Source organism: Camelina sativa, chromosome 19 (assembly GCF_030686135.1).
Source record: "Camelina sativa cultivar CO46 ecotype springtype chromosome 19, ASM3068613v1".
Classification (NCBI taxonomy): Eukaryota; Viridiplantae; Streptophyta; class Magnoliopsida; order Brassicales; family Brassicaceae; genus Camelina; species Camelina sativa.
Window position 1 is genome coordinate 17097023 of NC_141898.1, and position 144179 is coordinate 17241201.

The following is a 144179-nucleotide window of genomic DNA, read 5'->3' on the forward strand; positions in this document are numbered from 1 at the left end:
ATTCTCTATTTACAAATTAAAATATATTTTATTGTTGTTCTTTTTTATTTGAATAGATTTTGGGCCTAAGACTATCTACATTGATTAAGAAATTCAACTCTCTCTATTTTTTTTTTTAACACTACACATCATCTTCTCTCATCCACCAAATAATTCAATACTCATTTCAATTCTTTCCTCTACAATAATTTTGTTTAAAAATTTCAACACCTTACTCTATTATTTTTATTTCATATTCTAATTTTATTTTATATTTTTTATTCTTAATAAGGTTCTTTCAAAAGGAATATTATTTAAACAAATAAAACTACAAAAAACTTCAAATATATTACAATACAAACACGACATAACTAATAAAACACACATAATTTCATTTTAAATAATATTTTAGCCAAAAAAAATTGTTTCATTATAAGTGATATATTTTTAAATTTCTATGAAAATATTAAATATAATTAACTTTTATTTACAAATCATATTTTACAAGATGTTTTTTTTAATTTGTTAAAAACCTTATAAATCACTTAATTGTATCCCATGCATTTGTCACATGGTAATAAATTTTATTGACAAACACGCCTGTAATTTAATTTATTTATCATGAAAAAAAAAACTACGGGTTAAAATTGGCCTACTACACAAGTTTGGCGAAAAGAGAAACCGTAGGATACAAAAGTTGGGGGAACTCTCTAGTGGATAAAGTTCTACTATTATACTAGAGTGTAGCGCATTAAATCATGTATAATTCATAGACGAACTTATGTTAATGTAACTTACAATTATCGGTTACAATCGTCCTATTACACAAGTTTGGCAAAAGGAAAAACCGTAGGATACACAAGTTTGGAAGGCGCTCGAGTGAGAGAAACTCTAGGTTGTCCTTTGGAGATGAGTCTGTTTTGTGTTGGATAATCCAAGTCCAGTAGTTGTCAATTGGTTTTTAGTTGGAAACCTAAGATAAACCCAAATTAACATGGTATCAGAGTCTAAAGTTTAAAATCTTGTGGATATAGACATGCTTCTTGTTAACCCAAATGATGGAGGCGCAAGAAGAAATTTATTATCGGTCCAGGTGGGATTGGTTCGGGATAGAGTTATCATCTCGAGAAGACGTGTTAATATCCCACATATGGTCTTTGGTTTGATGGGGAGATTGTTGGGATACAATTCAAGTCCCACATCTGAAATTTGAAAAAAATATAATTAATATATAAAGGGTTATGATCAATCCACTAATTGCCATTTGGTTTTTAGTTGAAAGCCCAAAATAAAACTAAATTTAACATTTTGTTATAGCTGGTTGTAAACTCTAGGTAATATCCGTTAAATACATGCCGATCCATTAAATATAAATCTCTTAATTAATTTATTAATGAAGAAAAAAAATCAATTTTGGTACTTATAACATTTTCAACTAAATTTTTAATAGAAGATCTTGAAAGTAAAGATCTAATCACAAAATAAACATTATATTTGTATTCAACATCCTAAACGGCTGCCACTAAATATTTTCTTCGTTAACAAAACAATAGTATGTGTTTTGATGAAAGACCTCATAAACGTAATGTTGTCGATCGTTAATTCGAAATGATTATTATTGTAATCAATAACTAAGATCTCCACTCTTAAGTTGCTTACAAGAATAAAGTCAACATTGTCGAATTTCATTAATTTAACACATTTGAGATAAACGAGAAGCAACAAAACAAATTAAATAACAATCAAAAGATTTCGGTATCTTAATTTAGACACTAAATTTTGAATAAATACCGTGTTGTTTTATATCTCAAAATATAATCATATCCTTTATTTTTAAAAGGTTAAACACATAGTATTGATTGACAAAATTATAGAAGGAAGATTTTTTTTCATTAACAATTTTTGGATGGAACTATAGACCAGATAGTTTTTCACCAACTATAATTTACTTGAAATAGTTACGTGATAGTGATTTAGTTGGTGTGTTTAAAGTGAATATACCGATGCTTAAGAGATTTTTTTATTAAACTGTATAAGTTGTAACAACGAACAAAAGAGACCAAAACCACACCATCGAGTCATAAAGAAAGTTAAACAAGTAGAGGACTGATATATAAATTTGAACCAACCTTAATAACTTTTGAGAGAATCATATATCAAGCTTAACCGGGTACTTGGCAACACAATGTTCCCAAGGACTATTAACCGAAGGGTTGACATTGCGTAGGGCCACCCAAACGGCACTATTACACTTAAACCCTGACCCTAAAGCAATCTGCCAAGCTTTGTTTCCTTTCTTCATCCTACCTTTGGCCTCTGTATAAGCTAACTCATACCAAATAGAGCTCGAAGATGTATTACCAAACCTATGCAAAGTTGATCTTGACGGCTCTACGTCTATTGGCAATAAGCCCAAGTTCTTCTCAAGCTCATCGATCAAAGCTCTCCCACCCGCATGAATACAGAAATGATCGATGGCTCGCTTGAAGTCAGGGACATAATGCTTAATCTTGTCGTCAAAAAAATTCTTGTGGATATAAGTAATGAAAAAGAGAATCTTTTCGCTTACTGGAAGAACCAATGGACCCAAAGTAGCGATGTTTTTGGTAATGGTTCTCGAAGCCACAGACGTTATATCTTTGGTCAGCGAGACTCCGGTTTTGCCCGACTCATCATCTTGTTGCTGTACACATCTAAAAGATTTGTCATCAGCTCCAGTATGTGTCCTGACCGTATGAAGTAGCTTGTACTTGGAACGTCTTCGGTCTCCTGACTTGTTAGAGAGCAAGATCGCGGCTCCACCAACGCGGAACAAGCAGTTGGTGACAAGCATAGATCTGTTATCACCAATGTACATGTTGCGGCTGAGATTCTCTGTGCTCACCACAAGAGCGTAAGTGTTCTTATGTACTTGCAACAAGTCCTTGGCAAGTTCGATAGCTATGACACCCGCACTGCAACCCATACCGCCCAGACTGAAGCTTTTAATGTTGCTCCTAAGCTTGTACTTGTTCACTACCATTGCTGAGAGCGAAGGAGTCGGGTTAAACAGGCTTGAGTTCACAATGATTATACCAATATCGCGTGTGTTGACTTTGGTGTTGGCTAGGAGGTTGTCAATGGCGTCAAAGATCACTTGTTCTGTCTCCTCACGTGCGGCCACCATGGTCTGGAGAGGTGGGACGTTTAAAATCGCATCTGGTAGGTAGGTCTCTTCCCCGAGACCAGAACGTTCTAGAACTCTAAAAAAGAAGTCCAACGAAGAGTCTTCAGCCAGTAAAGTCGTAGAAGTACCTAGTTCTCGATTCTTGTTGATATTATCGACGATCTTTTGGACAGTGACCTTTTGATGTTGGGGCGGGAGATGGCAGGAGTAGTCGACGAGGTAAACAGGTCTAGGTCGGGTCACGAAGTACATGGCTGACACGAAAGTGACAACCGCAGAGAAAATTGTTAGGGTTATAATGTTGTGTTGGAAATGGAACCAAAGATTTTGGACATCTTCTTGCTTGAGGTTTGATGTTTTGATGGCTACAAATGCTATCAACGGGAACAAGCAGAGCTTGAAAAGGTGGGTAATGAGGTAATAGTAAATAAGCTTTACGTTAGCCATTTGAGCTAGGAGTATTGAGAAAAAGAAAAACAAAAGAAGAGATACTCTATCACTTCTTATTATGCTTTCTGCCTCTACGCTCTTCCACATACACATATTTATAGAGACGTCTTTGAATGATAAGTCAAAGAATGTTGCCATCTTAATTAGTTGCAATTGCATTCACTCTTACAGAAACGTAATCAAGGATGCAGTAGCACATATGATTATTTATTTTTCTCTTTTGTTCTTTAACAGATGCACACATGACTTCTAGAAAAATAATATAATATCAATATATTTATATTTTTTTCTTAAGACAGTACACGATTAATCACGTGGTTTTGTTCTTGTACAACGCTACAATAATATTAAAAGTAAAAACCAAAAAAAAAAAAAGGAAGCATAACTATGTTGAGAGTTTAACACCCCATTGCACATGTTCCTACGCTGTTTTTTCTTGCAATAAAGTTCTCCCATAACAACACTCTAGCTTAAAATTGATCTTTAAAAACCTATTTCTTTTCTTATTTATCAAGAAATTTGGATTTAGACTCAATCGATTTGGTTTACTACGTACTTCCGGGAAGTTGTGTCTTCATTTTCCGTTTTTTTTTTTAATATGTTCCTTTTTCTTTTTCGGTTAATAAATTTTGGTTTTAAACTAAACAAATTAAATTTGGTTTGTTTTCTGAAGTTGTGTTCTCTTCATCACCCAAATTCTCTCATTTGTTATCCATAACAATATCAAATGATTAAATTGATATTTGCTGCAAAGGTTTATAAAGAATATTATTAAATTTCTTTTATAAATTAATTAATTATAGATTTTGTTATGTTATCTTTTATTTTAAGTATGAGCTCTACCAGAAAAATATATGATAAATATTATAACCATTAAGTTTATCATAAAGTAATTTGAGATTTATCTTTCTTTAAATGACAAAAACAAAGAAAAATGTGTGAAAAATGTTTTACAGTTTATGATAATAAGATAAATAAATTTAATAAATATGAAGAATAATGTATTATATTTAAATTTGAGATGAATAACATATGTTAAAAGAAGAGACGGCATGTCTCACCTTCTTAAAGTTTGTGTATGTGTTTTTTCTGACAATCAAATCCCATATACTAGCTGATTAGAAATTGCTTTCTTCAAGAGAGAGTCAACTAAGTACCGATGAGTTTACATGGAAATAATAAATATCTTGCGCCCTTGCACATTTCGAAGGTTTATGGACATGAACATTCTCTCTGTTTCACAAAGAGTGTCATTTTGACACATTTCACATAAATTAATAAAACATTGAATTATACATATATGCCCTTATTTAATAAGTGGTTAATGGTTTAAATAAACTTTAAATTGAAGATAAAATTAAGAAATTTAGGGTCAAAGACAAAGACTGCATTGAAAATGAAAAATGACAATCTTTGTGAAACTACAAGAAAACTCTAGAATGACACTCTTTAAGAAAGAGAAAGAGTATTATCTCCTTAAGGGATATATGGAATACTAATCAACAAATCAATCTCTAAAATGCATAAAATCCTTCAACTCTCATTTAAATATAGGTCAATCATCAATATTTGATGTCATTGAAAGAAGGTCTGAACAATCTATTAACAAAAGAGCTTTATCCATATCCAAGGCCAACATACACTCCATTGTCCAAATTAAGGTATCCATAAAACGACCTCACCAATTTTTTTTTAATTTAATAAATAATAAATAATAATAATAAATAACTACAGCTAGTGGTCCCATACCCACTAGCCACCTAACCACAAACACAACCAACAGCGGAAATAACAGATACCAATATCCAACAAATAATTTAATAAATAATAACCAATAACCAACATTAATTCCAAATCATAACATAATGATCCAAACAGCATAAACCAGAGAACCAACAATCCTAAACAACATTCTAGGACTCAACTCTAGCCACCTAACATAAGCCAGACAACCAAGCGAACCACTAGAACATCCTCCTCTTCATTGCCTTGATTCCACGATCACACTTTGCCTTTACCTGCACCACAAACACAAATTGCAATACATGAGTATTTTATAAACACTCAGTAAGGCAATCCTCCCATCTACTAGGCTATACACACAAGCAATAGAGATACTCTAACCATCAAACAACAATCAACAAACAAACCAGGCTCTGCATCGACCGACACAAAGATTGCATCGACCGACACCATTAGGGACCAGCATCGACCGACACAGGGTATGCATCGGTCGACACCAGGTTCACTTGCATTGACTGATGCTTCCACTTGCATCGATCGACACATGCTCGACATCACGAGGAAACCCTAATCGCATCGACCGACAACTCCACCTGGCATCGACCGATGCTCCTAGGTCAATCCGCGCCGTCCTTGCACTAGCATCGACCGACGCACATAGTGCATCGACCAATGCTCATGCCGAGCATTGTTTTTCCCCAAAGCTTCTCGCCGGATCTTCTTTCCTGCAACCACAAGAATCGATCCCAAGCCATAAGAAAGCTTCCTAACGCCTCAAATAACATACTAGCAAGCCTAACAACACAGAAACAAACAGATCAGAGTATTCTCCATCTTAGATAAGCCATGGTCATGCACTTACCTTTCCCAAGAAGTTTCTGAACCTTAAACAATCAAGAACACGCTCCTAGGAAGCTCCTATAACGATCCCAGCTACATATCTCAGGAAAAGCCTCCAAACACCAGGAATCACCAAGAACTCTCAAGAACACTCAAGAACACTTTTTCTCCCCTCTTTTCTCTCAAAAACGGCCAAAGTCGTCTAATGGGACAAACGGAACGACCTAAGGGTTTTCCTTTCCCTTTTGCCCAAAACGCAGCGTTTAACTTAAGTCAAAACGCAGGAAAAAGAGTCATCATTAACCGATGCTCCTCCAACATCAATCGATGCACATCCCAAACCGGGATTCCGATTCGCGGATGTTACAATTCTCCCCCACCAATTTAGATTCGTCCTCGAATCTCGAACAACAATCAGCCAAGGACTCCCGTGCTACCGTCTCCACGGCCCGCACTCCTCCGACCGATATACGAAAGATCACCTCTAGGCGATAGACTCACGCTCCTGGTATTATTTGCTCTCGACTTTTGGACTTTCCTTTACTCAGAGGCCTAGACCTTGAGTTTTTATTGGCTCCTCATCAGACCTAAGTCTGCATGCCATAATGTTGGCTCCTCATCGGACCTAAACCCGCATGCTATAATATATAAGGAAAGATCCAATACTTGTCTCTCGAGTTGCCACCCTACAGCGCACCCCCGGATCATCATCCGAAGTCGATATACAACCCATACTCCCAAGCCACAAAGTCTCAAAGTATGGCAGTACTAGGAGAACCTAAGTTCTCCAAGAGTCGCGAGCAAACAATTCTGAACACGTCTGAGTCCTATCCCTATCCAGGTTTCCTTCCAGTGGCTCGTGTAAGACATCTCAATGTCCTACCAACCACATATCCCCTCACTGGAATACCTCATGACCACACATGAATCATCTCACTGCCACAAGGGCCGCCACAAAGGCCAAACAAATGTCCTAAACAGGACCGCCACCAAGGCCAAACAAATTTCCTAAACAGGACCGTCACAAAGACCATCTGTCCTGAAGGACCGCCTAAACTTGCACTCTGGCTAAACAGCCCGCCACAAAGGCCACACATCTGGCTAAACAGCCCGCCACAAAGGCCACACATCTGGCTAAACAGCCCGCCACAAAGGCCACACATCTGGCTAAACAACCTGCCACAAAGGCCACACAATGTCTCAAAAGACCGCCACTAAGGCCAGACAATGACTAAAAAGTCTGCCACTAAGGCCTCACAATCCCCTCCAAGGCTCTCTCCACTAAAATGGACAAATTTTAACTCACATAAAACTTTCCACTTTTACCACTTTCCACTTTTGGAAACTTCTAATTCAGGAAACTTTCCTCCAAAAACCCCACCTCACGGAAACTTTGTACCCTGAGCACCACTTCATCTTGTTACTTAGTCGCACAACCAACCATCCCAAGCGACCAAGTAAACAAGAGAGATGGGCTGGAATACTCCATTCCCGCTCCAGCCACGGGTTATAGATGGGACCAGGCTAGACAAGCTCAAGTCGCGACTTGCTTCTCATACCACTTCTTTAACCTTGCCTTCATCCTCGCCTCAGGCTCTCAAGTCTGCTACTCAACACCATCACAGTCCCAAAGGACTCTCATCAAAGGAATCTTCTTCTTCCGAAGTTCCTTGATCCTCCTCTCGAGAACCCTCACTGGTCTCGCCTCCAAAGTCATGTTAGGCTGAAGATCCTCAGGAATCTTAGCCAACAACTAATCATCCTCACGGAGACACTTCCTCAACATAGAAACATGGAAAACCTTATGGAATGCTCGCATAACCTCAGGTAACTCCAGTCTATAAGCCACTGGTCCAACACGCTCAATCACTCTGAACGGACCCATATACCTCGGACTCAACTTAGTCTCAGTCAATGACCTGTTCGGACCCCGCAACATGGCCATCTTGAGGTACACTCTGTCTCCTACCTGAAACTCAAGATCTCTCCTCTTCCTATCGGCATAACTCCTCTGCCGATCCTGAGCCTCCTTCATGTTCAGCTTGAGAACCCGAATCTTCTCTGAGGTGTCCTGAACAAAATCTGCCCCGTAAATGCTCCTCTCCCCCATCTGAGTCCATCATAACGGTGTACGACACAGCCTCCCATACAAAGCCTCATAAGGAGCCATCTTAATACTTGCCTGATAACTGTTGTTGTAAGCAAACTCTACCAAGCACAAGTGATCTGCCCAATGGCCTCCCCAATCCAACACACACATCCTCAGTTTATCCTCCAGCGTCTGGATCGTCCTCTCAGACTGTCCATCTATCTGGGGATGATAAGCTGTACTCATATGCACCTTAGTGCCCATCTCTGCCTGAAACGCTCTCCAGAACACCGAAGTGAACTTAGAATCTCTATCAGACACAATGCTCGCTGGCACCCCCTGCAACCTGATTATCTCCTTCACATACTTCTTAGCCAAGACCGCTGCCCCATCAGTCTTCTTAATGGCCAGAAAACGTGCCGACTTAGTCAACCGATCCACAATGACCCAAATAGCATCAAACGTCCTGGACACTGGCAAACCTACTACGAAGTCCATAGTAATCATATCCCACTTCCACTCTGGAATGGGAAGACTCTTCAGTAACCCCCTGGAACCTGATGCTCAGCCTTCACAAGCTGACACACGTCGCACCTCGCAACCCAACTAGCTACATCCTTCTTCATCTCAACCCAATGATAGTACCTCTAGAGATCACGGTACATCTTAGTCGCTCTTGGATGAATAGAAAACTTGCTCCCATGAGCCTCTCTCAGGATCTCCTGCCTCAACTCCTCATGGCACACAAACCCGACCGTGTACCAAGATAGTACAATTATCTGAGACCTGATACTCTGAATCCACATCTTTTGAGGCATTCACCAGTCCTAAGTCCTTCTCCTGAGCCAACCGCACTCTTCTCAGAAGATCTGCTCTATCCACCGCCTCCAAACCCAACAGTTCCTGAGAAACGGCACACAAACTCAAAGCACCGATCTATCCTACCAGAGACTCCATCTCTTGCTCCTGAGCCGAAGTTACCCTCTTCTGGCTCAGAGCATCTGCAACCGAGTTAGCCTTACCAGGGTGGTAGGCTATCTCCAAATCATAATCCGCCACCAGCTCCATCCACCGCCTCTGCCTTAAGTTCAGTTCGGGCTGAGTGAATATATACTTCAGGTTCTTATGATCTGTAAACACCTGCACCTTTGCACCATAAAGCTAAGATCTCCAAATCTTCAGGGCAAAAAATACAGCACCCATCTCCAAATAATGAGTAGGATAGTTGCCCTCATGCTTCCGCAACTGCTGCGAACCATAGGCAATCACCTTCCCATGCTGCATCAACACACATCCCAAACCAACTCTAGATGCATCTATATAAACCACATAAGGTTCTCCCTGCTCAGGCAAAGCCAACACTGGCGCAGTAGTCAACATAGGAAGGTGATTGACTAAGTTGACAGGGAAGGATGTTCCTTCCACCAAATAAAAGGAACATCCTTCCTTGTCAACTTAGTCATAGGACGTGCTCTGCTCGCAAACCCCTGCACAAATCACCTTTTATTTGGTGATTGACTAAGTTGACAGGGAAGGATGTTCCTTCCACCAAATAAAAAGAACATCCATCCCTGTCAACTTAGTCATAGGACGTGCTCTGCTCGCAAACCCCTGCACAAATCTCCTGTAGTAACCTGCCAAACCCAGAAAACTCCTGATTTATGTGGCATTCTGCGGTCTAGGCCAATCTCTGATAGCCTGAATCTTCTCCGGATCTACAGAAACCCCATCTGCAGACACAATGTGGCCCAGAAAACCCATCTCACGCTGCCAGAAACTACACTTGCTCAGCTTAGCAAACAACTTCTGCTCCCGCAGCTTCTCCAGAACTGCCCTCAAATGCACTACATGCTCCTTAGGACTCTTAGAATAAACCAGGATATCGTCGATGAAAATGACGACAGATTCATCCAGGAACTCCTGAAACACACTGTTCATCAATCTCATAAACGCCGCTGGTGCGTTCGTCAACCCAAACGGCATCACCACAAACTCATTATGCCCATACCTCGTCCTGAAAGCAGTCTTCCTCACATCCGCCTCATCTATCGGGATCTGATGATAACCTGACGCCAGATCTATCTTGGAGAACCAAGTAGCACCTCTCAACTGATCCAACAACTCATCGATCCTCGGCAGAGGGTACTTGTTCTTCACAGTGACCCGGTTGAGACCCCTGTAATCAATACACAAGCGAAAACTCCCATCCTTCTTCTTAACGAATAACATCGGCGCTCCCCACGGTGATACACTAGGACGGATGAATCCCTTGCTCAACAAATCCTCTAGCTGCTTCTTTAGTGCTGCCATCTCTGCCGGAGCCATCCTGTAAGGAGCCTTGGATAACGGTGTCGTCCCTAGTTCGAGTTCAATCGTAAAAGGATCAGACCGAGAAAGTGGTAATTCCCTGCAATGACTGGAACATGTCCTCAAACTCCTCTTCAACATGAATACTGCTAACCGTAGACTTCCCCACTAATTCTGGCATAGATATAGTAACCAAGTAAGCCTCACGGCCCTTCTCGATCATCTTCCCAGCCTGAATGGCCGAGATCACGAGACTCCCCGAAGTCGGTCTAATACCCTGAAAAACCAACTTCCATCCTGGACGCTCAAACTCCACTCTACCCCGATAGCAATCCAAATGCACCATATGCCGATGTAACCAATCCATCCCGAGAATCACATCATACAATTCCACTGGACTGATAAGCAAATCTGCAGGCCAAGACTCTCCCGCGATCTGAATATCGATACCCCACGCTCTACCAATGACCCTCAGAAACTTGCCTCCAGCAACTCTGACAACTCCTGTACGCTCTCTGGGATCTCCTACGATACCCGCACTCTCTGCACACTTCGGGGTAATGAAGCTATGAGTAGCTCCAGAATCAAACATAACATGGGACTTAAACCCTCCCACCAACAAGGTCCCTACACAAAACTCATGTGTTGAGAACCTAACACTTTATCACAGGACAACATAAAATCTGAACTTACTAAGAATTCATAAAGATTAAGTACCAGAAATTATACTTGTGATCGCCCCGGCACTGGTTCCACCAGTCTCTACAATCGTGTAAACCCGTGGCGCCTGCTCAATCTGTGCCACCTGCTGCCCTCCCGACTGCACTTGCTGCAACGCTGCCATTACTACCGGCTGCAACTTGGGACAAGAGGGCCTGATGTGCCCTTGCTCCCTGCAATGATAGCACACACGATCTGCTGCCGTCGGAGCACTCCTCTTGGGACAGCAAGCAACCTTGTGATCCTTGCCTCCACACCCGAAGCAACTCGGACCACCCGGTCTCTGCATAGCCTCCCATCTCCTCTTGGTTCCCTGCACAGGCTTGCCGCCCCTGCTAGAACCTCCCTGATGCTGAGCTTTGCTAGGTTGGACTGCTGGGCTAGCCACCACTGACTGTGCCAGGATATCCTCCTCAATCCCTGATGTAGTCTTAACCAGCTCTGCACGCGTAGCATAACACCGCCCTCTACAGTGAACCCTCAAATCGTCACGTAGGGCCCTCAAAAACCTCATGATCTGAGCCTCCTCAGACTCCATACCCCGACCTCCATACCTCAGAAGTCGACTGAACTCCAAGTCAAGCTCCTGCACTGACCGAGTTCCCTGAGCTAGCTGCAGGAACTGCACCTCCAACCTATCCAGTGCCTCTCTAGGGAAATACTTGGGGTTGAACTCCAAGACGAATTCAGCCCAAGACATCTCCCTCTGCACTCACCTGGCTGCCACAGAACTCCACCACAACTGAGCATCACCAGTCAAATGGTGGACCCTAATGTCCACCCAAAACTCCTCAGGACATCTCAGAGTATGGAAGTTACGTTCCACACTCGTCCTCCACGCCTCCGCAGCGGTAGGATCAGTACCTCCTGAAAACCGCTCGGTACGAATACGGCCCATCTCTGTCAGCATGCTGATATAACGAGAATGGACCCCCACATCTGCAGCCACTGGCTGCCGCTCCTCCGCCACCACTGGTGGCACTACCTGAGTCTGAGCCGGTGCCACTGGCGGCAACCGCTCTATCAACTATGCCAGCAAACCCGCAAGGTCGACACCCGGGACTCCACCCACTGGGACACCCAGGACTCCACCCACTGGAGCATCAACACCGCCCCCTCCGGCCACACTCACGGAATCCCCCTGGACATCCTGCGACTCGCCAACACCCTCTGCTGTCACACTCTGGTCCTCGGGCTCACTAACCATTGGAGTTCTCCCCCTACCACGACCACGTCCGCGTCCACGACCACGTCAGCGTCCACGACCATGACTACGACCAGCAACAGCACACAATTAACATAACACAAAATCATAAACTCACCGTGGAATAATATTGTAGGCTCGAAGAGGATGTTCTAGGACTCCATGCCACACACAATTGACTAACTCACATAATCAATCAAGACATGCAAATCCCAAACATCACAACAGAAACATAGTGAACACAAACCTAGAACCGTAAGGGCTCTGATACCAAACTGAAACGACCTGACCCTTTTTTTTTTTAATTTAATAAATAATAAATAATAATAATAATAAATAACTACAACTAGTGGTCCCATACCCACTAGCCACCTAACCACAAACACAACCAACAACGGAAATAACAGATACCAATATCCAACAAATAATTCAATAAATAATAACCAATAACCAACATTAATTCCAAATCATAACCTAATGATCCAAACAGCATAAACCAGAGAACCAGCAATCCTAAACAACATTCTAGGACTCTACTCTAGCCACCTAACAGAAGCCAGACAACCAAGCGAACCACTAGAACTTCTTCCTCTTCATTGTCTTGATTCCACGATCACACTTTGCCTTATCATGCACCACAAACACAAATTGCAATGCATGAGTATTTTATAAACACTCAGTAAGGCAATCCACCCATCTACTAGGCTATACAAACAAGCAATAGAGATACTCTAACCATCAAACAACAATCAACAAACAAACCAGGCTCTGCATCGACCGACACCATCAGGGACCAGCATCGACCGACACAAGGTATGCATCGGTCGACACCAGGTTAACTTGCATCAATCGACACATGCTCGACATCACGCGGAAACCCTAATCGCATCGATCGACGCCTCCACCTAGCATCGACCGATGCTCCTAGGTCAATCCATGCCGTCCTTGCACTAGCATCGACCGATGCACATAGTGCATCGACCGATGCTCATGTCGAGCATTGTTTTTCCCCAAAGCTTCTCGCCGGACCTTCGTTCCTACAACCACAAGAATCGATCTTAAGCCACAAGAAAGCTTCCTAACACCTCAAATAACATACTAGCAAGCCTAACAACACAGAAACAAAAAGATCATAGTATTCTCCATCTTAGAAAAGCCATGGTCATGCACTTACCTTTGCCAAGAAGTTTCTGAACCTTAAACAATCAAGAACACGCTCCTACGAAGCTCCTACAACGGTCCCAGCTACAGATCTCTACAGGAAACGCCTCCAAACACTAGGAATCACCAAGAACTCTCGAGAACACTTTTTCTCCCCTCTTTTCTCTCAAAAACGGCAAAGTCGTCTAATGAGACAAAATGAACGACCTAAGGGTTTTCCTTTCCCTTTTGCCCAAAACGCAGTGTTTAACTTAAGTCAAAACGCAGGAAAAAGAGTCAGCATCGACCGATGCTCCTCCAGCATCGATCGATGCACATCCCAAACCGGGATTCCGGTTCGCGGATGTTACAATCCAACTCAACATGAAATGGAGAAAGGCTTCTACGGGACCCTTTTAGCCCAAGGTGCATTATCTTGTCACCGATATATACAATCCACCCATGTCTGCTTCTTTTCTCTTTATTATGTGAGGATCCATCTATAAAGCACCCAAAGAAATTGATATGCTCAAATTAACTCTAAAACTACGCTCTTAAATTAATAGATTGTAATGTTGTAACGGCTCGACCACCACCTCTTAGTGGTCTCCATGTCCAATCCCATTCCATGGGTCCACCTTACTTAATGGACCTCACGTCCTCTCACTAGGCCCGTGAGCCCATCCATATCCGACGGTCGATTTTCTACGTCCGGGAGGTTTTAAAGACTTGTTACCTTCCCTACAAATCACCACATAATCTTTCCTTGTGTTTTGTCCTCACTCGACTTCTCCGCAAGTCTCTAAAACCACTAACGGATCGCAACGTCCTCGTTACGCACCAAGACCGTCACCGCCGACAGTGTGGACCCACTCGACTCCACACTCGTCTGGGTTCGGCTCTGATACCACTTGTAACGCTCCGACCGCCACCTCTTAGTGGGCCTCATGTCCAATCCCAGTCTATGGGTCCACCTTTCTTAATGGGCCTCACATATTCTCACTAGGCCTGTGAACCCATCCATATCCGACGGTCGGTTTGCTTCGTCCGGGAGGCTTTAAAGACTTGCTACCATCCCTACAAATCACCACATGATCTTGCCCTGTGTTTTGTCCTCAGTCGTACAGTTCCGACAATCACTTCCCGGAAGGTCACCCATCCTGAAACTACTCCAGCTCAAGCACTCTTAACTCTGAAGTTCTCTCAGGACCCTTGACTGTGGTCAAATAAATTTTTTTAACCTCTCTGCAAGTCTCTGAAATCGGGGTGTCACAAACACCCTGATCGCCACCTCTAAATTGGTCTTATGTACACTCCTATCTCATGAGCCTACCTTTTTAGTGGGTCCTACCTCCACTCATTACTGATGGACCCATCCGTATACGATAGTTAGTTTGCTACGTCATAAATGTTTAAAAGAATTGTTTACCAACCCTACAGCGACAAATCACCACATGATCTTCTCGCTGTTTTGTTCGCACTCGAACACTTCTGACAATCACTTCTCATATTGTAACCCATCCTAAAACTATCCCAGCATAAGCACAATTAACTGTAGAGTCTCTCGGAATGGTTGATCGAAAAGATAAGTGCACTATGGTACATATGTGGTCAAATCAATTTTATTAAACCACTTCGCATGCACCACTATATTTTCTGAAATTAGGATGTCACAGGAATCACAATTTTATTATATAGGGGCCGAATTCTACATAGACTCAAGATCATGCAATAGATTATCAAGTATCTAATTAAGCTAAACCATAAAGATTGTATTAAAAACAAGAAAGCAAAATAAAACAAGCGTGTATTCAATAAAAGAAAAGGTAGGCCTAGAAAAATTGTTAGGAAATTCTGAATTCCTCATAAAATAATTGTCATGATTTATTAAGAACCATTATAGAAACTTAAAATCACAACAATAAAATTAACCAGCTTTTGCTGCAGAAATTATTAATGTTTAAATCTAGAAATCCAAGTTTCTTTGCTAAATTCAACAATTCAGACAAGCATTAGTGATCATGTTTGATAAGCTCACAAAACCACTAAACCAAATTTATTTGCAAATAGGTATTTTGTTCATAAGATTATTTCATGAAATCAATAACACTTTCGTGTCTACCAATTAACCTAAGATCAGATTTGCTACTCTAGAAAAAATTAATAAGCACTATCTAGATGAAGAGCTATATTGATTCAATCCTAACAATCCGATAACCTAAGAATTCATGAATTCTTTTAAAAACCCTAAACCTAACAAGAAAACTACTCAGACATAGTGAATGAATCAAACATCATGAATAAGATTACACAGATTGCATAAAAGAAATCAAAAGAAAGAGTTAAGGGTTTAGTCTTCTCCACAAATCTCTCTTTCAGGTTCCAGGTAAAGTAAAGCATAGAACTAAACAATGAGCAAAAAATCATATCTATATATATATATACATGTGTGTGTTCTAAAACACGATTTGAATTTTATAGAAAATAAAGCATAGTATAAAAAATGACCTATAACTCCTTAACTTTTATATAGTAGAATATGTTTATATATTTCATATAAAATTTTACACTATTTTTCATTTCTATATGTTTTAATATTATATTTCCAGTTGGGTTATAAGTTTGAAACATTTATATTTTGCAAAAAGGAGAAATAAAATTGTTATTTTTCTTCATCTTCCTTCACATTATATAGTAAAACATCTTTCTTTAATTTAATATAAAATCCTACTCTAGTTTTGGTTTTGACATATTTTATTATATTTCTATTTCAGTTATAAATGTGAAATTCTACTCTAGTTTTGGTTTTATGATATATTGTTCAAAGGAAAAATAAAATTTACCATGACATGTTTCTTAATTTTACTTCATAAACTATCTTTCTTTAATTTATATAAAATTTCTACTCCAGCTTTTGTTTTATAATATTTTCTTAAAAGGAGAAATATAAAATTTACCTGACCCCCTAAGTATTGCTCCTTCTTATCGAATCTAACCATGGCAGATTGGTTGCTGCTTCCAAGAGACATACTACTAATTGTTGGTCGTTTTGTGACGTATTTCGAGATTGTCCTTTTCCGATCTGTCTGCAGCCCTTGGCGAACCGTTGTTCCTTCCCCGCGTGATTCCCGCTGCTTAGGCATCAAAAGTCATATTCCCATGTTTGTCCACTATCGCTACAACTACAGGGGAAAACCTCGGTTTGGTAGCGATGATGAGTATTGTACACTAAAAAAGTTCCCAATTTATCTCGTGAGATTCAAGACTCCGTTTGGTGATGATTATTTATTGGCAGAGATAAATGAAAGAAAGTCCGGGAAACCAATGTTGCTGTCATCGCCATTAGTAAGCTATGGTGGTCTCACACCCAAAAGAACTCTAATGTTGTTTAACTCCCTTACCACTCAAATTGTCCCTTTGTGTCATCAGTACCAGGTTAGTTTTGATCTCTATTATTACATCGGTTGCATGAGCTTTTTTTTTAATGTTTTGTTGTTTTTCTTTTATTGTGTTTGTGACTAATTTAATTCTTAAACTTATAAAATGTTCGTACCACTTAATACATTAATGTGTTCATTGTAAGGGCCAACAGAGAGATTACTCAAAGTTGGTGATATTTGATTCATCGAACGTCATGATACATTAATGTGTTCAATGTCAGCATAGAAAATTCTACTATATATGTAATTTAGTTAATGCATGAGTTTGATTTCTCATGTCATTGTCTAACTATTTTTGTGATAATCTTGCTAAAGTACATATTTTGGAATTCTATGGACAGAAATTTCGGTCTCTCCTAAAAAATGTCGAGATATATGTTTTCCATTCAAAGAAAAGTTTTATGTGGTTGATACAAGTGGATATGGAAATGTCTTTGTAATCGAACCCTTTATGGAAGTTTCCGAGATCTCCTCGGTCATAAGGTCGAATCATAAGTCTACGAAAGAGGCTCTAGTGAAGTCGGGAGAAGATTTGTTGCTAGTGCAACGGTTCACACCAGGTTAGTCTCATGAAGAAGATCTGTACGCATTGTTCCCACTAGCAGAGTCTCATCTTGAACATATGTATACATGGTTTAGAGTTTTAAGGCTGGATGAAGGATAATTGCATTGTTTTCATTGATGAGAGAAATGGTATTATTAATGAGAAGGAGTCAATCCTTTTGTTTGACTTAAGAACCAAACAACAAGCATCTATGTTTTTAGTGAATGCAGAGGCTTAACGGGCGCATTCGGTGAAAATCTTGAATCTCTAGTATCATGTGGAGTTATGACCATGCCAGACCCAACAACAAGCATCTATGTTTTTATTGATCCTGAGTGGTCTTACTAAATGTGTAAGTGGGAAGAAAATATTTAGACAGCTGTAATCTTTGTGACATCATTGAGTGTCAGATTAAAGTTTGGTTCAAATAATTTGGTTTAGCTGGTTTTGATGAATTTTGACTCAGTTTGCATTTTCAACGCAGAATGGAATGATTTTGAATACCGATTCATTAGTAAAAAAATTGTTTTTCAATTATAATTTTTGCCTATCTATTTTTTGTTTTTTTTGTTTTTTTTTTGACATTGATAATTAAAATATGTGTTACAGAAGTCTTTTCTGAACTTTTTCGATAAAATATATATCACCAATTAATAAAAGATATTCTCGTTCATGTTAAATATAAATTCAACGATGAAATTGTTAAAGGTATAAATATAAAAGATATACTCATTCTTGTTAAATATAAATTCAACGTTGATAATTTTTTAAAAGGTACCATAAACGTTAACTTATAGTATTACTAGAAAGTGAGATGCCTCTTAAAATATTATGATACTATGTAGTTGCTCACACAATGAGTTTCCCACACAATGTGTAGGCTATGTGTTTAGTGGAATGTAATTCTTGATATTTTTAAAAAACTTTAAATTTCTTAATCATTTAATATTGATTATTATTTCTAAAAAATTTGTCCTCATATTTATGGAAACTGTTAAAGTATCTACTTTCACATTTAGTAAAAGAATTTTCTCAATGCAATATAATTTTATTAAGCAGTTATCGTAATATTCATGAATCAGATTTCAGGTTCGAGCATCGATCGACTCTGTAACACCCGCGAACCAATTTCTGGTTATTGGGAAGGGGTGTCGATCGACACCAAGGGGAGTGTCGATCGATACCATTAATGTTTGGCTCGACCAGGTTGTTTTTAATTATCGTTTCTGGTTTGGTTTGATTTAATTGGGTTGTCTAAACCATGTATTTAAGGGAAAACTCGACCTAGGTTGTGAAAAGATGTTGTTTTGGCCGTTCTAAGAGAAAAGAGAAAAGAAGGGTGTTCTTGGGTGTTTGGAGGCTTTTGGAGAGATTCTTGGCTTGTGTGGTGAGATCTGTTGCTGAGGAGTGGAGATATGGTGCTAGGAACAAAGGAGAAGGCTACTAAGGGTTGGATTCGTCGTTGTTGAGTCAGAATCTTCCTGCAAAAGAGGTGAATGCATGACCATGGCTTATCTAAGTCTGAGAATCCTTTGTTTGCTTGATTTGTTGTGTGTTGTGGTGTTGTTCTTGTTTGTGGTGGTTGTGTTATGGTTCTTATAGGTTGCTGAATCTTTTGGGTGAGTTTGGGACGGATTGGAGATGATGGGAAACGGAGATTCGACGATCGGCTTCGAGTTGAACGTGTTTGCGGGGTCGGTGTCGATCGAAACCATGTTTGGGCCAGTGTCGATCGACACCTACCTGGTGTCGGTCGACACCAACTTGTTTGATTCGTGATTTCCTGGTTTGTTGTGTTTTGTTTGTTGTTTGTTAAACATTGGAATCTCAGTTGCTTGTGTGTATAGCCCAGTATATGGGAGGATTGCCTCACTAAGTATTTGTGATAATACTTACGCATCTCAATTGTTGTTTGTGGTGTGCAGGTATGTGATGTGGAATCATGGCGATGAGGAGGAGGATGATCTAGGGTCTCGTTTGTGTGTTGTTGGTTATATTGTTTATGTTGGAACCTTGGATAGAGTTGTGCTAGGTTGGTGGATAGGATGGTTAGGAGTGTTATTGTATTGATGTGTATTGGTTTTGTATTATTGGTATGTTTCTGCTGTGCTTAATGGTTAATGCTGGTTTAATGATGAGTTGTGGATTGACTTGGTTAATTAAGTAGTATGGGATGATTAATTATATATATATATATATATATATATATATATTGTATTTATTATTATAAAAAAAAAACGTGTCAAGTCGTTTCAGTTTGGTATCAGAGCCTTTACGGTTCCAGGATGGTTAAGTGGATGGTTAGAGCAGTTAGGAATTTAATTGGGTGAATTATTTTCATGTCGCTCGATTTATGATGTTGTGTGATAGAATTGATTATGAATAGTTAGTCAATTTGCATGTGGTATGGAGTCCTAGTATCATCCTCTTCGAGCCTTCAATGAGATTCCACGGTAAGATGTGTGTTTGTATGCGGTTTTGAATTATATGCTTAGCTTTCTTTTATGGGTAGTGCAGATGGTTAAGGGTAGAGCTGTTAATGGTCGTGGACGCGGACATGGTTGGGGATGCGGACGTGGTCGGGGACGCGGTCGTGGTCGTGGTAGGGGCAGAGTCCCAGCAGTGAGTGAGTATGTTGAGCAGACTGTGACAGCTGAGGGTGTCGGCGAGTCGCAGGACTTCCAGGAGGGGTCCATGAGTGTGGCCGGTGGTGGTACTGATATGACCGTAGGCGCCGAGGGGGTCGGTGTGGGCGGTGTCGGTGCTCGAGTGGCCGGTGGTGCTAGGGTTCCGGGTGTGGGAATCCCAGCAGGTGGAGCCCCTGTAGGAGGTGTGGCCCTAGCAGGCTTGTTAACACAGCTGCTGGAGCGGATACCGGGAGTGGGTCCGGCTCAGGCTATGGTAGTGCCACCAGTGGTGGCGGAGGAGCAGCAGCTAGTGGCTGCTGATGTGAGAGCTCATGCTCATTATTTGTCTATGCTGAAGGAGATGCATAACCTGGATACTGCGCGGTTTTCGGGTGGTACAGATCCTACTGTTGCAGATGCGTGGAGGACGAGTGTGGAACGTAACTTCCAGACTCTGAGATGTCCTAAGGAGTTTTGGGTGGACATTGGGGTCCACCACTTTATTGGTGATGCTCAGGTGTGGTGGAGATCAGTGGCTGCTAGGAGAGTGCAGAGGGAGATGACTTGGACTGACTTTGTGGAGGAGTTCAACCGCAAGTATTTCCCGAGAGAGGCGTTAGCCCAATTGGAGGTGCAGTTTTTTCAGCTATCTTAGGGGAGTCGGTCAGTGCGGGAGCTGGACTTAGAGTTCAGTCGACTTCTGTCTTATGGGGGTCGAGCGATGGAGTCCGAGGTGGCTCAGATCAGGAGGTTCATGAGGGCGCTTCGTGAGGATTTGAGGGTCCACTGCAGAGGGAGGAGTTATGTTACGAGGGCGGAGCTGGTGGAGACTGCAGCAGAGATAGAGGATGACTTGGGGTCATAGGTAGTGGTGGTTAGTCCAGCGGTTCAGACAGAGGAGACTTTGGAGCAGAACAATCTGAGCAAGGCTAACAAGTCGGAGCAAAGGCATAAGAGGAAGAGGGAAGACACGTCAGGTATGCAGCAAGGTGGGCGAGTGTGCTTCGGATGTGGAAGCAGGAACCATAGGTTGGCAGACTGTCCCAAGAAATGTGATCCACAGGAATATCGTCGATCGTGTTACCATTGTGGGGAGGAGGGTCACATCAGGCCTTTTTGTCCTAAGTGGAGGCAGAAGATGGAGGGTGCAGGACAACCGAAGGGAGGACCGGGTGCTCAACCCGGAGTTTAGTTGGCTTCTGTTTCTTTTTATTTCAGCTATGTATTTTCGTTTGGATTTCGTAAACGTTTATTTCACTTGAGGGTTTAATAAAATGGAGTTATTTGGTTTTTGGAATTTGTGGATTTTGTGGAAAAGGAAATCACTCGGGAGTTCTATAAATGGAAAGTTGCCATAAATAGAAAGTTTCTAAAAAGGGAAAGTTTTATGAATAGTTAGGACTTGTCTATTTTTGGAAAGGGGATGTGAAATGCCGGAGTGGCGGGAATGCTTAGAGGTTGACCTGCAGAGTAGTTGCAGATGAGATGATCAGTTCTCAAGGAGTTTTGTTTTGATTGGGGTTGTCACTGTGTTAATGGAATATGTGGGCTCTAAAAATAGGAAGTATTATGGATAGTTAAAGCTTGCCTATTTATGGAAAGTGTGTTTGCAAACAAATAGAAAGTTCTGTGAGTAGTTAGAACTTGTCTATTTTTGAAGAGGGTGTTTGTAAACCCCAAAGTGTTTGGGATGTATAGAGTGAGGCCTGGGGGTGGCCATGGTGGTGATGATATTCTGGGAGAGAATGTGGTATTAGTAGGACATCGAGATGTTCTACGCGGATCACGGGGTGGTTCTGGTTGGAGAAATGCTTATAGACGTTATGACTGTTTGCTAGAGGGAGGGGGGGTCCTGAACAACTCATGAGGAGATGGGGGTTCTCCTAAGGGGATGGGGGTTCCCTAGATACCGATAGCTCGAAGGATTGCAGTCCTGAGGGTGGCAGAGGAGATGGGGGTTCTCCTGGTACCAAGATCTCGAGGGTGACGATCCGAGGGTGAGACGGTATGGCTCGAAGACGGGGGGTCTGAGAGTGTGATCGATATGGCTTGAAGGTTGCACCCTAAGAGCAGATGAGTTGGTGGCAAAAGTGTCAAGGACGTGGGGATAAGCATGGTAACCGAATGTGGATTTATGAGATTTATGGGGGTTCAATCTCAGGGTTACGGTTGAGATCGGATGTGGATCTCGGGGTTGATGGGGGTTCAATCTCGGGGTTTTCTATGTGTTGACCAGGAGGATCAGGTGTATGCTGGTCGGGGGACCAGAGTGGTGATGATTGGGAGAGTATGGTTTGGATTGACCGGTGGGGTCAGGATTGTGTGGACCAGTGGTGTCATGGTTGCGGTAGACCAGATGGTTGGATGGTGCGAACTGTTGCGGCGGTGGTTGGATGAGTTTTGCGGTCTAGTGGCGGTGTGTTGCAGATTCGAGGACGAATCTTTTGTTAGAGGAGGAGAATTGTAACACCCGCGAACCAATTTCTGGTTATTGGGAAGGGGTGTCGATTGACACCAAGGGGAGTGTCGATCGACACCATCAATGTTTGGTTCGACCAGGTTGTTTTTAATTGTCGTTTCTGGTTTGGTTTGATTTAATTGGGTTGTCTAAACCATGTATATAAGGGAAAACTCGACCTAGGTCGTGAAAAGAGGTTGTCTTGGCCGTTCTAAGAGAAAAGAGAAAAGAAGGGTGTTCTTGAGAGTTTGGAGGCTTTTGGAGAGATTCTTGGCTTGTGTGGTGAGATATGTTGCTGAGGAGTGGAGATCTGGTGCTAGGAACAAAGGAGAAGGCTTCTAAGGGTTGGATTCGTCGTTGTTGAGTCAGAATCTTCCTGCAAAAGAGGTGAATACATTATCATGGCTTATCTAAGTCTGAGAAACCTTTGTTTGCTTGATTTGTTGTGTGTCGATCGTCGAATCTCCGTTTCCAATCATCTCCAATCCGTTCCAAACTCACCAAAAAGTTTCAGGAACCTATAGGAACCATAAAACAATCACCACAAAGTGGGTCGGTGTCGGTCGACACCATGTTTGGGCCAGTGTCGATCGACACCATGTTTGGGCCAGTGTCGATCGACACCATGTTTGGGCCAGTGTCGATCGACACCTACCTGGTGTCGGTCGACACCAACTTGTTTGATTCGTGATTTCCTGGTTTGTTGTGTTTTGTTTGTTGTTTGTTAAACATTTGAATCTCAGTTGCTTGTGTATATAGCCCAGTAGATGGGAGGATTGCCTCACTAAGTATTTGTGATATACTTACGCATCTCAATTGTTGTTTGTGGTGTGCAGGTATGTGATGTGGAATCATGGCGATGAGGAGGAGGAGGATCTAGGGTCTCATTTGTGTGTTGTTGGTTATATTGTTTATGTTAGAACCTTGGATAGAGTTGTGCTAGGTTGTTGGATAGGATGGTTAGGAGTGTTATTGTATTGATGTGTATTGGTTTTGTATTATTGGTATGTTTCCGCTGTGCTTAATGGTTAATGCTGGTTTAATGATGAATTGTGGATTGGCTTGGTTAATTAAGTAGTATGGGATGCTTAATTATATATATTGTATTTATTATTATAAAAAAAACGGGTCAGGTCATTTCAGACTCTAAGGAAGGACATTGATCGAAGCCACTGATCGGTTATTGTTCGGATTAGTTCTAACTTCTCCGGTTTGGCACCATTTAAGGAGAGAACCCTAACTAAATTAATATGAGAGTTACAAATTATGTGATAGAATATAAAATTTAATAAAATATGTGAGAAGGTTCACAAATAAACACTTATTAGTTTTCAAATATAAATAGTTACTATAACTAATAATATATGATATGAGTTCCAAGCAAAAAAAATATTAATATATCTTATCATATATATTTAAATATACTTTAGTTTGTTTTAATTAGAATCATATTTCAAAATAATGTAATAACCATATCATGTTAAATATTTCTATTAAAGTAAAGAAATAAAAGAGAAAATCCTTATTTTGGACAATATGCTACACAAATTAAAAATAAATTGAACATCTTATAAGGTATAATATCAAATTAGATTCTGTCTTGAATAAAAATATAAATAAGATAATGTATGTCATATAAAATCAATTAAAAAAACACACTACAATATTAAAAAAAATGATACATGTCGTAATAAATAATATATTGTATGTCTTATAAAATCAATTGAAAAAATATACTAAAATATTATAAAGAAAATGACACATGTTGTAATAAAAGAGTTAATATAATGTATGTCGTATAAAGTCAATTGAAAATAATACACTAAAATATTAAAGAAAAAATGACACATATCGCAATAAATAATATAATGTATGTCATATGAAAAAAATATACTAAAATATTACAAAGAAAATGACACATGTTGTAATAAGAGAGTGTCACATGGCAACTTCTTAGAGTTTGTCAAAAGAGAACCTAAATTTATTATTATTAAAGAAAACAAAATATCATTATTTTAAATAACTAATATGCAATCAGTTGTTACATTTTAAAGAATTAATATGCAATCAACTCTCATATATGATAGGAATTTTAATATCATATTAATCTAATCAAATTAATATGAGAGTAACAAAATATGTGATAGAATATGAAATTTAATAAAATATGTGAGGAGGTTCATAAATAAATACATTTATTATTTTTCAAATATAAATAGTTACTATAACTAATAATATATGATATGAGTTCCAAGCAAAACAAATTATAAATATATCTTATCATATATATTAAAATATACTTTAGTTTGATTTAATTAGAATCAAATTGCAAAATAATCTAATAATCATATCACGTTAATTATTTCTATTAAAGTAAAGAAATAGAAAAGAAAATCCTTATTCCGGACAATATGCTACACAAATTTAAAATAAATTAAATATCTTATAATATCAAATTAGATTTTGTCTTTAATAAAAAAATATAAATAAGATAATGTATGTCATATAAAGTCAACTAAAAAAAATACACTAAAATATTTTTAAAAAATGACACATGTTGCAATAAATAATATATTATATATCATATACAATCAATTGAAAAAAATATACTAAAATATTATAAAGAAAATAACACATGTTTTAGTTGTAATAAAAAAGTGTCACGTGACAACTTCTTAGAATTTGAAAAAGTTAACCTTACTTTATTACATAAAATTTTAATATTCAAATGTATGTTACCATTAAGTCCATTACTATCTCTTAAGATTATTTTTTGTTTCCTTCTCATACAAATAACTGAATAAGTCAAATAGTGGCATAGCCGCATAAAGGCTGGAATACTCGGAGTCGTAGTTACGACTTAATAGCGGAGGATAATGAAAATGATAGTGGGGATTTTGCATTCAATGTGGCTACCAAATCCAAAGTAGTTGAGAAGCTCTAAAGGTATAAGAAAGTAGGATATTCTAAAACTATTTAACATCCTCACCTTCTCCATTGTCTCTCCTCGGTAGTTTTTTTCGAACTATTATTTGTTTCGAATTTTCTCTGAAGGTTCTTAATTTATAAAAGTCATTGTTTCATCAATTCAATTGAATTATACGAACAATAGGAGAGAGTGTGCTGTATAACCTATAAGCTGTATATCCAACATTCAGTACGTAAACTAGGTGAACATGGAATTAAATAAAGGATGACCAGTAAGAGGCACTTGGTGTCGCTCATTAATTGCTTCTTTGAAAAATCGAACATGAGAGATTTGGGACATGAGAACATGCGGAGAAACGCGGTATGAAGAAGAACTTGAAGGTCTCTCAACTATATCTCATAAATGCTATCTCTGTCTCGATCTCTCTCTCTCTCTCCTTACTATATATAGTGTTACTGGCTAGGTCAAGTGAGCTAAAACAATTGTATACTGATCGAGTAACGATACTACAACACTTATTAAAAGATATGGGGAAAGTATCGTTTGGGTTAGTGGGGTTGATGCTTGTCGTGTTAGTAATTGGGGTTGTGGAGTGTAGGAGATTTGAAAAGGAGACGTTAGGAGGTGGTGGTGGTGGACTTGGCGGTGGCTTTGGTGGTGGGAAAGGTTTTGGCGGAGGAATTGGTGGCGGTGGAGGTGCCGGCGGAGGCTTTGGTGGTGGTATAGGTGGAGGCCATGGTGGCGGTTTAGGAGGTGGCATTGGTGGAGGCCACGGTGGTGGTCTAGGAGGTGGTGCAGGAGGAGGTGCCGGTGGTGGTCTAGGAGGTGGTGCAGGAGGAGGCGCTGGTGGAGGACTCGGGGAAGGCCATGGTGGAGGTATTGGTGGTAGTGCCGGAGGAGGTTCTGGTGGCGGTCTAGGAGGAGGTGCGGGTGGAGGACTCGGAGGAGGTCATGGTGGAGGTATTGGTGGTGGTGCCGGAGGAGGTTCTGGTGGCGGTCTAGGAGGAGGTGCGGGTGGAGGACTGGGAGGAGGCCATGGTGGAGGTATTGGTGGTGGTGCCGGAGGAGGTGCTGGTGGCGGACTCGGAGGAGGCCACGGTGGAGGTATTGGTGGTGGCGCCGGAGGAGGTGCGGGTGGAGGATTCGGAGGTGGTGCTGGTGGGGGTGGTGGTCTTGGAGGAGGACATGGTGGAGGTTTTGGAGGGGGCGCAGGTGGCGGTTCTGGTGGGGGATTAGGCGGAGGTGCCGGAGGAGGATTCGGTGGAGGAGCTGGCGGTGGTGCAGGTGGAGGATTCGGAGGTGGTGCAGGAGGAGGTTCTGGTGGAGGATTTGGTGGAGGTTCTGGTGGAGGATTTGGTGGGGGAGCTGGCGGAGGAGCTGGTGGAGGATTTGGCGGTGGTGGTGGTGCCGGTGGTGGAGTTGGCGGTGGATTTTAAATTTAAATAAAATTGAATATATTCATACAAAATCTATTCTTGGCTTGAACTAATTGAGCTAGGGCTAGTAACTTATGTACCAAGTCATATGAAAAGAAAGTAAATCATGTTTTTCCTTAATTTGTTATTATGTATGAATCATACTTAATTTTTTTTTAGAAAAAGTTCCAATATTCATATTCATTTGAAAAAAGTTCCGGTTATTTGTTCATCGTTTCGACAAATAGATACAAGAAAAAATTGCAGTTGACATTTATTTATATTTTTATTCTTATATAGTCTAGGTTTTGAAATCCACGCATATATATTTTGATAAAAATTATATATGATTGATTATATCTCATAAAAAAAATTAAAATTAGTACTAAGGAAAAAAATTAAATTTCAGATACACAATTTTTTTAAATATAAAAATCAGTTGTGTTATAAAATAAAATCTGATAAAAAAAAATCATAAATTTAACTTGACGTCCAGGCGAGACAAATCAAACTGATGACCTCACATATCCTAAACCATTTTCTTTGACCACCAGAAAAACGAAACAATTTTATAATCATGAATTTAACTCGTGTTCATATTTAATTGATTGCTACCACTTATGTTTTCGTGTTTTTTATTCAATGTTTTCTTATTCTTCATATTCTTTCTTGTCATTTTCATTGTCAAATTTTGTGTTAAGTGTCATCGTAACTTTAACCGTTTGGTTCTTCGTTATACTCTTTTCTTCTTCTTTCTTGTCAACTTCTTCACATTCTTCCACTGAAAAACCTTTTTTTAGACTACCACACAATTTTTTTAACCCATCAAACTCCAAAAACAAAATCATTTCTTTTCTCATAAAATTTGTGAAATTCATGATTGCCAGCATAGTCAACACATGCACCCAATTATTGACAATTTTATCCATATACTTATTTGATTTTAGATCCACGCGTTTAGAAACTTCTTAAACCAAAATCCTTACTTGGTTTATAATATTTTTAAAACATAATAAAATATACTAATAATTATTTATTAAATATGAATCATATTATATATATAAATATGAGTACACGATAAGAACATATTAATTATAAATAAATAATATCAATTATATTATATCATCAAATAATATCAACCGTATCATATTATCAAATAACTGTAACCGTATATAACAGTAACCGCTTGAACCGTAATCGTATTTAAACGTAACCGTTTAACAAACTGTTAAACGGTTCTAGTTAAGGTTACAAAAATTTCTAACCATAACCGATGGTTAATAAACCTTAACCGTAACAACCGTAACCCTGGTCATGCCTATGTATAGCTAATAAAACATGTGTGTTTGTCGTCCATCTTTCTTCTTTAAACCTCAAAATTTGACTCAAACATCAAATTAAGGTCTTGCGATGTCAATCCTTCTTCCTTAGACCCAAAAATAAAAAATTAATGAAAGAATATCAACTCATCTATAAAATCATACACAAAAATATGTTTTACAGCTCATAAGAAATAAAAAGCACAAATGTAGATAAATAAGATAATTTATGTTTTGCATCAATATTTATAATATTTTAAACTTTTAAAAGGTTTCGAAATATAAAATTTGAACCTTTTAAAAATTTTCAATATTTATAATATTTTAAACTTTTAAAATTTAAAACTTATAATATTTAAAAACTTTTTAAAAGCTAAGAACTTTTAAAAGTTTCAATATTTATAATATTTAAACTTTTCTAATTTTTAAATATTATAATATTTTTTGAAACTGTTTAAAGTTTTAATTTGATCAAATAAAAAACCAGATCAAACCAAATAAAACTTTTAAACTTGGACGCCTGATAAATCAAGCTTTCATGATCATTCGTTGTTGGAAGCATATTAATCTTATTTATACTGGTTATGAACCATTGTCTAAAAAATTTCTAGCCGATGTGGGATATTGTGCTTAGTTTTTTTATTTCCACAAATTCAAAATTTTCCTTTTTCTAAAAAATTCTGTAAATTTAAAAAATGTTAATGAATGACATGTCAAATCATGATAGGTTGTTTAAAATAATTCTTAATATAGAAAATTCTGGAAATTGTATAAAATGTTAATAAATGATATGTCAAATTTCTATTGGTTGTTTAAAATCCTATGTGGACGGTCTAGAAATTCTGTAAATTTAAAAAATGTTAATGAATGACATGTCAAATCATGATAGGTTGTTTAAAATAATTCTTAATATAGAAAATTCTGGAAATCGTATAAAATGTTAATAAATGTTAATAAGTGATATGTCAAATTTCTATTGGTTGTTTAAAATCCCATGTGGACGGCCTTAGGAGCTTATAATTCCTACTTTTTATTAGTATAGATTTTATTGTCTATCTAAAGATTTAGGCTCAGAATGGTATTACATCTAATGGCGTTTTCTTATTCCATTACGCAAAAGTTTGTCAATCAAGAAAACCTGCATAGCAACATTAAACCACCTAAAAACGCAGTATTTGTCATTTCATTTAAAACAATACAAATAAAAATTCTTTATGTAAATAAGTGGGTATATGTTACTTATTTGCATAATGAAGTTTTATTATTTTACAAAAATCAAAACATATTAGCAATTGTACGGTACAAAAGCTTCCGGGTGCAAAAGAAAACTGCATTGTGTTCCTAGATTCGATGGATGGTAGTATGCTTATGTTTGATTTAAGAACAAGGACCAGTAAAGCATTTAATTAGTGAATTTACAGGCTACATGGGCGCGTTCGTTGCAAATGATGAATCTTTGATGTCTCGTGGAGCTGTGCCCTTGCCAAACCCACCAAAAAGCATCTATGATGTACTAAGTAAACCCGTGACGTGTTAGACCATGTCCAACTGTGGTTGTTAAAGGATTTTAAAGAGATGCTTAAGCTTAAAAATAAATCAAAATATATTATAAATGTTGGCATCAATACTAAGAGGGGTATTCAACTTATATTTTAAAAGATTTGGTAGGATTTTAATATTTTAGGTTTTTAAAAGATTTAGGAGATTTTTAGGTGATTTGATTGTGTTTTAGATTTTTTTTTATTTTTTTTTTTAGAAAATGAAATGTGATTTTATGAGATTCTATAAGATTTTATAGTAATTTACAACAAATGGAAAAAAATTCTATAGCAAAATATTTATTAATTAATCGCTTATTTGTGAAGTTGTAAGAGATGCCGATGAGACACCACCACATAGGAAGAAGCTAAGTGAAGAAGATGAGCAAAAACCAAAAGGAAGAAATGTCGTGTAGAAGGGGAGAGAGAGAGAAGCAAACGATCAAGAACCAAAAGAGAGAGAAGCAAACGTGAATGTTAGGAAAAAAAAAGAAACAAAGATATTAGAAGAAGTAAAATAATCTGATTTTTCTCATTGAATGAATCAAGTCACTGTACAAACATATATATAGTGATTACTATACAACAATGGAGTTAACGTCTAACAAAGAAGCTCTGTTAAGTTCTGTTAACGTCTCTGTGACGTGTCTGTTAACTCCAACACATCGAGACTGCTGAAATCGATGTATACATTCGAGACTGCTGAAATCGCTAAACTGGTTGTCTAATGCCATTTATCTGTATATACTAGTACTACAATGAGAGAGGATCGCATACAAACAAGATAAAAAGAAACTCTTTTCTCTTACAGGATCAAAGATTCACTGGGAAGAATCTGTTGGAGTAATAGGTTGAGTTCGTTTCCTCTGGTCTTAACACCAATGGCTAGAGCAGTCTTGAGTTTAACCAACTCACCTAATCTGAGAGAGGCTCGTTTGTTGTCTCTAATATAGAGAACAAGAACACCCCTCGAAGCAGCTAAGTTGGGTATATGCTTCCTTAGTATCATCATAGTGTTCTTTCCCATAAGCACCACAGAGTCTCCACGAAGACCCTTTCTGATGTTCTGGAGCTGAGTTGATCCGACGTTGTCGGCCGCAACGACCAAGATCTGGGTGTACTCATCGATCAGCTGACACAACTTGGTGTCGTACGCGATCTTCTTCTCCGCCTTGGTTGCTTTCACCATTTTCGCTCAAAAACGATAAAAATTTCGAGACACAAACTCAGTTTAACTCTGTGTACAGAGGGAGTTTGACGTCTTGAGTTATCTTTTACGACTGTTTTCTTTTTAATGAAATCCTTGAAAATTCTAGCTCAAAGGTATGATTATGAGAAGAGTAATTTTCAACTATAAAACAAAAAAAAGTCTCATAGAATCATTTAAAGTAGCATTTTAAAAAAAATTATGATATTTTGAATAACAAGAGATTTAAAGTTGGTTTTATAAACTATTGATTTAATAACAAGAGATTCTGATTTATTTTAAAAGATTTTATAAAAATCTTTAATTGAATAACAAAGGATTTGAAGAATACTTTAAAATCCTTTAAAATATAGGTTGAATACCTCCCTCTAAGTACTTTTAGGATTGTTAAGGATTGCATATGTGTTAGTGTATGATTGGTTGCTCAAGTTAACAAAACAAAAATAAAAAAATAAAAAAAATGTGTGTGTGTTTTCTTCCTCTCTCTTTCTTTTCTTTCGAGCCGATCCCAAAATCACTAAGATTTTCTTCTGAAGTCTCGATCAATTGAATTAAGAGAATAGTGAGTCAGGAATGAGTTTCTAATCCGTCGTTATCACCATATCACCATCAAGCGACGTCGGTGACCATTGGTTCCTCAAACTCAAGCACCAAATCAGGAAATTATAGAAAACTCAAGCACCATTGATATCCTTTGATGAAAAATATAGTAGAAATGATAATGTTTTTTTGTGTCATAATAAAATAAACTAAATTTCTATGTATAGAGTTTAAAAAATAATGAATTTTGGTATAGAAATTATTTTTATATAAAAAAAATTTATTACATATAATTGATTTTAAAATAATAAGATAAGAATTTTTTTTTCAAAATCTCACTCTTCGAATAAAAATATAACACATGTTTCCTTGTCACAAATTTTCTACTTTTCTGGCAAAAAAAAAAAACTTTATCCTTTGCATTTGCTGTGTGGTAAAATGCATATTCAAATGTTGAATTAACTCAATAAGTTTTAATACACGTAGATTTTTCCTGTTTTTCAACATCCTCATTGCAATCATTCAACAGTTTAATTATTCTTTCATCACGTATGATGGTCTTGGTCTTTCTATTGCTTTACTCTACTTTTCTCTTTCTAGATAATCTAATATAATAAAGTAGACTTACACCCTTCTAAGAAGCTCTATCTATCTGACACATGGTACTTCTGAATCTTCTATTTTATTTTTTAATGTTTTATCTCATGTTTAAGCCAATTGGTAATGAGTTGTAAATGGTTAATAGACCACATAATTTTTACGACTTCTCAAAAAAAAACCAACGAAATCTCTGAGTTACTAAGTAAGCTACGTTGTCATTGATCTCTTCCTCTTATTTTCTTCTTTTTTTTCAAAAAACGAGAATATATCTTTATTGAAACTTCAAATGCTTAGTTCGTCCACAGCTTTGGCCAACAGTTATAATGAGCACAGTTTTTTTAAAGAAATGCTTCACGAAGGCTGAAGAGATGAAAGATAGCAAGAGAGTCCCAGCTAAAAACCACCGACAAGGTCTATCTGGTATGAACTTCTTCTCTTTACTCTTTGTTTTTTAATGGAGACTTTATTAATTTGTTTAGATAGCTTTGACGGACAGCGTATGCGGGAGAGAGAAAAACACACATTTGCTTTCCACAACACGCACAAAACTCATCACGAAGAGAAAAAGGTATCCTTTCTAACAAAAATATACTTATACTCAAATTAATAAAATAGCAAAATTAGATTCACTAATTATGAAACAGATAATCAACTAAACGGAGAACCAAACCAAAAGGATAAGAAACGATGTCAAGCAATGCAAGACCAAGGTAAATGAAGATCATCAAAGGCAGGGAATAAAATACAACCTAAAAGTATCCTTAACATGGGGGACACCAAAGTATCCCTATACTCGATATATTTGCATTTTCACACTTCACTTTTTATAATATGTACATATACCAATGTATTGTTTTCCTTGTGGGGACACACACCTACTAGATATACAACTAAATGGAGGATACAGAACTACCTAACCATATGACATTATTTCAGTACTCCAAAGCGCGAAAGAGATGAGAATGCAGAGAAACCCAGCCTCACCTAAACTGTTTCCCCAAAGTTTTATTATATGATTTCCCCTACTCTAAATTAATTAAAAATAGATGTATCTCTAATATGTAGACAAGTCATTAACATGCAAACCACATCAGAGGTGTTTTCCAACATATTTTAGTGGATGTTGAGAGGTCAGTATCTCCATACGTAGCGGCTGCCACCGTAAACTGGGTTAACAAAGATCTTTTTTTTTCCCCAATTTTATTCAATTTACAAAAGATAAATTTGTCAACCAAGCTGGAAGAATAATATACAATATTCATAAAACCAACAATACACGACCTGTAATAAACAATAGATTGTCACTTCAATTTTTAATTTTTAAAAAACCCTCAGTTGTCAATTTAAATTTGAAATAAAAAACCACAAAAAATACAAACACACTGAATATACACAGGATCGCAAGTAAACAACTAAATTAAAACAGACACAATTAAATGCCCAGTAATTACAAACTACTATACGACCACAAGCAAACTGAATATACACAAAATCTTTATTTACACAAATATAATATTCTACAAAAAATAAAAAAAAAATACAGAGATCCCTAAATAAAAACCACAAAGATCCCCAAATAAAAAAAGGAGAATTGCATTCTGTAACCCAAAAAAAAATTATAATTAATTGAGTAACTATACTAACTATGAAAAGATGATATAGTGCATATTTGATATAATAATTAGAACATTAACCCTCTATTATTATCTTTCACCACCACCTCTTGCCATCATCTCTTGCTATTACCGCCGGCCACCAGTGCCGGCAACACCGCCGGCCACACCGCTGGCCATCACCGCCGGCCACACCTCCGACCACCACTGCCGGCTACCTTCAGACCACTACCGCTAGCCACCTTCTGGCCATCAACTCCGACCACCTTCGGTGGCCACCACCGGCGGCCACCACCTCCGGCCACCTTCCTCCACCACATTTGGCCAGCCTCCACCACTACTTCCACCAAAGTATCAACACCTCAATTGGTAATTTTTATTACCCCTTGTGTCATTCACTTAATTTTTCAAATTAGTATGCTATATCCTTAAATATATTTTTAATTTTGGCTACTGCACTAATTCACCCTAAAAAAAACACAAACAAACGGACAGAACACCATATAAATAAATATCCACACAAAAAAAAAAAAAAAAATAAAAATAAGCACACCTATCACAAATAATCAATATCACAGCAAAAAGAGGGAAACAAAGGTAATTTAAAAAAAAAAACAATATTTCAATTAGCTTCCACTGAAGTATTCTCCCTTATAATAAAAAATATTTCAAACACTAACACTAAAATAAAAGGAAAAAGAAACATACACTTTTAATTAAATAAAAAAATGTTTACGGATTTTACATAATTTAAAAAATATGTGTAAGTATCTTATTTTGGAAAAAATAAAACCAAAGTACAATTGATGGAAAATTAAAAATAAATAACTATATTTTAATATATATGGTGCTACTATATTAATATAATCCACGCAATGCGTGGGACTTTACCTAGTATAAGATAAGATTAGAAAATTGTATTCGTTCTAACATCCTTAAATGTCTTGGCTAAGAGCATAAACAAAAGACTTATTCTATATCTCCATCTTCTTTGAATCTACACTCTTCAAAGTAATGAATCTAACCATAGCAGACTGGTCGCTGCTTCCAAAAGACATATTGGAACTAATTTCTGGTCGTTTCGAGACATGTTTTGAGATTATCCACATCCGATCTGTATGCAGCTCGTGGTGGTCTGCTCTGCCTCAACAAAGTTATCTCAGCCGCTTAGGGAAAAAAGTCTTCTTCCCATTTTCAATGACAACCCTCGGTTTGACGGGGATGAACACTGCAAACTAAACAAGTGTTGAGTTAAAAGAGTAAGAATTAGTTGCTTGTAAAGGAAACAACACACAAAAATTTGACCACCGAGTTCACGGATAACCGCTACGTCTCAGGGGAGGACTCTTGCTCCCAAACTCCACTATATGAAAGAGGTTACACATACCACTAACTTGTGATGTTTTTCTTGATTTATAGATTTTGGCACAAGAAGAACAAGAATCAAAAGATACAACAACAATAAGAAAAAAGCTTGCTTGAGAAGCCCTTCTTTCTCTCTCACTTTTCTAGAACACTCTTGATGTTTGTCTCTCACCCACCTCCACTAACTTTTGATCGATGTACTATATAAGAGTGTGCATCTGGAACTACGGATGTCAATTAGGGCCAAAGCCCGCGGGCTGGCCCGACCCGGTCCTGAAAAATACCGGGTTCGGATTTAAATATATATGTCTAGAAAAAATCGGGCCTTTCGAACTAAGTCCGTTTGGGCGATAGAATTTCTCGGGTTTAGCCCGACTGGGCTCGGACAAGGCCGAAAAGCCCTTTAACAAATATATTTGTACTTTTTTGTTAAAATTTTTATTTGATTGCAATATTTGATTATATATTTATTGTAAATAAAGTTTAAAACTCTAATCCTAGTTTTCATATTTACTTAATTATCTTGCTTAATACTTTAAAATTTTTTATCTATGATATTTTATATGAATTATATATAATTTTATTTGGTTAAAGTATAAAATTTTATTTAGTTTTAAACTTTTTCTTTTAAATTAAGTTGGTTGTAGTGAATATAGATGAATTATTAAAATTTTGATTGATTTGTTTTACCGCGCATCTTTAAACACTGCTTTTTAAGACTTATAAATTTAAATTATTGATCTGTAAGATAAGCCCGAAAAAGCTTGGGCTCGGACTTTGAAATATAGGTTCGAAAATATTTTGGGCCGGACTAGGCTGGACTCAAACATATATGGGCTTTACGGGTCTCGGGCCGGGCCGGGTCAGCTGGATTGACACCCCTATCTGGGCCTAACCCATCTTGGTCTCCTTTGCTATTTTCGTCTGGCCCAATAACGCCTAATGTTGTGTGTTTGTCAAACCCAATTAACAACAAGATTCCAGTTTTCCTCTTGAGAGTTGAGACCCCTGTTGGTGATGATTATTTGTTGGCAAGTATGAGCGAGCAAATATCCGGTAAACAAAGGTTGTTGTCGCCGTTAGAAACTACTCATAGGTATACATACGGAGTAACTCTCGACACTCTTAGTTCCCAAGTCATCTCCTTGGGTCATTACTACAAGGTTGTTTTTTTTTTTTTTTTGTAACTTTTACCTTGCTTTTACAACTTTGTTTCTTTTGCCAATTTGATTATAAATTTTTTTTTTTATATAGGTAGAATTCTATGCTATAACAATGAGACGCTATAGAACACGACGTGAGAGTTATTGCAAGAGAGTTGCATTTCTTCGAATGGATAGTGAAGACAGTAGAGATTTCGCAGTTGTAGAAAGAAGTGGACTCTACTCCATGGTCGGTTTAAAGCATATAGAGATATAGTTTCATTCAAAGGCAAGTTTTATGTTGTTGATATGAGTGGACTGGGACATGTCTTTGTTATCGAATCCTCATTCAAAAATACGGAGATCAGTTCAGTCACACAGTCTCATGAGACTTTTGATGAGAGATTGGTTGTCTCAGAAGACGAGTTGTTCCTAGTACAATGGTTTACGTCAGGAAGGTATGGTGCATACATGGTTCAGATTGTTTAGGCTCGAAGAGGAACACCAAAGGAGATGGGTTTGGGTTGATGACTTAGAGGATCAAGTCGTGTTTCTTGGAAATGACTGGAATCTCTGCTATTCCTCAAAGACGCTTCCGGGAATGAAAGGGAACTGCATTGTGTTTATTGACCCAAAAAACATCTCTGAGAGAATCCTATTCTTTGACTTAGGAGCCAGAGGCTTGGGTGCATTCGGCGAAAATCAAGAACCCGCGCGGTCATGTGGAATTTTGACGAAGCAAAATCCTATAGTTGGCACCTATCATATATTAAGTGAATTTGAATCAGTTCCTTAATCATGTCTTCAGGTTTATGTATCTTTGGTTTGGATGATTGTATTGGCTAGGATACTTCGTTGGAAAGTTTTAATTCAACTTTACTGCCCATTTATAGAATTCTTGATTAAAAAAACGCATCACATGTCATTTACTAAACTCAATTCATTCAACGACGATAGAAATTACTTCAAGTTCTAAGTTAAGTCATTTTGCTCCTCTGAACACCCTTACAATTTCTCTGATACGCTGCTAACATGTCATTTTACCAAACTCGGTTCATTTATCACGTACGACATGTCATGATTAAGATGGTTTTGAACGGCTTATACAGAGCTGTGCCTAAGGTAATTTTAAGGCTTCTGATATGCTCAAATTGTAATACCATAATGATACTAACAGCCTTGCAGTTGTAATACTTTAGGGGTCGAATCCACAGAGACTCTAGATTATACAACACACTTATTAATTTTTTAATTATGCTAAATCAAAATATTAAATTAAAAACAATGCAGAAACAGAATTAAAAAATGTTGTAAATTCAAAGGATCAAAGATCTAGGCATAGGGAATTTCTCAGGAAATTACAGATTATTAAATCAATAAATTAATAGGATTCAAGCAATTTAAATCATATCTAAAACTCTAAACTCTTTTGTAAAATAAATCAGTTGTCAATGCAAATATTATCTAAATTTAAAAACAGAAAATCCAAATCTCTTTGTAAAATTCAAGGTTAAAAATCAGCTTTAAAAACAAATTTAGATTGTTCACAAAATTATTAAATCAAATCTCTTTGCAGGAAATAATTTTGCTCATCAAAAGGTTTTATCAGAAAAATCAATTATACTCTCATATCAATTTATTTTCCTAGGTTATTAATTCTAGGTGATCAATCAGGAATTAATATGAAGAACAACCAAAGATGAAGATCACACAAGATAATAAATCCTAAAAATAACAGATCTAATAAACCATAAAAATCCTGTAAAAAACCCTAAACCTAACAAGCAAACTACTCAGACATATTCAATGAAGAACAAATCATAATTCTGAATAATATGCAATAGAAATTAAAAGAGTAAATAAGGAGTTTATGAATCTTCTCTCTACAGATGAAATCAGATCCGTCTCTCCAACCGCTCTCAAAAATCTCTCAAGGTTGCAGAAAAATAATACTTTCTAGAAAATAACTCAGGTCTTAACAATGACCATAAAAATCCTAATTATACTCTAAAACACGTCTTGGGCCTTAATTTCAAATAAGGGAAACTTGGGCAAATTTTGTAAATCTTCTAAAGCTTGTGGAGAAAACTTCCGATTGGCTTGTGGCAGCTGCATCGATCGATGCAGAGGTAGCATCGGTTGATGCATACTCTTGAACTCGTCTCTCACCTTCGTTGATCAGCCTTAATGCTTTGATTATGCTCCAAATCATCCTTTTTAGCTCCTTTGTGTTCCATCCGTGCCAATGAGTACCTAAACCTATAAAGACTCAAAAACAACCTAGAAATCAAATCAAAACACTCAAAAAGACACTTATACCATGGTTAAAAACCACAAAAACCATGATATATCAACTCCCCTAGACTTAGCCTTTGCTTGCCCTCAAGCAAAACAGAAACTTAGACCTGTGAAAGAGGTTTGAAAACATGGAATTCACTCAACTCCAGGTAACTGTTTTTTGCACTCTTCATCGCCTTGATCTTCAGAACTTACTTCATATACTTTGTCAATTGAGAAGCATCAACATTCCTTACTCAAATCCCACAATCCTTAGGAATCTCTAGTCTCACCATTGTCATCTCATTACATAAATTAAAGCAAATACAGGTGAGTTCTTACCTTGGTGTATCGATCAGTGGCACATGGATTCTCTTCACGTCAAGACATTCTTCATACATCTCCTTTCCTCTCCCTTTTCTCACTTCCAAGGGATTGATTTTTTTTTTCTCTTTTTTTTCCTTTTTAATCAAAGGTGTAAGCGAATACCGGGGTCATCGGTAATTTACCTACCCCTCGCTTCCAAGCTTTGTGTGATCATTTGACTCAAGAGTAAAATAATGGGGTCAAAGGTAATTTACCTACCCCTCTAAACTGATCAAAATCATCTCATCTTTTATTCTCCTCTCTTCTTTTATTTTCTGATCTTTTTTTTTAAAAGTACCGAAGGGAAGAGAGAGGGGAGACATACTTTGAAAAATTGCACTGTATTGTATGGCCCAAAGAAGAAGTCTAGTCCACTGGTTTCAAACCCCAAAGTAAGAGATTAAATCCGGTTAAAATCCTCATAAAAATTGAGACAACGTTAGTTTAACCAGATATCCTTTGGATAAGGGCTTTCAGGATTGTTGATACAGCTCATAGTCTTTTTCTAAACTTCAGTTATGAGATCAAGCATAATCAAGATTCATAAGAGTGTTAGCCAAAGAACAGAAACCATTAGTTAGAGATCCTAATTTTAAAAAGAAAAATTTGAGAAATTTGACTCAAAAATATGGTTTTGACAGACACAACTCACACTCAAGAAAGAAAACGTAGTTAGTATTAATCTCCCCCAGACTTAAACAACACTGTCTCCAGTGTTATCAAGCCTAAGGTTGATCAAGAAAGAAAAATCAAATTGAAAAAGTAGTGAAATAATTATGTTGTAACACATTGGTACTAATGAAATTCTATGGTTTAGAAATATGGTTTTTTAACATTAGATTCAAAAAAAAATAATGAACCAAATACGTGTTACCAATCTGTTAACCTCAGTGTCGACCGATGCAAATATTGCATCGATTCGATGCAAAGCCATATCATTCGAGAATCCGACGTTGAATCCTATAGTCGCATGTTAGTTGAGTTTCTCTCATGGATGTCAGCTCTGTTAAGAATCACTCAAACACAACATTAAATGCAACATGATAGATAATGGTTCATAATGCAATACAAGTTCAATCTGAAACAAATGACAAACTGACTCAAGGAAAAATAAAAATGACTCAAAGTGAAAGAGAAAAAAGGATAAAAGAAACCGTAAACAGAAGTAGGTTCAATCCTCAGCATCAGCATCACCATCAGCAAGATCAGCATCGCTACTGCTCGCTCCACCAAGGGGAGGAGAACGTGACATGTGCCTAGTGGGACGGACGCAGCCACACCGAGACAATCTAGAAATCGCATTCCAGATGGCACGCATGGTGGAAGTCTGGTACTCCTGGTAGGCTTCCTGACTCATAGTAGCAGAAGGCTGTGGTGGCTCAGGGAAATCTAACGTTTTAGTGCCAGAGGAGGAACCGAACTCAAAACCCCCAGCAGGGTGATCATCAGCAAAACCGGCAGCAGGTGGCTCAGCATGTGTGGTAGCGCTCTGGCGACGGGAAGGTGATGGTATAACAAAATCAGCGGGACCAGGAAGAAAACGCAACTACTCTGCATCCTCTCCAATAGTAGTGAGGTCTGGTCGTGGCAATCTGATCAGATGAGTACCAGTAGAATCACAAAAACGCCATAGCATCTCCCTCTTCATCCAAGTGGAGTTCCACAAATGGTCCTCATCAATAACACACCTCTTCGTAAAAATGGAGACAGAGTCAGTAGCAATACGCAGTCGCTGAAAAATAGGAATAAGCACACTCCCAACATACTCTTTCTTCCCACACCCAAAAGCCTTGACCTTCAGAGAGATCAAGTGGAAAACAAACACTGCACCATAATTAACCCTCTTAGGGTCAACCCAGCTATCATCCTCAGCAATCAAATCATAAATCCCATATGCCATTATTTCCAACTCACTCACTCTCATCTTCCCAGGCTCCATCTTACATAAAATAGTGTTGGCTATGGCCCTAAAATGTACCTGATCATTGGATGCCTCACATCAGTCATAGTGGAACTTCGGGAATCATAGTCGCCAGTACCGAAATAGGACCAGAGATGCGAAACATCTACAAATTCTCCTGGAAGTGAAATTCCCTCTAGCTCACTGCTAAAACCGTAAATATCACAAAGATCAGGTAAAGAAATCTCATACCGAACTCCTCTAATGAAGAAACACAGCCTTCCTTCACTAGCTTTCGGGACCTGCTCGTTCTGGAAAAGAAGGCGGACGGAAGCCATGAATTGTCGGACCAGCTCCGGAAAACAGTCATAGTGGTGAGTGCACATGATCCCTTCCCTAATCCAATCTTCTCCAGAAGTCTCAGTACCTCATCATGAATCCCCGTCCTCTGCATCGTAGCAGGATCAACGAACCGAGTTGGCTTGATCTCAACCTTCAGCCAAGCATTGTAAAACAGAATCTCATACTCTCCCCAAGTATCATGTAGCGGTCGGTTGATGTAATCAAGCTTCTTAACTTCTTCAGTTGGACTCCCAGCCCAAACATGCTGTGGTGGAATCCGGTGTCCTCTTCTTGGCCATGGATCATGACATGTGGCTTGAAGAGGTGCATTAGGAGCTGGAAGTGGTCGGATTGGCCTTAGTGGAACCGGAGGAGGAGTCGCCGGCGGTGGAGAGTCACGAAGGTGCAGCTGAGTAGCGGCGGAAGTGGAGCGAAGAGGTCTCTTTGATCATTGGCGGGTCGCCATTGCTCTGAATCGGAAAACTGAGTATGGAATCGAGTAGAGGAGACAAAATCGAGTGGAATGGACCATGGAATCGATGGATTTGGGCAAGAAACGAGGGAGATATGGTCGATTGAAGTTATGTTGTCTCGGTTCGAGTTTTGACTGAAAGAGGCGGAGAAGACGAAGTCGGGAGACTTTAGTCGCGATTTTAGGTTAACCTGCATCGATCGATACAAGTGTTGGGTTGATGCAACTGGGCTTAATCCGGCCCACCATCATTCGATTCTTTCCAAACCCACCAGCCCGTTCAATCTTGGATCCATTAACAGCATAGAGCGATGCATCGACCAATGCACCAGCTGTGTCGGTCGATGCAACTCACTTCTGTTTTTTTTAACGATTTTTGCATCACTTAATTTCAAAACTAAAAATTAATATGTTAGTAAATCCTAAAAATAAAAATAAAAATAAAAATAATTAAATCCTACCAGTAGGTTGCCTCCCACTCATCGCTTGTTTTAAGTCATTAGCTTGACTTGGCAGCGGATTAGGCAGAAGGTGCATCATCAAAACGCACAATGTGTCCGTCTGGTATCCTGGCATTAGCCCAACAATGTTTCACCCTCTTTCCATTGACAGTAAACTTTTCTCCCTTGGAGTTCAACAGCACAATAGCTCCATAAGGGCGGACTTCTTGGATAGTGAATGGTCCGGACCAGCGAGAACGAAGCTTACCTGGAAACAGCTTCAAGCGAGAATTGTACAGAAGTACCTGATCATTGGGCTCACAATTTATAGAGATGATCTTCTTATCATGATAAGCCTTGGTTCTCTCCTTGTATAGCTTAGAGTTCTCAAATGCATGATGTCTAAACTCATCCAACTCATTTAGCTGAACCAACCTTCTCTCTGAAGCTGTCTTGGCATCAAAATTCAGCAATTTAACAGTCCAGGCTGCTTTATGCTCTAACTCCACTGGAAGATGACATGCTTTCCCATAAAGCAGATGAAAAGGTGTAGTGCCAAGTGGTGTCTTAAATGCAGTCCGATATGCCCAAAGTGCATCATCTAACTTGGCTGCCCAATCCTTTCTTTTAACACCCATTGTCTTCTCAAGGATTTCTTTGATTTGGCGGTTAGAAACCTCAACTTGACCACTAGTCTGGGGATGATAGGGGGTGGCTACTCTATGTTGAACTCCATACTTCTTCAACAACTTATCAAACACTTTATTAATAAAGTGCTTACCTCCATCACTGATAACAATCCGAGACACTCCAAACCTAGGGAAGATAATGGTCTTAAAAAACTTAAGAACCACAACAGAATCATTCTTGGGACTAGCAATAGCTTCCACCCACTTGGAGACATAGTCAACAGCTACAAGGATGTACTTGTTCTTGTAAGAGGAAGGGAATGGTCCCATAAAATCAATGCCCCAACAATCAAACACTTCAACTTCAAGAATGAAGTTTTGTGGCATCTCATGCCGTTTACTGATTTGACCCGTCCGCTGACAGGCATCGCATCTTGAGACAAACTTATGAGCGTCTTTGAACATTGTTGGCCACCAAAAGCCTGCTTGGAGAACTTTGGAAACTGTCTTGAATGTAGCAAAATGTCTGGCATAGTCAGATCCATGACAATGAAACAAAACATCAGGTACCTCAGTTTCTGCTAAATATCTTCTGTAAACTCCATCACTGCAATGCTTATACAAGTAAGGTTCATCCCAATAGTATCTCCTAAGATCTCTCAAGAACTTCTTCTTAGCATACCCTGTAAACTTGTCTGGTTCCACCTTAGCAGCAAGGTAATTCACGATATCAGCATACCATGGTTGATCAGAAGTAGTTACAGTAGCCACATCAACGTCAAACTCATAACCCGATGATTCCAAATACGTGCGTCGATCAATGGATGGTACTGCGTCGGTCGATGCATTCGCCAAGTCTTGTTTGTATCGAGATGCAGCATCGATCGATGCACCATATGTGTCGGTAGATGGATTGCCACGAGTCTGCAAAACTTCCCGAGACAATGTAGCTTGAGAACCAATATCAACAAAGTAGACATTCTCCTCTGGCAGTGAATCATGAATTGGAACATCATCTTCTATCTTAATCCTTGATAAATGATAGCTACTCCATTCTCTATCCCTTTCTTGTCCTTAACCTCAATGTCAAATTCTTGAAAAAGAAGAATCCATCTTAGTAACCTTGGCTTGGCATCCTTTTTCTGCATCAAGTATTTGAGTGCAGCATGATCTGTATGAACTATTACCTTTGATCCAACCAAGTAAGAACGAAACTTCTCAAAAGCAAACACTACTGCTAGCAGCTCCTTCTTTGTTGTTGCATAATTTCTTTGGGCATCATCAAGTGTTCTACTAGCATAGTAAAGAAGATGAAGTTTCTTATCCTTCCTCTATCATAGCACTGCTCCCACTGCAAAATCGCTGGCATCACACATTACCTCAAAAGGCAAATCGCAATCTGGTGGTTGAACAATTGGAGCACTCACAAGATCTTGCTTAATCCGTTCAAAAGCTAAACGGCATTCATCAGTAAACTCAAACTTGACATCCTTGCATAATAGAGCTGAAAGTGGTCTAGCTATCTTACTGAAATCCTTGATGAAGCGTCTGTAGAACCCTGCATGTCCAAGAAAACTTCTTACCAACTTCACATTATCTGGTGGTTGAAGACCCGTCATCACTTCTATCTTAGCACGGTCAACTTCAATACCAGCTTCTGAAACCCTATGACCAAGCACTATACCATCTTTAACCATAAAATGACACTTCTCCCAATTAAGAACTAAGTGCTTCTCTTCACATCTAGCTAGCACTTTGCAGAGATTATCCAAACAGCTCTTGAATGAAGACCCATATAGAGAAAAATCATCCATGAAAACCTCCATGTAATCTTCAATCATTTCGGTGAAAATGGACATCATACATCTCTGAAATATCGCAGGAGCATTACAGAGACCAAAAGGCATTATGCGGTATGCAAAAGTACCATATGGACAAGTGAAAGTCGTCTTCTCCTGGTCATCGGGATGAATCGAAATCTGGAAAAACTCGGAGTAACCATCCAAAAAGCAGTAGTATGGATGGTTAGCTAATCTCTCAAGCATCTGACCAATGAAGGACAGCGGGAAGTGATCTTTCCTTGTTGCGGCATTCAGCTTTCTGTAATCAATGCACATCCGGTGTCCGGTAATTGTCCGTGTCGGAATCGGCTCATTCTTTTCATTCTTCACCACTGTAACTCCACCCTTCTTAGGAACAACATGAACTGGACTAACCCATTTGCTATCAAAAATTGGGTAGATAATCCCGACATTCAGCAATTTCATGATCTCCTTTTTGACAACATCTTGCAAATTCGGATTTAGCCTCCTCTGATGCTCAATAGTTGTCTTAGCTCCTTCCTCAAGATGAATTCTATGCATGCACAAGTCCGGAGAAATCCCTGCAATATCATCAAGAGAATAGCCAAGAGCTTTGCGAAACTTTCGCAGCTTGCTTAGCAATAAAGTGAGCTCTGCATTGTTTAAGGAAGCATTAACAATAACAGGATAAGAAGAATTTTCACCTAGAAATACATACCTTAACCATGCAGGAAGTGGCTTGAGATCTAGCTTTAGAGCTTTCTCAAGGCTCCAATCTGATAATTTCTCAGCTTGTGAAGAAGTACCAACCAATTCCTCTTGTGCAACCAACTTCTTCACTTGCTTATTAGCATCTAGTAGCTTGACATACCCAGCAGCAATGTCATCTAAATGCTCAGCTTCTTCAGTAGAAGAAACCAATGCTCTCTCAAGAGGATCTTCAAGATGCAGCTCCTTGAAAATCTCTTCAGCAAGATTAGACAATGTATCCACATAAAAAGTTTGACCATCTATTGTTGGCCTCTTAACCAGCTTATCCATGTCAAAACGCATCTGCAAATCTCCAACATTAAGACCAATCTGTCCTTTCTTGACATCAATAATAGCTCTGGCAGTAGCGAAGAATGATCTTCCCAAGATTAAAGGATCCTTAGGCTCTTCTTCATACTTCAAGACCAAAAAATCAGTAGGTATCAAACAATTACCAATCTTAATTGGAACATGTTCAAGAATATCTTCAGGAATGCGAACTGATCGGTCAGCAAGGATAAGAGTAATCTTGGTAGGTTGGAAATCTGTCATCCCAAGGCTGAGTGCTACTGATCTAGGCATTAAATTGACACTGGAACCAAGATCACACAAAGATCTAGCAAACCTTTCACTGAAGATTGTACAATCAAGAACAAAACTACCTGGATCAGGTAGCTTTTTTGGGATCTTGTTTTGAATGATAGCACTGACTTGGGCTGAAATCATCATCACTCCCTGCTCAGCATTCAAATCCTTGGTTACCATCCTCTTGACATATCTCCTAAGCATTGGAGAAGTTCTAACTGCATCAATCAATGGTAACTCAATAACAAGCTTATCCATCATAGCCTTACACTTAGCATCATCCAACTCTTGTTTAGACTTCCTTGGGTTCTTGGGAAAATGAACTTTTGGCTTGTACACTCTCTCCGCAACTGGAATCGGAGCTTTCGTAACTTATGTCTCGGTCTGGACATTGCATCGGTCGATGATGTCTTGCAAAGTCAATTCTTCTACGATCATTGAGGGTTGCGTCGGTCAATGCTTTGCAGCTGCATCGGTCGACGCAGGTTCCAGATCGTCAAACTCATCATCCTCATCGTTCAGTTCCTGCAATTCTTGGGCTCTCTGTTTCTTCTCAGCTTCAGACTGTAATTGCTTACCACTCCTTAAGGACACAACATTGCAAGAGTGCTTAGGCTTGGATTCAGTTCTTCCTGGTAAGAACCCTTCTTGCCTTTTCACAGCCCCAGCAGTTTGTGCAACTTGACTCTCCAGCTTCTTAACTTGAACATTCAATGAATCAAATTTTCCAGTAAGCTCAGTATAGACATTGTCAATCTTCCCACTGAATGTTACCATCAACTGTTCTTGCACCTGAAGGATCTGCTCAAGCATTGCCTCCATCCTACTTTCAGTTGGCTTAGGAGGAGGAGATTGGTAAGAAGAGTTGCCATAGGTCCTGCTGTAACCACTGCTTTGATGCTGCTTCTGATAGTCTTGCTTAGGAATGTAGCCTGTAGAATTAGACTGATAGTTATTGTGCTGGTTGTTTCCACTAAAAGACTTGTTGCCTTGCTGATTTCCAAACTTTTGGCCTTGATTTCCATACACAAAGTTGACATCTTCTTCTACATTCTGTGACTCTGGCTCAAAAATCTCAACATCTTCAGCAAAATGGACTGACATCTTTCCAACAAGAAGGTTATGAACTTGATGTTCATATATTTTACCCTGTTTTCCCTTAATATATTCACATCTTTTGCATCATTTGCTATCCTTTTTGACCATTATTGCATAGTTTTAGGATTGTTCTTGCATTAGAGTGTAGTTGCATTGCATTTGCATCTTTTCTTGCATAAACAGGTGATTTTGGAGCCTAAGGAGCATGGAAGCAATGCTGAGGAGAAGTGAAGCAATCATGAGGAGAAAGCAAAGGAGTTAAGGCTGGAGAACCAAGGTCCGGAGTCCAACTCGACTGCCCACTCGACCAGGCACTCGACCGTGTGCTGAGAGTGACTCGACCGAGTGGAAGGAGCACAAGAAAACCAAACTCGACCGGTCACTCGACCGAGCATCGGGTCGAGTTGGCCGAGCCGCCTGGCTGTTTTGTCTTTTAGCATTTTTAGGGCTTCCACTACTTTTTCTATTTAAAGGCCTTGTACCCTGCAGCCACCACGAGTCCAGCTTTTTAGATAGTCAAAAACCTAGTTTTTACCCTTTTGGGAATTATTCCTTTTGCACTTTTATTTTTAGATCTTGTACCTCCTTGAAGGAGAAAAACATAAGATTCTTGGATTTTGTTGGTTCCATAACTTTCAAGATATTAAGAATTCGTGTTTGATTCCTTCTTGAATATTGTAGATATTTCCTTTATCTTTCTATTGATGCAAGTTTTGGTAGTTTCTGGGTTTATTACTTTGTTGTTCATCATGTGTTCTTGTGAGTAGTTGCTTAGGATCTTGAGGATGGGTTAGGCTGGGTTGTGTTTGAGGTTTGTTTGATTTGGTCAAGCTTGATTGTTGTAGGTCTCTTCTAGGCTAGATGTTCTTAATGTTGGTCCTATAACCGAGAGGGTAGGATCTGATCTCAAGCATCTTAGCATCACACCAATGTCTAAGGAGCATAGATAAGGCTAGATCTAGAGACTATCATTAGGCTTGCTAAGAGATTAGAAGTCTTGTTTGATTTTTGACATATTGCTTAATGCTTGCTTGTATAGGTTCTTTACTTTGTGAGAACAAGTCTAGAAATATATGAGTTTGATTGTTTTTTGCCATGAGAGTGGATTAAACATGTTCTTAGAAATTATTGTCTAGAGATTAGCTCAAGTTGTTTGAGATTTGTTGGCCAAGTTAGATGACCTCAATCATTAGTCCAGCCCATGAATCCCTCCTCAAGACCTTCCTTGTTTATTGATTTCCTAGCTTAAATCCAGTTGTTTGATCGTTGTTTGATTCGCTTTTGTATTGCTCTGTTTTTCTTGCATTGCTCTGTTTTCCGGATTTGTCCAGCTCGACCCTGCACTCGATCTACACTCGATCGAGTGCTTGCTCGAGTTCATCCCCAGAATTCTTGTTTATGCTTTGTAGTTGTCCTGTCTTGTTTCCTGTTTCATTTTAGTTGCATTTCTGCTGCATTCACTTAGTGTCCTGTTCATTACTTGTCTTGCATTAGTTCATTACTTGCATTATCATAGTTCTATTTCTGTTCTTGGTTCATCATAGCTTTGATTAGTATGTTCTCTTTACATTTAGCATCTATCTTAGTAGTTTTTACTTTCTGCATTTTACATTCTGCAATAGGATTGTTAGTGACAAACATCCTTTACATTTGGCTTGACTTAGACATTTATGCACATCCTGATTGCTTGCAAACTCTCAGATTGGATTGACACCTCTTATACTACAATTGCATAAGGGGAATTGAAACACCTTGCTTTCACCATTGTTCATCATCATATCATTCATTCACATTCCATCACACACACAAGAAAGATATAAGTTTCAGAACTGTATCCAACTTGGCATTCACTGTAGCAAACTGATTTGAATCATACCCTTCATGTGCTCTTTTCCGCTCTAAGTCTGCATTTTTGGTACTCTTGCTTGATGCTAGCCTTTCAATCAACTGTTCAGCTTCATCTGGATACCTTGTCTTGAATTCCCATCACTAGCAGCATCCAAAGCCATCTGATACCTAATCAATACCGCTGAAGAAGATACTAATCAGTTGCACCTCTGAGAACCCATGATGCGGACAGTCTCTCTGATATGCTTTGAACCTCACCCAAGCAGCTTTGTAAGATTCAGCAGGTCATTGTCGAAAGGTGGAGAGCTTAATCCTCAGCTCATCAGACATCGCATCATCATAGAAGTAGTTCAAAAATGCCACCTTGATGTCATTCCAAGTCTTCAGAGATCCAGGTTTGAGTTGCCTTAGCCAATGACAGGCTTCCCCAGCAAGAGAGTAGGGGAAGAGCTTGCAATAGAGATAGTCCTCTGTAACTCCATTAGCTTTTATGCTTGTGACTATATCCTCAAAATGCTCAATATGGTCTAGAGGCTTCTCATGGGGCAAATTTTGGAATGATCTTTGGCCGACAAGAGTGAGGTAGGCAGGCTTCAACTCAAAATCATTCCTGGGGAATGGAAGAGGGACAATTGCGGAGCGGTTCTCATAGAATAAGTCTGGTCTGTTGAAGTCCGCAAGAGTCTTGACAAGCTCTCCATTGTTGTCCCGTCTAGCCTGAAGGTTCTGGTGGTTGTAACCTTCCAAATCCGCACCATTCGCACCAGCTCTGGCATTACGTCGATCGACGCCAATGTTGCGTCGGTCGATGCCGTCTTGGTTGCATCGATCGATGCCGTCATTGCGTTGCTCGACGCCACGTGCATCTGCCTCAACCACGACGAGTTCTTCCTGAATAACTCGTCCTTCAGCATCAAGTTTCTGGCCTTGCTCGTTGTACACATGACCCTCTTGATCCCTCAAAACTCCAGCCTCATCAGGTCTCAATATGAGTATTTTGACCATCTTCACAGACTTGGCTGCTTTTGTGTTTTCATGCTCTAGTTGTCCTAACTCTTGGTTTGTAAGCTTAACAACTGGACCAGTAGGATTTTTTCCTGGTGCTAGGCTTAGGCATGTACCTGAAACACACAAGATAAAAGAAACAAAAGCGTATGAGTAAAATTAAAAAATAAAAAATTTAGACAAAATCAAAGACTTTAATCTAATGGTGAATCAAAAGAGTCCCTGACAACGGCGCCAAAATTTGATATGCTCAAATTGTAATACCCTAATGGTACTAACAGCCTTGCAGTTGTAATACTTTAGGGGTCGAATCCACAGAGACTCTAGATTACACAACAGACTTATTAATTTTTTAATTATGCTAAATCAAAATATTAAATTAAAAACAATGCAGAAACAGAATTAAAAAGTGTTGTAAATTCAAAGGATCAAAGATCTAGGCATAGGGAATTTCTCAGGAAATTACAGATTATTAAATCAATAAATTAATAGGATTCAAGCAATTTAAATCATATCTAAAACTCTAAACTCTTTTGTAAAATAAATCAGTTGTCAATGCAAATATTATCTAAATTTAAAAACAGAAAATCCAAATCTCTTTGTAAAATTCAAGGTTAAAAATCAGCTTTAAAAACAAATTTAGATTGTTCACAAAATTATTAAATCAAATCTCTTTGCAGGAAATAATTTTGCTCATCAAAAGGTTTTATCAGAAAAATCAATTATACTCTCATATCAATTTATTTTCCTAGGTTATTAATTCTAGGTGATCAATCAGGAATTAATATGAAGAACAACCTAAGATGAAGATCACACAAGATAATGAATCCTAAAAATAACAGATCTAATAAACCATAAAAACCCTGTGAAAAACCCTAAACCTAACAAGCAAACTACTCAGACATATCCAATGAAGAACAAATCATAATTCTGAATAATATGCAATAGATATTAAAAGAGTAAATAAGGAGTTTATGAATCTTCTCTCTACAGATGAAATCAGATCCGTCTCTCCAACTGCTCTCAAAAATCTCTCAAGGTTGCAGAAAAATAATACTTTCTAGAAAATAACTTAGGTCTTAACAATGACCATAAAAATCCTAATTATACTCTAAAACACGTCTTGGGCCTTAATTGCAAATAAGGGAAACTTGGGCAAATTTTGTAAATCTTCTAAAGCTTGTGGAAAAAACTTCTGATTGGCTTGTGGCAGCTGCATGGATCGATGCAGAGGTAGCAACGGTCGATGCAGAGGTAGCATCGGTCGATGCATACTCTTGAACTCGTCTCTCACCTTCGTTGATCAGCCTTAATGCTTTGATTATGCTCCAAATCATCATTTTTAGCTCCTTTGTGTTCCATCCGTGCTAATGAGTACCTAAACCTATAAAGACTCAAAAGCAACATAGAAATCAAATCAAAAAACTCAAAAAGACACTTATACCATGGTTAAAAACTACAAAAACCATGATATATCAGCCTCGTTTTTTGCGATGCGTACATTTGTCTCACACGAACTGTACTTTGGATAATGATTAAGAATAAGAGGCTTGTCTTCCTCGATAGACATCTCCTCTAAGGCTTTGTCTAGAGCGGATTCAATTTGTCAAATACAGAGGATCACATACAGAGGATCAGCAGCAATACTGTGCAAAAGCGAAAATAAAGAATCCTTGGTGTCTTGTGGAATTGTGACGATGCAAAATCCAGGAGTTTCAGTTTTGCATCTACGATGCATTCATAGCATTCTTGATTTTGAAAGAACTAAAGAAGCATCACATATCATTTTAGCAAACAAGGTTCATGCAGTCACTTCAAGTTTTGGCATTTTCAATTTTGTTCTTTTATCTTCCTTAAATTTTTTTTATGATGCTAACAATTATCTTCAGCAAAATTATTGTGAGCTAACGAGTAACGAGAGAGGTCTTTCTTATACGTATTTTGTTTCTATTTTTTCTGTAGCAAACATTGATTCATTACCACAGGACCTTTTTAGCCTCTGCGGTAAGACACAACCTTATATGGGTCATCTCAACTACATTATTATATAACTTTTCCCACAAAAAAAATTAGCCTTTTTTGGATTTTTGTTCAAAAATTAGCTTACAATTGCTTTCTATTTTCTAATTAAAAAAAAAAAGAAGATATTTTAGCACTGCTTTCACAAAAGTAGCTTTAATCTTCAAAATATTTTTGGAGCCACAAGTTTGTGCTTGATATGCTTGCTTGGTACACGGGCCCTGGCACTGATGTGTTACTTTTTATAATACCAACCATAAAACCTACTATAATTTAATTCATCCCCTTAATAGTACAAATCTTTTGCGTTTTAAATTTTTGTTTCTGATATGTATCTATAGAGATTTCAATGAATTTCTAGACCCATGGTTTTGGTTTATAAATTGGCATACTAATCTTGTTATTATATATTAGGGAACCTGACCGTCGTTAGTAATGATGATAATGACCCAAGTGACTATATGTTTGAATCGTCATAATGATCATTGTCATAATCGCAACTAGGAGATAGGGACACTAAAAACACATTTGGATCTCGAGATTGCCAGCAAATAATCGACTGTCCTTTTCTTTTTGGAAATGTCGGTTTACTATTGTAAAGATTCCTTTTGCTTGGACACAAATCAAGTCCTAATAATGTGTTTGAGATCAAATCTAGGATTCTAGGTTTGTCAAAGAGCTTTTTTACCTTTGCTTTAACTTTGTTACATGATTCTCATAAAGTACCAATCTTTTTGGTATATATAAAGTTCTACGCAACTGTGTATCGATTCGAGATGCCATAGAACAAAAGGTGAGGGTAATAGTCAAGATGCATCACATTTAAAGAGTACACAAGAACTGAACCATTTTAAAAACAGGAACAAAGAACAATAAACCAGGGCAGAGTCTAACCACGTTTATGACAAACTAATGGTTTTGTAACTGAATCAGAAGTCGAGCTTAACCGGATATCGATCAATGCAATGTTCCCACGGACTACTAACCGAAGGCTTGACATTATGCAGAGCAACCCAAACCGCACTGTTACACTTAAACCCACTTCCAAAAGCAATCTGCCAAACCCGGTTTCCTTTCTTCATCCTTCCTTTAGCCTCAATGTAAGCCAACTCATACCAAATGGAGCTCGAAGAAGTGTTTCCGAACCTGTGCAGTGTCATTCTCGATGCCTCGACATGTGTCTGCGAAAGCTGCAGATTCTTCTCAAGCTCATCAATCACAGCTCTACCACCAGCATGGATACAGAAATGATCAAACGCAAGTTTGAAATCAGGAATGTAAGGCTTCAGCTTAGCATTAAACAACTTCTTCGTAACCAAAGTCATGAAAAACAGAATCTGCTCGCTTATAGGAAGAACCAAAGGACCCAAAGTAGTAATATTCGCCTTAAGCGCTTCCCCAGCTATAGCCATAAGATCTTTCGACAAAGAGACACCAGTCTTCCCATTATCATCTTGTTCTTGGTAAACACAGTTGAAAGCCTTCTCAACAGCTCCTTTATGAGTCCTAACCGTATGAACAAGCTTATACTTAGACCGTCTACGATCTTTACCCTTATTAGACAACAAAATCGCCGAACCACCAACACGAAACAAGCAATTCGGAATCAACATGGCCTTCTTGTTCCCAAAATACCAATTCTGAGTAATGTTCTCAGTACTAACCACAACAGCATAAGTGTTCCTATGAACTTGCAACATATCTTTAGCTAAATCGATAGAGATAACACCAGCACTACACCCCATCCCACCAAGGTTAAAACTTTTAACATTCCCTCTAAGCTTATACTTGTTAACAATCATAGCTGACAAGGAAGGTGTAGGGTTAAACAAGCTACAGTTGACAACCAAGACACCAATATCCCTAGGGTTAATCTCGGTATTCTCGAAAAGCTTATCGAGTGCAACGAACATTACCTGCTCTGCTTCCTCACGCGCCGCCATCATCGTTGGACGTGGAGGGATACAATGTAAAGCCTCAGGGAGATAAGTCTCTTCTCCTAAACCAGAACGTTCGAGAATCTTTCTCTGAAACTCTAAAGACGACTCATTGAAATCTTCAATCAGCTTAGAGTGATCCATAAACTTCTGATAGTTGACCTGGAGAGTCTCTGGAGGAAGGTAACAAGAGTAATCAACGAGGTAAACGGATCTGGGACGGCTCATGATGTAAACGGTGGAGCCAAAGACAGCTAAAGCAGAGAGGAAGATGAAAGCTACGAGATTGTATTGGAGGTGAAGCCAAATCTGGTAGAGATCTTCAGTTGTTAATCGAGAGATCTCTGTAACCAAAACCGCCATTAAAGGAACCAAACAGAGCTTGAAGAGGTGAGTAATGAGATAATGGTAACCTAGCTTGACGTATTTCATGTTGACGCTTTGTAAGAAATTAGGAAGCTTTGGTCTTTCGTTCTCCGTTCGGATCTGTACGGATCCGCCATTGACGGGCTCGTTAGCAGCTTCCATGGCTTGTGGCTTCCAATAACAAAAAAAAATGTAACCTTTCTGATCGAGAGAAGATGTTTGTGTGTATAACGAACGAGAGATTGAGAGAGAAATGGGTAAGTGGGTTTGATAGGACTTTTGAATCAGTGAAGTGACGCCATTGATGAACACGTATGAAGAAGAGAACAGTTGATCTGTCGAAAACTTGTGTGTGTTTTTAGAGAGAGAAGAACAAAAGTGTTTTTGGTTTTGTATTATTTGGCCTTTTCTTTTAACCTTTTTGTTGTGTGTTTGTGGTTGTGTTTGTGTGTGACTGTGTGTATAAATAGCAGCCAAAAAGGTATAGTATTTTTGTTATTCACGAGTGACATATATCAATGATAAAGAAATGTAAATGTGTGATCTTTGGCTAGAAATTTATTAAGGGTCAAAGTCCAAGTCGGAAGTGAGTATAATAAATTTGCTAACTCAAGTCCTTTTGGGGTATCAAAATCCAAGAAATTAAACACGCATTTACTCAAAACTTTAATGTGAGAGTTTGGTAGTATATAGTCTTTTTCCCCTGTAGTCTTCTAGACACTAGGCTTTGAATGGTAACCAAATAAAGTGGGACATTTTTAATAAAATAACAATCTGCAATAAATACACCAATCACATAATTATACATGATTTGCGGTTTTTGAAAAATTAGAAAAGGAAAACCGTTTTAAATTTTTGTTATGTCTTGTGAAACAAAAAACGCACTGCTTAATGAATACTCTCCATGTTTGGTGCGGAACTAAAATCCGCTTTCTATAAATATATGATTCTGTAATAAATAATAATACATTATTGTAAATAACAAATAAATTATAATAAATTCATCTATCTTATATATTGCAAAAAAGTTAGTAATCAATAAATAAATAAGTTAAACTTTTAATTTAAATAAATTTGGGTATTTAAGGGTCATAAACATATGAAATATTTTTTTCACTAATAAAAAACAGATATTAATTTACAATTATATTAATTACTTATCAACTTACTCATTTCTTCATACAAATTTAATAATAAATATATACATATATATATAAGTGAGCACTATCACCATTTGAACCCAAGAAAATATTCCCCTTCTCTCTCTTATAAACTATAAATAACAAAATGAATAACATTAAATTTACATATGCTATAAATAGCAAATTTTAATAACTTATGAATAATATTTTTAGTTGGGCATAAAAATATGTACATAAGAAATTTGAACAAATTTGGGTATTTAAAGTTCTAAATATCTTTTAAATTACATAAATCATATAAAAGTTTATTCATACAATTATTATTTTTGCTAATTTAATCATACAATTATTATAGTAATTATTACAGTAATAATATATATAACTTTATTATGAACCGCAATTATTTTTTCACCAATCAAAGATTACTCGATACCGCTAATTTTATATAAACCGCACTTGTCCCGCAAATATATTTCTCCCGCATGAACCGCAGTTGAACCGTACCGCACTATCAATTTTTTTGTCTTGCACATCCAAATACGCTGTTACCATTCGGACTAGCCCACTCATATTTGTTTCTTCATATGAATGTGGTGTGCTTTAAAACCAATTTTTTAGTTCGGAGAAACAGGAAATTAATAATTATTTATGACAAATTAAAAGGATAAATATCAATATTGTTTTTTATAAAGTTTATCTACAAACTTTTGTTTTTGCAAAGTATTGTTCATTTAAAATCATATTTAGTTTTTATACTTAATAAAAATATAATATTTGCCATCCGAAAAAATCTACTTGATCAAAAAGAAAGTTATGAATGGGAAGCGAACAGAGGAAGATTTCTCTTTTTCTTGTAAATGTGATTTCAGCTTAGTGAGGATTTGGATGAAATCCATAGCTTTTTATTATCTTTTGTGATTATAAAGCCATCCACTTGAGAACGAGCGCGCTCCATATCCTTTACTCAAAACGTCGAACCCAAAAATAGAACACGTGAATTTTTTTAAGTTCAATTAAACTTGAATAAACTAAAATTTAATAAAATTTGACCAATAATTAAAAATGCAAAATCGAAACAATTGATATGTAGATGATCACTAGAGTCTTGGGCGCACTAGATATTATTCATTACGAACGTTATAAAACACGTGCGAGTATGGAAGTCTCCAATGAAGAAAGTTTTTCCCATCAAAATGCTAACACGATAACCATCGAACATTTTCAATTAACCATTTCTATTAGATTAACATAATTTCTGCATAAAGGCGCTTGCTTAAACCATTCATATTTTAAACGCACCAAACCAGTAACAATATATTTTTATACTCATGCAGTATCTATTGACGAATGACGATTATCCAAGTTTCAAGCATTATCCAGGCTTGTAAATGTGTGGTTTGCGAGGTTACAATTAAAGGAGATAAAGCTGGCAGTTATGGGGGTCAAGTCAAGGTAGGAAGTGGGAAATGTTAATAAATGGTATTAAAACGACTTGAGACAAGAAACTAACACTTTAATAATGTGACTTCTGGTTGAACAGTCTTTGCAAGGATTGCGGCTATTTAATTGCCAAACAATCATAAATTTGTACTATCTGAATGTATGTAGATAATAAAAATCATCATTACAATAAAATAAAAAAGAAGGTGTTTCTCTCCAGAGCATGATATCTAAAACATGAGATAACACCTCAGTAAAAATTTATACCCTATCAAGTTATAACATTAATACAGCTCACATAATTTTACTCTTACGTGAACTAAAGAAAAGGGAAACGATAGCGTTTGATCAATGGCTCAATTTCTTCTTCGTCGTCGTGATACCATGGATCGATTGTTCTGCTGAATGCCTTCAGCGCCGTTTATACCATGGTCTGACTCTGTTGCTGATCCTAGCCATGACTCTCTCTACCAATCTGAGCAGATCCGACGATGATGTTAGCCCCATCGATGGTCGATCGGTTATGGTGGATTTCTTCTTCTTCGATCCACCAGAATATGTTCATCAGATCCGACGATGATGGGTTTTTTCTTCTTCTACGTTTCGTTCCCAGGTAACATAAGTTTATTCTTTATGTCTCTTAATTTTGGGGAGTAAGGAATATTTTTAGGCTGTGAATTTGAGATTGTATTGATGTGTTTGAATCTAGAAATTGGAAGAGATCCGAGGGAGAAAAAGATGAGTGCTCCAGTGAAAGAGGAGAGCTATTTTTGTGTGGTAAAAATCTGTGTAACATTTGTAATTCTAGAGATGATAAGGTAATATGTAGAGAACATAATTTTTATTCGATTTTGTGTGTCACATTTTGTTTTCAAGGAACTGAGTGTATTTTAACCGAGTTTTATCGGCTAAGATGACATCAAATTAGACCAGTGGCCGAATTTCAAGTCCTACATCTTAGGAGACGCAACACAGAATGTGTTACTTGTGTAAGTTTTCTTCTCACCGTGGTTCCATATCTAGGTTTATTATGATTTTTAAATTAGTATTTGTTGGTGAAGTTACTTTCGTGTTGTGGACAAGTCAGGCTAGGAGGCCTTTAGCTATTCAACATTTTTTGAAGTTTCTGATCGTTAGATAGTTATAGCCAGAGTTTTGTATTAGACGTTATGTTGATGCAGTTAGTATCTTATAATGTATATTGTGCTCCTAAATATTTTTGTAATCGTGAACTGGCCAGGAGAAGTTGTTTTCTCCAGTAATTAAGTATTGCATATGAACTTGCAAACCGATTATGTCACATGCCTAAAGCAAGCTACGACTGCGAGTCTCCCAGACTCTACATTCTATTTCGGATCATAACCTCTCTTTGAACCTGTAAGGAGTCTCAGTTGATCGAAGGTGTTAAGGTAGAGAGATATATTAGCGCTTGCTAAACCATGAGCTGAGCTTAAGAGTTCAACTTAGATCTGTTTCTTGCTAATTGTTGCACGGATATTTAAGTATCTTCCTAATCTCTCTGTTGCACTAAACCTGCTCTTGAGGTGACCAATCTCTGTAAATTCCAACTAAAGTCGCAGTAGAAGAACAGGTGGTTATGAGAGGCTCATTAAAATCCAAGATTTGTGTGTGGTTATAAAATTCTACATGAGAAAGATTCGCAAGTTCCGTAAACACACTGAACATTTTGAAAATTGTTTTATTAATTTTTCATTCTCTTTAACATTATTATCTTCAGGTTTGAGTTTTTTTTCCTTGGAATATTCTTTGTCTTTTGCTGCTGTTTGCACGGTCTATTCTCACAAACTTATTGTCCTCAAGGTCAGAGACCTTTGTCTTTTCTGAAATACTATTGACAGCATGAGGCCATCGTGTTGAGACCTGGCTATTGTGGTGACAGTGAAGTTGATCAGAAATGGTTTCACCTGAGTGTTTCTGGGTTTGTATAATGCATGTAAAATGGAGACTGTGGCTTGTGTCGGATCTCTGCAAAGTATGCCGAAGAGGAAGATCTGTTGGTGAGGTAAAGGATGAGGAAAAACACAGTAGTCTAGAAGCGGGTCCCGATCAGAATTAACCAACACAACTGATGAACGTTAATAGCAAATTTAGAAGCATATTGGAGAAGCAAATGTGAGCTTGCAACTGATGTCCACTTAAATAATATCTTCTACTTGGTTGAGTTTTATATACATATGATATTTGTTTATAGTTTGAATTCAAGTGTGGATCGCTTAGCAAAGGAACCGGTTATTATGCTTCATACAAACTTTGTATCTTATTTTCATGTCCTGCTTTCACTGTAAACATTCTCCTTACATTGATTGTAAGCAATTAAAAAATAAAGAGGTGCCAGATAACTTTCATTTTGAAAGCTAAGAAATAAAGTTTCATTGTGGAATTAAAAATGCAATTTTAATTTCAATGGAAGATACTTTAATTTTTCAAATATATATCTAATTTTTCGGTTTAATGAAAACCAAACATTTTGGATTAACTATATTAACATCCAAAATATTCAGTATTGTTTTAGTAAGAGAAGAATATAATTTTCAAGTCAAAGAAACAAAAACTTATTTCTTAACATAATAAAATTTAAAATATATGTAAAAACTAAATTTATGAAATAAAAAACTCAAGTATCATATGAAAATAAAATAATACTAAAAATAAAAAATAACCATTAAATTATCAAAAACTTATGAAATTTGATATCAAAGAACATATATATTACATCATGAAATCAGATAAAAATAATAAACCAATCTGGCGGCGTAGCGCGGGTTTAACCTAGTAATAATAATAATTACTAGCTAGTAAGCGTCCTACAAAACAAAATAACTTTATATAAATTTTAAATTTGTAAAAATAAATTAGAACTTTATTTTACATACAGAAAATTAGTGTTTATACAATATTGATGTTAAATCCAAATATCAAATTTTAAATTGATTTTAGTTTGGATTATTGTGCGTATATAACCTAGACGTATCTACTTTAGATCGGGAAACACGTCCCGTCCTATCGTGTCATTCTGTTTTGTCCCGTATTCATCCTAATTTCATTATCTTTGAAATGATTACTCGTTAGACGATTTTGGTGTATATGTGACTATCGCAATCCGTGCCAAGAATAATTAAATTTAAAAATATATGGTTTTTGCAATCAATACATAATAACCAAACACATGCCATAATTTTGTCATGTGTATGCCAAACTAATCAAAATATTTCTCACATTTTGCTTAACGGTGTGAAATCCAAATATTATATTTCATTTTGGATTTAGTTGAATTACTGTACGTATATAACCAAGATGTATCTATTTTGAAATGGGAAACATTTCTTGTACGGCGCTGTTATTAATTTTATGCCCATAACTTTACTCTTTTAAATAATTTCCTACTAGACAATAGTTTTTGAAAAAGTTTGGCTAGATAGTATCTCGTGCTACACAGGCAAAATATTTTTTAGTTAGCTGGAAAATTTATGATATTTTACAATCTACCCATAAAACTCAATTATAACCCTTGTTTGTTGAAATAGTAAGTGACATACATGTATATTTTTTAAATCAATCAAAATACTTCTCACAGTTTGTTTAGTAGTGTTACATCCAAATATTTTATTTTAATTTGATTTTTGTTTGCATTATTGTACGTATATAACCTAGACGTATCTATATTCGAACGGAAAAACCTTCTTGTCCTGTTCCATCTCGTCCCGTGTCATCTTATATCGGATTATAGATTTGTGATAAAAATCAAGTATCGAGTATTCATTTTATAGACGAGTCCCATTATCCAACCCATTACTGGATTCATTAATTTATCCGTAAATATCTGATGAAATAGATAATATAGATGAAATGAACTAGTTTTGTTAGTCCTGAAGCTGTAGTTTTAGAGGTGATGTCTGTGAAGGCTAAGGTTGTAATGGTCACAAGTGTCGGGATGATTGTAAAAATCTCATCTAGTGATCTCTAGTGGGATATGATAGCGTACGTATACATTTCTCTCGTTTTGGACTGTGTTTGGTTTTTATTAATGGGCTTTTATTTCACTTGTCGGTTTATTTATTATTCAAGAGTGGAGGTTTGTCACAAACTTCTTCAGAAACTTTCCAGTTTTCATGATTTCCATTTTCATTAATAATATGTTGAGATTGCCTCTGCTCCCATGCCTTATATTGCTTGCAACTCAAATCCAGATGTTTCTTCAAGTTTGAAGTTCCAGAAGTTGATGCACATCCCAATATTCTTTGATAATGATTACACTTGCATTTGTCCTTCACGAGACTAAATATTTCCAGACAAGGGACCTTGTAACTGGTTCTTTAGGTTGCTTAGGTGGTTTAGAAGTTGCTCCACTCCCTTCTGGAACATCTTTTCTTTTGCCTCGATTAGTAGCAGGAATATCAACTCTTCTTCGGCTTCTTCATTTTTTTGGTTTGGCAATGGTGAAGAATCCATCTAGAAAATAGAAAAAAGAATGAGTGATATGTTAAAACAGACACTAAACAAAGACTAATAAGCTAACACTTTTGCGTTCTCTGAAACAAAGACTAATAAACAAACATATTGCGGTCTCTGAAACTGAAACAGTCTCAAGCTGAGAAGAATGAAACGGATCAGATTCATTGGTACAAATAAACAGTCTCAAGCTAACTATTGCCTCCACTGTTCAATAGTGGTTTAAGATGTTTCCACAGTTTCAGTCAAATCCGTTCTTTATCTCAGGAGAATAGACACTGAAAATGTCTACTTGACACTGAAAAGTAGATCAAATACAGCGAATAATCAGCCTAATTTTAGCACAAAATAATCAATTTTTGATGGTGTTTGCAGTAAGAGAGTGCATGGTCAGCAAATGGAGCGAGCGTGGCTGGAGTTCACTCAACCAACTCCCACCCCCTCAACTCCGCAACACCAAAAAGTCTCTTTATCCTTTGAACAGCACGGTCAAAGGACTTTCATCTATTACACAATAACAACATTTTTGAAAGTCTGAAACTAACAATATATTACTTCAAAGTTCAAATACAGATAACGTGATTGTTTACATTAAAACACAGAAAAAAAATTATAATAAAAGAACGAATACTAGTAGGAAGAAGATGAATTATAATAAAAGAACGAATACTAGTAGGAAGAAGATGAGTTTGGCCCAGCTATAATTTAAATTTTAGGCATGTTAGAGAAATAAGTCGAAAAAAATTGAGAACCACAACACAAGAGTGGTATGGTATGCGTGTAAAGGTTTTAACAATGGCACTTGCAGAGACCACTGCATGCAATTATTGCCTTTCAGCAATTTTATTACTTTTAAGGGTCACTTTTTCCAGCATATATATATATATATATATAGAAGATTTTTCAATTATTTTTTTATAGCTTCGTATATTGGTTACTTAATTTGGTGGATAATGGAGTTGCTGATGAGGTGTTTGATGGTAATGCTCTTGTTCCATTCGAAACGGAAGCTACGAATCTAAGAGAAGATGCACAAATTTTGAAATCGATTGCAAACCAACCCACTAATTAACTAAAGCTTGTGATACAGAAACTAAAAACGAGGAAGTGAAGATTGATGAAAAAGAGCTTCAAATCGATCGCCATTGATAAAAGTTTTATCATAAAACAAACACATTCTCTAACAACACCAAACTGAGCTTCAACCGACTGAACAAATAATCATACCTCCTGATGAAAAAAAAAAAGTTTCGGAAAGTGATATTATACTCCAACTCTAATACTCGAAACAGAGACCCAAAGCATCTACTAGTCTAACTCTAAGAATAAACTAACACATCGAGATTCTTACATACAGTCTAACTATCAATCAATGAACTAAACCAACATATGCAAATTCTTCTAACAATCAATAGATGAACTAAAGTACTAAACTCCAAATTTTAAACCAAACATCAAGATAAAAAAACTTACCTTTGAATGAGTCTTAGACAACTCAGAAAGCGGAGAGCCGGGAGATGAAGAAAAGAATTTAGAGAATCCAGGTTGAGAGATTGTGAATTGCAAAATTTATCAAGGAAAAAAAAATCTCCCGCAGATATAGGAAGTGGAGAAAAACTGATCAACACACGATTCTTCGCAATCTTAATTTTCGATTTTAATGGGGGGGGGGGGGGGGGGGAAGAATACGTAGATATATACATAGGTTCAGATATAGATATATATGGGTGCTAATTGGGTATCGAGTATTACCCCATCCGAACTGATACCCAGAAATATATACATTCAAGATCCAACTAATATATTGTATAGGATCCACTCCCAATCCGAACCGGATTTTTTCGGTTCGGATCCAATACAGATATTTCGGGTCGGGTATTTTGCCCAGGCCTAAGTTTGTGTCCAACTTATATTTACTTAGGTTTTCCTTATTTTAGTTCTAAGCATGTTACCCTAGCTATCATAGGAAGTATAAATAGGATTTTTATGTCTCCTTCAAGAGACGGCTTTGGTATTTTAATAAACTCAGAAGAATTATTCTTCTTTTCTTCGCATATTTCTTTTTCCACAAGTCATCAAGTTCTTAGCACGAGCATCTTATCCCTTCATTGAATTGTTTCTTCTCTTTAATTGCACAACTTGACTACTCGTTACCGTGATATATTCTACTGCACTAGTTAGTATCAGATTCGAATCGATCCACACCATGCCTCCGAATAAGAGTCTTCAATAACAACATGAAGAGCAACTCAGACGTGATGCGTAACATGTTTGCCGAGTTTCAAAAAAATATGCGTGAAGAGTTATGCAGTTCTGTTGGGTCAACGGTTCGCAACGTGCTTGCAAAACAACATCCTCCTGTCTTGCCTCATCGTACAAAAGCAGTCTACAAGGAAGATGTCAATGGTGATATCAATCCGTTTAATGACATGAGCAGCAGAATCCGCATCGTGCAGTTATCGTAGCACCAACTTTTGATAAACGCAGATGGGAAGCTGGTTTCAAACTTGATCTTCTAGAGTTTTCTGGAAGCTTCCAACCCGAAGAATTGTTAGATTGGATAACTACAGAATAGCCCCTCAATTTTAAGAATGTGCCTAGTGATATGCGTGTTCCCCTTGTTTCTACTCGCTTATGAGGTTGTGCCTATGCTTGGTGGCAGCAGACCAAAACGCAGCATGAATGTGATGGAAAAGAGTGTATTGCGTCTTGGTAGCAGTTAAATAGAGGATACATAAAGTGTTTCTTCCTTTTAACTACTCAAGAATGATCTACACACGTCTTCAAAATTTGAGGCAGGGGTCTTGTTCTGTTGGCAACTATGCAATAGACTTTCTCTCCTTGTTGACGAGAAACAATTTGCTTGAAATAAAGGATCAACTAGTTTCACGCTTAATTGGAGGTGTACGACAACAACTTCAAAATATGTTGCTCCAGTTTAGTCCTTCGTATGTCTCTGAAGTGCATCAGAGAGCCTTACTTATTGAGCAGTCCATGCGTGGGGTTACTTATTCTTGGTCCTCATTGGGATATTCTTATTGTAATCAGTCTGACTTACCGAGAGCAGCTGATTCTGTTTCTGATCAGGGGGTCATCCACGTTTGCTGGACGGGGGGAGTTTCTCAACCTACAAATACAAGAGCCTCATCCTCTAACTGTTTTAATTGTGGGGAACATGGACACCGTCAGTCTAAGTGTCTTAAAGCTGGTCGTCGAGGGTTGTATGTGTAATGCCCCAACCGCCACCTCATAGTGGGCCCTATTTCTAATCCCAGTCCATGGGCCCACATTCCTTAATGAGCCTCACGTCCTCTCACAAGGCCCGAGAGTCCATCTCTATCCGACGATCGGTTTCCTACGTCCGGGAGGCTTTAAAGACTTGTTACCGTTCCTACAAATCATCACATGATCTTTCCCTGTGTTTTATCCTCACTCGCACAGTTCCGACAGTCACTTCCGAGAAAGTCACCCATCCTAAAACTACTACAACATAAGCACGCTTAACTGTGGAGTTCTCTCAGGACCCTTGACTGAAAAGATAAGTCCACTTTGGTGACATAGGTGGCCAAATCAATTCTTTTAAACCTCTCGCAAGCCTTAGAAACCGGGGTGTTATCACAGGTCGCAACGTCCTCGTTGCGCACCAAGATCGTCACCCCTTGACAGTGTGAGTCCACTCGACTGAGTTCGGCTATGATATCACTGGAAACGACCCAACCACAATCTCTCAGTGTGCCCCATGTCCAATCCCAGTATATGGGCCCACCTTCCTTAATGGGTTTCACGTCCTCTCACTAGGCCCGTGAACCCATCAATATCTGACGGCCGGTTTGCTCCGTCCGAGAGGCTTTAAAAACTTGTTATCGTCCCTACAAATCACCACATGATATTTCCCTGTGTTTTGTCCTCACTCGCACAGTTCCGACAGTCACTTCCAGGAAGGTCACCCATCCTGAGACTACTCTAGCATAAGCACGCTTAACTGTGGAGTTCTCTCAGAACCCTTGACTGAAATGATAAGTGCACTTTGGTAACATAGGCGGCCAAATCAATTCTTTTAAACCTCTCCGCAAGTCTCTAAAACCGAGATGTCACAATATGGAGATGAGGAGCCTATTTATGATGATTATAGGGATGATACTGAAGCTCCTATATGTGATGAACAAGTTGCTGGAGATACAGGGGTGTCATTGGTGATTTGTCGTAATTTTCTAGCGCCACATGTACTTGATGAATCTTGGCTTCGAACTAACATATTTCATTCCTCTTGTACCATTAGCGGCAAGGTTTGTCGTTTTATTATCGATTCAGGGAGTTGTACGAAAGTTGTTGTCGTGGCTTCGAAGCTCTTTTATCTCTTGGCATTGTCGTGCAACGTTCTCTGTGGGCACTAGCTACAGAGATTTGGTTTGCTGTGATGTTATTCTGATGGATGCTTGTCATCTCTTATTGGGGCGTCCTTGGCAGTATGATCGACGCACTTCTCATGATGGTTTTGCCAGTACGTCCACTTTTCTTTGTGAGAAAAAATGTATTACGCTTCTGCCTACTCAAGACGTGTCAGCTCCCGTTATATCAAGTTCGGAAATTACTCCTCCACAACTAGTGATTACCGCAACAAGTCCGATTTCTTGTCAAAGTCCTAGATGCTAAGTGAATTATAATCTGCTGATGTGGTGTTTGCTTTGTTTCCAATGACTTTAACAAGCTTAACCCCACATACCATTCCTCAAGCATTTAGGTCGCTTCTTGCTGAATTTTGTGATGTTTTTCCAGATGATCTTCCCACAGATTTACCTCCGCTTCGCGATATACAGCATTACAGAATGAGTCTGATGGAACATGATGAGTTACGCAAACAAGTCGAAGATCTGTTAGCTAAGGGCCATGTGCGTGAAAGTCTTAGCCCTTGCGCTGTTCCGGCTTTGTTAATTCCTAATAAAGATGGGACGTGGCGCATATGTTTGGACAGCCGTGTGATCAACAAGATAACAATCTGTTATCGATTGTTGATTCACGATTAGATGATTTATTGGATCAAATTGACATTGCTTCTAATTTTCCAAGCTGGATCTAAAGATTGGCTATCATCAAATTCGCATTCGCCGAGGAGATGAGTGGAAGACCACCTTTAAGACACATGAAGGCCTATTTGAGTGGGTTATTATGCGTTTTGGCTTATATAATGCTCCGAGTACATTCATGTGCATCAACAATCAGGCACTTTGTCCTTTTATAAGCAAGTTTGTGGTAGTTTATTTTGATGATAAATTGATCTTTAACTCTTCTATGGAAGATCATATGTCACACTTGTGTGATGTCTTGTTGGTATTCCGACGTGATAAGTTTTATGCAGCCTCAAAAAAGTGTATGTTTGGCGTGGATCAAGTTCTTTTCCTTGGCTATGTTGTATCTACTCATGGTTTATCAGAGGATCCCACTGTGACACCTCGGTTTCAGAGACTTGCAGAGAGGTTTAAACGAATTGATTTGGCCACCTATGTCACCAAAGTGCACTTATCTTTTCGGTCAAAGGTCCTCAAAGAACTTCACAGTTAAGCGTGCTTATGCTGGAGTAGTCTCAGGATGGATGATCTTCCGGGAAGTGACTGTCGGAACTATGCGAGTGAGGACAAAACGCAAGAAAAGATCATGTGGGAATTTCTAGGAGCGGTAACAAGTCTTTAAAGCCTCCCAGACCTAGCAAACGGACCGTCAGATATGGATGGACTCACAAGACTAGTGAGAGGACGTGAGACCCATTAAGAAAAATGGACCCATGGACTGGGATTGGACATAGGGCCCACTAATAGGTGGCGGTTAAGGTGCTACAAGTGGCATCAGAGCCAAACCTAGATGAGTGTGGAGTCGAGTGAGCTCACACTGTCGAGGGTGACGGTCTTGCTGCGCAACGAGGACGTTGTGATCTGTTAGTGGGGGTGAATTGTGTTACCCCGGTTTTAGAGAATTGTGAAGAGATTTAAAAGAATTGATTTGGCCACCTTTGTCACCAAAGTGCACTTATCTTTTCGGTCAAAAGTCCTGAGAGAACTCCACAATTAAGTGTGCTTATGCTGGAGTAGTCTCAGGATGGGTGACCTTCCGGGAAGTGGCTGTCGGAACTGTGCGAATGAGGACAAAACACAGGAAAAGATCATGTGATGATTTGTAGGGACGATAACAAGTTTTTAAATCCTCCCGGATGTAGCAAACCGACTGTTGGATATTGATGGGCTCACGGGCCTAGTGAGAGGACAAGAGGCCCATTAAGTAAAGTGGATCCATGGACTGGAATTGGACATGGAGCCCACTAAAAGGTGGTAGTCGGGGTGATACACCCGCAAAAGTGGATGCAATCCATTCTTGGCCAACTTCGCGTTCAGTCTCTGATCTTCGTAGTTTTCATGGTTTGGCATCATTTTCTTAAACATTTGTTGTTCATTTTAGCAGTATCATGTCTCCCATCACCGACTACCTTAAGAAAGCATTGTTTCAGTGGTCTGAAAATGCTGATCATGCTTTTACTGTTATTAAGTCTATGCTTACTTTAGCTCCGGTTTTAGCTTGATCAAATTTCACGGTTCTTTTGAAGTTCATTGCGATGCATCAAAGACTGGTATAGGCGCTGTTTTGAGTCAACATGTCAAGCCAATTGCATTTTTAGCGAGAAAATTGTGGGTGGTTGTGGTCGATACAATACTTATGATGTTGAGTTGTATGTTGTGGTTCAGGAAATAAAACATTGGCGGCATTATCTCTTTCGTTCTCTTTACAGACCATGATTCTTTAAAACATATGGGTTCTCAAGAAAAAGTTTCGGCTCGACACGCGTCTTGGTTTGCTTACCTTCAACAGTTTACGTTTGTTATCAAACATAAGGCAGGAACTCTAAACAAAGTTGTTGATGCTCTTAGCCGTCATCACACTCTCCTGACAACACTACATGTGTCCGTTCCAGGTTTCTCTATTTTACTTGAGTTATATCCAACAGATGCATTCTACAGAAAAATGTGGCGTGAGATTCGTGTTGGGTTGAGTTCCGAGTATTTTGTGTTTGATGGCTTTTTGTTTCGAGGGAATAAGTTAGGTCTACCTGAATGTAGTCTCCGATTGCAAGTAATTAAAGAACTTCATGGTGAAGGTAGAGATAGAACGGTTCAGCTTGTCATGGGTTCTTATTTCTGGCCAACAATTTGGTTGACGTTGAACGTTATGTACTCTTGCATTATGGTGTGTGTCAAGCTGCAAAGGGACATGCTTCAAACGCAGGACTCTATATGCCTTTTCCAGTATCAACGCAGGACTCTATATGCCTTTTCCAATATCAACGCAGTCGTGGACAGATATAAGCATGGATTTTGTTCTTGGTCTTCCTTGAACACAACATGATACTAAAATAGTCCACTTTGTGGCTTGCAAAAAGACTACAGACACATTAAAGGTTGCTATTTTGTTCTTTCGTGAAGTCTACAAGCTGCATGGATTGCCTTTCTCTATTGTGTCTGATCGTGATTCACGGTTTCTTAGTCATTTTTGGAGATCTTTATGGCGAATGTTGCGTACTAGCATAGACATGAATTCTGCGTAACATCCTCAAACTGATGGTCTGACTAAAGTCACAAACCATGCTCTCAGGGATCTTCTACGGTGTTTGGTCGGTGATAACATTTGCTCATGGGACAACGTTTTGTGTCAGGCTGAGTTTGCTCATAATCATGTTGTGAATCGTTCTACTGGCTTCAACCTGTTTCACATTGTCTATGGTTTGATTCCTCTTAGCACTCTCGACTTGAACATTGCACCAGATCGTACTCATGGCCATGCCAGAGCATGTGATTTGGTTGAAGAATTTGTTGAGCTTCATCGTCAAGTTAGATCCAACTTAGAAGTTGCAAGTGAAAAGTATAAGACAAGTGCGGATCTGCATCGTCGGGATCTTCAGTTTAAGGTGGGAGATAAAGTGTGGGCTGTCCTTACTAAATGTAACATCCGCTAACAAAATAATCGGTTTTGGGGGTGGGTGTCGATACACCAACAATTTATAGTCCGAGCGGTTTATTTTAAATCGTCAAATTGGAGCGGTTTGGTTTACGTAGAATCCTAAATTGGGGTTTATAAGTGAGAAATCGACCTGAGGATTTCGGGAAAGCCACTTTCTGCCGTTCCAGGGAGAAAACAGAGAGAAAGGATAAAAGAGAGTGTTCTTGTTGGAAATTCTTGGTGTTGTTTGTGAGATCTGTCCTTCTGGAGTGGAGATCTGGTGCTAGGAACGAAGGAGGAACTTTCTAAAGGGTTGGATTCGTCGGTTCTGGTTAGAAACTTCCTGCGAAAGAGGTGAGTGCATGACCATGGCTGATATAAGCTTGAGATCTCTTTTGTTTTGCTTGTTTTATGTTGTTTGTGGTGTTTTTCTTGCTTGTTTATTTGGACTTTTGGCTTTGAGCAAAATTTGTCTGCGGAGTCGGTATCGATTGACACCAAGATATTGACGGTGCGGATACTTGGCAAGTGTGAGTACTAGGATTTCTAGGTCGAGGAGGGGTGTCGATCGACACTGAAGAGCAATGTCGGTCGACACCAAGGAGCAGTTTCCATTTTATTTCTTCTTTATATTATGAGATTTTTGTCTATTTTATTAATTCCTCTTATTATGGGTTTTTTACCATTTTATTTATTTCCTCTATTAGGAGATTCCCCTCTCCCCCACCCCCCCCACCCCCCCATTTTATACAAAAAGTTAAATGCTTATATTTTCTCCTTAAAAAATATGATACACAATGGTTATTTTCATTTTTGTCAAACATCTATATCATCAATGTTTTTGTTGTTGTTAATGTTGAACTTATCATTGGAATTCAAGAACATTGACAAAAACAAAAACATAGACTATATGTATCTTGATGTCGATGAAAATAACATTAGAGACAAGTAATTGGAAGATCTCTTCTGCCGTTTTATCACTTTGAAAGTCCACACTATTATTATTGTTGTTGGTGTCAAGACATTAGAATGAGATCCACTGATAAGGTTCCAAAACTTTATGTTAACACAAGATTTTTTTTAACATATTAAGTCTGTATAAAGTAATACAAAGAAAGTGGACTCACTGTAAATATGAAAAGTGGAGAAGAAGCTTCGTAAATTATCAGAAGAAAAACATTCATAATTAGAAGATAATTAGAATGAAAATGTTGAGTAATTGTTACATGGCTATAACTTTTGGATCAAACATTTCGACAGAGCATTTTAGAAAGAAAAGTGATTAAACATACACTTAATCATAGATGTAGACAACATAAACTTAAAAGTTAAAAAAAAACAAGAAAAGATAGAGCGAAATAACTAGCGCACTAGAGATCACTAAATGAACTTTCCACGACCGCCCGAGCCTCCGCAACCACAACCACAACCACCACGACCTCTTTGGCTACTACTTCCCCGAGTAAGGAAAGTATCCCATTTTGCATTTATCATTTCCTTCATCTTCGGAGTTTGTTTGACCGGCCTTTTTCCTGAGCTCCTATGAAAAAGTGTGGCCATGTCCACAAGTTGCGAAGATTCAGTGTTGAGAGTTTTTACACCCACATCTATTTCATCTTTCTCCTCATTTCTACAAATACTAGATTCACTACATGATGCATGTGTAGTAGTTTTTCTGTTGTCCTCACTAGCAAAAAAGAAAAAAAAAATTAATAATTAAAAAATAGTATATGTTTTTTTCTCCTAAATAATAACAAATATATAAAGTTGCAATCTAATAAACATGGTCGTTTAAATCATCAGAGATTTTTCCATTACTTCTTATTGCTTTTATGATCATTTTTCTCAACATCCGTATCTGAGGTGGGAGGATATTTCTGGATGATAGTATTGCATTTGGTTATGGTGGTTGCATCAAGAATTCCATAATCCCATTGCTTAATCATGAATAATCGCCACCACCTTATTAATAAAAAATTTCCAATAAACATACAATTTTTTTTTAATATAGTGTATGTATATATATGTTGGTGTATTTATAGAATTTTTGGAGTGATAATACTTACATGTCGAATTTGAAGTTATCGTGCAACTCTTTCTTGTATAGTTTCGAAAATTCTTCACATGCCCAAGGAATATGAGCGTCTGCCAAAACCCTGCAACATAATTTATCATTTTTATTTGACCAAAAACTTTTTAATTAAAACCATTAATCAAGACATAACATTGGACGTTATAAGTTCAACGTAAAAATTAATGTTACCTATTCTTTTTTACAAAAGAGTTCCAGAGTTGAAAGAATATCTCTGTAATTTCATTCTCTTTCATAGAATCATCAATCATCCGCAGTTTTTACAAAATTTTAAAGGTCATTAGCAAGTAACTTCATATCTCATTTTGTTGTTGGTTGTTTTATAAACTATGGAATATACCAGATTTGGAGTCTTAGCCTCAGCCTCAGCCTCAACTTCATTTTCGCTATCTTGATCAGAGAGTACTTCATCAAGTGTCATTGGCTTTGTAACAAAAAAAAACATGCAGATTTTTTGGTTAGTGACAATAAAATAGAGAAAATATGGACGCAACTAACCAATATTCAAATTTAAATGGGAGCAATTAAGTATATACAAAAGTTCATGAGAAATATCATAACTTGCAAGTCAAAGAATATTCAAAAGAAGTTGGTCAAGGAACTTGAATCACCTGACCACTTTGAGAGTGATAGAATTGGCGTCTAGGAAGAGGTAAGTGGCTGCAAAATCATTTTTACCGGTTAATATTCATTAGATGGTAAATAAAATAACAGCATGTATGATTAGAACAAATCCAGTGTTGTGGGTGGACACCTAAGGCAAGATTCAGAAATGGGAACCCTAGATTTATTAGCTTCTGAAAAAAATTCAAAGAAAGAAAAAAATTTACAAAAACTAATGATAACTAGATATATGAAATCTGATGATGAAATATTAAAATATAGTATAATAGTGTATATGAGGTATAATTTTTTTTTTTTGGGTCTATACCACTATACCAAAATAAAAATAAAAGACAATTAGGATTGTGTTATCTGTAAAAGCTATGTTTATTTAAATACATCAAATCTAATAGCTGTAAAGTTTTAAAAATATAAATCAAATGATTATGGAAATTGTATGTTATATAAAATAAAAATGAGATTTTTAAAAGAAGAAAAACATATTTTTTGTTAAAGATTTTTTTTTTTTAAAAGAAGGCTAAAAGGATATTCACTAAAAACAATGTTAAAACGAAGGAAGAGGAACATATTAGGCAAATTTTAGAAAATCATTCCTGGAGTCAAAACAAAAGAATAAAGACCCATAAGATACAAATTTTTGAACAATATAGAGACATATGAAATTGATGATCTAAATTCAGTTTCAAAAGGGGGCTTTTAACACACCATAATCCCACATCTATATATCAACAAACCTTGTAGTCTTTGATCGCTTAGCAGGGATGACCTTAGCTTCTGTTGTAACTGTGACGGTAGCAGGGACAACGTGAGCTTCTGTTGTGACCGTAACGACATCAGGGACAACCGCAGCTTCTGTTGTGACCGTAACGGTGGCTGGGACGACCTCAGTTTCTGTTGTGACCATATGGGGATCCATTATAATAACAAACGACGTTGGATCTACAAGATAAATATTTTTAATTTATATTATTATATTTGAAAATGAGAAATCAAGATCTAAGAGAGAAAATAAAATTAAATATTATATTGTATTAGTACGATAAAAATTTAAAAAGAAAACGAACAAATGAAACGAACTCATGCTATGTACATTAATGTGGAAGCTATATTTCCTAACGTAACATGGAATTTTGGATAGATGTGTGTAAATGAGTTGAACCTGATTTGTAAGAGTAGATGCACCGGAGAATAGAGAGATAATTGTCGTAAGCTAAGGAGGAGAAGGAGTAAAAAATTCTCTCTTTTTTATTTTATTTCTTAGGTTTCTCACAAGCTTTTGTTATCTAAATCAAAGCATAGCTCATCTTATATATACAAATTTATTTGTATTTTACTGGTTAATAACCTAATAAATATATATATATATATATCTATATATATTAATGTTATATAAGGTATTCAAAAATAAAAAGTAATCTATATAAGTTAACAATCTTTTGTATCTATGACTAATAATATTTTTTGGTAAATATACAAGTTAGATTCGTTGAACCGATGAGTCAGATGTGTTGGATAAGATGGATTAAAAGAGAGCAATTCAATTGTTAAGGAGCATAGAGAGCTTTGCCATCTGTAAACTAAAAGGTTGTCCATTTAAATAGTATGCTATTAGAAAGAAAAAATAAAAATAAAGCATACAAAAAACCACTCTCACTTTATAGGGAGGCATCCTTATTGACAGGGGCAAGTGAGGTCTAAAACAACAACATTTTTTAAAAACAGAAATGAGACTTAGCTTTGTTTTCTTGAACATTATTTGTTGCTCAAGTCACAAGGAAAATAAGCCCACGCGATTAGTCAAATTAATAATATAATGCTCGAGAAAGAGAGTGTAAAGTACTTATGTGCTTGAGTAAACTAAGTAGAGTTTAAGGCGTAGAGACATTGAAACTTTTTCGAAAATCATGTATGGCCGGATAAACATGAGCCCTGCCAAAAATAATGGTCAAATGAATGATGAACGAAATAAGAATCTATTTAAACATTGTAGGTCATGTATGCCCGTGTGGGGGAGAGACAAATGTATGTAACATAAGAAAAGTATCGTCCTCCCCTTTTCTAGATCCATAAAACGGATATTTACAATAAATACTTGACGGAAGTTTTAATATTATAGTATCGAGGACTGTTGGATAGTCGGATCAATTTGTCCAAGCTAGTAACTGGATCCTGAAAAAATGACTACATTATGCTTTTGGAATATGAGAGATGATTTGTAACTCTGGCATTGCTTGCCGCTTATGCAACATGTAACATACTCACAATCTCTCGCATCTCTCAAGATATAGTGCAGCTAGCTAGTACTCGTGACCTAAAGCATATACATGTTAACTACAATGTAAAATCTTTTTGTACCACTGTTTTGGTTAGTTCCACGTAAAGAATATACATGTTAATTAACAACTATTTTCAATGATAAAGAAACTCATTCTTATTATTGTGCTAATAAGTGTTTTCAATGATAATATTAGAAAGAAATAAATTAAACTGTTTTATTGTTTTTTAAATAATTCAAAAGTTTACAAGAGAAGAAACTAAAGTCGATTTCACTTAGGGCATCAGTTTCCATATTGGCTGCTTTTGAGATAAAATGACTATGTTTAATTAAAGTCGATTTTGCTATGGCAACAACCAAACATCTTATTTATGATTGGTTGAACTTTTTTAATATAGTAATTTTTTAGTCTGCGTGTTTTTACTGAAAACACTTTATATTTTGAAACGAATAGAATATTTTTTTGAAACAAAATTTTCTAGTTAAGTGTACATTATTTAATGGTTTCAAATAGATCTAAAAAGGTGTGAGACGAGTTATAAAAAGTGAGAGGCGGTAAAAATAGTGATAATTTATTATTTCCGATTTAAATTAAGTGTCATTTAAGGAAACAAACAAATTTTATTGTTTACCCTTTATTAATATAGATCCTTTTACAAACTTTCTCATTGCTACATTAAAACTTTCTTTTTTATCAAAAACTGTTAATGCTTATTATAAAGTCAAATTTAGTCCTCCAATAACATGTAATTTAAAATGAATATTTATTTGTTGCAATATAAATAATATTATTTATTTTCCAACCATTGCTCTACACAGTTTCTATTTAGACCCTATATAATATTATTTAGTTGTCATTGTAGCATTTCTTATATTTTATCACAATATTAAAACCTCATTTGCAAAATATTAAGGCCATTTAAAGGTTTTTTCTCTTTGTTGACTTAAAAATAGATTGTTATTTAGGCAAAATGGATTTGAATATTTTATTCTATTTGATGAACATTGACCAAAATGGTAATCCAATATTTCTGTAAATATGTATTCTCCTCAGATTTTATTCTAAATGTAAATAATTGATCAACCTAAAGATTTATGGTGTATAATGGAGTGATTTGTATTATATTATAATCACATGATTTTTAGTTGAGCATGAAATTTTGTGGTTTAGAAATATACTCCCTCCGTTTCAAAATATAAGATGTTTTAGAGAAGTTTTTTGTTTCATAATATATGATGTTTTCAAGTTTATATGCAACTTTTAGATTAGTTTAGTATTTTATATTATGGAGTATTGTTTCTGATTGGTTGAACTTGTTAAAAGTAAATACTTCTTAATCTGTGTGCTTTAGTTAAAACATCCTATATTTTGAAACAGAGGGAGTATTATTTTCTCTCTTTTTTTTTCCTTTTTCCTTAATTATATGCCAAATTCCTAAAATTTGTAATTCTCATGCTACACTTACACCGTGGCTAATTCAGTTTTTTTTAAATGTCTTTATACATATCATCGTACTAATATTAAAAGAGCACACATTATAAAAAGTAACATAAGACTTTTATTAAGTATAAAACAAATAATAAAAATGATTATGAGTACAAATGACAAAAAATTAGATATATTATTTTTACTATCAAATATTGTCCTTAGATTTCATCCTACTACAGTATTAGTGTAACGAGATAATTTTAAAATAGTTTATTGGCTTCAAACATATATACTTAGAATCAAAATCTTTATAAAAATTATTTCAATATTTTCTTTAAATTTTATTTATAGAATTCGAAACATCATTTGTTTTTTTTTCAACGACAAGTTGATTAAAATAAACTTTCATGGTTGGTTTCCCAAACATGAGGAAAAGATTCTACCAAATTCAAAACAAATGTAAAATTGAAAAGATGGAATTAAAATATTTCTCACTGATCCAAATATTTATGCTTAATAAAACATGAGAAATCATAAATATAAATTTTTAGATATATTTTTACAAATAATCAATCTTTTATCTAAATATGAAATAAGAAAATACAAAAGATTAGTAAATTTTTGGTATCGTAAAATTAAATGTATAACATCAATTAATACTCAATAAATAGTAGTCTAACAAAAAATAAAATTTAACAGAAAATAATACATAAATATTAATAAATAGGCCTCATTTTGCTGAAATTTTAAGATTTTGTTTTAGTTTTAAAATTTTGTCTACAAAATCATTCAAAAAAAAGTTGTTTTGTTTTATCCCCAAATTTAACAGGGCCTGCCCTGAATACAATGTGCTTCAACCATGTAGAGAATTAGAAAAATAAGTATTATGTTCTTTGTGAAACACACCTTAAGTGGTTCTGAAGTTGGCTAGAGAAACTAAAATGTACATTTCAAATTTTATATTTTCATGTTTTGTTTAATATTAGTGTAACTCTGGCATTGCTTGCCGCTTATTTAACATGTCATATACTCACAATCTCTCACATCTATCAAGATATAGTGCAGTTAGCACTCGTGACCTAAAAGCATATACATGTTAACTACAAATTAAAATCTTTTTGTACCACTGTTTTGCTCAGTTCCACTTAAAGCATATACATGTTAACTAACAACTGTTTTCAATGATAAAGAAACACATTCTTATTAGAAAGAAATAAATTAAACTGTTTTATTGTTTTTAAAATAATTCAAGAGTTTACAAGAGAAGAAACTAAAGTCTATTTTATTTAGGCATCAGCTTCCATATTGGCTGTCTTTGAGATAAAATGACTATGTTGAATTAAAGTCGATTTCGCTAGGGCAACAACTAAACAACTTGTTTATAATTGGTTGAACTTATTTAAAATATTCAGTTTTTAATATGCGTTTTTTTACTTAAAACATCTTATATTTTGAAGTGATAGGAATATTTTTTTAAAACAAAATTTCCTAGTTTATAGTGTACATTATTTTAATGGTTTCAAATGGATCTAAGAAGACGTAAGACGCGTTATAAATAGTGAGAGGCGGTACAAATATTGATAATATATTATTTCCAATTTAATTTCAGTGTCGTTTAAGGTTTTAAACACATACTAAGAAAACAAACAAATTCTATGGTTTACCCTTTTTTAATATATATGCTTTACAAACTTTCTAAATGGTTGTGACATCCCGGTTTCAGGAACATGCGGAGATGTTTAAAAAAATTGATTTGGTGAAACAAGAACTTTTTCAAGGTTTACTTATGAATGAATGGATGATGCAATCAAACAAACAGACATAAGTATGGATGATCAGAATGTATGCAAGGTGTTTCAATACCCTTATGTAGTTGTCGCATAAAGGATGTCAATCCATAAAGTGTGTGTTGCATGCAATCAAGATGTAAACAGAGACTCAAGTCAAGCCAAATATGATGATGATTGATTTCTAACAATCCTAAGACAATAATGTAAAAGGCAGAAAGAAAATAATGCTGAATGTAAATTAACAAGAGCAAGAACTAAATATGAGCAATGAAACAAAACAGTAAAGATGCAGGAAGTAAACTAAATGAAACAGAAATGAAACAAAAAGTAAAATGAAGAACCCGAAGGTGCTCGATCAAGCACTCGACCGTGTGTATGGTCGAGTGGCTAGGTCGAGTGGGTAAATACGAAGAACAGAAGCAATCTAAACAACTTAAAACAGGAACAAATGCAATGAAACAAGATAAGATGCGGTAATAAACAATCAGATAACAAAGTAGGCTTCCAAAGATGGATTCATGGGCTGGTGTTCAATCTATGGCTATCTAAACTGGTTAACAAACCTCAATCAAATAAGAGCTATCTCTAGACAATGATCTTAATGACTCACTAATCCACTCTCATGACAGAAGTGATCAAGTTTACGTAACATCCTAACCCAACTCTCATTGGTGAAACCATACTAAACAGGCATTAAGGACCAGACCATTACTTGTCAAAAATCACCTTATACAACCAATCTCTTGGGATAATCATGATAATCTCCAGTATTAGCTTTATCTAACAACCTAAACATTGGTATGATGCAAGGAAGTTTAAGATCTGTTTTTACCCTTTCAGATATAAGAACAGCTTAGAGCACATCTAACCCAGAAGAGATATGTAAACAATCAAGCTTAACCAATCTAAACAACCACAACCCTAAACCAGCCTAATCCATCTCCAGAATCCTAACTCACTATTGAGATGAACAAAACATGATGATGATGAACATAAACCCAAAAAATGATAAAACTAGCATGATAAGATAGATGAGATGATGAACAACAACTTAATATAAAGAAGCAAACTCAGATTCTCAATATCCAGAAAGTTATGAGACTTACAAGATATTAAAATATGAGAAAAACAGTAAATAAAAGTGGCAAATGATATTAAAAAGCTAAAAACCCTTAAGGGGTAAGAACTAAAGTTTTTTTGGTGGCTACATGTACTTTTTTGCCTAAAAAGGGTCTTCTGGCGGCCATGGGGTACAAGGGGTATATATAGTGAGGGAAGGAAGCCCTGATTTGGCTAGCTGACAAAATAGAAAGTCGGCTCGATGTACTCGACCACAAGCGGTCGAGTGGCCTTGGTCGAGTGGTCCATCTTTCTGCTCCCCACCGGTTAAGTCTCTGAGTAGCACACGGTCGAGTGCTTCAGTAGCACACGGTCGAGTGCAAGAGTAGTGGTGGTCGAGTGCTTCATGCTTTGTTGGTCTTCTCCTTGATTCAACTCCTATCTGCTTCAATTGTTGCACTCCTCTCATTCCAGATGCTATTTCCATGCTTCTTGAGTCCAATTCACCTGTTTAAACAAGAAACAATGCAGATGTTATGCAAACCCTACTCTAATGCACATACAGACCTTAAACTATATGAAAGTAACAAAACAAGCTAATAAAACATGTAAAAGATGTGAATAAACTATGGTTAAACAAGGTAAAATATATACATATCATTTTGCCACCTATGTCACCAAAGTGCACTTATCTTTTCGTTCAAAGGTCCTAAGAGAACTCCAAAGTTAAGCGTGTTTGAGCTGAAGTAGTGTACAAAAAGATAAGTCACTCTTTTTGCTTGAGCTCTCCCTCATTGACATTACCAGTCTCCTTCCTAGCAAAAAGAGTGTTTGCCAAAGCCTTGTGGAAGTACCTTAGGATTGGGATTCTGATTTTGGAACTCTTGGTGCTGGAGGAGGAATATGGCTTGTCTTCTCCAATAGTTTGCGATACAGATTGAAGTTCTTCTTTTGGGATGACAATGTTGGCATCAGTTCCCATATCAAACCCAAAAAGCTCAGCAATCTTCATCATAGAGAGCTCATAATTCCTGCCTTTGATGGAGAAGGTGATGTAGCCTAGCTCTTCATCTTGATCCATTTTGTCTTCATAGCCATGCATTTGGAGAGTGGTTAAGAACTCACAGCTCATCTCTTTGTAACCCTCCATGTGCATCCCCATGAACTTGGTTATATTGCACTTGTCAAAAAGAAACTCCACATCCTCAGCTATACCAAGTTCCACCATGGTCTTCTTGTGTGGATATATTGTCCCTTGGAACTTCATGCTCATGAAGGCATCATAGAGCTGGGTTGTGGTCAGCTTTCCAGAATCTTCTTCTACCTCCTCCTCATCACTCTCTTCTTGCTGTGGCTCCTCAGCTTGTGGTGGCTCCTCAGCTGGCCTCTTTCCTCTTGAAATTTTGCTCCTATGCTCAGAAAAATCGAATACCAACTCGCCATCACTCTCAGTCATGACCCAATCTTCTTCCTCAGGTTGATTCTGCCGTGTTCTCCTACTCGACGAGCCACTCGACCGACCACTCGACCGTGTGCGTGGTCGAGTGGCCGGTCGAGTGCTTTCTCCTGTATCTCTTGGAACATATGTCACCTTTTGGAACTCAGGGAAGCTGGCAGCTACAAGCTTAGCAGCTTCTCGGCGAGCAGCAGCTCGTTCTTGTGTTTCACCCCTCTTGGAAGCCATTTCAAAAGAAACTTCCATCTCAGGGAAGCTGGCAGCTACAAGCTTAGCAGCTTCTCGGCGAGCAGCAGCTCGTTCTTGTGTTTCACCCCTCTTGGAAGCCATTTCAAAAGAAACTTGGAAAAATAAACTCAAAGCTCAAAGTTAATAGGTTAGTAACCCAAAAATAGAAAGAACTGAGCCTTAAGCTTCTAAGAGAGATTTCTAGCAAGAATTTGAAGTTTTTATGCAAATGGGAGAGTGTGAAGGGCTTATGCTCGAGTTCATATGCTTATAAAGAGATGGAGGGGACAAAGAGATAAGGGTGGAGCGCGTATACCATTCAAATTCAAAATTGGAATCTTTGACTCACTTTGGCACATGCTCGACCCCACCACTCGACCCCACATGGTCGAGTGCTTGTCCAAATTCGAAATTCAAACTTCTTCTCCCACCAAATCGATCGAGCAAGCAAAGAGGGTGAATCGAGTGGGCCTGGGCTCGAACGGGCACTCGATCGTGTGCTTCTCGTGGGCTTGGTCGAGTGGCATTTAAAAGCCTTCTCCACAAGTCCAAAACCACTTAATTCCACTTGTAAACCCATGTAAAAGCCTGCCCAACACAAACATAAAAGAAAAACATCAAAAACACAAGGAAATTAAACTTATATACAAAGATACCTTAGGGACTTCCTCCCTAGTGAGCTTATTTATAGTCACTAAGCTTGACTTTTGGTGCCTTCTCAAGCTTGGTTTGGAGACCAGAGAGGTGATGAAGTCCCCCTGGTTCAAATTGATCACCATGAACCTTTATTGGTCAAAACAGTCTTAACACCTGAATCTTGCTTATTCTTGATCTTGAGCCTTGGCCTTGCTTTCTTAACAGACTTCTTGTTGAGTTGCACTTGGAGATCTTTCACCAAATCAGTCAACTCTTGAACTGAAGTCTTGAGGTTTTGAACAGCTACCTCATTGGCTAAATCCTTGGCCCTAAGTCCATTTTTTTCTTAAAAGACTCAACATCAGCTTTATCTTCTATAACAAAGGGTTGGCCTCCAATGGTGGGTTGGTTTATTGTGTTCTTGATATCAAACCTCATAGTCAACCCATCAGAAATGTCCAGGCTGATCATACCCTTTTTAACATCAATTACAGCTCCATCAGTGGCCAAAAATGGTCTTCCAAGGATAATAGGATCATCAAGCTCCTGTTCCATCTCTATGATGATGAAATCAGTTGGTATCCTGGCCTTACCTATCTTGACTGGAAAGTTCTCCAGCTTGCCAACCATATCTTTTCTAGACCCATCAGCAAGACTTATGTAGAGGTTGCTTGGCTTGAACTCTTCATATCCTAGCTTCTCTGCTATTGAGAAGGGCATGACACTAACAGAGGCTCCAAGGTCACACAAACACTTGTTAAAGTGCATATAGTTCACTGAGCATGGTAGGTTGAATGAGCCTGGATCCTCAAGCTTAGTTGGAATCATAGCAGTTCCAATGTCCTCTAGATCCTTCTTGGCTTGATTCTTAGCCTTCTGCTTTGATATGTTAAGCAACATGCCTTTATAGAGAGGATATGGTTCATACTGCTCCAAAGCTGGTCCTCTATCCTCTTTCTTCTCCTCAACAGTTACTTCATGTTGAATGGCCATCAATTCCTGCTTCTCAATCTTTTCTTTGAGCTTCCTAATCATTTGTTCCTTGAAACTTCCTGGGAATGGCAAAGGTGGTTTGTATGCTGGAGGAATGTACTTTGTGGGCTTATCAGACTCAGAGGGGACCACTCGATCAGTGACTCGATCAGGCACTCGATCGAGTGCACGATCATGTGCTTGGTCGAGCACACTGTCGATTTTCTTCTCTGCTTGATCCTCTGCTTCATTCTGAGCTGAAACTTGTTGAATATCCTCCCCATCTTGAACTTCACTGTCCCCAGTGTCATACTCCTCAATAACAAAGATAGTCTTGGCAGTAAACTCCCTTGGGTTTTGAATTGCTTTTCCAGGTAGTTGATTAGGCTTAGAAGTAGAAGTGGAAGCCATACTGCTTTCCATGACGTTAACCTTTGAGTTTAAGCTCTCAAACTTGATATTCAGGTCATTATAGGTTGAATCTATCTTCTGGTTGATCTCAGCAAACTTTTTTGTGGTTTCCATCTGACCAGTGGCTTGGTTAAGCAACAACTGTTGCATCAATGTTCTTAAGTCAGGTTCGTGGGCTTGGGTAGTCTTAAACCCTGGTGGGGACACATTTGACCCTTGTAACCTTGGTTCTGTTGTTTAGGCACATAATTGTGCTGCTTGTTGTGGTGGATAGACTTGATCTTGTGGGTTTGCCACATTTGTACTCTTATAAGACAGATTGTTTGGCTTGAATTGGTTGTAGGACTTGAAACCACCTTGGTTCTGCATATAACACAGCTCAGCTACTTCATTCTCCCCATCTTGAATTGGTGTATCTTCCTCACCAAGAAAGTGAATGTTCTTCTGTTGACTAAGCAGAATCCTGTCTAACTTGTCATTAACAATCTTTAAGTCCTTCTTATACCTCTCATCTGGTGCAGAATCAACAAACCTTACTGTTCTATCATAGTCCTCATTGTAGTTCCCATCAGATTGAGCCAAGTTCTCCACTAGTTCCCAGTCTGCATCTACATGCTTGTTGAGGAAGTTTCCATTTGATGTTGTGTCTAACAACATCCTTATCTTGGGCAGAACTCCTCTGTACAGTGTGCTGAGCAGTGACTCATTACTGAACCCATGGTGTGGACATTGTGTTTGGTAGCCCTTGAACCTCTCCCAAGCCTCATAAAAGGTCTCATTGTTCTTTTGTGCAAAGCCTGAAATCTCATTCCTCAATATGCCTGTTCTGGCATTTGAGAAGAATTTAGCCAAGAAAGCCTTCTTACATCCATCCCATGTGGTTATAGCACCTGTTGGAAGTGTCTTCTCCCATAGATGAGCTTTAACTCCTAGAGAGAATGGAAACAACCTGAGCTTGAAGCTATCCTCACTCACACCATTGATCTTTGTGAGGCCACAAAGCCTGTCAAATTCATCCAGATGATCCAATGGATCTTCCATTGGCAATCTATGGAATTTAATGGACTGTATCATAGTGATTAGCCCACTTTTAATTTCGAAATTGTTGTTGGCAACTGCAGGAGGTACTATGCCAGCTCTCTGTGTATGTGTATTGGGAGCATCTCCTGCTCCAATCTGCCTTGGCCTTTGATTCTGGTGCATTGGTGGATCCATCAGCAACTGTTCTTCCTGTTCTTGAAGGATCCTGGTTTTCTGCTGCCTCAAGTCCCTTGGTAGGCGGTTTATATGCTCAATGTCCTTCTCTAGGTTCTGGTTTCCTTTGGATCTTGTCTGCATCAACCAACTCGATCACCTGCTCGGACTGACACACGATCGAGTGCTGACTCGAGCTACTGGTCGACTGAGTGAAACTCGATGTTGGTACTCGATCACTGAGTTGAAAGGCACACGATCGAGTGCTCGCTCGAGTGGATACCTGAAACTCAAAACAACCAACCAAAACAAGAACTTGATAGTGGTGAACAATTAGTAACAGAACTTAATCTTGAATCTTTGTTAATCTCAAATGACACAAATAAACACACTAATGGCAACGACGCCAATTGAAACAATAACTTTTTCAAGGTTTACTTATGAATGAATGGATGTTGCAATCAAACAAACAGACATAAGTATGGATGATCAGAATGTATGCAAGGTGTTTCAATACCCTTATGTAGTTGTAGCATAAAGGATGTCAATCCATAAAGTGTGTGTTGCATGCAATCAAGATGTAAACAAAGACTCAAGTCAAGCCCAATATGATGATGATTGATTTCTAACAATCCTAAGACAATAATGTAAAATGCAGAAAGAAAATAATGTTGAATGTAAATTAACAAGAGCAAGAACTAAATATGAGCAATGAAACAAAACAATAAAGATGCAGGAAGTAAACTAAATGAAACAGAAATGAAACAAAAAGTAAAATGAAGAACCTGAAGGTGCTCGATCAAGCACTCGACCGTGTGTATGGTCGAGTTGCTAGGTCGAGTGGGTAAATATGAAGAACAGAAGCAATCTAAACAACTTAAAACAGGAACAAATGCAATGAAACAAGATAAGATGTGGTAATAAACAATCAGATAACAAATTAGGCTTCCAGAGATGGATTCATGGGCTGGTGTTCAAGCTGTGGCTAGCTAAACTGGTTAACAAACCTCAATCAAATATGAGCTATCTCTAGGCAATGATCTTAATGACTCACTAATCCACTTTCATGACAGAAGTGATCAAGTTTAAGTAACATCCTAACCCAACTCTCATTGGTGAAACCATACTAAACAGGCATTAAGGACCAGACCATTACTTGTCAAAAATCACCTTATACAACCAATCTCTTGGGATAATCATGATAATCTCCAGTATTAGCTTTATTTAACAACCTAAACATTGGTATGATGCAAGGAAGCTTAAGATTTGTTCTTACCCTCTCAGATATAAGAACAGCTTAGAGCACATCTAACCCAGAAGAGATATGTAAACAATCAAGCTTAACCAATCTAAACAACCACAGCCCTAAACCAGCCTAATCCATCTCCAGAATCCTAACTCACTATTGAGATGAACAAAACATGATGATGATGAACATAAACCCAGAAAATGATAAAACTAGCATGATAAGATAGATGAGATGATGAACAACAACTTAATATAAAGAATCAAACTCAGATTCTCAATACCCAGAAAGTTATGAGACTTACAAGATATTAATATATGAGAAAAACAGTAAATAAAAGTGGCAAATGATATTAAAAAGCTAAAAACCCTTAAGGGGTAAGAACTAAAGTTTTTTTTGGTGGCTACAGCTACTTTTTTGCCTAAAAGGGGTCTTCTGGCGGCCATGGGGTACAAAGGGTATATATAGTGAGGGAAGAAAGCCCTGATTTGGCTAGCTGACAAAATAGAAAGTCGGTTTGATGTAATCGACCACAAGCGGTCGAGTGACCTTGGTCGAGTGACCTTGGTCGAGTGGTCCATCCTTCTGCTCCCCACCGGTTAAGTCTCTGAGTAGCACACGGTCGAGTGCTTCAGTAGCACACGGTCGAGTGCTTCAGTAGCGCACGGTCAAGTGCACAAGTAGTGGTGGTCGAGTGCTTCATGCTTTGTTGGTCTTCTCCTTGATTCAACTCCTATCTGCTTCAATGGTTGCACTCCTCTCATCCCAGATGTTATTTTCATGCTTCTTGAGTCCAATTCACCTGTTTAAACAAGAAACAATGCAGATGCTATGCAAATCCTAGTCTAATGCACAAACAGACCTTAAACTATATGAAAGTAACAAAACAAGCTAATAAAACATGTAAAAGATGTGAATAAACTATGGTTAAACAAGGTAAAATATATACATATCATTTGGCCACCTATGTCACCAAAGTGCACTTATCTTTTCGTTCAAAGGTCCTAAGAGAACTCCAAAGTTAAGCGTGTTTGAGCTAAAATAGTGTACAATATAAATAATCTTATTTATTTTTCAACCATTGCTCTAGACAGTTTCTGTTTAGACCCTACATAATATTATTTAGTTGTCATTCTAACATTTCTTATATTTTGTCACAATATTAAAACCTCATTTGCAAAATAAAAAGGCCATTTAAAGGTTTTTCTATTTGTTGACTTAAAAATAGATTGTTATTTAGGCAAAATGGATTTGAATATTTTATTCTACTAAACATTGACCAGAATGTTAATCCAATATTTCTATAAATATATATTCCCCTCAGAAAATTTTCTAAATGTAAATAATTGACCAACCTAAAGATTTATGGTTTATAATAGTGTGATTTGTATTATAATATTATCACATGATTTTTAATTGAGCAGGCGATTTTGTGATAAAGAAAAATATTAGTCTCTCTTTTTTTTTCCCCCCCTTAATAATAAGCTCAATTCCTAAATTTGTAATTCTCATGCTAAACTACGCCGTGGCTAATTCATTTTTTTTATGTCTGCATACATATATCATCGTACTAATATTAAAAGAGTACACATTATAAAAAAGTTACATAAGAATTTTATTATGTGTAAAAAATCCAAAAAATAATTTATTATGAGTATAAATGTCTAAAAAATTAAATATATTAATCTTACTATCAAACATTGTCTTCAAATTTCATCCTACTATCAGTGTAACAGAATAGTTTTACAATAGTTTATTGGCTTCAAATATATATATTTAGGAACAAAATCTTTATAAAAATATTTTACTATTTTCTTTAAATTTGTTTTTTTGTCAACCACAAGTTGATTAAAACAAATCTTCATGGTTGGTTCCTGATATATCATGGTTTTTACGGTTTTTAACCATGATATAAGTGTGCTTTTTGAATCTTTTGATTTGTTTTCTAGGATGTTTTTGAGTCTTTACAAGTTTTATAGGATTTTGGCATGAAAGGAGCAAAATGAAGCAATTAGAGGGATTTTGGAGCAATTCAGCAAAGGAAGAGAAGTTGGAGCCGATCAGAAGTGATGGTGTCGGTCGACACCCCTGTTAGCCGCAAGAAGACCCAAGTTTTGGAAGTTTTAGAAATCTGCCACAAAGTTTTTCATATTTGCATCACAAGTCCCTGACGTGTTTTAGGACATATATATTATTTTTGGGTTTTAGAAACCCTGAAGTTTTATTCTAGCAATTTTTATTTTCTGCAATCCTGAGAGATTTTTGAGAGCTTTTGGGAGAGAGAGATATGAACTCCTTGTAGAGAGAAGAATTTCTAAACTCCCTTCTTACTCTTTTAATATCTATTGCTTATTATTCAGAATTATGTTTTGTTCTTCATTGAATATGTCTGAGTAGTTTGCTTGTTAGGTTCAGGGTTTTTCACAGGGATTTTACGATTTATTAGATCTGTTTATTTGGGATTCATTATATTTCTAGATCTTCATCATAGGTTGTTCTTCATATTAATCCTTGATTGGTAACTACACTGGTTGCAGAAATGGCTGATGTACGATGTAATTAATCATCAAGTTATATTATCAACATACACAAAAAAATTTTACAGAGACAGTGAACAAGGAAAGATATACTATATTCCATGGAAAGCTCAGGATTCCACAACAGCTGAACGCAATTTTTGGTTCTGGTTATCACCATTTTTGACAAAACATATATTTCTAGTTATGGTCCTCACCTGGGATTTCTAAATGTTTATGAAAACATTCCTAAACATTAAAGACGTCTTCCTAAACATTCTAAAATCCTTCCTAAATTTAGAATAATTGAGTTTTTGAATCTTTTGTTTATGTTTTGTCTTAGTGTATCACAAATTACTCCATTTAGTTAGGGCCTTAGGGTTATTGATTTTATTTTTTGCACATCCTGATATTTTACCTACATACACAATAGGTGTAATGATTTGATTTGTGTCTTCCTAAATATTTATGAAGGATATCATGAATTTGAAAATGTCATTCCTAAATATTATTAAGTCCTTCCTAAATTTATATAAATGTGTATTTCTAAATATCTTTTTGGTGCTATGCCTCAATATGTCAAAGATTACTCTATTAGTGAAGGGTAAAGATTCTATTTTGTGAATATCTTGGTGTTTACCAATGTCCAGACTTTTTATGAAAGTCATCTTGAATTCCAAATTTTTATGAAGGTCAGCCTGAAATTCAAGAATTTTTCCTGAATTTCGTAGAATTCTTCTTGAATTTTCTTGAAATTAAAGAGAACCTGTAGCAAACTGAATTACAATTACCTCGACAACTTTTAGCTTGTCTAATAGAAACTTGTGACAGTTTTATAGTGCAGAAACATCGTAAAAGTACCAAAGGTCCAAAACAATATAAAAGTGTATCACAACCATCATACATATCTAACAACAAATAAAAAAATATAGTTCTATATAATGTCAACACAGTCCTTAAAATATCCAAAGAAAACTTTCTTATGTCGTATCCAAAGATCACATAGCTTGAGAAATCTTCAATTCCCATTGAATTACATTAAAACATCTTCAATGGAATCCATGTTCTTTGCTTCTTTGTGTTTGGTCTGTCTTGACCTTGAGACACTAAGTTTAAGAAAAAAAGTAAAAATTAAATATACATATACTTCTCATGAAAATAATGAAACAAGTGGCCTAACATGTGAGAGCTAATTAACAACAAAAGTTGATGCTATGTTTTACGTCAACATCCGCATGGCTCTAAACAATTTCTAAAGAACCACACTTCGGCTAACAAACACGAAACATGCTTTCAACATCCACTAAAACAGTAGATCTAAAAAAGTTAACAAAGTATGCTTATCTAACTAACCCATCACCACACAATTCATCAAAACGTAGGAAAACAGAGTAATATAACTCTATTAGCAGTCACATTGTCGAAGAAAAACCAAAAAAAACTAAAGTAACCACATAACTAGGACAAATATACATGTATTACCAACATGAAAAGATAAGTCTAGGCATCATTATCATGGAACCGTGACTAACATTTTCCAAAACAAGAAAACCAACATCTGACGAATCAGATATCAACTTTAATAGCAAATATTGAATTTCATGCTCTTCTCTCCTCAATTGAGAGAAGTATAAGATGAACTCCAAGAAGCAGTGATCATAGAGATCAAGGCACATTCAATTACCTCTTTGTTGTTATTAACCTTGAGTGCCAACTTGCTGTCTCAGTGTATAATTCATCACATATCGAGTCTGCACCACACAATATCAAATCCAAATATCAAACTTATGTAGATTGCGACCAACATGAGAAGATTCATATCAATTGTCAAGGTTTATTAAAAGTTTCCAGTTTAAAATTTGAAATCTAAATCAAACGTAATAAATGGAATCGAGAAGGATGAATAGCAAAAAAACAAGGAAGGTTAACCTACAGATTCGGGAACAGCTCAAGAAAGCTGAATAGATCGATCCGGAATTTGGATCTCATTGATTCAAATGAGACAAAAACAAATGAGGAAGTGTGTTATGAAGATCTAATTACCCGATGAGAGAAGCTTCTCGAAATCAGATAGTTCATCTTCCAATTCGATCATCTGCGACAACTGGGAACTGCAAATGTCAGCAGACATGGCTGATTCAATTGACCGCCGGTGATTTTGGTATGATTTTCACTTGGTCGAATAAAGCGCGTGGGAGAATCATAATGACTTAATAATTTTAGTGTTTTAGTATTTAATTAAAGAGAAATACCCTTCAATAGCACAAATTAAAATTTTTCTTCCAAAGTTAGCATCCACTCTCAAATATTCTAAATTTAGCACAAATATAATATTAAAATATATAAAAAATTTTGAGTAAAATCTAAACTTAAAATACGATCCTCTATCTCTGGCTGTCGTCTATGTTCTCCAATGACCTCCTCCGCCGCTGTTCCCTTTCGCCAGAGTCCCCAGTTCTAACATTTTCGTTTTTCATTGCTTCGCATATTCTATTCAGTTCTAACACACCGTCGATCGCAAATACACATTATATTCTTCAATTCCACATGTTTACGCTTGTGATTCTTTTGAGTGTGAGGATCGATAAAGCAATTGAAGCTCTAATGGTGATCTTAGTGTGTTAATTTAAAAAAGATTTGGGAAATAGATCAATTCCTGGCAGTGAATTGTATACAGAGACGAAAGTGTTTCTAGAAAAAGCATTATGTTGCTTCATCACAAAGAACCGATTGGCCACCGTCGTCCCCCTTACAAAATTGGCCTCGGTGTCACCAGGTTCGATTGACCATTCTATGTCACTTTGAGCAAACTTTGTAATTTGTGCAAGAGAAGGGGGAGAGAAGAGTGAGAGAGGTTTGTACGTAATGGTATGGAGCTTTAGACATTTTAAAGCTTTTGAATTGGGTAAAAAGTTTGAATCTTTCCTTAAAATGAAAATTCAAACGTGGGTTGATGGTGTTGAGAATGTGAAGTTTGTTGGGGTTGAGGCTAGATTTTAGACGCAGATTGTGTGTGTCAAAGAAGAAGACTCCAAACTATGCACATCTTGTTTTTGGGATTTCTAAATTTTTAGGAAGACTTTCCTAAAACTCAAGAATGTCTTCCTAAATATTATGAAATCTTTCCTAAACATTATGAAATGCTTCCTAAATTTAAAGAAATGAGTTTTTGATTTTTTTTTTTTTTTTTTTTATATTTTGCCTATATATCAGTTTGGTTCTCTTGTTGTAGATAATGATTGAAATAAGAAGCTTCATATAATCTTTCACCATTATGTTTATCAAGACCATCCTGAATTTCAAGAAGTCATTCCTGAATTTCAAGAAGCTGTTCATGAGTATTGTTGAATCCCCCTAAATTTCAATAAATGTGTTTGTAAATCTTTATTTTTTTTGTGTTTTACTTCAATGAGTCAAATATTAGTAGATTACTCTATTAGCTAAGGGTAATGATTGCCATTGTCGTGCATATTCTGATATTAAAAAATCCAAACTTTTTTATGAAAGTCATCATGAAGTTCAAAGAATCCTTCATAGTTTCATATCTTTATGAAGTTTAATCACTGTTAAAACAAAATGGTAAAAGAATTTTGGTAAAACAAATAGTTTAATCACTGTTTAAACATGTGACACTGTTATCTGAGCAAGATTCAAATTCTAGGACAAACATGCTCCAGATTTATCATTAGATAGCACAAAGATAGATGCTTAATTGATGGTGTATGCTAGGCCTAACTCAGCTCCAAAACCATCTCAATAAGCAACAAGAACATCCATTTATATAAATAGTTACACATCCTATGAATTCATCCTTCACATGAATGGTCTTCAACCATTCGATCATGGTCCTTATGGAGTCAGGATTCCTTTTGACATGCATATAATCTTCACAATTCCATTGTTAAACTCATTTTGCTTCTACCACCTACACAATTCAAAATTATAATGGAATTTTACACATTTCAAACTCCCAAAATCAACCCAACACATTGTAAAATTAATCTTTAATATTCTCAAATTATTGAAAAAGCTAATTTGTTTTGTCTTAGAGGCCAACCATTGAACAACTTATGGGCACTAATAAACACCACCAAATAGCAAAAAAAAAAAGAACGATGCTTTACCTTACAAGAGACACGAAATTGGAGGTTTCTATAACCGTCATGACACAAAGATTGAACATTCACTTTCCTCCTAATCTTAAGCGCCTTAACTATCATCTCCCTCTCATTCTCTTCATCGTCATCACCATCAGAACCGAGAAAATTATGAAGCGAAGGAAATAGAGGAAGCAACATCAGCATTATAGATTAAACCAGAAAACTGTGGAGTTCTTCAGGTTACAAGAGAGAATTCGAGTAGCTTCGATGTCATCACCGTCAACATCACGCCATGGAGGAGGGACAAAGGTTTCCTGGGTTCATTAGGGCTGTTTTGTTAAGCTTTAGGTCTCCCCATATGTAAAGATAAAGAGATTTAAATTGTGTCAGCGACGAATTAATGTAGCTTGTGATTCGTCGGGATGGTGTTGATGGCGGAGAGAGGAGGAGATGAGGGAAAACGCTGAGGTGTAGTTTAGCATTAGAACAAGTCGGTGAAGTACTAAGATTACAACGAACGGTGAAGTAATTAAAAAGAGACAGATAATGATATAAAATTTGTGCTAATATTAGAATATTTAAGAATATATGCTAATATTGGACTAAAAACTTAAAATGGTGCTATTTATGAGAATTACCCGTATAAAAACTTGTATGCTAGTTTTGGAAAATAGGAGAGTGTGTGCTAAGTTTGGAATAAAAACTTAAAGTAGTGCTATTTTTTGAGAATTACCCTATTATTATTCAGTGGCAATTTAAGTAATTAAGTTAGACATTTTGGATATTTTTAAATTTGTACTTTTCTTTTAATAATATTAAGATTAAGATATAAGATATATCCCATAACCTAATATGAAATCATACCAAAAGAGTTAAAGCAGCATAAATGACAACCAACACTTCAGCCAAATTCAACCAAGAGTTCAAAAATATCAGAATGCTACGATATCATATGATTAAAACTAGTTTCCTTTGGGCTATTGAGTATTATCTTATTATTAAATAACATTGTAAGATTGCGGTTCAAATGTTTTGTTATGATTGATATATGCTTGACTTTTGTTTAGCAATTCTTAAATGGTAAATGTTATGATATGTATAGCAGTTATATTTCAAACCAATGGACCAATGGAAGAGGTCTTGTTCATTCAACGTGTAAGATTAACATCAAAATATCAGTTTGTGGTAGGAGGTAGCTTATATCTATAATAAAATATGGGAAAACGTCCTGGTTCCCATGAGAACTATGATATCGTCCTAGATAGAGCTCAAACTTTACCCTCGTCCCAGATGTCTTTCCTGAAATTCTTCCCAACCTATATACTTTCGACATTGTAATTTGAGTTTTGTATCTCCATGGGATAGAAGCTATCATCTATTTCACCATTGCGATAGGTTTAATTGGTTTACTATTTCTTAAACCGAGTGACAAAGTTTACAAACCAAAATAAACCTGATTTCGACCCGATTAAAACCTGATTATAACCCGATTAGAAAACATAACCCCTCAACCGAGAAATCCCAAAAATCACATTTTAACCTTTCTCTTCTTTCTCTCTCGCGAAGAACCCTAGAAAACGATTTCCCTAAAATTAAATTTCACCATCAATTTCTCAAATTGAATCGATGGATTTAATAATCTGAGCTGGTTTTGGGCAACAAGATGGTATTGGGCAAAGAGATGGTGTTGGGGAACGAGAGTACGATGAAGAAGGAGAGGATCGAGATGAATTTCACGTCGATAGGCTTGCTCAGGATTTTACCGATGCTGAAGAGTCAATTCGTCATGATACGTACCTAGAAAGTGACGACGAGGAAGAAGGTCGTGGTCGTGGTGCGGGTCTTGAGAGGGTGTTTATGAATATCAGACGTGGTGATGGAACTTTGTGGAAAGGCCAATCCTTCTACAATGGAGTCGCATTCAAGGAGAGTGTCTTGGACTATGCACTACATACCGGTTACAATTTGACGCAGTACAGGTATGACAAAGATAAACTCGGGTTTATATGTGTTGGGGATAAGGGAAATTGTGAGTGGAAAGTGTTTTCTGCACGTCTTCCAAAAGCATCCTAGTGGAGGATTACGAAATACATTGATAAGCATTGTTGTACCCCCAATGGTGAGTGTGAGATGTTTAAGACCCCAGTCATAGCTAGAATTTTTCTCGATAAGATTAGAGAGGAACCCTGATCATTACAAGCCTTTGAGGATTGAACAGATTATCATGGAAAGGTAGAAGATATCAGCTACTAGGCCACAATGTCAAGCTGCTCGGAGAAAGGCTTTGGGATGGATAGAGTATGAGTATGAACAACAGTTTTCACGACTGAGAGATTACCAAGCTGAGATATTGGAAGCAAATCCAGGGTCTGTTGTGGAGATTGATACAATTAAGAATGATGCTGGTCAAGAGTTGTTCAATCGGTTTTATGTTTGTTTCGATGCCCTTAGAAGAACTTGGAAACAGACTTGCCGGCCAATAATAGGAGTTTATGGCGCCTTCTTAAAGTCAAAGATCAAGGGACAGTTGCTTGCTGCATTAGGCAGAGATGCAGACAATGGCATGTATCCAATAGCCTGGTCTGTTGTTCAAGTTAAGAACAAAGAAAACTGGTTATGGTTTGTGAAGAGATTGAAGACTGACCTGGAGCTAAACGAGGGAGATGGTTACATTTTAGTGTCTGATCGACCAAAAGGTATTTATCTAACTAATTTATTATATTGGTTGATAAATGTGAATGTTCTCGTTTTTAATATGTTTGGTTTTTGGTTCTTAATTAGGGGTTGATAAAAGCTGTGGAGTTGGAGTTACCACAAATAGAGCATAGAATGTGTGTTAGACAGATCTATGGGAACTTGAAGAAGGATCATCCTTCCAAGAAGCAAATGAAGCCACTCCTCTGGCATATGGCTTGGAGCTATAATGCAAAACAGTTCGGTGAGAGATTGGAACGGATACACGCTTATGACACTGGTGTGTATGATGATGTTATGAAGTCGAAAAACCAAAGAGCTGGTGTTGTGCCTTCTATAAGATGGGGGGTTATTGCGACGATGTTGACAACAACTTCACAGAATCTTTCAACAAGACCATCGACAAAGCAAGGGAGAAACCGTTTGTGGCAATGTTGGAGACAGTTAGAAGACTGTCTATGGTTCGGATTGCCAAACGTTCAGCTCTCTCTCATTCTCACAAAGGTAATTAATTTTATTGGAAATGTTATTGGTTTTTGATGTTTCAGGTTTCTACATATGTAATGAAATGTTCTTGGTTTTTGATGTTTCAGGTTTATGTACTCCATATGTGGCAAAGTTTCTTGCTAGAGAGCATGAGAAAGCTTCAGAATGCCAAGTTTATCCTTCTACTAATGGGTGCTTTGAAGTCACACTGGATGGAGACAAGCACATAGTGTCTTTACAAAATATGACTTGTACCTGCAAGAAGTATCAAATCTGTGGGATTCCATGTGAGCATGCGTATGGGGTGATTCTGAAGAGGACGTTAAATCCTGATGAGTATGTGTGTCAGTGGTTCCGTACTGCTATGTGGAGGCTTAACTACACAAATGGCATTACTCCACAAAGGGGTGCTCGTCACTGGCCTTCAACTTTAGGTGAGGATGTTTATGTTCCACCTGAGCCACCACAACCTGGGAGAAAGAAGATAACTAAGGCAGACAAGAAGAGGAAGCCAGGTGTAAATGAGTTTGCGGTTTCTTGTTCTCATTTTTTGGAATTTGCGGTTTTTCAGGCTTCTCAAGGTGGTGGAGGAGAAGTTGTTCAAGGTGGTGGACTTTCTCAAGATGGTGGTGGACTTTCTCAATCTGGTGGAGGAAAAGTTGTTCAGGGTGGTGGAGGACTATCTCATGGTGGTGGAGGACTTTCACAAGCCTGAATATGGAAGATTATGGTATTAGGGGTCTGTTTTTTGGTCTAAGAGACTAGTTGGATCTGTATTTTGGTCTGTGATCATGTTGAGAACATGATTTCAAAACCTTATCATTCTGTTTGTTTTCAGAACATGTGTTCATCATGTTCTGCCTTTTATGAAATGTGGAATGTCTTATCTTATTAAATGCAATCGCAACACCAACAAGAGTTCACAATCAACACAAACAAGGGCATAAAGCAGAGCATACAACCGAACAATAGTTTACAATAGCTCATCATACAAGCTTAAACAGAGCAAACATGATCATAAAACCGAAAACACATCAATTATAATCTTCTTCATCCTACATTGCAATTCAGCTTTTGCTTCCAACAAAACTTCTTCAACCCTCTCAAATAGCTCTTTCTCGAACTCCATTTGCATCTTCTCAAATTTCATCTTCTGGTCTTGCAATGTCTCTATTGTAAGCTCTTTCATCTCTTCTTTTACTCTCTCAATTTGAACACCCAATGTTGCTACCTCGTCCAACAATGCCTCATCGACCCACTTAAAGGTGTGGTTATCGTTCACAAGCTATATTATATCATACAAAACAATGAGAATTGATGAGAATTGATGAGAGTCGATCTCGACAAAGCATAACATAGTACCTTCTTTGCTGCTGCTTCTCGACATCGAAAGTATCGCCGAGAAGGATTAGGCTCGGATTTGGAATTCTTTGCCACGATTTGTTCCCCACACCAAAGGCACCCCAACGATGAATCCTCTTTGTCGGACATTTGATGAACCACTCGAAGCTCCAGAAACATTGCTCATGGTTGCGGTTACAGAGATCGATTTAAGAATTTTATGCTTTTAGGGTTTGAGGATTTGGGGATTTTAATGGAGTTATAGATGTATCTTCTCGGGTCGGGTTATTAACACTACTCGGCTTTTATTTTTGGTTTTGTATTTGTTATGGACGGTTTCCTATCGGTTCATTCTTTAAACCGAAAACATTCCGATATATGGGTATATAGGTTGGGAAGAATTTCAGGAAAGACATCTGGGATGAGGGTAAAGTTTGGACTCTATCTAGTACGATATCATAGTTTTCATGGAAAACCAGGACGTTTTCCCATAAAATATTGAAGGTTTAAAAGTGTGGAGAATTCACAAATTTAAATTTAAATAGAAGAGTTACACTTTTTTTTTTAAATAAAAAATTATTCTAAATGTTCTAGTTTAAATAGAGAAAGTTCTCCAAATCAAATCTTGTAAATTCGTAAAAATCAAAAATTGATTTAAGTGTCACGTAGAAGTACTAAACATCTCCAATAGGTGTTCTAAATGAGTTTCTTAAAACTGAAATAGTACCAAATAATAATAGAAGAAGAAAAATAGAGGATATGTTTTTTTTTTAACCTTTAAGTTCTTCTTTTAATATAATTAGTTCTATTTTTTGTCGCTTAAAATTTAAATGTTAGATGCTTTAAGACCACCTCTAATGATGGAAATTGTGAAGGTTTCTAAAAAAATAAAAATAATAATTTTTTATTTATTTTTTTTTATTAAAGTTAGACCACCAATAAAAGATCACCTTCAGAGACAATGTAAAAAACGTTTTTCAAACAAGTATTTTTAGAACACTTCTATATTTTCTCTCATACATTTTTAATATATTTTCTTTTTGTATTCGTTATAAACTTTGTTCGGCAACTCCAAAGCATCCCATAAGAGAAAGCTACAAAAGTTATCATATTTTTCTAAAAAAGTTTCTCTTAATAAAATATCTATTAACTTTCCAACTTGTTTATAACGAAAGTTGAATTCACGGAGAAGCTTATTCACAGTTTGACAAATATGAAGTACAATAAATTTATATTAATTAATATTCTATAAATTAATAATTATTATAAGCTAATAATTTTTCACGTCTTAAATTGGGACTATATAATTTTGGACACAATTAAATAATATAATAAGATAAAAATTATTTTTGAAAACCATATGTAAATATATGATCTCATTAATATTATATAAATTATTAGATAAAATTATTCATTAATACTGTGTAAGAAAGTTTAGTAAAATATGATTCTTGTGTTGTATTTTGCTTAAACTTTTTTACTTTTTTTTTCAATTCATTTTAAATATTTTTCTTGCATCAAAATTTTTTTATGTCTTTCTCAAAACAAGACAATTGTTATTTTTCTTATAATTTATTCTAAAAAATATTGAATATATTGATTACGTCTTATATATATATATATATATTTTATTTTAATTGCCAAATTAGGAAAAAACTCTCTATATAATTAATAATTATTAACTTACTGGTATTATTAATTTAGAAAGATTTTATAGTAAATGGAATCATATGAACTTCATATGATTACGAATGGTTTGCTATTTTCCGTAATTATGAGACATCTAATAATAATAACAACAACGAACAAACTGAAAAACGAATGATTTGTTATGAATATTCTATATTGTATGGATGTCTATTATCGATCCATTAGTAGATCAACCTAAAATCCTAAAGTTGTATCATTATATATGTGTTATATCCTATGGAATAGATTAATAACAAGAGAACAATTCTCTAAACCTTTGTTCTAAACACGTTATGAGTATGCTCGAATCCTAGCTGTCTATATAAAAAAAAAACAAAACAAAAAATAAAACCCCAAACCGCCGAGACGTTGAAGCATTGAGCAGACGTCACCGACAGACTTTCTTCTAGAACCAAACTATCTTCGTTATCAATCAGATAAGTATTCATACTTTATGTTTGATTCATACTTATTGACGATTTGACTCATGCATCTAAAATTATATTACCGTCGCATGATTTATAATTTGGTCGTGATCGGTTCATGCTACGGATTGTGTGTTATTATTTATTCCTACGATCTGCTTGAATCATAATTCATTATGGTATTGTCAAGCTTTACTGTTTGGTTTGATGAACTTATATCGGTTTGGTAGTTTGAATTCTAAAGCCATCTGTTTGATATAGTTTTATGATCAAAATAAATCGTTTCATGGTCATGAATGACACATGGTTTACCCTTTTAATCGATCTGTATTTTTTTTTTATTGAGATAAGTGACATCTATCAAATTGGTTTATCATCTTGTATATAAGATCCCATCATAATAGTTTAATAATTAATTTGTTATCACAAACCATGCTTTGTTATTGATCGACACATGTTCATGTTGACATGTTGTTGTTTTAACTCCACCATATATGATTTGTATAGTTTAACTCCACCATATTTTGTTGTTTCATGGTCATGACATATGGTTAATCGGTCATGGTGTATACGGTGAGATGATCCGGCAAAATTGCTTTAACCGTGAACTCCCCACATAATTATCGACACGGAGACGGGCAATGATCGAGCTAAGTACTATTTTACCCAACATATTTATATAGATCTAATTGCTTCAGTAATCAAACATGATTAATATATTCATGGCTTCGTTATATAGAACTCAATTTTCTATATAACAGATTGACCCATATCTACTTGGATGATTCACCGAAAAAAAAAATGTTTTAATTGTTCGGTATTTGTTGGTTTACTAATAAAATAAAAACAATATATATAATCATATTTTTTGGTAAAACGTTTTAAATTTTATAATAAAATCTTTAACGAAAAAACGTTTAAAAGAAAAAGATATATATATAAATATATATAAAGAAATGATGCTTAATAGTTAATACTAATTGAACACTCATTTATATGATTGTTTATAATATTTGTGAATTATATTTGTTTAATCACAAATTTAAATCTAATAAAATTAGATATAATATTATGATGAAATATTTTTAATCATGTCCTTCGACTTGTATGGTAAATAAATTGAAAATTTAGTAACAAATTACTAAATAATGATTATGATCATGTTTTCATGGCTTCACTTCTATGGGGAAGTTTAAGTCCAAATATATGACCATAAAAATTCACTTATTCTTTAGAATAATCTAGAGAAAGTAAATGACTAAAAGTCTATAAGAGAATATATATAAACAACTAAATTCCACTTATAACCAAAATTAAAATAGAAGATAATATCATTGTTGGAAATATATTAGAGATAATATATTCGACTTGTCATAAAATATTGTTGTCATGTAAACACAATATAATGAAAATATATTTTAAAAATATTATAATCTTGTTATTTGTGAATGAGTAAAATAGTGAGATGTTGATCATGAATCACATCCTATTGGGTTGCTCTATTTATGTGAATTATGTTATAAAAGAAAAAGAAAGCAACACTAATGACATTAGTCGAGAAAATTGCTAGAAAAGTGGTCATGAATGTGGATAGGATATATAAAGTCACGCTCAATGTCGACTAGTTTCTCCACTAGAATTGAATAATAAGATATATGACGATGAAAGAAACTAGTGTGAGACAATTTCCACTATTCTACTACAATATTAAGAAGTAGTAGAAAAAGTATTGAAAGCTCTTGAAGAGTATATATACAATTGCCTATGAGAACATAATTTGATAATTATGTGTTATAATTTCCCAATTAGTCTCAAAGTTAAAAGGGTCTAAGATATAATACATTACCCAATTTGAGAATGTCATTGATTACAAAGTGGAATTCAAATCGAGATTGATAGACATGAAGTGTCATCATCTCGAGGGGGAGAATTCATAAATCCCACATACATAAGTGATGGAACAGATATAAGATTATGTTCACACCCAAAATGAGTTTAATCACTCATATGAAATAGCAAATCTTGAGAATTTGAAAAGTAATCATGTTGAGACAATATGCAAAGAAAATACTTTGAAATCATAAGTATTACCCAGGGCAATAAAAGTATTTTAGAGATTACATGCATTATCTAGAAGATAAAATGCTTTGTGAAAATCTCACTGTTTGACATGACCGGTTAAGCCATTCCGGTTGAGTAGTGATGCAAAAGAATAATCAGAAATTTCTGAAAAGATTCATGAGAGAACCTAAAGAGTTTTCGTAATGATTTCTTATGTGTGCTGCTTTACAAAGCAAGCCGATTATATGGCTTTCACCAGCCCAATGAATTCGGATAGTTTCAATTTTCTGGTACGTATACAAAGAGATATTGTGGACTGATCATCCACCATCTATTTTTGTTATTAACATGCAACCTTGAGTTTGCAAGAGTATTTGGTTAATTGACAATGGTTGTGAAACCAGACTATGTAATTGACAAATGACTCTATATGTCAATAAATTCGCATCATGAACAAATTATCATGAGTACTCCCCATTATAATTGGTTTGGGTCAGAAACCATATATACCCCATCTAAATCTGTTATACATATTGAGTTGCTCCACCACATTGATTAAAATGGGATTTGAAAGAGTGTTGGAAATAGTTGGATATAAATCTCTCTTGATGATTGAATATCTCGAGATGCAGAGATTGTTGGTTAAGTGACTCAGTCTTTCCAACATGAGGGGAGAAAATAAACAGCTGGTAAAGAAATATATTGTAAGAAATTATCTTGATCCTCGTACTAAGAAATGTGTGCTAGAAATTAAAAAGATAATTTATTGGCAAAATTTGCAAAGATGCTAAAAGCATGCAAGAGCCATTTTCTGACCTTGAGTGATAAAGTCACATATACCAGCTGTGCTCCAATTGAAATTAATATCCTAGAAAGATAAGATCAACTGCTAGTAAGTCTAATGATCGCATGAAGTGTGATAGACTTATGGTTCCAAATATAAGCATCCTCGGAAAAGAAAAAGGAGCATAAATTAATATGGCACCGAGGAAGCAAAGAGTTATGGAAAATCTCTAGGAGAGATGTAGACATGAGTAAGAACGAGATTCAAGTACCTGAGAATCATAATGAAAAGAAATCTCAACAAGTTGAGTCATGTCTATAATGAAAAAGGAACCAATAAGCAAATCGACGTCGTAATATGTTTGCATGCACTGTTGCAGTTGATGATATTATTGATGAAAATCGAGGATCATAAACCGCGGTTAATACAAAATTTTTTATTGAAAAGTGTACACAAAGAATGATTGGTTAATCATTAAAAGAAGAACTATGAAATAGTTCAAGTCTCTTAAAGAGATAATATTTGGACTTGTAGTCCTTACACTTGAAAGTGTAAAATGAGTGGAACATAAGGGGATCTTTATGAGAAATAAAGTATATGTAGTATTACAATGATTCTCATAAATACTTGATGTTTATTATGAGAAATGCACTCTCATATGGTGGAAGCAACTATGTAGAACCCTTATGAGTTTGACAATAAGAGTAAGACTTGATTCAGTCTAGTGAGAAGGTTTTCAAACTGTCAGAAGTTTTCCTTAAATTGATCATATTGCTAGAAGCAATATTTTATAGTTCTCGAGCAAAAGTTTTGTAGACTTTTGACATCTTTGAGGAGAAAATAGTGAAAGTTTATCTCTATGAGAGAATCATGGGTGTAGATCATTGTTATTGATCTTAGTGATCTCATAGTAGGTTGAAAATAGATCGGGAACAAGCTAAGTGAATATCTTAGGGTTGTGTAAATCCGAGATTGAACACTCATTGTAATTGTGTTCAAGAAGTATTTTCAAAAAAGTTTGAGGATGTAGGCATTTGCTTAAACTCGTTAATAGAAAAATTATATGTGTATCTTATCTCTTCAGCACTTACAAGTGGTTCTTGTTAAAAGAAATGTACAAGAACAAGTGCGAAATATGTTGATCATGAAAATATTATCTGATCTCGAGTAGAGATTTCATATACCAAGGAATATTTGGAGAAATAATCAGTGATGAAATATTACTCCTGAAAGATGGAGAAATCAGATTGTATAAGAGCAGATATTTCATGAAATTTCTTGAGGTTATAGATTTGGCATCTGATGAAAGAGATGTTATCTCAGGATGCTTACATAATCTTACATAGAAAAATGGTCTTGTAGTACCATACTAAGAAAGAAGAGTTGAAAGAGAAAGTTTTACAAGGAGATTATGAATAAAATCATATGTATAAGATTATTGTTTAGAAGATTGTATGAAAAAAGAAGATTCGAGCTTCAAGTTCAAATAAATGGAAAAGGAATCTTCTATATGAAAAGGGTGCAAATGACTTGAAGTCCAATGACCCGAGAGAATATATGATGATCATATGTGTTTTATAACTCTAAGGCTCTGTTTATAACAGTTCAAAAAAGATGATATATATGATCATAATGCATAACCTGAAGATGATGCTTTCAGGGGGAGAAATATGATCATAAGCATGGTTGTATTCTTTTTCCCTTATCATGGTTTTTATCCCATTGGGTTTTTCCTTGAAAGGTTTTTAACGAGACAACTAAGAACACGCGAAAGATAAACACCTGAAGAGGAATATTATGATTCCAATGGTGAAAGACTATCATCTTCAAAGTCTTTGAAATACATTGATGAGATTGTGAGAAACAAAGATAATGATAAAGATGAGTCACTTGTGAGACCCATGACCAATAGAAGAATGGCGATACACGTTTACTACATATTCGTTCAAGTGAAGATTTGGCGAACCATTTACCAAGGTGTTTCTAACCACTATTTTTAAGAAGCTACTTCATCATATTGGTTCAGTCATCTCAAAGATTTCAAGTGATGTACTCAAGAGGGGGGGTAAAAGCGCGCTGCACTCTTTTTCCCTTAACCATGGTTTTTCCCACTAAGTTTTCCTGGTAAGGTTTTTAACGAGGCAGCATCTCACATACGCATTTGGAACTACATTTTTATAATGGTCATCCAAAGGAGAGTGTTATGAATATTCTATATTGTATGGATGCCCATTAGCAGCCCATTAGTAGATCAACCTAAAACCCTAAAGTTGTATCATTATATATGTGCTATATCCTATGAGATAGATTAATAACAAGAGAACAATTCTATAAACCTTTGTTCTTAACATGATTCAAATATTGCTCAGTGAAAAGAGTGTAGTATCATTCTTAAAGATCCAAATATCTTAAAACCCAGTTGTCTATCCAGGAAAAAACGACAACAAATTTTTTCCTTTTGACATGAAAACGATCGTTCATAAACAAAACAACAAACAAACTGAAAATCGAATGATTTAAACATTACTATTTTGTAGGGTGTAGACCCAAATATCTCTTAAAATAACAACAACAAATATCTCCTATACGATAAAACGGAAGTACACAACTTTTTTTAGACTATATAATTTTTATAAGTTGGTTACAAAATAGGTTATATATTAAATATAAGTTAGTTATAAAAAAACGTTATAGATTAATTGGTCAATCCATTGGCTATATGAATACACTTAAGAATATCCCAAAAAATCTTCTTAAAAAGAATATTCCAATGATTTATACATTTTTCTAAATAAAATCTTTAGTATTCCATGTATTGTTACAAAATATATACTATTAGGCATAAAAATATATTCTTAGGCGTAAAAAGGAATAAAATTTTGGCAATTTATCACACTTAATCGTGATTTCCGAGATCTTATTGTTCAACTGAAAATAAAATCTTACCTAACCACGGGTCATATTAAAAAACTTTCACCTAACATGTTCAAAAATTAAAATAAAAACAAACAACAAACATAACCATTTTTCATACATAAAATTACAAAATTAACAATATAAAACTTACAAAATATATATTTTTTTCAAGTCATTATATTAAGCATATGATTTTATTGCATAATGTTTTATCCAAATTTTTTTTTAAATAATCGTATAAATTATATTTTATTTTAAAATTATAATATAAATAAAAGGAATTTCAACCTGTGCTCTAGCACGGATTCTAATCTAGTATATATATATATATATATATATATATTTTCGACAGCAAGAAGGATCATATATTTAAGTCGTAAAAATACATTTTCTTTTTAATTACTTGCACTTAAGAGTAACAAAATTGTAAAATAACCCCTCTCTTTAGCAATATTGTCTCAAAATCAAATATTATCTATCAAATGACTGATGTCTAAAAGCTTTATTATATTAACGATTGGATTTGGGTCGTCAGACTCAGACCCAACAATTTTTGAAACACCCTTTTTTATATTCACCAACGGTCAAAAATATCGAGTAGCCGTCGTTTAAATCCTCAGATCGATCGATCTTTCCAAAAATTGCAACTAGCCGTTACGATTCTCTCTCTGTCCCTCTCTCTCTCTCTTTCTCCCCACTTTCAAACTCTCTCTCAATCTTTAGAGCTTTCTTGATCTCTCTCTCTCTCTCTCTCTCTCGCAATTTTCTTGGTTCATTATTTCTTTTAACAACCTAAAGATCTCAGATTTGTTAACAAATTAAGGATTCCGAACAATTTGTATAAGTCAATGGCTTCTCCAACCAACAAAAATCCCTCTTTTTCTCCGCCAATCCCTAACAGACCAAACCCTAAACCCAGAAACTCTGAAGCCGGTGATCCGTTACGCCGGAGCTTTGGTGGCAACCCTTTTCCGGCGAATACAAAAGTCAATATCCCCTCAGGTTAGGGTCTTTCTCAATTCCTCTAAAGTTTCGATTTTTAGACTAGGGTTAACTTTAGTCTTTGCAGATAAAGATTTGCTCAATTCGTGAAAGTTTCGATTTTTAGATTAGGGTTTAACTTAGTCTTTGCGGATAAAGGTTTTGCTCAGTTTAGATTAGGGTTAAAATTAGTCTTTATCAGGAAAAGGTTTCTCTTTTTCGATTATTAGATGTGTTCCTGTAACTCGTAGATAGATTCTCTTGGCTAATCTTGGTTCAGAATCTTTGATATGTTCTTGCTGATTGAGGTGTTGTGATGTTTTGTTGTTCTTCAGAGTTTACTCGGAGGAACTCTTTTGGTGGAGAAGACAAAGAGAACGAGACCAAAGCTGTTACAACTCCAAAAGCTTCCAAGAACTTCATGTCACCAACAATCTCAGCAGTTTCTAAAATCAATCCATCGCCAAGGAAGAGAGTGTTGTCTGATAAAAACGATATGTCTCGGTCCTTCTCTGATGTGAAAGGTCTTATCTTGGAAGACTACAAAAGAAGTCATCACCGTGCTAAGTCATGTGTTTCGTTTTCAGATGTCATACACTCCATTTGTATTGACGAAAAGATGCAGTTTGAAGGGTCACATGACATGACTGTGACTGATTTTGATGAGAAGGAAGTTTATGAGAACAAAGGGATTACATATTCTGATCCAAGGTTCAGGATCAGTCCTCGTCCTTCTGTTCCATACGCATCTCCTGAATTTGCAGCTCGTGAAGTTGATACTACATTGCTGCCTCCTTATGATCCGAAGAAGAATTATCTGTCGCCAAGACCTCAGTTCCTTCATTATAAGCCGAATCCAAGAATCGAGAAGCGTTATGATGAGTGCAAGCAGCTTGAGGAACTTTTCATCTCTGAAAGCTCTTCTTCGGAAACTGAATTGTCTGTAGAAGAATCTGATACATGTGAGGAACAGGACAAGGATGGAGCTGAGACAGTAGTAGAAGATGAAATTGAAGATCTGGAGCAATTGGAAGCAGAGAGTGATCAAGAAATGGTTTGTGAGAGCGTTAAAGAAACAAGGCAGATTCCAAAACAGTCTGGTTTCAGGAAATTTAAGTTTCTTGGTTGGTTTTTGGCTTTGGCCATGGCGTGTTTGTTGGTTTCAATGACCTTTTCTCCACTGATGATCTCAACTTTCAACGAGTTCCATATCCCACAAGAAATCACAGAGTTTGCAAAAGCTAATAACTTGGACGAGTTGAGTGAAAAGTTCTGGACTTTGACAGAATCATCACTTGTGTACATGGATAAGCTGATCTCAAGTCTTGGAGGAGGTAATGAGGAATATGGTCAGTTGCAATTTCATAACTTCACGTATACTCTGGAGGATAATACTGTTTCCCAGCCAACAAGTGTTGAAATCAATGAAGAACCATTACAAGAGAAGAGCACAGTTGAAACCAATCTTTTAGATGTCAATGGAGAGGATGGTTCTGTCAATGTCTATGGAGAGGATGTCTATGGAGAGGCTGGTTCTGTCAATGAAGAACCATTACAAGAGAAGAGCACAGTTGAAACCAATCTTTTAGATGTCTATGGAGAGGACGGTTCTGTCAATGTCTATGGAGAAGATGTCTATGGAGAGGATGGTTCTGTCAATGGATCTGAGCTAAAGAGTGGAGGAGAGGAGAAATCAGATGGGGATGCAGAAACTAATGAATCTGATGAACAGACTGAGGTGAGATGGAACACAGATATAGAGTTGAGTGCAACTGAAGAGAACTTGAAAGCTCTTTCCGAAAATGGCTTCAAGTGGAACACTGAAGAACAGAGAGAGTCTGAGGTGAGTCCTAAAGAAAAGCTTGAAACAGGCTCATCCAAAAAGGACCAGGAGAAGCTGGAAGAAGATGTATCCGACGCTATCTACATTAACCAGCATGTTGAATCCTTTGCCATCAATCTCCACCAGCAAAAAGAAAGTGAGATACTTGCTGCTGAAAGTGGATCAGAAGAAGAAGATTTTGGAGAAATTGGTGATGATCTTCTTCATCTTGAAGTAAGTTCTTCTAACAAGGCTGACAATGACTTAGCCAAAGCTGATGCTAAAAGTGGAACAGAAGAAGCTTTTGGGGAAACTGCAGCAGAAACTAGTGATGAACTTCATCCTGAAGTAAGCTCTGATAATGATTCAGTCAAGGTTATGATAGTACTGTCCTCGACTGTGCTGGCTCTACTCGCAGCGGTTGCTTACATATACGTTAAGAAGGTAAAACCTGTGGCTGCATTTGCTCCTGAACCAGCCGCTGAGACCATCATCAAGGATGTAGTACCAGTAGAGAATCTGACAAAAGAAAAGCTTTCTTCACTTAACTTCAAGGCCGAAGAAGTTGATGACAGAATGAGCAACAGTTTCCACAAGAAGAGCTCATTCCACAAAGAACCTCAAAGCGAAGGAGGCAAGAAGAATAACAACAACAGTAGCAGTAGCAAGTTGAGGAGAGAATCAATGGCATCTTCAGCATCAGAATACTCTGTTGGCTCCTTTTCTTATGGAAGTTTCACAACTTATGAGAAAATACCCATCAAAAGTGTAAGTACCATCATCAAATCAGTGATCACTTAAGTACAAAGTTTTTGCATCGTTTTTAACACTAACCCGTTTTATGGGATTACACAGGGTGATAGAGAAGAAGAGATGATTACACCAGTGAGACGTTCAAGCAGGATTAGGAACAAACCATCTGGGGTATGATAAAGAGAGACAGACGTGTCATTTCATTCATTGCACCACTCTGCAATGTTTAGTTTCCTTTGAATTAGAATTAGGGTTTTTTTTTTTCACTTCTATAAATCTCCTGATTTGTACCAAACTTGATTCAATCTTGAATTGATCCAATCCAAAGTGTTCGTTTAGAAAGGTGCTCAAGTTTTCTTCTTGCTCACTCTCTCTCTCTCGCCTCCAATATCAGTGATAAGAAGGTTTACAAATCGAGTTTTAAAGGTTCATTTTTTTTTTTCTTCCCAAGATTCTTAATTTGGTTTCGTTTCATATCCGCGATTCAATTTCAGTTTATTCTGATTGAACTTGGGAAGTTTAATCGATTTTGATGACAGAACATAGAACATAAGTGTAAGTATACTACCATCACTGGATTGGACGGATCATCAGTTGTCCTCCAGAAACATTTGATTGATGATGTCTGTGTGAAAATTCAAACATTAATCCCATGAACATACGCTAGAGTGAGACCGTTCTCACGATACTCAATGTTCGTTCCCTAAATTAGCATAGAACTCGTATACTACTTTCACAGACGAAAGAATCCACATCAATAACCGTATGAATAACGGACCCATGTTGGAGAATATATTGAATATATATATATATATTTTTTTTGTTAACTAGGAAGAGTTTGGACCTGGGCTTTAATCTCCCCATGGCCCGGGACCAGCCTTTGCTAATATCTTATGACATGGCGTAAAGCATCCCTTCCATCAGGACTAGGGAGCACAACGATCCAACTCCTGCACTTAAACCACTAGCCCACTACACTGGTGGTTATATTGAATATATTGCCATTTAAATGTTATACTATGCCAGTTGATTTGGTTGTGTGCTTGTGAATTGACCCGCTAAATCTTGGTTCGAATCCTGTAGACGTGTTAATTGTTTTGATTCTCTAGTTTTGTTTATTGGGCCATATTTAATCATATGTGTTACAGTGATTTTGTATAGTTGTATTTCGTAATTACTTTTTGAAGGAATTAACAGAAGATTTTTAGAAAGATATAAAAAAAGATTCTCTCAGTCGGCCAAAAATGGTGAAATATAGGAGGAGAGATATATTACTCCTTAAATATATGAATGTACAATAAATATTACAGAGAGATAATGTAATAATAAAATTTGAAGAAAAAAAAAAAAAAACTTTTGTTCCCAACCCTTTTTATAGGAATAGTAATTGCGCCAACTAAGCCTTATAGCGGGGTTACCAAGTCAAACCACACTAGGCTATTTTTAAAAATTTTAATTTTCAAAAATTATTAAACCAAATCAGATTTATATTTACAAAAATCAAAAAATAAAAAATAATTTCGAAGTTTCTTCTAAAGACGAGAGAGGAGTGTCACAGTCTACAGTTGTTTTCTCAACAATCTCGATCTTCTTCTTCTTCTTCTTCTTCTCTCTCTTCAAAGATTTTTTTCCCACAAAACAAACAAATCACTTTATGTGTGTTTTGTCTGATTTTAAGGATTAGTGAATTTTTTTTATTTTTTTTTCTCATAAATTAGGATTTAGAGAGAGGGAAGAGAGAGAAAGAAAGAAAGAGAGGTGCTTTAATGTCTGTGAAGGTAGGAGCTGTATTTGGATCCAGAAACAGAGCAAACCCAGTTCGATATCTGTCTCTTTCATCTTCTCTAAATATCGAAAGACTTGATTTTTATTAGGGTTGTGGGATTTGGGTATTTCGCTTAAATCTCTCTCTCTCTCTCTCTCTCTCTCTGGGGTTTGTGAGTGATGAGTGTGTGTGTTGATGGGTCGTTGGATTGAGTTTGATAAGCAATGGTTGATCAAAGAAGAAGCGCATTGGGTTTTTTCTTGTGTTTGGTACTGTTCGACTCTGTTGTTGTTGCTGGCCAAACACGGACTCGATTTAGTGAGAGACTCACTCTGCTTAACCTCAGGTCTTCTTTAGGGTTAAAAGGAACAGATTGGCCAATCAAAGGTGATCCTTGTGGTGTGTGGAGAGGGATACAATGTGAGAACGGTAGTATTACTGGGATCAACGTTTCAGGGTTCAGAAGAACAAGAATTGGTAAGCAAAACCCACAATTCGCTGTTGATCCTCTTCGTAATCTTACTCGTTTGGTATACTTCAACGCCTCTGGGTTAGCTCTTCCTGGGAGTATACCTGAGTGGTTTGGTGTTAGTTTGTTGGCATTGCAAGTGTTGGATCTTAGTTCTTGCTCTGTTAGTGGTGCTGTTCCTTTTACTCTTGGTAACCTCACTAGTTTAAGGACTTTGAATCTATCTCAGAACAGTCTTACAAGTTTAGTTCCCAGCAGTTTAGGGCAGTTGTTGAATCTATCAGAGCTTGATCTCTCTAAGAACTCACTCACTGGGACCCTTCCTCCATCTTTTAGCTCTCTGAAGAATCTCTTGACTCTTGATGTTTCTTCTAATTACCTTACTGGACCTATCCCTCCAGGTTTAGGAACGTTATCGAAGCTTATCCATCTGAATTTTTCAAGTAATAGTTTCTCCTCTCCGATTCCTTCAGAGCTAGGTGGTCTTGTCAATCTTGTTGACCTTGATCTCAGCATCAATTCATTGTCTGGTTCAGTTCCTCAGGAGTTGAGTAAGTTAAGGAAGTTGCAGCTGATGGCGATTGGAGATAACTTGTTGAGTGGAACTTTACCAGTAGACTTGTGTAGTGCTGAGAGCCAACTACAAAGTCTAGTTTTGAGGGAGAACGTTATCTCCGGTAGTGTACCTGATATGTGTTGGTCGTTGCCCAAATTGAAGATACTTGACATTGCTAAGAACAACTTCACAGGAATGCTACCAAATTCTAGTTCTGATCCAGACCAGATAGCTACTACAACAATGGTTGATATCTCATCGAACACATTCTATGGAGAGCTCACACCGATTCTTAGAAGGTTCAGAGAAATAAACCTCTCTGGTAATTACTTCGAAGGTAAGGTTCCGGACTATTTGGTCGGGCAAAATGTGTCTGTTACCAGTAATTGTCTTCAGAATGAGAGGAGACAGAAGCCGTCAGCAATTTGTGCAGCATTCTATAAATCTAGAGGGTTAGATTTTGATGATTTCGGACGTCCTAACTCTACACAACCTACATCAAAAAAAGCTTCTTCAGGGATAAGCCACAGAACTGTAATTACAATTGCAGCAGTGGCTGGTGGGATTGGTTTTATTCTGATATTTGTTATTTTGCCAATTCTTTTAGTTGTGTGTATACGCCGAAGACGCAGAGCGGCACAAGGAGGAAATGTTGACAGGCCTAAGCCTGCAGGGGAAGCTTCACAACAACCTCCTAAAGGAGCACAGACTTTTGATTTGTCACGTCTTGGAAATGCTTTTTCGTATGAGCAGCTGCTTCAGGCAACTGCGGAGTTCAATGATGGCAGTCTGATAAAACGTGGCCACTCTGGGAGTTTGTTTCGTGGTTTCTTGGAAAATGGTACACCTATTGTTATAAAAAAGATTGATGTGCGGGAAAGTAAAAGGGAAGGGTATATATCAGAACTGGAGTTGTTTAGTAAGGCTGCACACCAGAGGCTTGTGCCCTTTTTGGGACACTGCTTGGAGAATGAGAGCCAAAAGTACCTCGTCTACAAGTTTATGAGAAATGGTGATTTGGCTAGCGCTTTGTTCAGGAAACCCGACAACGAAGGTGATGGATTGAAGTCTTTGGATTGGATAACTAGGTTGAAAATTGCTCTTGGTGCAGCAGAGGGACTATCTTATTTGCATCATGAGTGTTCACCACCTCTAGTTCATAGGTACTACTACTCTCCTTCACAGCTTTACGTAATATAATCTTGATACTTTTTATAGCATTGACATAGCCAGACAATGTTTATTGGAAGTGAGATCTGTTCATGGATTGTTAGTGTTTAGTTTACTAGATGGAGAAGCCCATTTGATATTACTTGCTCCTAATTTACTTGTTGCTATATTTCCTAGTAAGCACAAAACCGAGAGTATTCATGTGTGTGTGTTGAATGTTACATAGGGATGTACAAGCAAGTAGCATACTTCTTGATGATAAATTTGAGGTACGTCTGGGAAGCCTAAGTGAGGCATATGCTCAAGGGGATGCTTATCAAAGCAGGATTTCTCGTTTACTTCGGTTACCACAGTAAGTGCTTATGACATTAACAAACCTTCTGGTCCTTGTGTTATAATTTGAGTTTTTACTAATGCTTCTCCATCTTCTTTTCCCACTCTTGCAGATCAACTGAACCATCATCTTCAGGTATGTACGCTTCAGATCATAAAACCTTCCATCATGATATAAACTTTAGTTTAAAAATGATTTACATTTTGAAGTGTAACATTTCAATTGCTTCTTGCCTAAAAGAACATTAAGTTAATAGGAATGTATCAAAGGAGCCTGTTCGTGGATGTAGTGTCTGAATGAACAAAACCAAATCTATTGCTTTGTGAGATTAACCGAATAGGTTTGGGGATTTTTTGAAGAGATCTGATTGTTTTCCTCTCTTTCAGGTGCAGCAAATGCAACATGTTCCTATGATGTTTACTGCTTCGGCAAAGTGTTACTTGAGCTAGTAACAGGGAAGCTCGGGATCAGTTCGCCAGACAACGCAATAGCAAAAGAGTACATGGAAGAAGCTTTGCCATACGTCAGCACAAACGAGAAGGAACTAGTAACGAAGATCATAGACCCGTCATTAATGGTAGACGAAGACCTTCTAGAAGAAGTATGGGCAATGGCTATCATTGCAAAGTCATGCCTAAACCCAAAACCAACAAGACGACCATTAATGAGACACATTGTCAACGCACTTGAGAACCCACTGAAAGTAGTAAGAGAAGATACCAACTCAGGTTCAGGCTCTTCCCGGTTAAGAACAAACTCGTCAAGAGGGTCTTGGAACGCTGCTATATTTGGGAGCTGGAGGCAGAGCGCGTCAGATGTAACAGCGGTTCAAGCAGGAGCAACAACAAGTGGTAATAATGGTGGTGGTGGTAATGGTTTGAGGAACTCGGGGTCGCAAGGAAGCAGTGGAAGGAACAATAACAATGGGAACTCATCGTCAAGAAGACGGCAGTCTAGTGAGATTGTGCCTGAACCTGCTGCTTATGGAGTAGTAGAGGATAATTTATGATTCGTTTCAGTCGATTCTTTGTGTCGATAATAACAGAGGCAAAGAGAGTCCTCAAAGGTAGCATAAATGTTAGAAGGGAGGATTTTTTTTTTTCTTTGTTTTTTTTTTTTTTTTTTTTATGTTTCTTGGGGTTAGGATTGGTGGAGTTAGAATTTGTAGTTCATTTTTTTTTTCTTAATTTTGGTTTTTGGTTTAACGAGGATTTTTTTTGTAAATTGTAATTCTTGGAGATTGGGTTTTGTTTTTTTTGGTTTCTTTCTTATTGAAAGAAAGACCAGAAAACAAGAAAAAAGGTTGGGTTCGATTTACATTTGTTTCTCAGTTCCAACTTTTACTTCTTTCCTTTTTCTTGGATCTGATTTCGTACGTGTGGTGAAGCTCTATGATGACTGTTTTATTCGCACGTGGGAAGCTTATTAGGAAAATAAAAGGAAAGATTTAATAAAACGGAGAAGGTTCTACCGAGAATTGAACTCGGGTTACTGGATTCAGAGTCCAATGTCCTAACCGCTAGACCATAGAACCATTTTGCTTTGAGATATCAAATAACATTTATATCTTTATAAGACCAAATAATGTGTGCATTTAGGCTTAATTTACTTTGTCTTTAAGTTAGGTCCATGAAAACTTTCCCCGTTTGTCGTTTCTAAAACGTTTAGAAACCAGAAACTCTACGAAACATGAAAAATGTTACTTAAAAGCAATTTCTAAATTTTTTATTTGGAAACAATATAAACTCGTGTTTCCAAAACAAATATATGACGAAATCTTACATTTTTAATTTAGAAACTAAATAAACAAATATTTTGATTAATGATATATATAGGTAGTGATTGGAAGCATTGAAAAAGCGGTTTTCACTTTTCTTTTTTTTTACAAAACCGTACTTTGAATACCAGTCAAAATATTTTCTCAAATTTGTGTTTAAAAAAAAAAAGAGATTCCAGATTTACCTGTTGGATAACTGAACCGTTTTTCCAAAGAAGCACAGGTATTTACCGAGCGGTTTTGTGAAAAACACAGGTAATACAATTATTAAAATATTCAAAGCAGTATATATATATATATATATATTCTTATATTACTTTTTTAAAATATACTAATGCAAGAATAAATGGAAAAAAGATTCTTCTATCTTCTCTCTACCTCTCCTCTCTCATTTATATATGTATATAATCATTTTTTTAAAACACTATGAGATGACATTTGTTTAAAATGTATTTGTTAGAAGGTCTTATACAAAAATACATTTATTAAATAAATTAATGGATTCAAAATTATAATGATGATGTAAATATTATAGATTCAGTTTCTTAAATGATTTAATGGATGTCAAATTATAAAAATTGATTTAAATGATTAATAAATTCTGTTTATATGTTAATAAATATTATTCCCACTGCTTTTATCTATTTTACCACACATATTTTAAATACCAAAAATAGTATTTTTCATTAATCAAACTTTTTTTGGAACCGCTTATTATGCATAAACCGCACTTATCCCGCAAATACTTTTCTCCCACACGTACCGGAGTTGATCCGTACCGCACTATCAAACCGCTTTCTCCACACAACCAAATACACGGTTACCATTCGGACCCAGAACATGTACTTTGTAACTTAAAAAACTAATTAATATAGTGTGTACTTTTGTAAATATTTTGATTAATGATGATTTATCAAAAGGTTTACTAACAAAGAAATTGTTGTTAGGATCATCTAGGGAAGCAAGCATGCAATCCAAAAAAAGGTGGCTTAGTTATGGGCCTCGAACTGCTGCAAATAGACCAGAATGTACTTGAATTTCTTTTTAAAGAACGTTTCATTATTTTCATAAGTAAACACTCTTAGGTCTTGAATCGAGAACATGAAAGCGGGATGGTTTTCAAAAAAAAAAAATTGCGGAATTAACCAGTGAATAATGGTAGTCTTGGGCAAATAAACAGAAGCAAAATTTTGGTTCAAGAATCGAACTTAAGACCTTTACAAACTTGAGCGTGTGATGTGGCCACTACGCCACGTTGAAGTTTTGATAATTCAATAAATGTTAATTCAAATAAAATAATAAAAATTAAACTAAAAATCAAACCAGTATCATATATATTTAGACCAACATACCAAAATATTTTAAATAAACTAAATATCTGGAAGTTTTTAGATATATGTGTTAAATTATAATCAAGTTTTACTTTAAAAATATATATTTTTAAATATATTACACTTTTTCAGTTACCCGGAACCAAACCGAAAATAACCGAACCTGAACCGAACCTGAACCAAAATAGTAAATTAACTGAATGGATCCTAAACTCTTATATCCAAAATACCCAGAACCGAATGGATATATCCAGAACCGAACCGAATACCCGAACGCCCAGGACTAATAAAGGCTTGAACCGCTTTTCAAAACAAAACTAGTATTTACCCAGCTGTCTAACAAAAACTGCACACTGGATAATACATTTTTTAATTATTAATATAAATGACTATATATATATATATATTTCTAAAGGAAAAAAAAACAAATTTCTCTCTCTCACTATTATTTCTTATCTTATTGTACTTAGTGTCCGAATGGTAACTACGTATTTGAGTATGCGGGAAAAACATTTTCAGAATGCGGTACGATTCAATTACGGTATGTGCAGGAAAAATAAATTTACGGGACAAATGCATTTTTCATTTTTAATTGATTAAAACTGATTAAAATGCAATATTTTTAATTTTTCACTTAACAAATGCAAAATAATATTTAATTGATTAAAAAACTGTAGTAGGATACATATTTTTATATATTAAGAATATTAGTTTAGGTAAAAATTAAAAAGATAGGGTTATTGAACAAATAATTTTAATATATCATTTATGAACTTTAAATATGAACTTTTATTCAATAAAATTTATCATATATATGTTTATTTATTGTTAAATAAATTAACAAGTTCAATCATAAAAAAAATATTACTAAATAAAAAGAACTAGTATGGAATATATTTTTTCAAATCCAGTTGTTAATGTATTAAAATTTTCCAAAAGAATTCATTTATTGTTAGAAAAACTGGATTTATTAATGGTTATACTTGCATACTACTAATATTACTTATATATGTTACATTTTGAAATTTATTTTAAAGATAAAATGAAAAAAGAAAATTTTTTTTGACCATGCATTCAAAGTTACTTGAACGAGAGAAAGAAAAAAGAAAAGGTACACAGACCTTTTGTTTATTAAAATATGTATTAGTTATTTAATTTTTTATTCAACATAAGTTATATATTTTAAAAAGTAAAAAAAAATAGTATGTTTGTGCGTTATTTAGAAAAATGCAGGATAACAGGTAGTTAGAGAAATAATTGCGGACCTAAAAAACCGCAATCAGCTTTTTTTTTTAGAAAAACGCAAATTACCAATATATTAGTAATTGTTGTATAATTTAACTTTCACAAAAACATATTTTGAAATACGCACTTTTGATGTCTCCATTCAAGGTCTTAATGTCTCCCTTCAAGGCCTTAATGTTCTTTTTTTTTTAGTAAGTCTTCTATACAACAAAATATATTTATAATTCAAATATTACTTTTTAAAAAATCATTATATAATTTACAAAAAATATTGATAGTTAACCAATTTGGAATTAAAGATTGACTTTATGAGTGGATTTGTTAATCAAATAATTCGATAATAGATTTTTTACTGCCTTGTACTTTTTATGATTGCTCTAGTTAACTGATTTAGTAATAAATAAAGGTAATTTGGCTAAGAATGCCATTTTTCCACTAAAACTTATCAGAAATGCAAGTTTTTTTTCTTTCTCAGAAATATCAGTTTATTAATTGAGGGAAGTTGCGAGAAAACCAAATTACTCCTGCAATAAAACTTGAGAAAAGCGCACGCCATAGAATTCAAAAGGGATCTCAATTCAAAGAGAGGGAGACATTAATACCGATGGGATATGCATTAATGGTAACGCCAGCTTCTTCATCAGACCAGTGCGGAACAATAAACAAGTTTTTCAGGGCCGAGTGCTATTAACAACCTCTACGAAAGACTAAACCGACAAACATGTTAATTGTGGACAAACCTGGTTTTTTTTATCTGGTCCACTAGAGTATACGACCTGCACGATGGACATACTATGTTGTTACAAGTGGACAAAAATTGGAAAGGGTAGATATGGTGGACCATTTACAAATTAGGGAAAAAAGCTGGTGGACCAATATGGTGGACAAAACATTGATAGAAACCAACCAAAATCGCCATATGGTCTACCTAGAACGTCGAAGGCACACAAAATCAATGGACAAAAACTGGATTGTTGGGTCATGTCTATCAGATTGGTTGTCCATCATACACTACAAGAAAACAGTTGAATAACGACTACACTTAGTGACTATATATGTAGTCGCCAAATTTGCCGACTGAATTGCAACTAAATGATGACTTTGCTGCGACTGATAGAGATTAGTCGCTATGTTGTCATTAAATAACAACCAAGGTCGTAGTCGTAACTGTGGTCGTAAATTGACGACTATTTTAGGGCTAAGTTGTTGTTTGAAAGTTACAGTCGTAATTTAGTCGCTCATTTGGCGACTACACCAGCGACGGGGAGAAATAGTCGCTAAATTAGCGACTAATAGGTGACTCTTTTGGAGGGTCTTCTAATAGTCGTAAAACAGTCACACTTTGCATAACATGTTTAATATATTATGTACTATTATGATTTTAAAAATTTGTTCTTTTTATGTAAAATAAAATTGTGAAGAATGAATTATGTTTTTATATTTCTATTTTTTTATGTTTATATGGATGGATATATGTTTTTATGTAAAAAAATATTTTTTTTTGAATTAACAACATTTTATAAAATTAACAACATAAAAAAAAGTTGGGCTAGGCCCAAATCCAGTTACACTCGAAACCCATCTTCTTCCTACTCACTTCGAGATAACCTATCTTCTTCTTACTCTCTTCGACGAAACCCTAAAGCCGCCTTCATCTCCTCTCATTCTCTCTTCTCAGTCTCTCTTCTCAATCTTCAATCTGTCTTCTGAATCTTCAATCTCTCTTCGTTCTATTACTCCTCAGTCACACGATGCCTAATCGAGGAAGAAAGAGAAAACTTGTTCGTAATATTTTTCAGATTCCCGGAGGGTCAAGACTACGGCCTACCAATCTACCCAGTCAGTACGACGTCACGCCGGCAGTACAAGCTCCTCCTCCGTAGCAGACACCTGAAGAAGAAGTCCCCATTTTGCCACGACATTCAACGCAATCCCAGATCCGGGACTATCCTCCGCCTCAACAACTATTTCAGAACTCCTTTACTCGCCTACCTCAACCTCAAGTACGCCGGTCTCCTTCAGAAGAAGTTAACTACAATCCAGCGACTTAGGCAACTCTTCAAGATGACCCTCCGCCTTCTCCAGTTCAACGCTCTCAGACTCGTAGTCATCCATCTCATCCATCGTCTTAAGGCAACAACTTCGAAGAAGAAACTGCTGCAATGTTGCCGGAACTCCAGGAGGACGTGTCTCGGGCTCTAAATGCCCTGCTTCTGGTGCCAAACAGGGATAAGTTCACCACGTTCCTCTCTCCCACACTCATACCGAACATCCAATGGTATGATTTTTCCTCTTCTCATGTATTGTAATGGTGTTTTGTGAATGTTAGAAGAGAAATTGGTGAGTCAATGTTTTGCAATGGTGTTTTTTGTCTTGTGCGTATGCGTATTGTTTCTGTGACCTGCATGATATGAATATTGTAGCCTTTTTAACTTTTTATATCGGTTTTCTTCCATAAGTACGATCACTCTTTACTTTTTACATTCTTTTAGATTCGCATAAGTTGCTACACGGAAGAAATAATAATAATGCGACGAGACCATTTATTGACACTTGTCATGGGGTACATATTATACATAAATTCTACATCTGTTTCGACACGGTGGTCTCTCTAGCGTTGATTTGTTACATTTGCTATTATCATCTTTTTCTTTTTATATCGCATTTTCATATTACTGCTCGAGGACTAAGTTTTGATTTTTTTATCTGCCCACACATCACAAAAACAATTCTTCGATTCTCTCCAATCATGGAACCCTCTGACCAAAACCGATAACAAAATTAATAACCGAAAACAGCTAAAATTTGTATGCTTTGGATCTTATACGGACTTTTAGAACAATTCAAACCCCATTTATGTTGTTTACCAACTTCACTTTGCGCATTAGTATTCCCCATTCATCAATTGTATTATTTACATATTACAATTGGACACTAAAAGCTTGAGCCGGTAACCTTTTTTACTCACACAATTACTTCAAAAACAATCATGATTGACGTTAACGATGATCTCTTAGACCATGTACAATGGTTATAGTATTCAACACCTTTCACCTCAATTTTTTACATTCCACATCATTTTCTTTCTCTTCCACCTAATCATTCCACAAATTGTCATTAAAAAAAAAGAAAAAAAAACTGATAGAGGGAGTCCATCTGCTGGAAGCCTCTCATAACTCTGTTGCATGGCAGCGTTAGTCCCTCTTTCTCTTTATTCAACCTGTTGAATGTTTTCAACATCAATTAATTCACCTCTATTCAACATCCAGTTCAACAATCTCATTGCAGTGATTTAACAGTTTGTTCAAAACCTAATATAGTACAAGAATATAGGATATATGAAAACCTAAATTTATGAACTCTTAAGTGTTTAAATTATAATCTTTTAAACTTTTAAAAATAATCTAAAATGGTTTTGATATTTAGTACTTTTGGTTTTGGTATTATATTATTACTAGATTAGGACCCGCGCGATATGTGGGTTTAATGTCTTTAAAATAAATTAAATTTAACAAAAAAAAATATAAAGTAAATATTTTTAGTAAGTAAAAACTGTTATAAAAGTAAATAGATACACTAAGGTGTTCAATGTGGTATTTGGTGTAAAAGGTGCGACTCTACTGTTAAGACTATTAATCACATTTTCTTTGAATGCTCTCGCTCGTGTGAAGTTTGGGATTTATCTCTCACTCCGATCTTGTCAAAGGGTTTTCCATATGAGTCGGTGTACTCAAATTTGAATTTTGTTTTCTGGAGGGAACCTTGCAACAGGGTGATCCTAATCAACTTCTTCACTTACCATAGATTTTATGGACAATCTGAAAGGCCATAAAAAAAAAAATTCAATGTTTAGAGATCGAGGCGAATAATATAATTGCTTAGGCTTTGGGCGATAAGTTAGCCTGCGAAGAGGCGCTCTCTTTTACGGCGGTCATGTCAGCTCCATTCCCGTCTTCGGATGTCCAGGTTTCTTCACCTGGTTTTCAGATTGATGGTTCTTGGAAAGCAACTAATGTGCATTCAGGATTGGGCTGGTGGTGTTGCGTTGGTGAGGAGTGAACGTTGTTGTTGGGGGACAAGTGTCTAAGACAGAGCCTCTCCCCCTACCCCCTACATTCTGAGTTAGAAGTGTTGTTGTGGGCCATGGAGCGGATACATGCTTCAGGGATCCCTTGTCAACATTTCGAGACTAATGTGCTGAGTTATTCACTATGGTTGAGTCCCCTTAAGATTGGTCGTCTTTCTCCAACATGCTCGATGAGTTTAACTCGCTGGAGTCCTTCCCACTATTTTTCATCTCTTGGATCCCGTGTGCGTCAAATACGAAGGTAGATTGTCTTGTCCGTGCTTCGCGTTCTCTTATTTCTGAAGTTTATTTTGTAAACTCCTTCCCTCCAGCTTGGACAACTAACCGAAGAATTTCCTTTAAATTTATTGTTTGGTTGAAAAAAAAAGAAAAAGTAAATAGATACACTTTTAGTTAAAAAAAATAGTTGTAGATGAGTTCAAAGTTATTATAAAATTAAATTTAAAAAAGAATAGATATTTATTTTTTTCGTAAGTAAAAACAATGTATAAAAGTAAGTAAAGAGATAAACTTTTAATTATAGACAATAGTTTTTTTTTTGTTATAATACACTAATATATATTCATTTACAAATCTACTATCTACGTTAACATTAAAAGTGTATTTGTACACATAAATATATTTTACAGTTAAAATATATTCTTGAGTCTTTACTACTACCAACAAATTGTCGTTATGAACATTTTAAATAACAAATTATATGTCTCTTCACTTTAACATTTTTATGGTTACAAAAAAGAATACGTTAATCTTACATATTCTTATTGTATATATTACAATAACGGTTTTTTTTGAATAAATTAATTGATTGGTGAAAAAAATATGAGATATTCTATGTTTATTTTTTATTTTTTCTACTTCAACAATCTTTTTCTTTATGTAAAGGTGAGTATTTACATTTTTCTAGAAACATTAATTAATGTATAATTTTCACAATCATTTTTTTATCTTATATAAAAAGGAATTCTTTTTTTATAAAATTAGTAACTTAACATTAAAATAAGTAAACAATATTATAATTTCGAATTTTATGATATATAATATATAATTTCCTTACAATTATCTTTTCTAAATTTTAAAACTGTTTAAATTTTATAATTTTCTTATAATTGCCTTTAAATATTTTTAAAACTGTTAAAAACAAAACTTTTGTTTTACATTTGGAAGTTTACAAAGTTTTTTTTTTCTTAAAAAGATTTTAAATAAATTTACGTTTTCTTTTCTCTATTTAGTTTTATATATAACCTTTTCATGGTAGATTTTGAATTTTTATATTTTATTTCTAAAATTTTTAATAAACTTAGAATTGACATGTGTCAACATCTGAATGATACAATTGACATGTGTCACAATCTTATTAATGAGTAACTTTGACATCAAACTTTTATATAATAAAATTATATATATATATACACTTTTCCAAAATACATCTATATTTATTTATGTTTCTGAAATGTTTTTTTCTCGCATATCCATTTATGTTTTCATGCAACATAGGTCTTAAAGCACATTTTATATGCTTCTTAATACGTTGGGGCGCCAATCAAACTGTAAGAAACGATTTTTGCTCTGTAACATTTGAGAACGATTCCCACCGCACGACCACATCTTTAACCACATCTTGTATGAATTTTTTTTTACCAAAAACTAGCAATGAAAATTTCACTGAAAACAATATATGAATGAAAGTATGATTAAATTTGAAAAAGATGTATAATCAAATAAAGATTAGAGAGAGACTTGTCCAAAAAAAAATTAAAATAATAAAGATTAGAGAGACGATTGAACGATATTATTATCTCCTTCTTTCTTTTTAATACTAGGTTTTGAACCTATGCTACGCGTGAGTTTATTTGATATATTTTGATGAAAATTATATATGATTGATGACGGTAATAAAATATTATCTTATAAAAAAATTTAAATTAGTATTAAGGAAAAAAAAATTTCAGATACACAATTTTTTTAAATATAAAAATCAGTTGTGTTATAAAATCAAATCTGATAAAAAATCATGAATTTAACTCGAGGTCGAGGCGAGGCGAATCAAACTGATGACCTCACATATCCTAAACCAATTCTTTGACCACCAGAAAAACCAGAAAAACGAAACAATTTTATCATCATGAATTTAACTCGTTTTCATATTTAATTGATCGCTACCACCTATAAATTCATGATTATAAAATTGTTTGTTTTACTGGTGGTCAAAGAAAATGGTTTAGGATATGTGAGGTCATCAGTTTGATTTGCCTAGCCTGGACGTTAAGTTAAATTTATGATTTTTTAATCAGATTTGATTTTATAACACAACTGATTTTTATATTTTAAAAAATGTGTATCTGAAATTTAATTTTTTTCCTTAGACTAATTTTAATTTTTTCATAAGATAATATTTTATTAATGTAATCAATCATATATAATTTTTATCAAAATATATCAAATAAACCCACGCGTAGTGTGGTTAAATTAAAATTAAGAGATAATTAAGAGATAATAATAAATTCATGATTAATATTTTTTATATGGTTACGGTTCAAGCAGTTACTGTTATATACGGTTACAGTTATTTGATAATATGATACGGTTGATATTATAGGTTTATATTCTTAATAGACTTATCTAACCAGATAATTATAGGTTTCTTTTAAACTGCATCGTAATAATTTTATCTTATTATTATTAGTTTTATTTGATATATTTTGGTAAAAATTATATATGATCGATAACAGTTATGAAATATTAGTTTATATAAAATTTTAAATTACGATTGATTGGTAAAATTTTATTTTTAAAAATATTAAAGTCACTTGTGTTAAAAATTCAAATCTGATCAAAAGAATCATGAAATTAATTGGACGTCCAGGCGAAGCGGATCAAACTGGTGACCTAGTATATCCTAAACCGTTTCTTTTACTATCAGACAAACAAAATATTTTTATAATCATGAATTAATCTTATTTTCTCATATTTAATTGACCACCATCATCTATGTCTTTGTGATTTATTTTTCATTGTTTTCTTAGTCTTTATATTTTTTCTCATCATTTTCATTGTCAAATTTTCATGATAAATACCATCGTTACTTTTACCGTCTAGTTATTCATTATACTCATTTTTTTCCTCTTCCTCATCAGCTTCCTCACATTCTTCCACTGGATAATCATTTAAAACCTTTTTTTAGACTGTCAGACAACTTGTTAACCCATCAAACTCTAATACCAAAATCATTGCCTCTTGTCTCATAAAATTTGTGCAATTTTATGGACCAGTTTATTCACTCCATGCACCCAATTATTGATATTTTTACCTGTATACTTGCTCGGTTTTAGATCCACACGTATTGAAATTTTTCAAACCAAAATCCTTAATACTACATAATTGCAAAAACTTGTAGAGAAAGTAATATGAACACATGTATAGCTAATAAGACATGTGTGCTTGTCCTCGATCCTTCTTCTTTAAACCTCAAAAATTAACTCAAATAACATCAACTCAAGATCTTGCGATGTCAATCCTTCTTCCTTTGACCCAAAAGATAATTTTACATAAAAAATATCAAATCATCTATAAAGTCATACATAAAAACATGTTTTAAATTTTTGAGAGTTAAATATTAATAATACTTAAACTTTTGATAGAGTTTAAATATTTATAATATTTTAAAATATCTGTGGATGTATTTATAATATGTTTAAACATCCTATAAAATTTAAATATTTATAATATTTGAACTTTTTAAAAGTTTTAATAATTATAATATTTGAAACTATTATTTTTTTTAAAAAATTTGGACGTCTGATAAATCAAGCTTCCTGCTCATTCATAGTTGGAAGCATCTTAGTCTTATTTATAATCGTTTTCAGCCGTTGTCTAAAATTTTCTAGTCGATGTGGGACGTTGTATATTATAATTATTTATAATTATTTTTAATATAGAAATTTAACATAATTTCAAAAATGTTAAATATTGAGTTGTCTGATCTCAATTGGTCGTTTAATATAGAAAATTCTAGAAATTTAAAAAATGTTAATGAATGACATGTCGAATCCCGATTGAATGTTTTAAATATTTATAATATTTGAATCTTTTAAAATTTTTTAGAGTAAAATAATAATAATACTTAAACTTCTTATATATTTTAATAATAATAATACTTAAACTTCTTATATATGTTAAAAGTTTCAATAATTATAATATTTCAAACTTTTAAATTTTTAAATTTGGATGCCTGATAAAAGCTTCCTGCTCATTCGTAGTTAAAAGCATATTCGTCTTATTTATAATTGTTCTCAGCCATTGTCTAAATTTTTCTAGCCGATATGGGACGTTGTAAATACACTTATTTATAAGTATTTTAATATAAAAATTTAACATAATTTCAAAAATGTTAAATATTGAGTTGTCTGATAGCGATTGGTCGTTTAAAAAAAATCTTAATATAGAAAATTCTAGAAATTTTTAAAAATGTTAATAAGTGACATGTCGAATCCCGATAGGTTGTTTAAAATCCTATGTGGACAGCCTTAGAAGCTTATAACGATAAAAATTATATATGATTGATGACGGTAATAAAATATTATCTTATGGAAAATTTTAAATTTCAAATACACAATTTTTAAAAATATAAAAATTAGTTGTGTTTTAAAATCAAATCTGATAAAAAATCATGAATTTATCTCGACGTCCAGGCGAGGCGGATCAAACTGGTGATCTCACATATCCTAAACCATTTCTTTGACCACCAGAAAAACGAAACAATTTTATAATCATGAATTTATCTCGTTTTTTTAATTTAATTGATCGTTATCACCTATGTTTTCTTGTTTTTTTATTCAATGTTTTCTTATTTTTCATATTCTTTCTTGTCATTTTCATTGTCAAATTTTATGGTAATTTTCATCGTTACTTTTACTGTTCGGTTATTCGTTATACTCTTCTTCTTGTTCTTCATCGTCAACTTCTTCACATTCTTCCACTGAAAAACCTTTTTTTTGGACTACTCCACAACTTGTTAACCCATCAAACTCCAAGACAAAAATCATTTCTTTTCTCGTAAAAATTGTGCAATTCATGAAGAACAGCATAGGCAACACATGCACCCCAATTATTGATAATTTCATCTTTATACTTACTCGGTTTTAGATCCACACGTATTGAAACTTTTCAAACCTAAATCCTTACTTGGAGAGAAAGTAATATGAATACATGTATAGTTAAAACAATATTTGTGCTTTTCCTCGATCCTTCTTCTTTAAACTCAAAGACATCAAATCAAGGTCTTGCAACGTCAATCCTTCTTTCTTAAACTTAAAAATAAAAATTTTACTGCAAAAGTATCAAATCATCTGTAAAGTTATACACAAAAATATGTTTTACAGCTAATAAGAGATATAAAGCACAAACTAATATTTAGTAATTCTTTAACTTTTAAATTTTTAATGGAGATTAAATATTTAAAATATTTCAAACTTTAGATGTAGTTTAAATATTTGTAACATTTTATTGTTTTTAGAGTTAAATATTAATGACACATTAGATTTTTATAGACTTTAAATAGTTATAATATTTTAACATTTTTATGGAGGTATTTATAATATTTCTAAACATTCTAAAATAAATATCTAAACCTTTGAAAATTTTAATTTGCTAAATTTATAGTTAAAAACATATTAGTTTTATTTATAATAGTTCTCAGCCATTGTCTAAAATTTTCTAGCCGATGTGGGGCGTTGTACATATTTTTTTTATTTCTATAGATTTTTTTTTTTCTAAAAAATCTCAATAATATAGATTACTACTATATTTCCAAAAATGTTATTAGTGAAATATCTAATTCTTATTGTTTTTTTTTAAATCCTATATGGACACCTTTAGGATTTTATAGCTTCAACTTTTTATTGGTATATATATAATGTCTTAAAATTTCTATGGAGGTTAAGTAATTGTAATATTTTAAAATATTTCATGAATTTTAAATATATTTAATATTTGAACCTTTTAAAGTTTCAAATTTCTAATATTTTAAACTTTTAAAATTTATAAATTAATTTTTTTCAAAACCTTTTAAATGTTAAGAAATTTTTAAAACTTTAAAAATTATAATATTTTGAAACCTTTTAAAAGCTAAGACTTTTAGAAGTTTCAATATTTGTAATATTTTAAACTTTTAAAAGGTTTATAAGCTAGGTTTTGAACCCACGCTACGCATGGATTTATTTGATATATTTTGACAAAAATTATATATGATTGATTACGGTAATAAAATATTATCTCATAAAAAAATTAAAATTAGTACTAAGAAAAAAAAATTAAATTTCAGATACACAATTTTTTAAAATATAAAAATCAGTTGTGTTATAAAATCAAATCTGATAAAAAAAATCATAAATTTAACTTGACGTCCAGGCGAAGCAAATCAAATTGATGACCTCACATATCCTAAACCATTTCTTTTGACCACCAGAAAAACGAAACAATTTTATAATCATGAATTTAACTCGTTTTCATATTTAATTGATCGCTACCACCTATGTTTTTGTGTTTTTTATTCAATGTTTTCTTATTCTTCATATTCTTTCTTGTCATTTTCATTGTCAAATTTTGTGTTAATTGTCATCGTAACTTTTACCGTTTAGTTCTTCGTTATACTCTTTTTCTTCTTCTTCCTCGTCAACTTCTTTACATTCTTCCACTGAAAAACCTTTTTTTAGACTACCACACAACTTGTTAATCCATCAAACTCCAAGAACAAAAGCATTTATTTTCTCATAAAATTTGTAAAATTCATGATTACCAGCATAGTCAACACATGCACCCAATTATTGACAATTTTATCCATATACTTATTTGGTTTTAGATCAACGCGTTTAAAAACTTCTCAAACAAAAATCCTTACTTGGTGTATAATATTTTAAAAACATAATAAAATATACTAATAATTATTTATTTAATATGAATCATATGATATATAGAAATATGAGTACACTATACGAACATATTAACTATAAATAAATAATATCAATTATATTATATCATCAAATAATATCAACTGTATCATATTATCAAATAACCGTAACCGTATATAACACTAATCGCTTGAACCGTAACCATATTTAAACGTAACCGTTTAACCGTTTGTTAAACGGTTCTGGTAAATGTTACAAAATTTTCTAACCATAACCGATGGTTAATAAACCTTAACCGTGACAACCGTAACCCTGGTCATACCTATGTATAGCTAATAAAACATGTGTGTTTGTCGTCCATATTTCTTCTTTAAACCTCAAAATTTGACTCAAACATCAAATTAAGGTCTTGCGATGTCAATCCTTCTTCCTTAGACCCAAAAATAAAAAATTAATGAAAGAATATCAATTCATCTCTAAAATCATACACAAAAATATGTTTTACAGCTCATAAGAAATAAAAAGCACAAATGTAGAAAAATAAGATAATTTATGTTTTGCATCAATATTTATAATATTTTAAACTTTTAAAAGGTTTCAAAATATAAAATTTGAACCTTTAAAAAATTTTCAATATTTATAATATTTTAAACTTTTAAAATTTAAAACTTATAATATTTAAATATTTTTTAAAAGCTAAGAACTCTTAAAAGTTTCAATATTTATAATATTTAAAATTTTAAAATTTTAAAATATTCTAATATTTTTTTTGAAACTTTTTAAAGTTTTAATTTGATCAAATAAAAAACCGGATCAAACCGAATAAAACTTTTAAACTTGGACGCCTGATAAATCAAGCTTTCCTGCTCATTTGTTGTTGGAAGCATATTAATCTTATTTATACTGGTTATGAACCATAGTCTAAAAAATTTCTAGCCGATGTGGGATATTGTGCTTAGTTCTTTGATTTCCATAAATTTAGAATTTTCTTTTTTCTAAAAAATTCTGGAAATTTAAAAAATGTTAATGAATGACATGTCAAATCATGATAGGTTATTTAAAATAATACTTAATATAGAAATTCTGGAAATTGTATAAAATGTTAATAAGTGATATGTCAAATTTCTATTGGTTATTTAAAATCCTATGTGGACGCCCTTAGGAGCTTATAGCTCCTACTTTTTATTAGTATAGATTGTATCCCGTTAAAATGTAAAATAAAGAGCAAAATCAGTCTTTGTTTTAATTAGTTGGTGTTTAATTGGCTATTTGAGAAATTATAATCCCCTACGAAACATGAAACACCTAATAACAAAATTTGAAAGAAATCTCCATAATATAAATATTGTAAGAAACGGGGAAACCCGTGGCAGAGAAGTCAGCAAATGGATTGTAGTTTAAAATCAGCACATGTGAGCTTCGGGATTCTGTAAAAACCTTACACTAACTAATAAACTATATTTCTTCTCACCCTTGCACTAACCTAACCTTCTATCTTCATTACTCTTTTAACATTTCAAATCTCACTTCCTCTTACATTCCTCTGTTTCCATGGCTCTCTCCATCTTCATCCCTCTCCTCTTCATTCTCTTCTTTTTTCCGCCGTCAAATGCACAGTCGTTTATCGGAGTAAACTACGGCTTACTAGCCGACAACCTCCCAGCACCGTCCGAAACGGCCAAACTCCTCCAATCCACCTCCATCCAAAAAGTGAGGCTATACAATGCCGATCCCTCCATCATCAAATCCTTGGCTGGCACCGGTATTGGCATTGTTATCGGAGTAGCCAATGGTGATCTCCCGTCTATAGCCTCGGATCTCAACGTCGCCTCTCAATGGATCAGTTCCAACGTACTCCCTTTCTATCCTGCCTCCAACATCATTCTCATCAATGTTGGCAATGAGGTGAACTCCTCCTCTTAAATCAAATATATCCCACATCTTTTATTGCGTTTCTTGATAAAATCCACAAATCTTTCACGGATTCATCCCCGCTTTCAAGAATCCGTTTTGTTGATATTATTTTTGTAAACTTTGTCCTTCGACTTGATCACTTGAACAACAAAAAATAGAAATGTGTTATTTCAATTAAAATGTATGGAAGTAACTAAGTATTTCTTTGGTGCAGTTATTATTGTCGAATGACCTGAATCTGGTGAACCAACTTCTCCCGGCTATGCAAAATATCCAAAAGGCTCTCGAGGCGGTTTCACTAGGCGGAAAAATTAAGGTGTCTACGGTCCACGCAATGACGGTGCTTGGCAACTCCGAACCGCCATCAGCTGGTTCGTTTGCGCTCAGTTATCAGGCTGGTTTAAAGGTCATTCTACAGTTCCTTAGCGATACAGGGTCACCTTTTGCCATCAACCCGTACCCGTTCTTTGCGTACCAGAGCGACCCGAGACCCGAAACGCTAGCGTTTTGCCTTTTTCAGCCTAACGCGGGACGGGTCGACTCTAACACTGGAATCAAGTACATGAACATGTTCGATGCACAGGTAAAATTACTTACACTTGTATTTGTAATATCTAAACTTCATGCTCGATCGGTTCTGTACTAAACAAATTAGAGTATTATTATTATAACATTTTCTTGAACTTGCTATTCAAACTGTGAAGTAGGCAAGTCTTTGGTTTTGAAATTGGTGGACCGCTTAGTGTATTTCAAAATCCAGCTCAAACGTCATGATATAGTGTACATTATTAATTAATCATTTAATCTAATAAACAGCTATGCATTTGTTTATTTGGTCTCAGTCTCAAGGTATGGTTCATTTATTATATAACAATATTCATATTGCTGCACCGAGATCTTCAATTATTTATTGCAATTATATAATGATTGTAAATCATGTGAAAAGTCTGTATTTGAACGTTGGAAATTTTATTTATTAGTAATAAGTTATTACTAATAACTTTATCCCCCCTTAAATTGTTGTCCAAAAAAAAAATTTTGTAGTGAGGAACTAATTATCTCTCTTTACATTTCCTTTTGTTTTTCCACTTAGAAAGAATCAAACTCATTATAGTAAGATAGAACCAGCATTTGCACACATCGACACACGTTATACTGATACAAACATGTGGTTTTGCCTAGGTTGATGCGGTGCACTCAGCTTTGAAATCGATGGGATTCGAAAAAGTGGAAGTGGTTGTGGCCGAAACTGGTTGGCCATCGACCGGTGACAGTAACGAGGTGGGTCCGAGTGTTGAGAATGCTAAGGCTTACAATGGGAACCTTGTTTCTCACTTGAGGTCCATGGTTGGGACTCCGCTCATGCCCGGCAAATCCATCGACACTTACATTTTTGCTCTATTTGATGAAAATCTCAAGCCTGGTCCTTCCTTTGAACGTTCTTTTGGCCTTTTCAAGCCTGACCTTTCGATGGCCTACGACATTGGCCTCAGTAAAACTACTAGTAGTCAGGTACTAAGATAATATGACCAATTACATATAACTAATTAATTAACCATGGGATCTCGCATCCGCATTGATCTAATCCCCCGCGGCATAGGAAAAGCCGGATATATATTCTTGCTATTTTAGGGAACCATAGTTGCATGAAACGACAATGTGAATCTTTCAACCACTAGACCGCATGAATTGCTTATTTATAAGATAGTTAACCAGTTCTAGTGAATGTTATTTGTGATGATAGTAGACGTCACAATCTCCACCTTTGGGAGAAGCAACATCGATGGGATGGTGTGTGCCAAAGGATGATGCGACTGAAGAACAGTTGCAAGATAGTCTAGATTGGGTTTGTGGTCAGGGAATCGATTGTGGCCCAATAATGCCAGGAGGGGTTTGTTTCGAGCCTAACAATCTCATGTCTCATACAGCCTATGCCATGAATCTCTATTTCCAAAAATCTCCTGAAAACCCTACGGATTGCGATTTCTCCAAAACCGCGAGGATCACTTCCGACAACCCTAGTAAGTTATTTTCCTCTCTTCATCTTTCATTTCCTACTTGTTATAAATCGTGAGTTCATGAGACTGGGACAGCCAATATTATTTTATTATGGTTCAAGAAAGCTGCATGTGAGTTCTAAACCAACATCAATTAGGTACATTCATGAGTTCATTAGATTCTTAAGTCATGCTACATGTGATATGTTACAAGAACGAATTAAATAAATAAGCAATAAACCCAAATAATTATAAAGTTATATTATATTTTCTCATAACATTTTGTAAGTCTTTTTCTAGCTAGGGTTCTTATTCTTAATACAAACTAATAAACTTTTATTTGTACTTTGTTTGTTTTTTCTTCTTTTCTTTTCTAAACTTATTAAATTTGTCTTTAGGTACGTAGAAAGAAGTTAAATAGGAATATGATACAGATTATATGACAATATATTTCTAAATTTTTCATGTCTACATTAAGAGTGCGACCGAGTTACAAATGTTACACACTAACATTTATTCTATTATTTTCGGCTTTTCCTGTTTATAGGTTATAACAGTTGCGTCTACCCAAGAGCAGGAGATGGAAGCATAAGAGGAGAGATGAATAAATATGTGACTTCAGATAAAGCAACGGAGACGAACGGATCAGAAAGCTCCTCTTCTCTGTATTTGCCTCTCGTTATCATGTTCGTTTCTTTTTTCTTTCTTTTTCCTTCCTTGCGAATTATGTAGCTGAAGCCTCATTCCTCAAGTCTCCTATAGTTCCTACTCACTTTTTTTTCAGGTCATGTAGTCATTTTGGTTTTTCTTTTTTTTCTCCAATTCATATAAATGTTGTCCTTTATTAAAGAAAAGATAAACGACTGATACTCAAATGCTCAAAAGAATATTTATACTAATGGTAAAACGTAGCAAACACCAAAAATGTTGAGGCAACATCAAAATACCAACAGGGTATAAGAAAATTCATATAGTTATAGATTCTCTCGATGTCTTTCTCTAGCAAAGAACGCTTGGATATGTTTAGCCGTTGGCAACAAGTGCGTGAATCGCATCGCTGACAGATGGATCCTCTGCTCGAACAGCCAGTTTCATTACAATTTCTTTTGAGCTGTCCATTCCAAATTGTGCCTTCACCAACACTTTCACGTTCCCTATGTACAAACCTGATAGTAAACTTGTGTGTGACCTTGCGTTGCTCGCAACTGTCTCCGTCCCCTGAACCCAAAACCCAAAAAAAAAAATGACTTGAGAACAACAAGGGGAGAGAGCTTTCAATAATGTTAACAAACAGTAACTAAGTAAGGGAGAAGCACGCCTAACCTCACAAGACTGCATGCCAAGAAGATCAGTTACAGCTTTTACAGCTTCCCCTAAGCTGTCCCTTGGGCCAAGTCCATACTCATCCACAAGCTCGTTTTCTTCATCCATGTTTTCCCATGCATTCCTGAAATTGGAAACACGAACATTCACCATGTAGTCAGCAGCAACAACCTCAAGGTCCTCGAGCTGGTACTCATCTTCCACACCATCGTCCAATGGTTCACCTGTGCTTTGCTCAACCTGCTCATACCCATGAGAAGAACCGTGATCATGTGATTCCGTCTACTACAAGTGGATGAAAGAGAAAGCTTACCAAGCAGGTATGAACGTACCTCCTTGACAATGAAAGTCAATGTGTTTGAGAACTTTCCAACAGCAGGGACTCCTTCAGGCTTTTCAAACGCAACAAAGGTCTGACCAGGGGAATCGTAAGGGAGCGAGTTTAGTGGTTTCGAAGATAATTCACTGAACTTCTCTGCTTCTGAAGCATCTACAATGACATTGACCTACAAAACAAAGGAGGAGGATAGAAGTCGTCAACAAACAATGTTCAGTGGCATCCAATTAATTGATCATGTGGTACATCATCATGCTCATTACCCTCTCCAACAATTGCTCTGGTACTGTGTTTGTGCAGTTATACTGAAACACAACGTGAGACTCGAAGATATGCTTTACAACATTGACTGAATATTCTGTTTCTGCTTCAGTTAGCTCCACAGGTGAAGAAGACTGAGAATGAAACACGTTTAACCAATCAGGATTAGTGGATAAAAGTAAACTGAAAAGAGATGCGATGTGCAGAAAACATCTATTCAAACCTTGAAAAGTTTTCCAAAGGTGGCAAACTCTGGAATAGATGAAAGAATTCTTTCATATGCATCAAAACCAGAAACAAGTGCAGGTGGTGGAGCACCGAGACCAGTGGGCTTTTTACCCTTGGCTTTCTTCTCTGCAAGTGGCTGCGATTTGACCTCCTTAGGTACAGAGTCAACATCAAAAGCTTCTTCAGAGGGCTCCTGAAGAATCAATGATATATAAGATAACTGATGTCTCAAAGAGTATATATCGGGTGGAAATGAGGATCTGGGAAGCTCACATAGTTTTTAAGACTTGTCTCCATGTTTACAAGAGGGGCCTCCAGGGAACCAAATAAAAATGATATGCTATCATTGTCAGTGCCAACGAGGCCATCATTACCAAGTACACTCAGAAAGAGTGTTGCTCTATCACGAACCTGAAGATACAAAAGAGGAAAAACTCATATTAAAGGCACTATTAAACAGAAATTCGTGTCTCTACTAAGAAAAGAAGCTTGCATGCACACAGAGAAATCCATGTAAACTAATGCAACCGGTACACAATGAGATACAATATAGTCATCAGTTGTCAATAGGACTAGTCACAAACCTCGTCATCACTGTCATAAATGCAGCGCTTCAGCAAGACAGTAATCCGGGGCTGCAAGACATTTATTGATATTTATCTTTGTCAGCAACCAAGGATGATAAACAAGAACCAAAATTTAATGATGCTAAATAAGATAACTACTATACCTTCAATGCTTCAACCATAAACCCAAACTTTGCAAGTGTGCAAACAGCAGCAGCTCGCACAGTTGCGTTCTCCAAGTGCACACGGTTATATATATACCGGATATACTTGCTCGGATCTGAGGTGTTTGGCCCTTCAATTCCCAGGAAATGAAGGATCTACGCAAGAAACAGGATAAAGGTATTTAGATAACAAAGAAAACATAATCCACTTCAATTATAATGCTAGACTAAAGATGTCAAAAAACAATTACCTGTGTTGAAAGGTATGTGAATTCACAATCTTCAATGAACTCGCAAAGATGGAGCAATCCATTTTCCTTTGCATCTGGAATATCTCTGATAATGGTTACGATGGAATCTACAATTGCCCTTTTATACTCAAATCCACCTTCTTCTCTAAGAATGTTGCTTAAGAAGTTCATCCTACAAATCCAAAAGGGCGAGGCAGATTTGTAATATACCAGGGTCGAATAAAAGTCTAAACATCTTGAAGTCGTCAGAAAAAGTAGTTATGCTACATACCGAAACTACTAATAACAACTTCACTTACAGTGATCTATACTTCAGTGGAAATTTCAAACACAATGATCTTATGGCATCCACAACCACAATTTTGAACTCATCGGCAATATCTGACATGAAATTAGTTATCTGCTTCATCAACCGTTCCACACTAGATTCATTCCCTGTCTTCAGGAGTGTGGTAATAGCAAGTGTAGCAATACTTCTATTCTGATCAGAAATTAAACTTTCCATATCAATGTTGCAGTTGGTGACAGCCATGGGATGAGTCATTGCAACCTGTGTATAGTTCAAACCTCCATTTAGTGTAAAGAGAAGATTTTTCAATGCCTGTGTAGTATCTCGTTATCCTCGATAAAAAACAATTATGAGGCTATATTAAAAAAAACTCAGAAACAAGCTTTCAGTGTTTGTCAGGAATTAAAGAGAATACTTTTATTGAGATGTATTGTCACCTTGTTAAGAGTCCGAACAGCAGCAAATCTCAGCACTGGTTTAGGGGAACTCAAGAAGAGCTGGAGCACAGTGATTGCTGGAGTCAGTTCTCGGCTTGTCACACCGTCAAGCTCAGTGATAGCCCTGGCAGCCTCAAGGATCACCATTTCTGCCTTATGTCGCAGACAACTCTCCAAGAAATCATAGAATGGACGTTCCCCAGACTGGCCGTGGTTGGACATATCTCGGATTATCTGAATAGTACAGACTATAGTTGGGTATCACATAAAGACTTTTACCCATATATCATATTATATAAAATATAAGGACAAACCTGACTGGTGTATCGTATCAATAGACACTGGGCCAAAGGAGAGCGGACAGCTCCCCTCGTCAAGGTACCAACCAACTTGCTGACAGCCAAGCGATCGTTTTGACGTATCTGGATATGTCAATTAATAATTTTAATTCATTAGATCAATTCTCAATACCTTATAGTAGAGAAGGGCAGACATATAGTTGGAAAAACAACTACATCAATGTAACAGCAGTTAAGCATATATGATTCACAGAACCCTACAGCAGCGACACATGATATGTAGTAACTCGAACCTAATAGTAATTTGCATAGGCAGAATCCGTGAGGATGCCTTCAGATACAGGTTGAACCATACTGATAAAAAAAGCAGCTCAGGGTTGAACTTTACATCTGTGGCATGGTCCCATGAAAGAATGGCAGAAAAATAAAGCGTATGTATACATAAACATGTAATATGTTCATAGCATTGACCATATTATATATAAGCATATAACTACAAAGAAACTACAGAAGCTTATTGCTTATGTTTCTAATCAATATATCTAGTAGTAAGCTCCAAAACCCTTTGCATAAAAGATGCTACTTGTCAATGAATGCTAAACTTAGATCCCAAATATCAGAAAAGAAGAAACAATTTACTTTCCGAATACGAGATCAAGCACTGTACCTGATGGAGCAAAGCCAAGGCATGAAACTGAACAAGGGCTGCTCTAGACTGGACAGCTTCTTGAACCTCGTTGCTCCATCTTTTAACAATTTCTGGGTTTGTCTGGAAACAACAATGCACTTGTATCAGTCGTACGAAACAGGCTAATATATTTGGTGCGTAAAAGGAGAGGATAGTATATTTGGCGTGTAAAGGACACCTTAAGCATGTGAAGTCCACTGACTAAAGCTGCACTTGAAACAACAGGATTCTTATCCACAATAGCTTGTTTCAAGTACCGCTCAATTTGTGTAAGAAGGGTTCCATCTATAATTCGGCAAAGGACACGGATAGAATTTGCACGATACATATCAATCTTGCTGTTCATGTCCTTCATCAAGGAGCTAGTTACAATAATAACCTATAAAAATAAACAGACAAACAACTTATCAGAAATTATACCTACAGTAAAGTGTAGGATGCCGCTTTTAAGCCAAATAGGTACAACAGACCTCGTCCGCTGATGGAGATAACTCCTTTATGATCAAGTAGACCATTCTCCTCAAACCAGTATCTTTTGATTGGAAAAGCTTTGTAACGGAAAAGAAAACTTCTGTTGCTTCAACCTGCACACGAACCCAAAAAAAAAAAAAAAAAAAAATTGGAAGATGATAACTTCAGTAATAACATTGCATTCACACTCCTAACATTACAATACCAAACAACAAATTTGCGGATAAAGGAACAATATCACTCTAAAAAGAAAGTTCCCATTAGCATGGATAAAACTGACCTTGGTGAATGCCTCTCCTTGGTTAAGCAAATAAAGAAGCTTCGTGATGACCTGCGAGCACCTTCTAGGATCAAGCTGAGGGTCATTGAAGACTCTCGCTTCCTGAAGCACTGCTCCCTTCTCAATTCCCATGAATGGAGAATACTCCACTGAGCCACACAAAACATTAGCAACCGAAATAAGCAACCAACCATATAAACCGGATCCAGGATGATAACAAATAATGCCCGTATTCTATAATAACATGACACACACACACACACTCTACAGCCATGATTCTGGATCAGAAAACGCAGTAATCGATACGTAAAAACTTAGGAACACTGTAAAGAGAGATAACTATATCAGAATCGAGATCTAGAAATCAATTACACTAGGATAAAATTCCCAAAAAATCATAGATCTCGAAGCTAACAAACTGATCTGAGCATTGCGGAACAGATATGGTGGAACGAAAAGAGAAAAAAAAAAAGGAGGAATGGGAAAAGCATACGCTCATCATCGTGATCGTCGTCTTTTTTCACGAGTGGTTGCGCCATCGCTGATCTTCAAAAGTGTTATTCAGATCTCTCTGTTTCGATTGTGAGACTCTCAGAGTCAGAACTCGGAAGCTGGGATCGAGAGAGAGCAAAGGCCAAAAGGGGGTTATTAACTTAGAATTTTAGAAGATGGGAGAGAGCTGCGATCCGCTGCATAAGCACCAGATTGAGTACACAATGCCCGATCTAATCATTGTTCGCCACGTGACATCTATGGTATTTAACGGTTAAGATATGTGTGTTTTAACCATTACGCCACAACTGGCCGACCATTAGTCAAATTCCTACATTCGTAAGAACCGGGATATATCTTCTACAAATGGATTTACTTTCTGCCACTACATTAAGGTCACTTCACTTCCATCAAATCTTTTAATCCCAATAAAGCAGAAAATCATTTGTCCAATAAAATTAAGCCACGTTAAATTTTCTAAAAAAATTGAAGAAAATCAAAATATTTTTTTTTACATATAATCATGTAAAAAGAGAAAAAAAAATTGAAATATGTCTTATTGATTTGTAAACTGTTCAACAATTTTTACCTCTTTCTTATCTTTTTTTCTTTTTAATATCTTTTACAAGTCACATTATCAATAAATTTTTGACATGTGGCAAAATTTATCAAAAATAAATAAATGAAACTATCAAAATTTTATATATAATTTATTTTTTTACTTTTATTTACCATTCATTTTTCATAATACAAAATTTATGGATATTCCTGAAAAAAACTATGGACGTTTTTTATGTGCCCACAAAAAAAAACACCTAAAATTGAATTCTTCAATTTTTTTTTAACTTAATTGTATCCTTTAATTACATTTTCATAAAATATTTAAAATGAAATTTTAAGAACTTTTGATTCATATGATATAATAATTCATATGAGATAAATCTTAATTATTATACCAAAATTTTACATATTCAAATAAAACTAAAAACTATATATACTACACAAACAAATTTTATATTCTATACAATATTTTCACCGATAAGTGTAATATATTTTGTAAATAAAAATTATTTAATAATTATTTTGCTTCACACATAGTGCGGGTTATAATATAATTTTGTATTAAAGACTAACAAAAATGAGAATGTGTTCCAAAAAACTGAGGAGAATATGATTATTCCCATAGCTTACAATCCACTACTTCGGAATTCAATCGATTTTGGTGTATGTGGTGGTTCGTTTACGTGATCCTTGGATATGAGATATTTTATACGGAAAGTTGGATGGACCAAATCTGATCATTTGTAAAGTTTTGATTCTTTCTTGTGCCTAATTTTATTTTCTTAAATAATGTATGAGCAATTTTCATACCACTAAAATTGTTTTTACCCCCAAAATTAATATCATTATTAGTAAGCACATGTTTTATCTCATTTCAAATTTATGAAATTTTTACTTGGCCATGTCGATAACTCACTTTTAGACTTTTAGTGAAAAGTTTTGAAAGATGGTTAAGTTTTTTTTTTTTTCTCAACCAAACTATATGGATCTGGTTCAGATTTTTGGGTTTAAAATTTTGAAATTCGTTTGGGTATTTTAAAATTTTGGGATACAGGTTCAGATTGGGTTTGGATCGGTCTTCGGGTCCAGGTATTTTGCCCAGACCTACGTAAAAGACTGGAAGTTGGTAATAATTCTTTTTGTAAAAGATATGGATGAATTTACTTTGAAATCGAAGTTATTGAACAAAAAAAAAATATGCACTCCTCTGTTTCATAAAGAATGTTGTTCTAAGGTTTTTTTCACAAAAAGAATGTCATTTTACAACTTCAACGTGTTATTTACACTAAATTTTCTATTATATCTTTTAACCCAAATCTTATTTTCATTGAATTTAAACCATTAATCACTTAAAAAAAAAAGATAAACACGTATAATTATATATTTTCCTAATTTATAAATTGTGTCAAAATAATACTTTTTATAAAACAGAGAGTATAATTATTTTATAAATATTCGTTAATTCTATAGTTTTTGGTAGGAAGTTTTAAGGTTCTAATTTATTTATCTAGGATTTATGGTACTTTTGGAATCTTTTGGGTTTGTTTTTTTAAATCTATTTGTACGTACCATCATTTCATGCTTTAATTACCCGTACAGTATATACCTTTTAACAATATATATGGATAAGTTTATGCAAGATTTGACAATGACAAAAAAACTTAATACAGTAAAGAACTAATTAATAGTCAATGTGGATAGTGTTGAAAATTGTACAGGCTCCTACGTTTTCGCGAATAGTAAATTAAATAAATATATATTGTCAGATACAAATCATTCATTAACAAACAACACTATATATATACCCTTAATGTAAATGTCAACTAAAGCTTTTCCAGATCTCACATCCTTGTTTCTCTACGTTGTACTCATATCTCCCAATTTACCCTAACAACAGATTTAACCTAAATCTCTCTTTACCACTTCTACACCATCATGGCTGACGAAAATAGTGATCCTGAGTTTGATCTCAATCTCGATCTGTCCTTAGGGTTACCTCAACGAAGAAATCCAGTGAACAGACAAGGCCGGTTGGTTCCTCAAGAAGAAGATCCCGTGGAGAAACAAGGCCATGGTCAGGGCACGTTCATGCAACTCTTGACATCATTCGATCCTCCACGAATTATCCAACCTTCTCCTACTCAACCACCTCACATGACGTCTTTAATTGAATACTTGATCACTAACGGTACAAACCCTAGGATTTTTCCCGAACAGGCTCTTCCGCTATATTCATCGCCTTCCGTACAAACCCTTCACCTTTCTCAACTGAACCAGGTTGAAACCGTGGCCATGCAAACTCCCAGATTAGAGGTCCCGTTGCATTATCAACCTTCCGGACAACTCCTTCACCCTCCTCAAACCGTCGCCTTGGAAACTCCCCGCAGAGGTCGGAAACCAGGAGCGCAAGCACGTCGTAAATTAGCAAAAGCGGGTGCGGTTAAAAAAAAGGTGCATGTGCCTGTGCCTGTGCCTGTGCCTGAGGATGACAAGGTGATCATACCACCGTATCCATGGTCTACGAATAAGCTAGCCATACATCATACCATCAGTGAATTGACTGCCAATAATATAAACAGGATCTCTGGCGAAGTCCACTGCAAACCTTGCGATATGACTCATACGATATCTTACAATCTGATGGAGAAGTTTTCGGAATTGTATGTGTACATTAGGGATAACAAGGAGGTGATGCGTACTCGAGCACCGGCTAAATGGTTAGCTCCGGAACTGATTCCGTGCGAGGCATGCAAGACTGACATGAGGCCTGTGATAAAGGAGAGCACTGAAAAAATTAACTGGCTGTTTCTTTTGTTAGGACAAATGTTGGGATGTTGTACTTTGGAACAACTCAAGTTCTTTTGTGAGGCAATTGTTGAGCATCGAACCGGTTGTAAGGATCGTGTTCTCTACACAACTTATCTTATTCTATGCGGACAGCTCGATCCCCAAGGACCATTTAGCATAAAGTGACTTGTAATGGTATCTTAGGGTTTGCATGTGTGTCTTTTATATATTATAATTTTGTTTTCTCTTCTTTTTGCATCATGTCTTCTCTTTAGGGTTTTTAGGGATCACGATTCTTAAATCTTAATGCATAATTTGTGCTTTTGTGTTATTATCTTTTGCAATAATTAATATTCTAGCTAGTAATCAGTACGAAAAATATTTTTTTTTTTTCTCTATCTATAAACAATACTCAAAGAAACCATCAAATGAAAACAAAAGTCATGAATAAACATTTTGTAGATTCTTATAAATTCGGGTTGAAGTCAAGAACATACGTAGATGTATTTTAGTATACTTGCTAGTTATATTTTTCCTAACAAACAGAAAATAACATATTAGACTCATAACCCAACAAAAACCCATGCAATGTTCAGAAAGGAATGGAAACTGTATATTTCTACATTTTTATAAGCCAATGCACCAACTGTAAATAGAAACTGTATATTTCTACTTAAGCTTCAATAAAATCAAAGTCCTCTCATTAACAAAATGTTATATATACTAGATTAAGACATGTGCTAGAGCACAAGTTGAAATTTATTTTATTTATATTATAATATTTATATAAAATATAATTTATGTGATTGTTTTTAAAAGTTTTTTTGGATAAAACATTATGCAATAAAATCATATGCTAAATATGATGGCTTGAAAAAAGACAGCTATTTTGTAAATTTTGTATTTTTAATGATTCTAGATAAGTACTCGTGTTATAACACTGATTAAATTTTATTTTATACAAAATTTTGTATATTTTATATTTTAAAATAAAATTTTAATATGTTGTATTAGTTTATGTATGTGAAGTTATTTCAACAATGTATATTCTATATCATGACTTGAATGTCATTATAAAACATAATTTTGTAAATTTGGTTTTTAAAAAGCGAGTTATTATATTATGAGTAATTTAATATATTGTTATACTTTTTTTAATATACTTGATTTCTTGAAATTATTTCATATTATAGTGACATATTATTGACATTGCTATAACAATTCAATTTAGAGTGTTTATAGTTTCTAACTTTTATATCAAGTTTCAATATTTTAAAAATATTTCAAAATAAATTATTTAAAGTTTATTCTATAATATAAAATTATTAATTCAACAAAAAAAATATGATATTGAATTTAAATATTCAAATTTGACCCGTTAATCAGTAAATTTTTTAATTCAATAGATATTATTTTAAAAGAATAATAATACTAAAGCTTGAATATTTTATAGATTGAACCATTTATATTTGTTTTTTAAAATTCAATGTATGGTATATCCAGAAATAAAACTATATTTTAATTATAATAAATAATATGATAATTTATTTGTTTCAAAAAATAGACTCATATATAAAAATGAGAGGTAAAGTATAATGATAATTAACAAATTAATATGTTAAGTTAGATATCAAAGTATTTTCTTTGATGAATAATTTAATAAAGGAAATTAATATGGTAAGTTAGATGATAAAAAATGATTCTTTAGAATATTTTCTTTAAAATTACAATATAAATAAAAGAAAAATCAACCCGTGCACCCACTATTTAACTTGTAACCAATTAATTTATAACCTATTTGTAAACAACTTATTAAAATTATATAGTCTACAAAACAATGTTGTGTACTTCCGTTTTATTATGAAGGGGATATATATATATATATATATATATTTCATAACATAATTTTTTTTTGTTTATTTAACAATGCTAAGATTTTAAACATATATATAAGTGTATATATATATATATATATGACTAATTAGAAAGGTCATTGATCTCCATTACTATAATATTATTTTTTAAAAATCTAATGTTAAATTATATTTAAAAGAAAATAAACATTTTACAAAGCTTGGATATAAATTGTTTTAAAACATGCTAAAACAAAAAATGATCACACTTTAATAGAGTATTGCTTCAAACCAAACTAGGATGCTAGAGCCTCCACCATCCTTGATTGTACTTAAACAATTGTGGACATTCTTGTCAATGAGTTTCACAATCTTCTCTGCTGGAGAAGGTGTCTCTCCATGTCGTTGTTCATTTCACTCTCTCTTGAAACGACCCGACCCTTTTTTATAATAAATAATATAATAAATAAACTACAACTAATGGTCCCATATCCACTAACCACAATCACAACCAACAGTGGAAAAAAATCAATACCAATAGCCAATAATAATCCAATAATTATAACATAAACAATATCCGAAAATCAACCAACAGGAATCATAGAACCAGCAACCTAGCAATGATTCTAATGACCCAACTCTAGCAACCTAGCAATGCCAGACAACAACCAATCGAGTCCCTAGAACATTCTTCTCTTCATTGCCTTGATTCCACGATCACACTTTGCATTTACCTGCACCACAAACATAAATTGCAATGTATGAGTATTTTATAAACACTTAGTAAGGCATTTCTCCCATCTACTGGGCTATACACACAAGCAATAGAGACATCTCTAACCATCAACCAACAATCAACAATCAACAATAACAAACCAGGACTCTACGTCGACCGACACCAAGCATGCATCGACTGACACCAGTTGGGGTTGCGTCGACCGATGCTCCCATTGCATCGACCGATGCATGCTCGACATAGCACGAAAACACTAGGTTTTACGCGCCGTCCTCGCACTTGCATCGACCGACGCACAAAGTGCATCGACCGACGCACAAAGTGCATCGACCGACGCACATGTCGAGCATCGTTTTCCCCCGAAGCTTCTCGCCGAATCTTCGTTCCTACAACCACAAAACTCGATCCCAAACCACAAGAAAGCTTCCTAACGTCCCATACAACATTCTAACAAGCCTAACAACACATAACAAGCAGATCAGAGAAATCTCCAGCTTAGATAAGCCATGGTCATGCACTTACCTTTGCCAAGAAGTTTCTGAACCTTAAACAAGCAAGAACACGCAACTAGGAAGCTCCTACAACGATCTCAGCTACAAATCTCTACAGGAACGCCTCCAATCACCATAAATCACCAAGAACACTCAAGAACACTTAGGGAACTTTTCCTCTCTTTTTTTTCTCTCAAAAACGGCCAAACTCGCCGAATGAGACAAAACTCGAGTTTAAGGGTTTTCCTAACCCAAACCGCAGCGTTTAACTTAAACTCGTCCGCAGAAAAACAACCTTGCATCAACCGATGTACATAGTGCATCGACCGATGCAACCCCTAAACCGGGATTTCGGTTCGCGGATGTTACATCTCGAGAGGGAATGGATCGTATTTTGAAAAGCATATCCCACAAGTAATCTCTTGGGCTTGTCCAATACACTCCCAACTAGTAAGGTCATAACTTCTTGACAGCGGTTTGTAAACTTGTGGGAGAGAAGCTTCTTCATTAATGTCGCGTTACTGTAATATTCTACTACATTTAAATTGCTTTTTGTCCTACAAGAAGTCCCACTTTTGAGTTAAAGTTGCAAATACTTGAAAAAATACCTTAGTAATATCGTCCAAACAAAGTAATCAAACCTATGTTGCATTTCTATTAATAGAAATTACAGATTAAGAGTTTTTTTCTTTAAGTATAAAATTCCCATTGAATTAGGTTAATAATTTAATAAATAGAATAATATTTATGAAGGAAATATGTTTTTAATCAAGTGGTTATAAGTTATAACACCACATATGTGACCGACTCCATTGAATCGCGTTACCCTGCATAATAGAAATTGATTATGGACGGGAGCTTGTTAATTCAATGGTGACAAAAAAAAATA

At 35.6% G+C, this 144179-nt stretch overlaps 10 protein-coding genes, 4 long non-coding RNA genes, 3 other non-coding genes and 5 pseudogenes across 22 annotated transcripts; 12 read left to right on the forward strand and 10 right to left on the reverse strand.

Moving 5' to 3' along the window:
- Positions 1-1983: 1983 nt before the first annotated feature.
- On the reverse strand, positions 1984-3656 carry LOC104766928 (3-ketoacyl-CoA synthase 18 pseudogene; annotated as a pseudogene). The gene has a single exon (XR_015591526.1). The product of XR_015591526.1 is annotated as a 3-ketoacyl-CoA synthase 18 pseudogene (transcript).
- Positions 3657-15207: 11551 nt separating this feature from the next.
- LOC147920702 (putative F-box protein At2g16290) lies at positions 15208-17970 on the forward strand (annotated as a pseudogene).
- An 8088-nt stretch (positions 17971-26058) lies between these two features.
- Positions 26059-27192, forward strand: LOC104766927 (uncharacterized). The gene has a single exon (XM_087503352.1). It carries the CDS (start codon positions 26164-26166, stop codon positions 27070-27072), a length of 909 nt encoding a protein of 302 aa, XP_087359478.1. The 5' UTR covers positions 26059-26163; the 3' UTR covers positions 27073-27192.
- A 3521-nt stretch (positions 27193-30713) lies between these two features.
- On the reverse strand, positions 30714-31097 carry LOC104768094 (large ribosomal subunit protein uL10 pseudogene; annotated as a pseudogene).
- A 932-nt stretch (positions 31098-32029) lies between these two features.
- LOC109130933 (uncharacterized) lies at positions 32030-33364 on the forward strand. 2 transcript variants are annotated; one of them, XR_015590450.1, is made up of 3 exons: positions 32030-32675; positions 32739-32823; positions 32900-33364. It is a non-coding gene; the product is annotated as an uncharacterized LOC109130933 (long non-coding RNA). The 2 variants fall into 2 exon arrangements; XR_002036699.2 differs by having other exon boundaries at positions 32752-32823.
- Positions 33365-34882: 1518 nt separating this feature from the next.
- On the forward strand, positions 34883-37171 carry LOC109130888 (putative F-box protein At2g16290 pseudogene; annotated as a pseudogene).
- Positions 37172-49098: 11927 nt separating this feature from the next.
- On the forward strand, positions 49099-49205 carry LOC147920703 (small nucleolar RNA R71). Its single transcript, XR_015591954.1, has one exon. It is a non-coding gene; the product is annotated as a small nucleolar RNA R71 (small nucleolar RNA).
- A 3497-nt stretch (positions 49206-52702) lies between these two features.
- Positions 52703-54738, reverse strand: LOC104766926 (3-ketoacyl-CoA synthase 9 pseudogene; annotated as a pseudogene). The gene has a single exon (XR_015591194.1). The product of XR_015591194.1 is annotated as a 3-ketoacyl-CoA synthase 9 pseudogene (transcript).
- Positions 54739-56945: 2207 nt separating this feature from the next.
- On the forward strand, positions 56946-59159 carry LOC104766925 (uncharacterized). Its single transcript, XR_015591195.1, has 4 exons — positions 56946-57406; positions 57503-57570; positions 57670-57782; positions 58034-59159. It is a non-coding gene; the product is annotated as an uncharacterized LOC104766925 (long non-coding RNA).
- A 1759-nt stretch (positions 59160-60918) lies between these two features.
- Positions 60919-63044, reverse strand: LOC104766924 (uncharacterized). The gene is made up of 2 exons (XR_764151.2): positions 62737-63044; positions 60919-61263 (listed from the first exon to the last, which is right to left on the reverse strand). It is a non-coding gene; the product is annotated as an uncharacterized LOC104766924 (long non-coding RNA).
- A 5227-nt stretch (positions 63045-68271) lies between these two features.
- LOC147920704 (uncharacterized) lies at positions 68272-69259 on the forward strand. Its single transcript, XM_087501187.1, has 3 exons — positions 68272-68623; positions 68730-68781; positions 68899-69259. The coding sequence occupies exons 1-3, from the start codon at positions 68272-68274 to the stop codon at positions 69257-69259; spliced, it is 765 nt and encodes a 254-aa protein (XP_087357313.1).
- A 1173-nt stretch (positions 69260-70432) lies between these two features.
- LOC147920705 (polycomb group protein VERNALIZATION 2-like) lies at positions 70433-73240 on the reverse strand. Its single transcript, XM_087502215.1, has 7 exons — positions 73119-73240; positions 72694-72898; positions 71947-71995; positions 71507-71759; positions 71310-71399; positions 71062-71205; positions 70433-70930 (listed from the first exon to the last, which is right to left on the reverse strand). The coding sequence occupies exons 4-7, from the start codon at positions 71584-71586 to the stop codon at positions 70624-70626; spliced, it is 621 nt and encodes a 206-aa protein (XP_087358341.1). The 5' UTR covers positions 71587-71759; positions 71947-71995; positions 72694-72898; positions 73119-73240; the 3' UTR covers positions 70433-70623.
- Positions 73241-80723: 7483 nt separating this feature from the next.
- On the reverse strand, positions 80724-89302 carry LOC147920706 (uncharacterized). Its single transcript, XM_087501188.1, has 9 exons — positions 89215-89302; positions 88856-88922; positions 83602-83692; positions 83082-83547; positions 82492-82727; positions 81808-82356; positions 81266-81708; positions 80973-81161; positions 80724-80784 (listed from the first exon to the last, which is right to left on the reverse strand). The coding sequence occupies exons 1-9, from the start codon at positions 89300-89302 to the stop codon at positions 80724-80726; spliced, it is 2190 nt and encodes a 729-aa protein (XP_087357314.1).
- On the forward strand, positions 82928-83034 carry LOC147920707 (small nucleolar RNA R71). Its single transcript, XR_015591871.1, has one exon. It is a non-coding gene; the product is annotated as a small nucleolar RNA R71 (small nucleolar RNA).
- Positions 89303-90717: 1415 nt separating the features above from the next.
- On the reverse strand, positions 90718-91786 carry LOC147920708 (uncharacterized). The gene is made up of 2 exons (XR_015591795.1): positions 91296-91786; positions 90718-91096 (listed from the first exon to the last, which is right to left on the reverse strand). It is a non-coding gene; the product is annotated as an uncharacterized LOC147920708 (long non-coding RNA).
- A 3680-nt stretch (positions 91787-95466) lies between these two features.
- On the reverse strand, positions 95467-95972 carry LOC104768092 (uncharacterized protein At4g04775-like). The gene is made up of 2 exons (XM_010492023.1): positions 95814-95972; positions 95467-95736 (listed from the first exon to the last, which is right to left on the reverse strand). The coding sequence occupies exons 1-2, from the start codon at positions 95970-95972 to the stop codon at positions 95467-95469; spliced, it is 429 nt and encodes a 142-aa protein (XP_010490325.1).
- Positions 95973-104200: 8228 nt separating this feature from the next.
- LOC104766922 (uncharacterized) lies at positions 104201-107565 on the forward strand. Its single transcript, XM_010490894.3, has 3 exons — positions 104201-104669; positions 104984-107238; positions 107326-107565. The coding sequence occupies exons 1-3, from the start codon at positions 104516-104518 to the stop codon at positions 107398-107400; spliced, it is 2484 nt and encodes an 827-aa protein (XP_010489196.2). The 5' UTR covers positions 104201-104515; the 3' UTR covers positions 107401-107565.
- A 1063-nt stretch (positions 107566-108628) lies between these two features.
- On the forward strand, positions 108629-112834 carry LOC104766921 (putative LRR receptor-like serine/threonine-protein kinase At2g16250). 2 transcript variants are annotated; one of them, XM_087503309.1, is made up of 5 exons: positions 108785-109465; positions 109859-111176; positions 111410-111535; positions 111630-111652; positions 111904-112834. In XM_087503309.1, exons 1-5 carry the CDS (start codon positions 109213-109215, stop codon positions 112524-112526), a joined length of 2343 nt encoding a protein of 780 aa, XP_087359435.1. In that variant the 5' UTR covers positions 108785-109212; the 3' UTR covers positions 112527-112834. The 2 variants fall into 2 exon arrangements, with proteins under 2 accessions (XP_087359434.1, XP_087359435.1); XM_087503308.1 differs by having other exon boundaries at positions 108629-111176.
- A 145-nt stretch (positions 112835-112979) lies between these two features.
- TRNAQ-CUG (transfer RNA glutamine (anticodon CUG)) lies at positions 112980-113051 on the reverse strand. The gene has a single exon. It is a non-coding gene; the product is annotated as a tRNA-Gln (tRNA).
- A 15275-nt stretch (positions 113052-128326) lies between these two features.
- On the forward strand, positions 128327-131898 carry LOC104766919 (glucan endo-1,3-beta-glucosidase 7-like). 2 transcript variants are annotated; one of them, XM_087500929.1, is made up of 5 exons: positions 128327-128770; positions 128994-129362; positions 129962-130291; positions 130527-130800; positions 131324-131651. In XM_087500929.1, the coding sequence occupies exons 1-5, from the start codon at positions 128417-128419 to the stop codon at positions 131506-131508; spliced, it is 1512 nt and encodes a 503-aa protein (XP_087357055.1). In that variant the 5' UTR covers positions 128327-128416; the 3' UTR covers positions 131509-131651. The 2 variants fall into 2 exon arrangements, with proteins under 2 accessions (XP_087357055.1, XP_087357054.1); XM_087500928.1 differs by lacking the exon at positions 129962-130291 and having other exon boundaries at positions 131324-131898.
- Positions 131652-137249, reverse strand: LOC104708817 (coatomer subunit gamma). Its single transcript, XM_087500926.1, has 17 exons — positions 136864-137249; positions 136371-136519; positions 136090-136203; positions 135798-135998; positions 135599-135700; positions 134947-135054; positions 134633-134866; positions 134206-134456; positions 133907-134078; positions 133656-133811; positions 133510-133560; positions 133199-133336; positions 132921-133118; positions 132700-132831; positions 132432-132605; positions 132100-132339; positions 131652-131994 (listed from the first exon to the last, which is right to left on the reverse strand). Exons 1-17 carry the CDS (start codon positions 136907-136909, stop codon positions 131800-131802), a joined length of 2661 nt encoding a protein of 886 aa, XP_087357052.1. The 5' UTR covers positions 136910-137249; the 3' UTR covers positions 131652-131799.
- Positions 137250-139286: 2037 nt separating this feature from the next.
- Positions 139287-140397, forward strand: LOC104768091 (uncharacterized). The gene has a single exon (XM_087500536.1). It carries the CDS (start codon positions 139359-139361, stop codon positions 140394-140396), a length of 1038 nt encoding a protein of 345 aa, XP_087356662.1. The 5' UTR covers positions 139287-139358; the 3' UTR covers position 140397.
- The last annotated feature ends 3782 nt before the right edge of the window (positions 140398-144179 follow it).

Coding starts and splice junctions, on each gene's coding strand:
- LOC104766927 (XM_087503352.1), top strand. CDS start 26,164: ATGGGGAAAGTATCGTTTGGGTTAGTGGGGTTGATGCTTGTCGTGTTA.
- LOC147920704 (XM_087501187.1), top strand. CDS start 68,272: ATGTGGCGTGAGATTCGTGTTGGGTTGAGTTCCGAGTATTTTGTGTTT. Junction 68,624..68,729: donor CAGATATAAGCATGGATTTT/GTTCTTGGTCTT, acceptor TCTTTCGTGAAG/TCTACAAGCTGCATGGATTG. Junction 68,782..68,898: donor GTGTCTGATCGTGATTCACG/GTTTCTTAGTCA, acceptor CCATGCTCTCAG/GGATCTTCTACGGTGTTTGG.
- LOC147920705 (XM_087502215.1), bottom strand. CDS start 71,586: ATGATTGATGATTCTATGAAAGAGAATGAAATTACAGAGATATTCTTT. Junction 71,400..71,506: donor TCTTTTGTAAAAAAGAATAG/GTAACATTAATT, acceptor ATTATGTTGCAG/GGTTTTGGCAGACGCTCATA. Junction 71,206..71,309: donor GATAACTTCAAATTCGACAT/GTAAGTATTATC, acceptor TTTATTAATAAG/GTGGTGGCGATTATTCATGA.
- LOC147920706 (XM_087501188.1), bottom strand. CDS start 89,302: ATGTCTGCTGACATTTGCAGTTCCCAGTTGTCGCAGATGATCGAATTG. Junction 82,357..82,491: donor TGGCAAACCCACAAGATCAA/GTCTATCCACCA, acceptor TTGATGCAACAG/TTGTTGCTTAACCAAGCCAC. Junction 80,785..80,972: donor TTGACCAATAAAGGTTCATG/GTGATCAATTTG, acceptor TGTGTTGGGCAG/GCTTTTACATGGGTTTACAA.
- LOC104768092 (XM_010492023.1), bottom strand. CDS start 95,972: ATGTTTCTGGAGCTTCGAGTGGTTCATCAAATGTCCGACAAAGAGGAT. Junction 95,737..95,813: donor GAGAAGCAGCAGCAAAGAAG/GTACTATGTTAT, acceptor GATATAATATAG/CTTGTGAACGATAACCACAC.
- LOC104766922 (XM_010490894.3), top strand. CDS start 104,516: ATGGCTTCTCCAACCAACAAAAATCCCTCTTTTTCTCCGCCAATCCCT. Junction 104,670..104,983: donor AAAAGTCAATATCCCCTCAG/GTTAGGGTCTTT, acceptor GTTGTTCTTCAG/AGTTTACTCGGAGGAACTCT. Junction 107,239..107,325: donor AGAAAATACCCATCAAAAGT/GTAAGTACCATC, acceptor GGGATTACACAG/GGTGATAGAGAAGAAGAGAT.
- LOC104766921 (XM_087503308.1), top strand. CDS start 109,213: ATGGTTGATCAAAGAAGAAGCGCATTGGGTTTTTTCTTGTGTTTGGTA. Junction 111,177..111,409: donor TCACCACCTCTAGTTCATAG/GTACTACTACTC, acceptor AATGTTACATAG/GGATGTACAAGCAAGTAGCA. Junction 111,536..111,629: donor CGTTTACTTCGGTTACCACA/GTAAGTGCTTAT, acceptor CCACTCTTGCAG/ATCAACTGAACCATCATCTT.
- LOC104766919 (XM_087500929.1), top strand. CDS start 128,417: ATGGCTCTCTCCATCTTCATCCCTCTCCTCTTCATTCTCTTCTTTTTT. Junction 130,292..130,526: donor GTAAAACTACTAGTAGTCAG/GTACTAAGATAA, acceptor TGATGATAGTAG/ACGTCACAATCTCCACCTTT. Junction 130,801..131,323: donor GATCACTTCCGACAACCCTA/GTAAGTTATTTT, acceptor TCCTGTTTATAG/GTTATAACAGTTGCGTCTAC.
- LOC104708817 (XM_087500926.1), bottom strand. CDS start 136,909: ATGGCGCAACCACTCGTGAAAAAAGACGACGATCACGATGATGAGC. Junction 135,055..135,598: donor CCTTGGCTTTGCTCCATCAG/GTACAGTGCTTG, acceptor TGACATATCCAG/ATACGTCAAAACGATCGCTT. Junction 134,457..134,632: donor CTGTTCGGACTCTTAACAAG/GTGACAATACAT, acceptor AACTATACACAG/GTTGCAATGACTCATCCCAT.
- LOC104768091 (XM_087500536.1), top strand. CDS start 139,359: ATGGCTGACGAAAATAGTGATCCTGAGTTTGATCTCAATCTCGATCTG.